Raw genomic sequence first — 143,288 nt, 5'->3', positions numbered from 1 at the left:
CGGATTAGATCGGAGGATGATCGGCCATGAGGTTAGTGCACATAACTGAATTAACTCCAATTAGCGTCATTTACATTACATTACATTAGGGACTTCTATTCCGCCTATACCTTGCAGTTCAAGGCGGATTACAAAAGAGCTAACTGGACATATCCAGTGAAGTTACAACAGTTTTGGGTTTTTTTTTTGTTTGTTTTTTTTGGTTACAAGGGAGGAGAGGTACCTGGATTAATTCTGGAAGAACTTGCAAATTGGATATTAAATTGACTATACGTTACTGTGTGATATAACAAATAGATTACGGTTAGAGTACAAATAAGATTACGTTACATTTCAGGGATCTGAATACTTGGTTGGTGTTTTGGGGAGGAAGAGATTATTTAAGTGGAGGTTTTGGGGGAGAATTTATCTAGGAGGAGGGGGAAGGGTTAAGATATCTGGATAAATTTTTTGAAAAGTAGGGTTTTGATTTCTTTTCGAAAAGTTTTGAAGTCGCCTATTGCCATCAACAGGTTGGAGATGGAGTGGTTAAGTTTTGCTGCTTGCGTCGCCAGAAGGTTATCAAACATCTTTTTGCGCTGATTGCCCTTGAGTGGAGGAAAGGCAAAAGGGTTCGGAGTTCTTCTTTGTCTTGAGGTGAAGATCTGGTTTAGGCGGTTGTTTAGATGGGGGGGGAGGGGCGGAGCCGTTTAATGCTTTGAATAATAGTAGAATTTGAATTGAATTCGTGCTTGCATAGGTAGCCAGTGAGAGTCTAGGAAGGCAGTTTTAATATGATCATATTTTCTTAGGGAGTAGATCAGTCTGAGGGCAGTGTTTTGTATAGTCTGAAGTTGTTTTATCATGTTGGCAGGACAAGGTAGATAGAGGGAGTTGCAATAGTCCAGTAGACCTAAGACTAGGGATTGGACAATTAGCCTGAATTGTGCTGGGTTGAAGAATTTTCTTATTTTACGTAGATTTCTCATAATTAAAAAAGCTTTCTGGGATGTTTTATTGATTTGGGACTGCATTGTACAGCATCTGTTTATCGTTACTCCTAGGAGTTTGAGTTCGGGCTGTATTGGGTATTTGATGTTTTTAATTTTCAGTTCTGTAATGGTGGGAGTTTTGGCCTTTTCGAGCAGAAGTAATTTTGTTTTATCTGAGTTTAGTTTCAGTTTGTGGTCTACCATCCATTTTTCCACTGCATCTAGGGTTATTTCCAGTTTTGCTGTAGTGGTGGGCTCTGAAGGGTCGAAGGGGAGGAGTATGGTGATGTCGTCTGCGTAGCTGAGGGATGTAACATTTAAGTATCTAAAGTGGCTCCAAGGGAGGAAATAAAGAGGTTGAAGAGCATAGGTGATAGAGGTGATCCTTGTGGAACTCCGCATGGGTTGGACCATGGTTCTGATTTGATACTATTGGACTTTACCCTGTAGGTTCTTGATTTGAGGAATCCTTGGAACCAATTGTAGACCTTGTCTGAGATCCCAATGGCGTCAAGTATCTGTAGCAGTATGGAGTGGTCGACCAGGTCAAATGCTGCGGAGAGGTCAAGTTGGATTAGCATCATCTTTTTGCCTTTGCTAATTTGCTGTCGAGCTGTGTCTAGTAGTGTTACAAGTAGTGTTTCTGTGCTGTGGTTGGTTCGAAATCCTGATTGTGAGAGGTGAAGTAGATTATGGTCTTCCAGGTAGTTGGTGAGGTATTGTGCAACTAGACCTTCTATTATTATTTTTTTTTTTAGTTCAAAGAGTTTTATTGATTTTATATATGAGAAGAAATACAAAGCCAACAATATGGGTGTTCTAACAAGGAACACAGAATAACAATAGCGTTAACAAATGTGAAGTGCATCCACAGTGAAAGAGTAATCACAAATGAATAATATTTTAACGTATATTGGTATTGAAGCCATTGGTCTGTAGTTGGAGGGGTTATCTATTGGGCCTTTGTGGTCTTTCATGATTGGGGTGATTATGATCTCTCCAAGGTCTTGAGGGAATTGACCTTCTGTTAATGTGGTTTGAATCCATAGCATGAGGTTGGCTCTGAATGTGGTGGAGGAGTTTAATAACAGGTAGGTGGGGCAGTTATTTAGGTCACAAGAAGCTTGGCTGTATTTTTTGTAGAGTCGATTCATATCCGACCAATGTAATACGGGGAAGACTGTCCAGCTTCTGTCTGCGGCGATGGCTTCTCCGGTTGAAGGGTTTGTTGTTATCTTGTCGAGGTGGGTGTGAGTATTGTTGAATGCGGTTCTGATCTTGGTGATCTTATTTTTGAAATGATCATTTAATGGCTAATCTGTTTGTTAAGCATTCTAAACCTGCCTGCACAATTTTGCACGGTAAGCCTAAAATTGGATGTGTAAGATTACAGAATGGGGTGGGGGGGGGAATGTATGAAGGGCTAGATTCACTAAGCAAACCGATCGTGTACCGGTCAATTTTGCGACCCCTATGCGACCCGATTTCCCTCCAACCCGATTCACTAACCTCTGTCCTGATCATCCTCCGATCCGCGCATGCAAATGAGGGGGAACGGCATTGAAATGTAGGGAGGCAGAAAAACCCTGCAACACCGACTGGCCTGGCTGATCAGAAACAAGCGACTGCTGGGGACCAGTCATTCACTGCTTTCCGATTGCCATCTCTTGCTCTCTGCCTGCTGTCTACCCTGACTATCCAGCTCTCTGCCCCCGACTCTCCTGCTCTCTGCTGCAATTTTCTCCTGCTGACCTGCTCTGCCCCGAATCTCCTCTCCTGCTCCCTGCCCCCACTCTCTGTCAATTTGCTCCTGCCGGCCTGCTCTGCCCCCGACTCTCCTGCTCTCTGCCCCAAGCGCTGCCCTGGCCTTCCCCCGCAATGCTAGCCCGTGGTTTTAACCCATGGGTTTAAAGCGGGTTAAAACCATGGGCTTGCTGGGCTAGGTAAAAGTTTTTTTTAAAAAGTCGCTGCTCTTCGCAGCCTATGTAATAATAATTTTATTGTTTATATACCGCCAAAGCCAAAGTAGTTCGAGGCGGTTTACAATAAAGAAAAGCTGGACATACAGATAGTCTGCGCATGCGTTGGGATCGCTACAGAGCAATCCAGGAGCTCGGTTGGGGGGGCGTGATTCCAATCGCCCCCATTTGCTTGAGGGCGATTTGTGAATCAGCCCCCCGGCCACGGATCAGATCTGATCCCTCATGGATCGGATCTGATCTGTGCCCTTAGTGAATCTAGCCCTAAGTTAGTCCAGTGAAAAGATATCACCTTTCTTTTCTTTTTTTTGTTGTTTTATTTTAAGGCTGTACTGAATATTCGTATTCAGTTCCATTTGGCCCCAAATGCATTATTCAAATTCATCTGAATAGTGATTTAAAACCAAATATTAATAAGCTGAGACTATAGTGTGCTCCATCCTACTGAAATCAACAGTTGATCTTTGATTGCCCGTTGCTTCTTTCATTATTTGTTATGTTAAAGCTCAATGCCCATCAGTGGCATAATAAGCAAAAAAATGTGGGATAAACATAAAGGATCTTTAATTAGAAAACGAAGGATGTAAATTAAGGAACTAGGGCTGGTATTGGACAGACTTGCGCAGTCTTGTGTCCAATGTGTGTTGATTTGGTGTGGGATGGGCTGGGGAGGGCATCAAAGGGAACTCCACTAACTTGGAACAGGGGGATGTCGCCGGCCTGTCTTGTGGAAAATATCCTGCGGGTGGGATGGTTGGATAGGCTGGAGAGAGCTTGGCCGGCAACTTCAGCATTTGGAGGCTAAGACAATGCCAGGTGGACTTTGCAGTCTGTTTTCCAGGCGTATCAAAGAAGAGACAAGTTTATGTTTATACAGCCAAAAAGAATCTAAGCGGTTTACAATATAACTCAATCAAAATTATGAAAATATCTCCATTTAAATAGAAAAGAAAAGGAAAAGAAGAAAAAGAATAATATTTCCAATACATAATATCCTAAAACATCCAAATTAATAAATAAAATAAAAATTTAATTTTTTAATTTTATTTATACTTTTTCAAATTATATATCAAGCATCCACTTGTAAAAAAATAATTACTTAATAAATTAATACAAATTAAAAAAATATATAAATGCAGACTGTAGTCCCGAATTGATCTCATCAATTTAAAAAGGCCAGTTGAAAAAAAAAATATGCCTTTAAATGTCTTTTGAAATTTTGAAAAGATTCTTCCTTTCTCAATTCTGCAGGCAACCTGTTCCATAATACTGGGACTCAATTTTTAAAAATGCACAATTTCTAGTTGAGGCAAGATGAGCCTTTGAAATATGAGGAACAACTACTCTGTTATTGTTCAAAGATCTTCATAAACGCTGAGGCGAATAGAATAACACCAAGTTAGAAAGATATAAGAACATAAGAAGTTGCCTCCACTGGGTCAGACCAGAGGTCCATTGCGCCTAGCGGTCCGCTCCCGCGGCGGCCCATCAGGTCCATGACCTGTGAAGTGGTTCCTGACCATTTCTATAACCTACCTCTATTTCTGTCTGTACCCCTCAATATAAGATAACATAAAACTCACTTGTATACTCAAACAATGCTCAAAATCTTAAATTTGATCCTAAATTCCATTGGTAACCAGTGGAATTTGAAATACAAAGGAGTCACATGATCACGAATATGTGCATGGCCTAACAACCGAATTGCAGCATTTTGTACTGTTTGTAAGCGCTTTAATTGCCTGCTGTTATTCCTGCATATACTAAATTGCCATAATCCAACTTCAATAGTACAAAAGCATGGATTAATGTATGTAACGATTTCTCATCCAGAAAATCTTGAGTAGCTCTAAGTTGTCTTAATGAATTTTTGACGGGTATGACTGGTGGGCAGACTGGATGGACCATTCAGGTCTTTATCTGCCGTCATATACTATGTTTTATGCTTACCTGAAACATCTTTCTGTGGGCATCCTGGTGCCTGGTTCCTGGCTGAACACTGTTCCTGTAATGACTGGAGCAATGGAGGAGTACAATCGAAAGCTTCCTGTAGCACTAGATCAAAATAAAAAGTCTATCCTACAGTCTAGTTCTTTGTGACAATGTGAGTCACTGTAGAAAAGTCAGGCTGATTTGTTTTTCCCCCTTTAAACATCAAAAGAAGCCGAGCTGCAATGTGCAACGCAGACAATTTTCCAGAACAGATTGATGTATGAGAGTGCTGAAGGATCTGTTAGAAAGGCCATTTTTATTACCAACTCATCTGAAAAGTGCTCTAATTTGTTTACTACAGAAGGCTGTGTAGCTGGAAAAAAAATACTGAATGGTAGTTCATAGGCAGTTTTCTTGAAATTGGCAGCCATTTTGGATTTCCAGGCCAAAAGAGAAGTGCCTATACATCTCCCCTTCCTCAGTGCTAGATTGTTGCTTTTTTAACTCCTTTCTTCAGGAGGAGGAGTACACAAAGGTACTGCTAGCAGTGATGATGTGTGGTATGGGAGGATGGGATTAGGAATATGGAGACATTGTAATACAAAGCTTTTGGCCTGAGTTTACTTTATGAGCATTGTACTGAAAAATTGGTGCTAAGTGACTAACTTTTTTCATTTCCTGCCCTAAATCTGCCTTTGTTACCATCCACTTTTTGTGTTCCCAAATTTAGAGTTGTGTCTTCATAACATAACATTATTTATTTATATATTTAGATTTATATCCCGTCCTCCCCAGTTGCAGAGGGACAGTAAAGTGTTGGCCTCCCTAAGACAGCCGTGGACCCAGCACCAGACAAGACAGCTGGCATTTAGGAGTTAGTTAGATCCAGCTCATTAAGGATATCAAAGGTGAACCTAACTCCCTACAGCACCCACCATTTGCACTGAATTTTTATGAATGAGTAATCTTTTAGTGGTTGCAGCATGAGGGAAGCGGTGTGGTGGGCCCATTAAAAAGGAAAGAAAAGAACCCTAAATACTTTGCCTTGTGAGTCAAAATGACCTGGTTAATTAACGTACTGTTTTAATGTTCATGAAAAGTTATGGCTGTGTGATGTAACATACCCTGGTCACAGTTTCATTGGTTTTTGACTTTCCTTGGGGAGAAAGGAGGGAAATATTGCCATAGTAACATAGTAAATGACGGCAGATAAAGACCAGAACGGTCCATCCAGTCTGCCCATAAGTTATACCCATTAAAAAATGCATGATTAGATGAACTTGTCTCTTTTTTGATATTTCTGGGCCGTAGACTGTAAAGTCTGACATTGTCCTAGGTTCCAAATGCTGAAGTTGCCGTCCAAGCTCACTCCAGCCTATCCAACCATCCCATTGTTTGCAGGACATCTACCGTAAAGTCTGGCCAGTAACATCCTCCTGTTCCATATTAGTGGAGTTCTCATTGATGCCCTCCCCAGCCCATCCCACACCGAATCACCATATATGGAACACAGACCGTGCAGGTCTGTCCAATACCGGCCTTAGTTCTTTACTTTATATTCTTCATTTTCTAATTGGAGATCCTGTATTTCTATCCCTCGCTTTTTTGAATTCCATCACCGTTTTCCTCTCCACCCCTTCCCACGGGAGGGCATCTTTTCTAAGGTTGAGGCACCAATCCCCTCTTTTACAAAGGTGCGCTAAGCATTTTTAGCTTGCGCTAAATCTACGCATGCGCTAAACGCAAACACGTCCATAGACTAACATGCACACGTTAGCATTTAGCGTGTGGTTAGCGCGTGCGTAGATTTAGCGCAAGCTAAAAATGCTTAGCGCACCTTTGTAAATGGAGCCCCAAGTGTCAAGGAACAACAAACGCTGTCTTCAAAGGGTAGGATTACCGTATGACTCCAGAAAAAAAGAGGACAGATTGAGGTATCCAGGTACAGTGGTGTAGTAAGACGGGGGGGAGGTCCACCCTGGACGTTGTCTTGGTGGGGGCGCTAGCATCTGTCCTCCTCTCGCCCCCCCCCCCACTACCGCGCACTCTTTCCCTTCTCCGTACCTCTTTAATGTTCCCAGTGCGAGCAGCGACCCCCAGCCTGCTGCTCGCGCCAGCGTCGGCTTTTTCTCTGCCGCCACTTCCTGGACCTGTGCCTAGGAAATGACATCAGAGGAAAAGCCGACGCTGGCGCGAGCAGCAAGTTGGGGTTGCTGCTCATGCCAGGGACGTCAAGGAGGCGCTAGGGCAGGAAGGGGCGCGTGCACGTGGCAGGAGAGGGCGGGGGAGGAGAAGAGGGTGGGGGAGGGGTGCCTCTCACCCTCGCTACACCACTGTCTCAATCCATCCTCCTTTTTTTCTGGAGCCATAAGGTATCCCTTAAGGTATCTAAAAAGTTTCCTTTTTAAAGATGCTTTTAATCCTTAATCTACATCCGGTTCTTATACAAAATTCCTTTTTCTAATTGTACTTTTTTTTCTCTCCGCTCTATTTTCTTTCCATCTATATCTCTCCTCTAAACTTTAAATTACTAAACTGTCGTTCTATCCTCGCTTCCCTTTTGTATTAGTCGGTCTGTATGTCTAATAGTCTAATTTTAAACTGTAGAAATAAATGTTTATATTTATTAATTTATGATTTTTGTATCTCGCTTAGTAAAACTAAATAAGCTAAAAAAAAGAAAGCTAAAAAACTAAAACTTACTGTCTCTTTTACAAAGCCACGCTAGTGGCTACCGCACGGCAATGGCCCCGAAGCCCTTTAAATCTCTATGGGCTTCGGGCCATTAACACGGCAGACCGAGTCATCAACCAAGAGGAGCTCGACTCGGTTAACAATAATGTAATACATAATACATAAACTTGACAAGGAAAACTAGACTGAAATAACAAGCGATTCATCAAAGTCTAATAAAAACTTGAAACTTGATCCCTGTCAAAGGGGCTTCATCCAGACTGGTCTCAGACTCGGGAATGCCTCTCAGAAGGTATTTCGGTACGACGATGTCAAGGGAATTGTACGCAGTGGAATTGTGATTCAGCCATTACAGAGTCTTTCTAAGTGGTGGGCTTCTGAGAGCTTCTTGAGCGAAATGTAGTTGGTCAGTAGCAGGAGGGAGGTAAGATTAACTCAGTGTACTGATTACACTGTGTGAGGAACAGTGTAGTTACTTACCTGTAATGTAGGTTCTCCGTGGACAGCAGGATAGTCAGCCACATAAGGGTGTTGTCCCAACACCTCCCAATTTGCGGATAAGCTCTCCAATAGCTCAGAGAGATTTTTTTTTTTTTTTCTCTGAGCACGTGCAGTGCCCGGGCCCCACTGGGCATGCCCGAGCCCTACCCATTTCCCCCTGCTTCCCCCTGATCCCCAGGATGTTCCTAGCTGTGGCCGGGTCGGCCGTATGGGGAGGCGGGTGGGTTGTGTGGCTGACTATCCTGCTGTCCACGGAGAACCTACGCTACAGGTAAGTAACTACACTTTCTCCTAGGACAAGCAGGATGAGTCAGCCACATATGGGTGACTCCCTAGCTGAGGGATGTACTGACTGGACCTGCGCCTTAGCGCTTTGTGCATCCCTCGCCTGGCTGTGGAGGCCGAGCAGGGCAGGGTAATCAGGCAAAGCAGGTAAAGTTGTGGAAACAAGGTTTTAGATAAAGTGCTGTGTTAACTGAGCAATAATACTCACAGAACAATGAACTGGTCAATGACAATCAATGAACAGTGAGAAACCAACTGGTCAACAGTGACCATTCGTACTTGCATGTGAGAATTCATACTTGCCTATTCCACATTCAGTCTAGACAGGAGTGCTGGAAGACCTACTTAACTCACAGAACAGCGAAAACTGGTCAATGACAATCAATGAACAGTGAGAAAACCAACTGGTCAACGGTGACAATTCATAACTGGTCAATAGTGACAATTCGTACTTGCATATGAGAATTCATACTTGCCTATTCCACATTCAGACTAGACAGGATTGCTGGAAGACCTACTTAACTCACAGAACAGTGAAATTGGTCAATGACAATCAATGAACAGTGAGAAACCAACTGGTCAACAGTGACAAATCGTACTTGCATGTGAGAATTCATACTTGCCTATTCCACATTCAGTCTAGGAAGGAGTGCTGGAAGACCTACTTAATCAATATCTATAACACCCTACTTGAACAGTGTTTGTCGATATATATAACCCCCTACTTGATCAGTGTTTGTCAAGGCTGTGCTAGTGGTTGCTGTCCCTCCTGGGAGGGAAGAGCCACTTCCAAGACTGCTCAGCCGAATGCATTTGGAGCGTGGAATGCTATGTCGAGGCAGTAGTGCTTGGTGAAGGTGTGCATGGAGGACCAAGTGGCTGCATCGCGGATGTCCCCTATTGGTGTGTGGTGCAGAAGTGCCGTTGTGTTGGCTATGGTTCTGCGCTGGTGGGCGTTGGCTCCCACCTGCGGTTGATGCTGCGCTTTTCTATAGGTGAAGGGGATGCACTCTTATATCCAGCGCGAGCGCCTGCGTTTGGTGGCCGGAAGTCCTGGTCTGTTTTGGTCGTAGGAGACGAACAATTGAGGCTTGTCTAATCTGCTGCATAGTCAGGGCCCGCACACAGTCCAGGAGGTGTTGCTGAGGTGGCAGTGTGCCTCCCTGTGGGGAGATGTAGAGTGCCGGGAGGCACGCTGAAGCCACCTTCGGCAAGAATCGGGGGTGGGTTCTGGGTACCACCCTGTTCTCATGAGGGAGGTAAATCAGATTAGGCAAACTACAGATGAGTACAGAGCACTGTCAACTGGCATGGTTTAAGGAAAAACTCAGACTGATCATCAAAAGAGGGGGGTTGCTCTCTCTTAAAGGCATAGTGTGTTTTCGAAGTACACCTGATGGATATAATCTCGGTCAAGAAACAGAAGTTTGACTGGGAGGTTCAGTAGGTGTTTATTGTGGAGGCCAGTTGCATTTTTTAAAAATTCGGCCAAATTTTGTTCACATTCAAGGAGATTCGCTTGTAGATCGATAGCACCTCTTTGTGGCCATCAGAGAAAGTGCAGCAGCATGAGGTGGGGTGGTTTTTTTTTTTGTTCCTTAAGAATATCCTGTCTTGTATAACCCAGCATCTGGTTTTTAATGGCCATTCTTAAAAAAAAAAAAAAAAAAACCACCCCCAAAAAACAGCCAGGGTTCAAATTCCACTCATGCATCTTGCAGCCTTGGGTCAAATCCTGTAACCCTTCATCACTTCAAGATTGACTCATTTCTGTTAAAACAGTAACATGGGCTAATTTACATTTACGCCTCATTCTAAATGTGGCACTCAAAATCGCACAAGGAAATGTGAGCGCATGCCCAATTTGCATGTGCAATGTGATTGGATAACAAGCCAATTAGGGCTGATAGTTGGGTGCAAAGAATCAGTTATTGCTGCTAACTGGGATTGGCAATAGAGCACAATTTTAGGTACTGGAGTCTGTGTGTAAATTTTAAATGTGAATCTGAAAAGGGGACGTGCCTTGGGAGGGACATTGGTGATGGATCACAAATTTCCTATAATTTACACACAGTTTTATAGAATGTGGGATCTGTTAGGAAAAGGAGGAGATAGTGGATGCTGCGGAAGGGCAGACAGGATGGGCCATTTGGCCTTTATCTGCCGTCATGTTTCTATGCTTCTGTAACCATAAAGCTCTATGACCTCTCAATGCAAGTGCTAAGAGCCTTAGCCTATCACAATAATACTCTATGACCTCACAATGCAGGTATAAAGAGCCTTATCCAATAGGGAGAGGAGGAGGTAGTGGATGCTGCGGATGGGCCATTTGGCCTTTATCTGCCATCATGTTTCTATAACCATAAAACTCTATGACATCATAATGCAAGAGTTAAGAGCCTTAGCTTATAACAATAATGCTCTATGGCCTCACAATGCAGGTGTAAAGAGCCTTAGCCAATAGGGAAAGGAGGAGATAGTGGATGTGCAGATGGGCAGACAGGATGGGCCATTTGGCCTTTATCTGCCATCATGTTTCTATGCTTCTGTAACCATCAAGCTCTATGGCCTCTCAATGCAAGTGTTAAGAGCCTTAGCCTATAGGAAAAGGAGATGCAAATGTTAAGAGGCTTAGCCAATAGGGAGAGGAGGAGATAGTGGATGCTACAGATGGGCAGACTCGATGGGCCATTTGGCCTTTATCTGCCATCTTGTTTCTATAACCATAAAGCTCTATGACCTTACAATGCAAGTGTTAAGAGCCTTAGCCTATAGGAAAAGGAGATGCAAATGTTGAGAGGCTTAGCCAATAGGGAGAGGAGGAGATAGTGGATGCTGCTGATGGGCAGACTCGATGGGCCATTTGACCTTTATCTGCCATCTTGTTTCAATGTTTCTGTGAATAAGGGAGATCCGCCCCTAATATAGGGAAGAGAATTTGTACCAGATTTTACTTGTTATAAATCCTCTTGCCTAAACTTGAGCATAGATCCTGGCATCCAATGGTATTCTATAAATGGCACCCAACTTTTGTACACTATTTAAAGAAAAGCTTTTAGGGCCAGAATCTGCAAATGGTGCCTACATTGGGCTGGTGGCTACAAAAACGGTGTCATCTGCGTGGTGGCATAGAAAAAGGGGGGAGGGGTGGGGGAAGACTGCCCCGGACACTGTCTTGGTAGGGGTACTGACACCTCTCCACGCCCTTCCTTCCCCACCCCCGTAGCTCTTTAACATCTTGCCAGCGCAAGCAACTGCTCTGGCCTGCTATTCGCGCCATCCTAGCTTCCTCTGAAATCACTTTCAGGTCGTGGGGCCAGGATATGGCATCAGAGGGAAAGCCAGTGCCAGTGCAGGCTGGAGTTGTGCTGACGAAGATTTAAAGAAGTACAGGGGTGGGAAGGGAGGGAGCGCGTGTGGCGAGGGGACGATCAAGGAGTGGGGGAGGGTCATGCAGAAGGAGGGGGCGGCGAAGAGTGCGCCTCCTACCCTCGTTATGCCCCTGCGTCTGCATGTCGTTTTGCAAAGGCGCCATTAACAGAATCGCGGCCACAGAGAAATATAGGGCAGATTTTTAAAGGCCCACATTGCCGGCGCCTATATTTGATGGAGAATCGGGGCTAATGGCGCCTAAGGGGAAAGGGGACAAATCCTTCTTCAGGTACATTAGCGACAGAAAAAAGAACACAAACGGGATAACACGCCTTAGAACGCCAGACGGGGATTATGTGGAAACAGACTCCGATAAAGCCAAACTACTGAATGATTACTTCTGTTCAGTCTTTACCTGTGAGGCACCAGGGCACGGGCCACGGCTGGAAACAAAGCAAAGCATGGAAGACCCATTTCAGGATTTTGAGTTCAATGTTTACAGAGAACTGTCAAGACTCAAGGTGAACAAAGCCATGGGACCGGACAATTTGCACCCAAGAGTGCTCAGAGAGCTATGCGATGTTCTGGCAAAACCGTTTGCCATGCTCTTCAATCTCTCCCTAAGTACGGGGAGAGTCCCCCTGGACTGGAAAACAGCTAACGTCGTTCCTCTGCACAAAAAGGGTTGCAGAGCAGAGCCTGCGAATTACAGACCGGTGAGTCTCACATCAATAGTGTGTAAACTCATGGAAACTCTACTTAAAGGTAAATTAGACACGATATTGGATGAGGGGAATCTGAGGGATCCCTGCCAACATGGATTCACTAGGGGCAGGTCATGCCAATCCAATCTTATCAGCTTCTTTGATTGGGTGACAGGAAAGCTAGACTCGGGAGAGTCTCTGGACATAGTGTACTTGGATTTCAGTAAAGCTTTTGACAGTGTCCCACACCGTAGACTATTAAACAAGATGAAATCAATGGGGTTAGGTGAGAAACTAACTGCATGGGTCAATGATTGGCTGAGTGGAAGACTTCAGAGGGTGATGGTCAACGGCACCCTCTCTGAGACTTCGGAGGTGACCAGCGGAGTGCCGCAGGGCTCAGTCCTGGGACCATCCCTTTTCAACATATTCATAAGGGACTTGACCCGAGGGCTTCAGGGAAAAGTAGCACTGTTTGCCGACGATGCCAAACTGTGTAATACAGTAAGCGAAAGCAATCTCAAGGATAGCATGATGCATGATCTGATCACATTGGAAAACTGGTCCGCGATATGGCAGCTGGGCTTCAATGCTAAGAAGTGTAAGGTCATGCATCTCGGCAGCAGAAATCCATGCAGAACATACACCTTGAATGGAGAAACACTAGCTAGGACTTCAGAAGAACGGGACTTGGGAGTAATCATCAGTGCAGACATGAAGGCTGCCAAACAAGTAGAGAAGGCCTCATCCAAGGCAAGGCAAATGATGGGATGTATCAATAGAAGCTTCATTAGCCGCAAACCTGAAGTCATTATGCCACTTTACAGAACCATGGTGAGACCTCATCTGGAATACTGTGTGCAATTCTGGAGGCCACATTACCGTAAAGATGTGCTTCGAGCTGAGTCAGTCCAGCGGATGGCCACTAGGATGGTCTCCGGACTCAAGGGTCTCTCATACGAAGAAAGACTGGGCAAATTGCAGCTCTATACTCTAGAAGAGCGCAGGGAAAGGGGTGACATGATAGAGACATTTAAGTACGTCACAGGTCGTGTCGAGGTGGAAAATGACATATTCTTTCCCAAGGGACCCTCGGTCACAAGGGGACACCCGCTCAAACTTAGAGGAGGGAAATTCAGTGGTGACACCAGGAAGTATTTCTTCACAGAAAGGGTGGTGGATCAGTGGAACAAACTTCCGGAGCAGGTGATCAGAGCCACCAGCGTGCTCGACTTTAAGAATAAATGGGACGTCCACGTGGGATCCCTGCGAGGGTTAAGTTAAGGAGCTGGGTCATTAGCACTCGGGCTTAAATGGGGTGGGTCAGTAGAGTGGGCAGACTTGGTGGGCTGTAGCCCTTTTCTGCCGTCATCTTTCTATGTTTCTATGTTTCTATGTTTCTAAGGTCATCTCTGCTACTAACCATGTCTACTTTGACCTTAGGCCCCATTAGGCACCGTGGCATAGACGCGATTCCAGTGCGACCCACCCTCGGACCTTACCTGGTGGTCTCCACCTCCAATCGCCTCCTTCCGTGCGTGTTGCGTGTTTGCAGGGGCCAGTGCGGGCGCTTCGACCTTCTCGTTCCCCGCTTCGGTGTTGGGCTGGGCAGAGCGAAGATCATTCCTCCCTGGGTTGGGTAGCCTGCGCCGGCCTTACCTGGTGGTCTAGCGGGCTTTCGGAGCAGGAGCAATCTTCCTACGCTCCTGCCCCGTGCAGATCACCAATAGGAAATTGCTGCCATGATCTCCCTTAGTCTCTCGAGACTACGATGGGAGCTCATGGCAGCCATTTTCTATTGGCGATCTGCACTAGGCAGAAGCGTAGGAAGATCACTCCTGCCCTGAAAACCCGCTAGACCACCAAGTAAGGCTGAGATACTGGGGGGAAGGCAGGAGGGAGGCGGGAAAGGTCCGAAATGAAGCTTTCCCCCCCCCCTTAAAAATCGTGAATAACCGAATCTGCGGATTTGGAGGGGGAAGTGTAGTGGCTTTTTGAGTTTTAAGACCACAGTGCGTTGTTGAGCCTTAGGAAGAGGTTTAAAATTATGCTATTGTAAAGGAGTAAAAAGTGAAATCTCTTTTTTTGAGAACACTAAGAGTAATTAAGTTTTTCAGATTAAGGGAGTTGCCCAGGGAAGTTAGGCTGCAATAGAGCACCTACGCTGACTAACTTATGGTGCCATTTCTAGAGTCTGGGCCTTAATGTGAAATTTTGTCGGTGCTGGTTTTTGTGTGTGCCCTATTTAGATTTTGGCCTTAATGGCGTGGAGATAGGTGACAACTAGAGATGTTTTTCAATTGGATCAACACCAGGGACTCAAATCTCAAATTCAAGATCTCACGTCATGCAGGTCAAACTAATTTATTATTTTTTTTTTTTAGATCTTATCACAATAAAGACACGTTTACCGCTTGATCACTACAATATATTGAAAACCCACTGACAAAAATGTCTTTTTACACTATACAAGCCTCCATAACGTATAATTAAAAAGTAACCTACCCTATAGCCAATTTCTAAGACTAAAAAGAATTTGTTCAGATCTGTCGGATTTTTATTATCATGCCTTTGAGATGTTGCAGTGTTTTTCCCTTAGGAGTTATCTTCATAAGAACATAAGCAATGCCTCTGCCGGGTCAGACCCGAGGTCCATCGCGCCCAGCAGTCCGCTCACGCGGCGGCCCAACAGGTCCAGGACCTGTGCAGTAATCCTCTATCTATACCCCTCTATCCCCTTTTCCAACAGGAAATTGTCCAATCCTTTCTTAAACCCCAGTACCGTACTCTGCCCTATTACGTCCTCTGGAAGCGCATTCCAGGTATCCACCACCCGCTGAGTAAAGAAAAACTTCCTAGCATTTGTTTTGAATCTATCCCCTTCCAATTTTTCCGAAAGGGGATAGATTCAAAACAAATGGACCAGTGGTCCATCGTGCCCAGCTGTCCGCTCACGCAGCGACCCTTAGGTCAAAGACCAGTGCCCTGAGTCTAGCTTTACCTGTGTACGTTCTGGTTCAGCAGGAACTGTTATAGGGGAAAACACCCTCCGCGGTTTTGTAAAAGGGGGGAGGAGGGTTAGTATATTTTTATTTTTTTTATGCAAATCATATTTATTAAATTTCAAATACAAACAAAATAGTAAAAAAATCATTTCAAATACAAGAAGAAAACCAAAATTTACAAAGTTAATATATAGGGCTCCTTTTATCAAGCCACGCTAGGGGTTTAACGTGCGTAATAGCATGCGTTAAATCGCTAGCCGCTAATGCCTGCCTTGAGCAGGTGGTAGTTTTTTGGCCAGCGCGAGGGTTAGCGCGTGATTAAAAGTCGCACGTGCTAACTCCGCTAGTGCGGCTTGATAAAAGGAGCCCATAATAAACATTATCACTAAAAGCAAATACAGTATACCCAATTCCCTCCCCTTTTAGTATATTTTAATTTTAATTTAATTTATTCTTATATACTGCCAAATCCATGATAGTTCGAGGCGGTTTACAACAAGAAGTGCTGGACAATCAGGGAAGAAAACACAATATAAAATCATCAGTACGTACATACAATGTGAAAGTAAAAACAGTAAAACCTTAACTTACAAATCGATTAAATAATTTTGTTTTTAGTAATTTTCTAAAACTGAAGTAGGATGAGGAATGCATAATGATATTACCCAACCATTAATTTAATTTACCTGCCTGGAAAGCAAGAGTTCTATCCAAGAATCTTTTATAGCGACAGGCCTTTATTGTAGGATGAGTGAACGAGTAGGCCTGTTAGAACAGTTCAGTTTAAAATGAGAGACCAAATACGTAGGGGCCAACTGAAATATTGATTTAAACTAAAGACAAGAGAATTTGAACAGAACTCTTGCTTCCAGGGGACTTATATGTTCCTATTTTTTTCAAACCAAAGATCAATCTAACAGCCGAGTTTTGAATAACTCGAAGTCGTTGAAGGGTTTTCTTAAAAGTTCCCAAGTAAATGATATTACAGTAGTCAAGCATACTTAGAATGGTCCTTAGACTGTTAATCCTCTGGAGCAGGGGTAGGGAACTCCGGTCCTCGAGAGCCGTATTCCAGTCAGCTGACTATCCTGCTGTCCACGGAGAACCTACGTTACAGGTAAGTAACTACACTCTCTTGAGGACCGGAGTTCCCTACCCCTGCTCTGGAGTTAGGGAAATGTCTACTGTACCTAAATGGAACTCAAGCTACCAAAGAAAGGTTTGAGTTAAATCCAAATAAATCATTGACTGAGAGTTTTCATTAAATTCTGAGGGGCAGGAAGAGGTAGAGAAGGTTGACAATGTCTAACACTTAAAAAACACAGATCATTATCTAGTCCAGTGGTTCCCAATCCTGTCCTGGAGGACTACCAGGCCAGTAGGGTTTTCAGGATAGCCCTAATGAATATGCATGGAGTGGATTTGCATGCCTGGCACCTCCATTATATGCAGATCTCTCTTATGCATATTCATTAGGGCTATCCTGAAAACCCGACTGGCCTGGTGGTCCTCCAGGACAGGGTTGGGAACTACTGATCTAGTCGATATTCAAGATGAATTAAGCAGCCAGGACTGTCTGCTAATTTTCAATAGCACTTAACTGATTATCATCCCCCTTTTCACAAAACCACAAAAACGGTTTTTAGGAACTCTATGAATGTTGGGAACAGCACAGAGCATTCAGCGTGCCGGCCTGTACTAAAAACCGCTATCACAGTTTTGTAAAAAGGGGAAGGGGGTAATCAGTGTTAAAAATTAGTGGCTAGTGTCTAAATGAAAACCAGCTATTTGGGGAGCATTCTACTACTACTGTCTTTTCTATAGCGCTGAAAGTCTTACGCAGCGCTGTACATTCATATGCAATAGAGCAGGGGTAGGGAACTCCGGTCCTCGAGAGCCGTATTCCAGTCGGGTTTTCAGGATTTCCCCAATGATTATGCATGAGATCTATTTGCAGGCACTGCTTTCAATGCACATTCATTGGGGAAATCCTGAAAACCCAACTGGAATACGGCTCTCGAGGACCGGAGTTCCCTACCCCTGCAATAGATGATCCCTGCTCAGAAGAGCTTACAATCTAATATGGACAGACAGACAGGACACATAGGGGTTGTATAGTCACATCTCTCTCCATCTCCATAATTTGCCAGACTGTGTCGCTGCCCATCCATCTGAAACATATAATTTAACCAGAGATGCTTAAACATTTGCACATAATTGTATTTGGTATCGGTTTGGGGTCTGAGTCAAATGTTTAGGATATTGAGCTAGTTGGGTCACAAAACAATAACTATTTTCCTCCCCCCTCCCCCCCTTTTACAAAACCGTAGTGCAGTTTTTAGTGCTGTCCACGACGGTAACAGCTCCAACGCTCATAGGAATTGCATCAGAGCTGTTAACGCCCTGGCCAGCACTACGGTTTTGTAAAAGGGGGGGTGGGGTGATAAGGTGGATCTATCTTTATGCAGTGCCTGATGGGTTCTGAATATCGACTTAACTGGCTCTATGTTAGTCAGCGTTGCATAAACTGGATATTCAATATTGAAACCCAGACATGGCCTGGCATTCAATATATGGGAATAATGCCAGTGGCCAGTCAGGAAAACACTCATCACCAGCTGAATGTTTACCCCTTGTGCCATTAAGCTTGTTCATTTCCAATTCCTCTCCATGCGCCATACGCTGGCTGCTTGTGATGTCATTGTTCAGATTCATTAGTCAAGTTCTCATCTCTGTGATATAACAAAAGGGAAAAATTTCCTTACTTTTTTTACATACCAATTAAACAGTGGCTATAAACACTTGACTCTCCTCCACCCATCCCACAATATCTGGTACCAAAAATTGTGGAATTCTATAGGATTAATCCTCTCTTCCACTGTTATGGTCTTACTGCTGAATAAAATGTATTTAATTACCTTGCTGCTTGGTATATTGGTAGATGAAAGGGCCCCCCCTTGAATATCCTCATTGGAGATAGGGTGGGCAGCAGAAGATCTGCTAGTATCCCTTGGTTGTTTGACTTCTTTCTTAACTTTGCATCACTGTAAATAAGATCCTCTTATTGACTGTAGATTTGATTTTTCTCTTTCTTGTTGACTTGACTATAGAATTGATTCTCTTGGCTTAACTGTAGATGAATCTCATGTAGACTTGATTGTGGACTTGATTCTTTTCTTGACTCTCTTGTTGACTTGACTTTCTTGCTGACTTCATCGCACACATCTCTTTTGTTGACTTGACTATGGACTTGGTTCTTTTCTTGATTCTCATGTTGATTTGATTGTAGATAATTCTGTTGATTTGACTATGGAAATGATTCCTTTCTTGACTCTCTTGTTGACTTGATTTGACTTGACTCTTGTAGACTTGATTCTCCTGTTGACTTGACTTTCTTGCTGATTTCATCGTAAACATCTCTTTTGTTGACTTGACTATGGACTTGGTTCTTTTCTTGACTCTTATGTTGATTTGATTGTAGATAATTCTGTTGTTGATTTGACTATGAAAATGATTATTTTCTTGACTCTCTTGTTGACATGATTATAGAATTGATTCTCTTGCCTGAAGATGATTCTCTTGAATTGACTGTAGACTTTACTATAGACTGCTGTCTCTGGAAACCTGAATCCTCACATGTTGGTGGTGGAATGGACTCCTTTGGTATCACCTGCTCTTGCCATCGGCACCACACAGTTCCTAGCCTGTGCTGCAATGGGCATGGGATGGACAAAATGGCAGCGAAAGACTTCTCTGTAAGCTTTGCGGAAATTTTCCGACAGAAAGGCGTAGATGATGGGGTTGACGCAAGAATTGCCATAAGCGAGGCAGTGTGAGGTGATACGGAATGCAAAAGAGGCTTCTGTCAGCGGGAAGGTGCCGAAGTCAGCCCAGAGTGTGATGATATGGTGGGGAAGCCAGGAGAGTGAGAAGGCAGCCACCACTGCCAGCACTGTCTGTGTTGTCTAGGGTAGAAAAGCATTAGTCATTGCAGAATGGCACTGAAAGAGTATGTTCTAATATTGCTACATAGGGGCACTCAACTCACACCTGCTATTTCACTGGTTATATGGTGCTAATTATTGGATACTGCAAAGGGGCAATGAGTGTCCAACCTGCGGATCATTGAAGTATTTTTTCGGCCCTGGTCAAGGGCGATGCAGTGTTTTACTCTGCTGCCCCTGGGTGTTTACCGTCTTGCCGGCTCCCTCATGTGTCTTGCTGCAGTGTTTGCGCGCTTGTGCAGCCCCAGAAACATTTTTTTTCAGCCAATGCGGCCCAGGGAAGCCAAAAGGTTGGACACCCCTGAATTACACAGTGCAGGTTGTTCTGTTATGGTATTGATGTCATCATTAACAACCTAGTAATAAATTACAAAAATAAGCAATGTCGGGTGGTAACCAACCAAGTTGAATATCTATCAAATAGACCTCAAAATCCAAAGGCGGCCAAAGATTCCATAAGGGAGTTACACAGAACTATCACTGATCCACTCCGGAAAACAGGTGCCAGGTGTTTCTTTAAATTTCCAAGCATTTATTCTGAGCCCGGTTTATGAGCCAGAGATCTTTTCTCCCCGTTAGGGAGAGTTTTTTTTCTCTCTGGCTTTGTTTTCCGGAGCGGACCAATGATAGTTCTGTGTAACTCCCTTATGGATTCTTTGGACTCCGGGAGTTTTATCCTTTGGATTTCGAGGTCTGTTTGATAGATATTCAACTTAGTTGGTTACCACCCGCCATTGAAGTAAAACATCTTATTGTAGGGTTGTCTTTGCTCAAGTGTTTTGTTGATATCATTAACAACCTATCCGTATGACAGAATACCTCTTTTCCTATTGTCTATTGCCAGTCAGTGTAAAATACAGCCTGACTAATCCATTCTATTTTCCCCTTTCAAGAACAAGATATGTGAAGAAAACAAAACGAGGCAAGGCCTTTTAGAGAATCACAGAGGTCGGGGGCCAATGCAGATGAGAAAACCCAGAGTTCTTAATGCATAATGGAAAATAATAGACATACAGAAATAACGGAGGCAGATGCATGCAAATTTGTTTATAGTTCTGGAAAAATCCAGTAGTAGAATTCATTTTGTGTTAAGAGTTTGTTGACTTGACTGAAGAATTGATTCACATGATGCACTGGGGAGAGGCCTAAGGCCCAGTGTCGTCGTCGAGGGAGGAGGAGCAGGAGGTGTTTTCAGTACATCCTGCTGCCAACTTTTAAGGTACGGGGCAGGGGCGCCTGGAGGAGGAGTGGACGCCTTCATGGCAGGAGGGAGTGGGCATCCCTCCTGCCTTTTTTTCGGTCGGGGGGTAGGGCGCGCCTTCGTGGCAGGAGGGAGTGGACATCCCTCCTGCCATTTGTTTTAGGTTTGGGGGGGGGGGTCACCGCGATTGTCAGGGGTCATTGGGGAGGGCCTGCGGCATCGGTGGGGTATTTTTTTTCCATTTATTTGTTAATGGGAGAGACATTTTGCATGTGTAATACACGCAAAATATATGTGCCATTTGAAAGATAAATGAAAAAAAAACAACCAGGCAGACCAGTTGGTAACAGTTACCGACAGGTCTAGAAGGTTTTATGATTGGTAAAACCCGAAGTTAAATAGCCAAGTGATATTTGTGCATCAGTTGCTTGGCTATTTTACATGGGGTTTTACTAATTTGTATGGGTCGGATTGGATCGTTAAATGGTTTTGTGCATTGGAGAATCCAATCGATCACTAAACTGGTCAAGCCGGTTTAGCGACCATCGGGATGCGATCGGTAAGTTTTGTGCATCCCCCAGTTAGTCAGAACCCATGATAAGGTTCCTCAGCTGGGCTAATAGGTGTTCCTCCTCCGGACTGATATTTGGGAAACCTAAGGCACACGACAAAGCTAAGATTTAGGGCCCTTCCCCGTTTTGGGTGAACTATACGGTCTGTGCTCCTCTTACCTTCCTCTTTGAGCGCTCTGATTTCTTTGAGATAACACGGATTTTGTTGTGAAGGTGGCAGAGGACCTAACAGGAAAGAGAGGGAGAGAATAAGAGAAGAGCAGAAAGTGAAGGATGGGTGGTACCAGTGAGTGCCTGATGGAGCAATGAGCTCAGCATCCCCCACCCCAATTTTACAGGGAATGATATTTGCTCAAATACCTGCTCATATTTACCAGTAATGTTGGCAGAATCACATGACTGGACACATCTCACACAGAGCAGATGTACACTACTCAGGAACCAGTCCCTCAACCTGGTCAACTCTGAGCAGTGCCGAAGGAGGGCATATGGAACCTCTTCACATGGATTCCAGAGCTAAAAATAACCTGCTCGAGAGCAGGGCGGCTAATGGAAGCAATCATTCTTCAGCCCAGTGAGAAAGACAAGAAAGAAAGCAGCCCATCTTGCGTATGAGAGGCTCCAGGGACATGGAATCTGAGTTTCAGCTCAGATTTGCTCCTAGCTCTCTCACTCACCATCATCATGTTCTTCCTTTTCCCACAGAGAAATGTGAACTGCTCAAATCTCCCTTTTTTATTTTCTGTCATTTGGTAACTGCAGAGTGGCAATAGAAAGGAAAGTACAGGGTGTGTTCTGGACACACATCACCCACAATTCCCTTTATCAATTTGCCCATAAAGAGAAAAGTATGAGCAATTAAGAAGCCCAGCGCCCTCATCCTACCACAGCACAATGGGGCATGGAGGGGGCCCTAACCTGTTGTCCATGGAGAAAGGACCTCCGGGACAGCAGCATCAGTCAGCCACACTATCCCGCCCTCCTCCTCATGTGGATGACGCTGCTATACACCAGAGACAACTGAAGCCACATGGCTACAGCAGGGGTATATAAAGGGGGGCTAGCACATGCTCGGAGGGGGCTACCAACAGCTCTGGGAGAGCAAATCCGCTTTTAGGGCCGCCGGATGATGTCACCCACGGGTGGCTGACTGATCCTGCTGTCCCGGAGAACCTACGTTACAGGTAAGTAACTTCACTTTCTCCCAGAACGCACATCACCCACAATTCCCTTTATCCCCCCCCCAACATACACATTATCCACAATCTCTTGCAACAATCTCCCAATTATCCTGCTCGCCGATTTAGTGCATGCTAACGCGTCCAAAGAATATAATGGACACATGCGCTAAATTGGCAAGCGCGCCTTAGTAAAAGGACCCCGTAATGCCTTTCACACTGCCAAGACCCTACCTACAAACATTTTCGCCACACAGCCACACCCTAGTAGTGCATTAGCCATCACTGAACCCCATTCTCAACCTTCTTCCTTACCTTCATATAGCAGCAGGTAATGAGCACCAAAGGTAAAAGATAACCCACGACCAAGATGGCCACAGTGTATGTTTGCTTGGACGTCTCATCTTCCCAGATCTCCCAGCAGAAGGTGCTATTGGGTGCTTCGTAGTAACCGGTCACATAGGTCTGGTGTTGGGCCACTGGAATTGCAATGCCGAGTGATAGAGCCCAGGCCACGCACATCCCCAGAAAGGCGTTCCTTTGGCTGCGCAGGCAGGGAGAGTGCCGTAAGTGGACCACGGTGATGTAGCGGTCGATGGACAAAGCCACCAGAGTGAAGATGCTCACTAGCATGGTGACGGTGAAGAAATAGTGAACAAATTTGCAGAGCAGAGCCCCGAAGATCCACTCAGGGAGGGAGTAGATGGTAGCCTGGAAAGGCACACAGAAGAGGAGGAAGGCTAGGTCTGCCATGCTAAGGTTGAGTATCAAGGTATTGGTGACACTGGATTTCACCTTCTTGTTCCTGGCCAAGACGGTGATGACCAAAGAGTTGCCGATGATCCCAGTGAAGAAGACCAGGCTGAAGACGATGGGGACCACCACCGCTTCGATCCTGGGAGCCACCGCCCCGTCCACTTCCTCAGCATCCACCCTATCGCTGCTGTGATTCTTCTGGTAACTCCTGTTGAAGGCAACGTACAGCGGAGAGCGAGCCGCGACTTCCCCTTCTGGATCGCGGAGCGCCATCCTGCTGTCAGGTGTAAGGTGGGCCGGTGACGGAGAGCTACACATCCTGGAGATTCAAACGAAGGCTGGGAGGGCTCGAGAGGTAGGCAGCTCCATTTGCAGGCTCTTCGCAGTGCAGAAAGTTTGATTTTGGGTCCTATGGCTTCAGAGGTTCATGCTAGGAATGGAGCCGAGCCGTTGGAGGCATCTGCTTTATTGTTTTTCCAACTGTGCTCCCTCCCACTGTCCCCTTCTCAGCTTCTCTCCTCTGCTGCTGCTCTTTTCACAGAACCTCGCCCGCTCTTTTTCTCCTTCCCTTCCATGTCTCTCCTCCTTTTACTACATTTCTGTCTCTATATTTTCCTCTCTCTTCTTTCTCTTCCGTTTCTTCCCCTCACTCGTTCTCCCTCTCTGTTCCTGGTTTTCTCAGTTTCTCACTGTTTTAATCCCTACTCAACTACTAGACTAAATAAATACGTTAGAATAAAATGATTTTTTTAAATGCCCAGTTCTATAATAGATTCTTTCCTTTCAATCAAAGTTAACTCTTTCAGAGAGAGCCAAGAGCATAGTCTAGCGAATGAGGATGTTACCTATTCCTCTACCGATCTTTGTCTGTATCCCATAACTCTGCCAATGCTTCTCATTCCTGATGTTTATGTTCGTTTACAATGTTATTATGGGTGGACATTGTAACCTGCCTAGTTAATAGGCAAGCTATAAATGGACTATAAATAAATACCAGTACTGAGACTCTCCCTCAGTACCCCATTCCTCCCCTGCAGCAACTTCTGCTTTATCAGAACCGAGACTCGATCCTCAGCACACATACACACAGAGCTCTGCCAATGCACTTTATTCCTGCCCTTCCGTAGTCTCTGCTTTTCCAGTATCGAGCTCTTCCCTCCGGACACAAACACGGCTCTGCCAGTGCATCTCATTCCTGCCCTGCAGCACCGCCTGCTATTCCAGTCCAGAGACCCTTCATGGGGTGGGAGTTCTAGGATAGCAGATTGGCTGGACCTAGCTTACACTCAGTAAGGGTGAGCGGCGCCGGTAGCACCCCTCCCCTGCCCTCTTCCCCCTGCCGCACACTTGCCCAATTCCCTTTCCCTGTGCCTTTTTTACTTCTCCAGCGCAGGCAGCATGTCCTCGTCGCTGTCCGCTCACCCTTTGACATCACTTCCTAGGTGCGGGTCCCGGAAGTGACATCAGAGAGAGCGCCGATGCGGGCAGCAACCTCATGCCGGGGGAGTATAAAAGGCATGGGGAAGACAAGGGGCGTGCATGCATAGCAAGGAGAAGAGCAGGGGGGGGGAGAAGGAGGATACCGTGCTCTTAGGAAGTCTGCACCCAGAGTGGACCGCCCCTCAATGCATCCCCATAGCTACACCACTGTTTACAATGTATGCAGCCTACTGGAGAAAGGATGCCTGGGAGAGTGATGTCAGGGGAGAGAAGACCAGGGCTGAGAGAGGTGCCACATCTACCAGGAGTACTGTCCTGCTCTAATATCCTCTCCCTCCCCCCACCTAGTCCATTGGAGCGGATACCATAGATAGTTTGGACAAGTTCCTGGAAGAAAAGTCCATAGTCTGTTATTGAGAAAGGCATGGATCAGTGGCATGGACTATTGCTACTCTTTGGGGTTCCAGAATCTTGCTTACTCTGAGATAATGGAATGTTGCTACTCCTTGGGTTTTGGCCAGGTACTAGGGACCTGGATTGGCCACCGTGAGAACAGGCTACTGGGCTTGATGGGCCATTCATTGATCTGACCCAGTAAGGCTATTCTTATTGTCTTATGTTCTACTCTCTGTCTGTAGGTCTCTCTGTTAATTAACCTGTTCTCCTTCGTCCTGCCTCTTCTAAGGGACAGCATGGGAGACAGAGAGATACAGTGACAGACAAAAAGAAGGGACAGAGACCAATAGAGACAAATGAAGAGAGAAAAAAATACAAAGAGAAAGACCAGTATAAATAGACTGAGAGGAGAGAGATCATGAGAGAGAAAATAGAAGGGAACAAAAGAAAGAGATTAATAGAAAAAAAGATGAAGAGGAGAGAAAACAACAGAGAGATGAAGAGGAAAAAAAGGAGAGACTGAAAGAGAATAAGACATAGATGAAGAGAGCAACCGACGGAGAGGGAGACAAGGGAAGGAGGCCAGAAGTGGCACGATGATCAGAGAAGCCCTCTGTATCCTCTTTTGGGGTGAGAGTGGCTGGCTCCAGAAACCTCTCTCATCCTGGACACAGTGGACACCCCTCACCCTCCACCTAGAGTTACCAGATGGCTCCAGAAGAAGGGGGACGGATTGAGATATCCGGCTTTTAATATAACATAGTAATAATAGCTTTATTTTTATATACCGCAATACCACAAACAGTTCAGAGCGGTTTACAATAAAAAGAAACTGCACACAGACAGCAATATTGCAAAAGCAATTCAGAGATACATCAGTAAGGATATGAAAATCAGACAAATTGATCCTAAAGAGAAGTTTTTAACTGTTTTTCCAAAGGTTTGGTAAGAAAATGCATTTAAGATCAACTCACTTAGGCATTTATTCTGTTTGCCAGCTCGAGATGATAATGTCCTATCTAGGAACCTCTTGTAAATACAACCCTTCGATGGACGTGAAACCCAAACGTCTCCATCGGTCCTCTTTGGTCTGGAGCCATCTGCTAACCCTACGCCCCCCAGCCCAGCCTCTCCAAAGTGGTCACGTATTGATTTAAACTTAACCTACTGAGCGAAAAGACTTCAATGAGAAAATCAATGAGTGTGAAAATAACATCAATTAATGCAAGATCGATTATTGCGCTGCAAAGAATGGGCTTTTTTTCCACTGTCATGAGCTTTTCCTCTGCCTGGCTTAAAATGTTTGAAGTAGCTGCATGTAAACCACTTTGAGTGCGGCTGTAGAACTACAAAAAGGCAGTATACAAGCCCGATCCTTTTCCCTTTTCTATGACCAGTGGCGTAGTGAGGGGGGAGGGATTGGCACCCATCCTCCTTTCTGCCCCGCCTCATCCCATTCCCCCCCCCCGACACATGCGCGTCCCCTTCTCTTTCCCCGAACCTCACCGCCATGAGCAACAACTTTAACACGCTCATCGCGGACCGCATCGTCTCCCCCCGCTGACGTCGCTTCCGGGTGCCGCACGTAGGAAGTGATGTCAGCGGGAGAGACGACGGGGTCGCGAGGAGCGTGTTGACGTTCTCGTCGCTTGCGGCGGTGAACTAGAGGTATGGGGGAAGGGAAGGAGGGGCGTGCGTGTGGCAGGGGGGATCGGGGAAGGAGTGGAGGGGGCAGAGACGAGAGCGGGGCGCCTCTCACCCTCGCTACGCCACTGTCTATGACCTCCCTTTCACCTGCACAAAAATACAGATTGTAAAGTACACTTCTTCCTCCGTATTCGCTGTGATAGGGGATTAACAGACCCGCGAATACAGAAAAACCGCGAATAACTCCTCCCTTATGTCCATTATAAACCGACTCCTCCATAATCCCTCCTAGAGGGTCATTGACAGAGTCTGGGATTAGAACTGAGGCACAGGGTGACTCTTCTATGGTCACTTACAGAGAGTGGCAGAGGCAGGGATTAGAACGGAGGATAAAGTGTAGTTACTTACCTGTAACGTAGGTTCTCCGTGGACAGCAGGATAGTCAGCCACATATGGGTGTTATCCCAACAGCTCCCAATTTGCGGATAAGCTCTGCAATAGCTCAGAGAGATTTTTTTTTTTTCTGAGCATGAGCAGTACCTGGGCCCCACTGGGCATGCCCGAGCCCTACCCATTTCCCCCTGCTTCCTCCTAATCCCCAGGATGTTCCTAGCTGTGGCCTGCGCCTTAGCGCTCTGTGCATCCCTCGCCTGGCTGTGGAGGCCGAGCCAGGCAGGATAATCAGGCGAAGCAGGTGAAGTTGTGGAAACAAGGTTTTTGATAAAGCGCTGTGTTAACTGAGCAATAATACTCACAGAACAGTGAAACTGGTCAATAACAATCAATGAACAGTGAGAAACCAACTGGTTATTTAGGGTATTGGGGGGAGTGTTGCCTGCTGAGAGAGGAGTTGGGCCAGCAGGAGGATTAACTGTTGCTGCTGGCCCCACCCCTGGTGGTTTGCAGGTTCATGTGCTGCTCCCCTTGACTGGTTGGGTGGCTCCATGTACTCCGCCAACCTTCTCTGTCCTTTTTGAGAGGGGGGGAGAGCCTGCAGAGAGGAGGCAGGATGCACCCCTTCATCTGTGCCAGTGCTCCTGGCTGCGTTTCCCACTGTGCCTGGAGGCAGAGAAAGAGGAGTGATGACGCCTCCTGTGTGGGCTTCTCCTGCTGTACTGCCTATTGTATATTAAACTGTACAGTGCTGCATATGCCTTTCAGTGCTATAGAAATCATAAATAGTAGCAGAGTCCCTCCTGCTGGCTGTGAGCTGTGGAAAAGTGCAGTGAACAGCTCTTTAGGCTGAGGAGTTTCAAACCCCCACCTTTGTGAGGCGTGGTCTGACATGCCGCATCACTTATGACATCAGCACCATTCCTTGTGAAGAGTTCCCCGGGACTGCCCCTGTTGCCAGGGAGGAAGGAAAAACCTGTGTTGCAATTGGTTGCCAGCGGTTTCCATCATGGCTGGTTGCTGAGACCCTGCCCAGTCTGAGCTCAAGGCTAATGTGAAAGGCAGACTCCTCGTTCCCGACATGAGGGGGGAGAAGGGGGGAGAGGTCTGAACTGCAGACTCTGCAGGACCCCAAGAGGGAAAGAAGCATTGAGTTTATTTATTTATTTATTTATTTTCAGAATGTGGGGAGATTGCAGGGAGGAAGGACACCCACTCCCTGTACAAGACATGGGGCAGCATGTCTCCTGCCGGTGAGAGAGGTCTGCAGGTCCCCCCGAGGGAATGGGAGTTTCTTTCGCCTTAAGTTCAGATTGGGAGGAGGGTGGGGCAGAGCCCTCAGGGCTGCAAAAGATTATCAGAGGTTTTCCCAAAACAAGCAGATAGGACTTACCTTTGGGGCTGGAGGGGGAACGCAGATTGGCTGTCTGCAGAGGCTGTCTGTACGCAGCAGCATGCAGGGACTCCGGGGGAGATCTCTCAATCTGGAGGGCGAAAACCCCGATCTGCTGTCTGCAGAGGATGGCTTTACGCAGCAGCATGCAGGGACTCCGGGTGAGATCTCTTGGTCTGGTGAGACCCCTATCGGCTGCCCTGCAGGGGCTGGCTGTATGCGGCAGCATGCAGGGACTCCGGGAGAGATTTCTCTGCCGGGCCGAGTGCAAGCGGGGGGATTAGCTGAGCCAGGGCATCCAGGAGGCTCCTTGCCGCTGTAGCTTGTGGATCCCCCGCTGCTGCATTCCGATGAGGATGGCTGTTGGAGGAAGATTCTCGGGCCTCACTTCTCTTCATGAAGTCTCTCAGTGCCCTCTTCCTTAGCTTGCGTGCACGTGGAGCCATGTGCGCACAATGCAAGCAACACGGAAACCTCGAGTTCCGGATCCAATCAGTGGGCGCACAATTCATGAGGATCCAGTGCATTTATCCTTCTCCTGCATCCCAGTCATTTCTTTAGATGATTCAGGCATCTTCAAGGTGATGAGTAGAAAAGTTGTAATGGAGAGCTGTAGAAAATCTGACCGATGGGAACGGGCGGAAACTAAAGACTGGGGATTAGGGGAAAGCAGGGGGAAATGGGTAGGGCTTGGGCATGCCCAGTGGGGCCCGGGCACTGCACGTGCTGAGAAAAAAAATATATATATATATATCTCTGAGCTATTGGAGAGCTTATCCGCAAATTGGGAGCTGTTGGGACAACACCCATATGTGGCTGCTCATCCTGCTTGTCCTAGGAGAAACTGTGTATGTTGAGCTGGAATCTGCCTAGAAATGTTTTGATAGAGTGGAATATAAATAAAATGAGCAAATAAATAAATAGTCAAGGACATACAAATCATTCAGCGAAGAACATACGACGTCTCCAGCCAAAACCGAGATCTACCCCATTCAGTCCACCACTCCACGAATGCACTTCATTCCTGCCCTGCAGCACGCCCTGGTTTTCCAAAACCGAGACCCACCCCATTCACTACACCGCTCTGCTAAAGTACCTCACTCCTGCCCTGCAGCCCACTTGGCCATTCCAAAACTGAGACTCCCTTCATACACTGCTATCTGAATGTACCTCACTCCTACCACACAGAACCCTTTTTATAGGACACAGCTAGAGTATATAAACAGCAATTCTGGAAAACATTTTGTGATTTACTGGACTCATGGTTGAGCAAGATGTAAAAGGAAAGATGAAAAGCATATCTAGGACAGTGAGTCAGTGACTGCAGTCTGTGTTGTTCAATTTAATCCTAATTGTGTACAAAGTTCCTCTGGCATGACAGCAGCCTTTGGGCTCCGTGTCACCTAGCTGTGTTTACGCTCTAGTGCCCAGGCATAAAAGGGAAGGTACAAATCGTGAGACTCTTCTGGTTCACCTGGGTATCGCAGAGCGGGCTGCACACACTTCACCTTCCTGATGCTGGAGGTGTGATGAGGATCCACAGGGTGGGGAGCAGACAGAGCTTTGCTCTGAGCTGACGGGGTGGCTCAGCAAGAGCCGGGAGAGTGATGCTCTAATGAGTGATTAGCTTAAGTTAATTGCTGAATGTGAGATTTTGAGAGAAAATGAGGAGGTGAAAAACATGACTTAATTAGTGTTGCAGACTCAGACAGTCCTCAGTCCCACACTGTCTGTCTGCCTGCCTGGCTCAGGGATATTGTTTAGGACTGGAGGGATCAGGGGATGGACACAGAGATATTTAACCGGTTGGTGGATGAACATGGAGATACAGAGCCTGTCACCTCTAGGACTGGGGGGCTCAGGGGATGGACACAGGGATACAAAGTCCCTAACCTCTAGGACTGGGGGGCTCAGGGGATGGACACAGGGATACAAAGTCCCTAACCTCTAGGACTGGAGGGATCAGGGGATGGACACAGAGATATTTAACCGGTTGGTGGATGAACATGGGGATACAGAGCCTGTCACCTCTAAGACTGGAGGGTTCAGGAGATGGACACAGGGATATAGAGCCTGTCATTGGAGGGATCAGGGATTGACAGAGCCTATCATTTTAGGTCTGGAAGACTGAGGAGATGGACACAAAGATATTTACCTCTAGGACTGGAGGGTTCAAGGTATGGACACAGGGATACAAAGTCCCTCACCTCTAGGACTGGAGGGCTCAGGGGATGGACAGGGGGATACAAAGTCCCTCACCTCTAGAACTGGAGGGCTCAGGGGATGGACAGAGGGTTAAAAGTTTAAAAGTTACCTGAGTGAGAAAAACAGGGTTTAAAGAAATTTTGGGGAGGTAAATAGTATAGGGAATATCAATTATCTGTTTTTTTTTCTTAGCTAAGGAAGTATTTAGGTATCTTTGTGGTTTCTAGACTTAGGATAGGTTTTTCTTATTGATTTGATTTTAGTCAGTGTAGTAGGCGGGTTCCAGAGAGCGAGGATCTATTAGCAACAGCATGTTAACATGGTACCCCCCTACACAGAAATGACAGAAAGCTTCAAATACACTAACCCGAGGAAGAAGGAGAAGGCTGAGAAGCTGGAGGCTGTAAGATAATTTATTTAAAGAAAGTTCTTAGACCCTTCAGTTAGTCATTTCTGTTGGTGAAACCCTAAAAAGAACAATAGAGTTTCAACAGAAATGACTAACTGAAGGTTCTAAGAACTTTCTTTAAATAATTTAGGTGAAGGAGGGGCCAGTCCTTTGCCTAAAAGCATGATTCTCTATCTGGCGTCTGTCATAAACAACACCGGTTAGAAAATCGTGGAACCGTCCCGTCCCCCGTCCCCCCTCGCAGTGATCACGGCAGGAGAGGTGCCCAATCTCTCCTGCCAGAACCCCCCAAACCGGCGTGCTCTTCACTGGTAGGAGGGATGCCCAGTCCCTTCTCCCGGACTCCCCCGAAGTGCTCTTCATCGGCAGGAGGGATGCCCAGTCCCTCCTGCCGGACAACCCCTACCCCCCTGCTGGACTGCCCAGCTCACTCCCCAGACCTCCCTCCACCCCCCCCAGGACCCCTCTAACTCCACCTGGGGTTGCACCGGGGAGGGGCCTAGGGCCTGATTGACTCAGATGACAAAGGTCCCTCCCATAGGAGAGGCCTTAGGTACCTGGGCCAACCTGGGAAGTACTAGGAGTGGCCTAAGACTCTATTTGGCCAGATACCTAAATCCTCTCCCAGGTTCAGGAACAGAAAGAAGTCGCATAGGATCAAATCTGGATAGTATGGTGGATGAGGAATTAATTCAAACTACAATTCATGCAATTTCATCATTGTGATTGTTGATGTGTGAGCTGGTGCATTCTCCTGGTAGAAGAGAACTATCTTCTTGGCCAAATGAGGATGTTTTGTGTAAGCAAGCATAGAATTTGCCATTAATGTTTTTTTTTTTCCTTTTAGAGATAGCCAATAAAATTATCCTGTGGAAATCCCAAAATACGGTCACCATCACCTTCCCAGCTGACGGAGCCATTTTTGCTTTCTTTGGAGTCAGTTTATCTCTTGTTTTTTCTCAGGAATATAGTGATGAACCCAAGTCTCATCCATAGACACAAAACATCGCAAAAAGTCATACTCATGGCACTTAAAATGCTTAAAACACGTTTTTGAAATATCCAAACTAATTTTTGGTCAATGGTTAGGAAACGTGGCACCCTTCACGCACTCAACTTCCTCATGCCTAAATATTTGTGTAGGATGGGGTGTACATGTTCTGATGAAATGCCAGCAGCCTCTGCTATCTCATAAAGGGTCAATCAACGATCTTCCATCACGATTTGGTGAACTTCATCAACCATTTCGTTGGATAGTGCTGATTTTGGACGTCTGGCACATTCTTCAACAATGCTTGTCTAGCCACATTTAAATTCAGCAGCTCACACTTTCACCATTGAAAATGACAGAGATGAATTACCATACACTGTGTCTAACTCAGATTTAATTTTTGTAGGCGATTTTCCCTTCAAATGAAGGAATTTTATTTTATGGTGTCATTTTATGGTGTTATTTTATGGTGTTTTGGCCATTTTCTATAAAATGGCTCAGTTGTTCACTTCAAAAGGCTGACAAGACAAAACTAGAGGTCAGACTTACTTGAAAGTCTAACCATAGACGTTTGTCAATGCCATCCGCTGGACAAGCTATAGAATTGTCGAGCTAATTTTGCTCTTTCGTGGTCAAGTTGGAAAGTTTTCAATTGACCTTGTTCGTACAGCAAGAATAAGCCAATATACTCAACTAACGATACACTGTTGGAGTAGATTCAAGAAAGTGGACCAAAAATCAGGAGCAACATATTTGGATGCTAAGCATTATATTTTGGCAAACTGGCATCTGCTGATGTTGGGTTTGTTCTCGTTCAATAAAATTTTATGTGTCCCAATGGTGTTTTATCATCGACATTCTTCTGTTGACATTCTTCTGAGTATTGTATTGCTACTTCATGTTATGCAATGTTTTAGGTGATAATTAGGGGCATTTTCAAAACACTAAGGGCTCCTTTTATCAAGCCACGCTAGCCGCTACCACCTTCCTCTTGAGCAGACAGTAGTTTTTGGCCAGCGCAGGGGTTAGCGTGTGATGAAACGTCACGCACGTTAACCCCGCTAGTGCGGCTTGATAAAAGGAGCCCTAAGATGTCCCAAAAATGACGTAAATCAACACTTGGGACGTTTTTCTCACAAAGCCGACTTTCTGGATGTCTTGCTAGGCTTCATTGCTGCTGTGCATCCAAAGTTTGAGGGGGGGTGTTAGAGGCATGTTGTAGGTGGGCTTTGGACGTATGTAGTATTTGGGGCGTCTTGCGGCAATAATCAAACCTTTCCCAAGATGTCCTGTACGGAACTTTGATGTGTTGAGCTAGATCTGTTTTAAAAGAGTCTAAGTGCTAAAAAGGTACCCACTGACCAGATGAGCACTGGCGTGATTACGCAATGAACCTAGGGTTACCAGACGTACGGATTTCACCAAACATGTCTTCCAGCAATAAACATTTCATATTTCCCTTTCCATATCTATTTATCTTAAACCCAGCAAGGTAGCCAAATGATTTATCTTAAACAGCTTTGGATCTATGCATCTGTTTAAGATAAGTCATTTAGCTATCTCGCTCGGTTTAAGTTTTCAAGTTTTATTAAAATTTTGATTCAATCGCAATATCAGAGTTTCAAAGCGATTTACAAATAAAAGCAGGGGACAAAGACATAACAAACTTGCACATAAGGGATTTGGGAAGAACGACAATAAGTATCAGAAAGAGAACAAAAAAGGTCAAAAACATGGGGAGGGTAAGAGTTTGTTAAAAAGATGCATAAAGAGATCTCGTCTAGGTCTGACCAATAGGAGAATAAAAGAGTCATTGTTTTCTTTAAAAAGAGAAGCAGCATGGAATCATCATGTGTAAAAGCATCCTTATATAACAAGCATTTTAACATTCCTTTAAATTTATTGAGTGATTTTTCTTCTTTAATATAAGCTGGTAACGCATTGCATATTCTAGGACAGGGATGTCAAAGTCCCACCTCGAGGGTCGTAATTTAGTCAGGTTTTCAGGATTTCCCCAATGAATGTGCATGAGATCTATTAGCATACAATGAAAGCAGTGCATGCAAATAGATCTCAAGCATATTCATTGGGGAAATCTTGAAACCCCGACTGGATTGCGGCCCTCGAGGAGGGACTTTGACACCCCTGTTCTAGGAGCTGTAACTGAAAAGATAGTTTCTTATCTTGTATTTATAATTCTTAAGTTCCCTCCTTGAGGCTTTTTCCAATGGTTACAGCTTCATGATGGAACATGGGAGGAACCTGATTTGCTAGTCCTGTGTCATAAATTTGCTTACCATAAGAAGGAGGCCTCCAACTCTGCAGGAACTCAGAACACAAAGCTCAACTGCTGTGATAGAAACATAGAAACAGATGGCAGATAAGGGCCATGGCCTATCTAGTCTGCCCACCCCAATAACCCTCCCCTACCTTTCTCTGTGAAGAGATCCCATGAGGATCTGGAGATGGTCTTAGATAATGTTTCTTGGAAAAATATGTGGTCCTTGACATATAAAATCAGAAGTTCTACTGCCCTGTACCAGTCCATCTACTTTCTATTACATCGGGCATATTGGACACCTCTTAAAATATCCAAAATACAGAAAGATCATACGGATGAACTTTGATAGTCTTGTAAATTATCAAAAGGTACATTAAAACATATGAGATTTGAGTGCCCCTTGTTGAAGGGCTATTGGAATCCGATTTGGGATCACATTTTATCTATGTTGGATATTTCAATGCCACTGTCTTATCCATTACTCATTGCCAGTTTGACTATAACACAAACGTGCTCACTGCAGGAGAGCTTACAGTTAGTACAATTGCTCACGCTAATAGCAATGGGCATAATCTTTGCAAACTGGAAAGATTTCTCCAATGTCTCTTACACTGAATGGTGGAATACAATTGGTTTATAGGCACGATATGAAAGAGTTGCAGCCGAACGCAAGGGGTCACTTAAAAAGATTTGGACGAATGTGGGCTCCATTGTTCCTTAACACAAGCTTGACATGTTCAACCGCAGTTCCCAGTGAACTAGACTGAAATCTTACATTGCATCACTTTGTGTATTAATAATGTCTCACAGTCTTGAGCTCTGTCACCTATATATTATATTGATAAAATGTGAGTACTTTTGGTTTAAGACGACCTGTGACTTGTGATGCTACTTTATTCTTTTATACACGTCTGACAAGTCAGTTTGATTGGTTGTAGGATATTTCCTACTTTTGTTATTTCATGTTGGCAGTTATTGACCATATACAATAGTGTTATATGTCATGTATCTGATTATACATTTGGTCAACGACTCATTGTATGTAATAAAAGAAAAATGTTAATAAAGGTGATTGAACTATAATTCTTAGTGACGGGACCACGTGCAGACTTTTATCCTCTGATCTTAAGCTTCTAGTTGGGATGTATGGGATAAGGTACCTTTCCAAGAATGTTGGGGCTTTAACTGTTAATATTTTGAAAGTTAATAAAGCTATTTTATAGGAAATTCTATGGGCTATAGGTAGCCAGTGAGTTCTTTTAAGGAGAGGGATTACGTGATCATTTTGATAGCGGTATTCTGCATTATTTGTAATCGTCGGAGTTCTTTCCAAAGTGATTTCTTTGTACAATGAATTGCAATAATCCAGTTTTGATATGACTAATGAACGTATGAGGACATTCAGGGATGTTGAATCCAGAATTGAAGCTAATGATCTGATCATTCATAATCTCTGGAAACAGCTTCTAGCTACGGAACTGATTTGGTCATGATAGATATGGAAAGTGAAATACGAAATGTTTATCGGTGGAAGAATTTTAGAGTAAAAGAAAAATAAAGAATTTCTAACACAGCAAAGGGAGTTTTAGAATAAGGAGGAGGAGGTTTAGAGGGTCGATGATTATATTATGGAACCTGTAAGTCTTGGTTAAAGGTTACATTTACCTATTTCCAAGCTGGTGTCTGAGATCCTCAACCACTTTGTACTCCCATTCTATGCTGTATATTGTGGGATTTCACACCCTATTGGGTTATTTCCTTTTGATCCCATATACCATCTTTCCTTTAAACCAGTGGACAATGGTTTAATCCATGGGTTAGTTGTCTATTTACGCAAAAAGCTACTGAACTCTGTTGAAAACTTTTGTAAGAAATCTTGTCTGGAAAAGTCTGAAAAACCCTCCCCCCCAAGATAACATTTTTGCACTTGTAAATAATGAATTGGTTTGTGTATAGAAGATTACATGCACAACTGTTCTACTATTTTTGTTTCACAGAATGGGTATTTCCACAAAACTATGTAAAACTCAGTTTGGTATATTGAGCAACATGAGTCAGAATGGAGAGAGGGGGTAATTTGGAAATTCTGCATGTAATTATAAATATCGAACAAATGAACTGCATGAATTAGAAATGTTCAAAGCCATGAGGACATTCCTGAAAATGGTGAATTTAATAGGTATTCTTGTATATACTGCATCTACTCTAGGAGTAACAGAAAGGGATGAAAACCTCAGCTGAAATGTACCAGGACCTGATGGATTCCTTCGAAGCAGTCTTTGTTTCTTTTAAATGCAGAAGGTGAAGCTGTCAATTTGTGTATAGAGGACTCATTTATCCAACTTTTCTCTGTACTCTTTGGAATGTGTCTTCCCAGCCTTAGGGAGTAGTTCTTTCCATTCTTTATCTCTTTTGTTGGACCAGGATATGAAATGTCCAGAGATGAATGTTGGAGAGCACACTAGACACTTTTTTTTTCATATGTCTTGCCCAGTGCTCTGGTGTTGAGAAGATTCAGATTGAGAATGGGAAGGATATGGGCCACTAATCCATGGGTGATGCATAAGGGGGATGCCCATCATCTGTTGGGTTGGTTGAGACTGTTCTGCTCTCCGTCTTAACCTCAATCTTCTCAAGCTCCGTCGAGTCTATCCTGCTGCGCTGGCGAAGCATCTGGGATGCCTTGCGGACACTAGAGACCTCAGAAGCTGTGCCCTCAAAGACTTTGGCCATGAATCCAAGCCCAGCAGAACGGATGAAACCGCTACCGGCAAAAGCGTAGAGGACAGGGTTGACGCTGCTGCTGAAGAAAGCCAGCGCTGTGACATTAGGTCTACCCCTGGTTGCTGCTTTGCACAATGCACCAGCTTTAGAGCCAGAGGCCAAATTCCCTGCAACCTGGATGAGATTGATTATGTGGTAAGGAATCCAGAAGACAGCAAAGACCACCACAATGGCAACGATGAGCCGTCCTGTCTTCTGCTTCCGCTGAAATTTGGCACTGCGCAAGCGGCAGCCAATATAGGCATAACTGGTGACAAGAACAGTGAAAGGAATGAAAAAGCCAAAGATGGACTCAAAGAGGTACTGGAAGACAATGTGCTTGGGGCCAGAGTGAAAGGGCAAACAAATGTAGACTGATGTATGAATAACTCTGCGGTAGAATGGCATGGGGATGGCCAATAAGGCGGCAAAGATCCAGATAGCCACCACTATGCCCAAGACTACAACCTTGGTTCTCAGCTTCTGAGAAAGAAAGGGTTTAGCGACAGCCAGGAAGCGGTCCAGACTCATAAAAGTGATGAGGAAGATGCTGGCATACATGCTGAGACAGCTGACATAGTGGCAGATTTTGCAGATCCCTTCACCGAAGACCCAGTTACTTGTAGCCAGGAAGTGAAGGAAGAGTGGTGCCGTTAGGAGCACGGCCATATCAGCCACAGCCAGGTGTAGGATGAGAACACAGGTCACCGTGCGCTTCTTCATGCCCAGCAGGATGGTCAAGATAACGAATGCATTGCCTGGGAAGCCAATAAGGAAGGCCAAAGATAGGATGGCGATGCCTAATGAGGCAGAGGAGGCGGAGCCAGAGACCACGAGTTGCATGGGTGGAGTTGAATTCATGGAGGAGGAGACATTCCAGGAAGTGGTCATAGAGGAATCCATCCCTGTGTGGAGACAGCAGAAGGAAAATGAGATGTTATGAATGTCCATGATAATAAAAATATCCTGGAATCTGAATTTGACTTCTATTATTAAACTTTTGCAAGCTTGGAGTGGGGGGGTGGGAGTTATCAAGCTGTATTAGGGCTTTAATTGGCTTTTCTTGTTTAGTCATGGTGATATTTAAGTTGCTACGGGTTACTTAGTAATAAAATACAAAACATGTCAATGCATATACCCTCTGCTTTACAAAACCATGCTAGCGTTTTTAGCCACGGCTGCGGCGGTAACAGCTCCAACACTCATAGAATTCCTATGAGCGTCTGAGCTGTTACCGCCACTGCCAGCGCTAAAAACACTAGCGAGGCTTTGTAAAGGAGAGGAATAAAGCAGCTCATTACGATGTAAATATCTGAACATGACTTGGGGTGAACTGGTATTGTGACATCATAATGCCTCATTCTACCAATAAGAGCCAACCTCATCAGTGATGTCACAATAGCTTCATTGTCCTAGACTTGGCTCACTTTTACTACTACGAGAGGCTAGAGAAACTGGGCCTCTTCTCCCTTGAAAAGAGAAGACTGAGAGGGGACATGATCAAAACATTCAAGATATTGAAGGGAATTGACTTAGTAGAGAAAGAGAGACTGTTCACCCTCTCCAAGGTGAAGAGAACGAGAGGGCACTCGCTAAAGTTAGAAGGGAAAAGATTCCATACAAACGTAAGGAAGTTCTTCTTCACCCAGAGAGTGGTAGAAATCTGGAACGCTCTTCCGGAGGCTGTTATAGGGGAAAACACCCTCCAGAGATTCAAGCCAAGGTTGGATAAGTTCCTACTGATCTCTGGTTGGTTAACCATGAACATAAGACCATAAGAATAGCCTTACTGGGTCAGACCAATGGTCCATCAAGCCCAGTAGCCTGTTCTCCCTGTGGCCAATCCAGGTCACTAGGACCTGGCCAAAACCCAAGGAGTAGCAATGTTCCATGATCCAGGGCAAGCAGTGGCTTCCCCCATGTCTTTCTCAATAACAGACTATGGACTTTTCCTCCAGGAACTTGTCCAAACCTTTCTTAAAACCAGCTACGCTATCCACTCTTACTACATCCTCTGGCAACCTGTTCCAGAGTGTAACTACTCCCTGAGACATGAAGCAAAGGCGCCACTTACTGGCCCTTCTATGTACTGCAGTGAGGTCAGCATAACATCTTATCAGTTGGAGGGGGGACAACCGAATAAATATCCTGCCCTGCCCCCAGGCTCTCTAGTTGCTGACGCTGTTGGGTACAATAATTGAGGGGCTATGACCTAAGGGCCCCACCCCCATTCCACAGGCTATGTACATCAGCTTCCATATTTTCTACAGATTACTTGTAGCCTTCTGGAAATCTCTGTTTTCAGAGAAGTTATAATCTGATCCTCTGATTTCTGTCATCCTTCTCTCTCTCTAGTTTTAACGGTTTATGGGCTCGAGCCGTTATGCCATATCCTCTGCGAAGTAGAGGCAACTCTCTGTTGCAAGATTAATTCAGGAAATTGCACAGAGGTGACACAGCAGATTTGCAGATAAAGAAGCACATCTTCAAGCACAAACATGCGCACACAAGAGAGAAACGGGGGCACAGACATGTTCAATTTAACATAATGGAATCAGCTGGGTTCAGGCCAAGCCCTACTATCTCATGACATGGCAGGATGTGTTCCAGGAGCATACGAACATAAGAATTGCCGCTGCTGGGTCAGAGCAGTGGCCCATCGTGCCCATCAGTCCGCTCACGCGGTGGCGGCCCTCTGGTCAAACACCAGCGTCCTGAGACTAGCCCTACCTGCGTTCATTCCGGCTCAGCAGGAACTTGTCTAACTTTGTCTTGAATCCCTGGAGGGTGTTTTCCCCTATAACAAACTCCGGAAGAGCGTTCCACTTTTCTATCACTCTCTGGGTGAAGAAGAACTTCCTTACGTTCGTACAGAATCTATCCCCTTTCAATTTTAGAGAGTGCCCTCTCGTTCTCCCTACCTTGGAGAGGGTGAACAACCTGTCCTTTTCCACCAAGTCTAGTCTCTTCAGTACCCTCTTCAAAGTCTGAACTGTCACATGACAGAATATTTACAGGAACACTCAGTCCTTCTGGAATTCCCTGCTGTCTCACAGTGGAATGTGTTGCAGGAACACTTAGTCCTTCTGGGTAGTCTCACCTGCTCATGCAGAAATTCATTCCTTTGCACAGTCCCTGCTGTCTCTCAACAGGATGAGCATGCTACAGGAGCACTCAATCCTTCTGCACAGTCCCTGCTTTTCACACATGCATTCAGTCCTTTTGCACAGTCCCTGCTGTTGCCCAGTGGATTGTGCTGCAGCGGTCTCAAACTCATGGCCCACGGGCCGCATGCAGCCCGCCAAGTACTATTTTGCGGCCCGCGGTCTGGACGCGATGATCAAGTGTTTAGTTTTTGGCCAGCTCCCTTGCTGCAGTCATTTTTCCATTCAAAGCTGTGGGGGTGGCGGCGGCAGCTCCTCGCACAATCTGCGCCTGCGTCGGAAGCCTCTCTGAAGTCACGACATCAGAGAGAAGGCTTCCGATGCAGGCATGGATCACGCAAGGAGCCGCCACCCGCGGCTTTGAATGGAAAAATGACTTCAGCCAAGGGAGCCAGCCAGAAACTAAACACTCGCCGGAGGGAGGCAAAGAAGAGAGAGACACCTACAACTCGCTGCTCTTGCTTGCTTGCTTCAGGCCTTTCTCGGCGGACACAGAAAGTAGGTGGGACCTGGCAACGAGGAAGGCCCGAAGCAAGCAAGAGGAGCTAGTTGTGAATTCTGTGCTGCTGATGGGTGTGTGAGACAGGGAAGGGGGGTAGGAAAGGGGAAATAGAAATGCTGCTGCTGCTGTTGCACCCAATTGGGGAGAGAGAGGGAAGGAGGGAAAAGGAAGACAAGTGAGAGGAGAGGAACAAGAGATGCCAAGTCCATGGGAGGGAGGGAAAGGAGATACCAGACCATAGAGGGGGAGGGAGAGATGCCAGGGCATGGGGGAAGGGAAGGAGACAGAAGCCAGACCAGGGGAAAGGAAGGAAGGAGGGAGGAAGAGAAAGGAAGGAGAGAGATGTCAGACCATGGAAATAGGGAGGAAAGGAGAGACATGGAAAAGTAGATTTTGAGAAGAAAGCAGAAAAATGCAAAAATTGAATGTTAAGTTAATTCCAAAAATGGATGCAAGGCAGAAAGTGAAGATGGAGAGAAAAACAGTCAATGGACAAGAAGGCCCTGGAAACATAGTTAAAAGCACAGAAAAATAAAGTCACCAGACAACAAAGGTAGGGAAAATGATTTTATTTTCAATGTAATGATTGACATGTGTCAGTTTTGAGAAAGGAAAGATGTTAAACTTTAACTGTGAGGGCCACAGAAAAAAATAGGGTACTTGGAGGGCTGCAGAAAAAATAGTTAATGTCCTATTAAAGAAATGACAATTTTGCATGAGGTAAAACTCTGTCCTTCTGCACAGTCCTTGCTGTTACACAGCAGCTAACTTATGTTAGAATAAATAAAAAGAGACACACAAACTCACAAAATAAAGAAACCACAGAAAGGGAAAGAATCAGAGGACAGGATACAAAATGGAGAAGGAGGGAGAGAAAGAAATAAAGGCACCCAGGAGAAGGAAAAAAATGAAATTACTTTTTACTATACTGTTTTCTTAAGGGAGCTCATAATGGTTTACATAAATTTATGCAGGTACTCAAGCATTTTTTCTTGTCTGTCTTGCTGGGCTCACAATCTACCTAACGTACCTGGGGCAATGGGGGGATTAAGTGACTTGCCCAGGGTCACAAGCAGCAGTGGGGGTTTGAACCCACAACCGCAGGGTGCTGAGGCTGTAGCTTTAACCACTGCACCACTCTAGAAATCAAAATGTAGTAAAAGTGAGCCAAGTCTAGGATGATCAAGCCATTGTGTTATCACTGATGAGGTTGGCTCTGATTGGCGGAATGAGGCATTATAATGTCACGATACCAGCTCTAGTTATCAGAGGCTGAAACTTTCACACTATTTATTCTATACCATTTTCCCCAGAGGAGCTTGGAAAGATTTACATGAATTTATTTAGGAGCTCAAGCCTAATTCCTTGTCTGTCCTGGTGGGCTCACAATCTATCTAATGTACTCGGGGCAATTGGGGGATTAAGTGACTTGCCCAGGGTCACAAGGAACAGCAGAGGTTTGAACCCACAACCTCAGGATGTTGAGGCTGTAGCTTTGACCACTGTGCCACACTTTCCATATATGGGTGGGTGGGGAGAGAAGCACAAGGAATGATGAAGTCGGAACATTACCAACACAGAGAGAAGTGAAAGCATTCACTCACCGTGCTGTCAAATTAACGAGGAGTGTTTCCGTTTCTTCAGGGTGCTCCAGGGTGTAAGAGGTGCTTCAATGTCCCCGAGAAACTCTCTTACCCTCTTTGCTGCTCTGAGGAAGTAACAGGAAGTCATCAGAAGAGGGAGGTTCAGGGCAATAGCTCAGTGATGATATGGGGAATGAGAAGGAGCTCTGGCCACTGACCTGTGGAAAGGTGTGAGGTATCCCGGGGATGAGCTTTCTAGTGGCTCTGGCAATTCAGTGCCAGGTGTTCTCTCTTCTGTAGCAGGGAGCAGAAAATAGGGTTCACTCCTTCCTCATCAGGTTCCTTTGCAACAGTTGCAGAAGAATTGAACAATGATGGCGTTGGGGTTTCGCAATGGTTATGAGGTTTCCTGCCTGTCTTCTGTCTTCCACTTTATCTTTGGCTGAAGGGCTGCAGGCGTTCTGCTCCTGTAGAGAACCTTTGCAAGGATGTCATCATACCTCTCTGCCCCCAGGATTCATCCACTCCTCCAGCGCTAGCCCCCAGGACCGCCAAGCATGCCCAGATCTTGTATTAGGACATCAGGTACAGAGTGCCTAAAAATTTAGAAAAGTGTCTCCCTTCCTCTACCGTGGAGAACCCCCTGGAAACAGGCATCAATGGACAAGCCCTGAAGGCATTCCTGGCAAGGATCTAATAAGGGGACTGGAGATAACAAAATGTTGTGACTCAGAAGAACTGGTGCTGTGTCATCCGTATCTTTCACACACATCTGGAGGGAGGCGCCTGGTCCAGAGAGGTCTCAACTTGCTTATCTCCTCTAGGCCAACATTTCAACAGAGAGAGAGAGAGAGAGAGAGAGAGAGAAAGAGAGGCACATGTATGCTTGTAGAGTTACCAGGTAACTCCATGTCTTCTTAGGGCAGACCAAAGCAGGTATCTGTGGGATTTGTAACATAGTAACATAGTCCACCTAGTCTGCCCAACCATATATGCTCTATAAATAAGGTAACCATACGTCCCGTTTTCAACGGGACCATCCTGTTATTGGACTGGCCGTCCTGTTGTCCCGACCCACTGCTTCGGGATGCCGAAATGTCCTGTTTTCAGGGACAGCGTCCCGAAGCTGTGTGCAGGGACAACGGGACAGGCGATCGCATCACCTCCCTCCTTACCTCCCTCCAGCGCCAATTCAAACCCCCATCTGCCTGCCGCCGCTGCACCTTCTTCTTGCCGCCCAGAAGCCTTCTTCCCGACATCAATTCTGACGTCGGAGAGGAAATTCCGGGCCAGCCAGGCAGCAATTTGCTGGCCCGGAACTTCCTTTCTGACGTCAGAATTGACGTCAGAAAGAAGGCTTCTGGGCATCAAGAAGAAGGTGCAGCGGCGGCGGGCAAATGGGGGGGGAGGGTGTTTGAACCGGCACTTAAGGGAGGGAAGGAGGGAGGCTGGCAGGCAGTGGCGGCAGTCGGGAGGGGGTTGAATCGGGCACTGGAGGGAGGCAGGCATGGCAAGCAGTCTTTGGTGCGGCAGGCAGGCTTCGAGGGAGGGGTGGGATAAAGGCAGGAAGAAAGTGAGGGGGACATTGGAAGGAGGAACTGAGGACACTAAGGATATAGGAAGGAGGCACTGGAGGCACTAAAAACATGGGAAGGGGCACTAATGACACAGGAAGAGGAGGCACTGGGGGCACTAAGGACATAGGAAGGAAGGAGGGAGGGAATAGAAAGGGACAATTGTTGGGCCTGAGTGCAGAAAGAAAGAAATGAAAGAAAAGATACACAGTCAAAAGGAAACGCAACCAGAGACTCATGAAATCACCAGACAGCAAAGGTAAGAAAAATGATTTCATTTTCAATTTAGTGATCAAAATGTGCCAGTTTTGAGAATTTATATCTGCTGTCTATATTTTGCACTGTATTTGTCTATTTTTCTAGTTACTGAGGTGACATTGCATATTTTAAAGTCATCTGCTTGACATCTTTGAAAACCCCCCAAATATAAATGATAATTAACATTTTCTCTGCGTATAGTGTGCTTTGTGGTTTTTTTTTAATTTTATGGTTACCATTATGAATTAATAAGATATTATATGTACATGAAAAACGAATGGAAGAAATTGGGGGTGGGATTGGGGGCGGGGCTAGGGCAGGATTAGGGGCGGGACTGACAATTAATAGATGTCCCGTTTTGATGAAAAAAATAAATGGTCACGTTACTCATACCGGCTTTTGGGGTGGAGCTTTAGGCTGGGGCAGCCCTACCGTTCTCTTTCTACTCTTTTTTGGTGCTAGTGATTATGATCCTGGTTAATTGATGGTTAAGCTCATTTCCCGGAATATTAATGGAGTCACCTCTCCAGTCAAATGGCAAAAACTTTTACAGAGTTTGAATCGTCACAAGGCTGAGATTGTTTTTTGCCAGGAGACGCACCTGACTTTTGTTGAGCATCAGAAATTTCAGCGCTGGTGGGTGGGTAAGACATTAGGTGGCACAGGAAGGCGGGTGTCTTGATCTTGTTCAGGAAGACTTTGGATGTGACGGTGGATCGAGTATGGCCAGACCCTCAGGGCAGATATATCCTGGTTCAGGTTACTTTAAATAGAAAGTAACAGGTCCTGCTTTGCAACGTGTATGCTCCCAATACTTACGACAAATTGTTCTTTGCTGGTCTATTTTGTGCTTTGCAACACTCCTCGGGATTACCAATGTTGCTGGGTGGGGATTTTAATTTGGTCCATGAGTTTAGTTTGGATAAATTCCATTCCCGCCTACAAGATCGTATGGATAGGACTAGAGGGATTCTGCTCCTTTGTTCTTCTTTTGATCTTATTGATATCTGGCATCCTGAAGAGAGAGACTATACTTACCTGTCAAGGGCCATGGAACTCAATCCCGCATTATTGGTTGCTTTCTAAGACTTTCTTTCCGGGCACGAGACAGGCGGGTATTGGACCTTATTGTATTTCTGACCATGCCCTTATTTGGTGTGAGGTGGAGATTGTTAGTGGCGACAGGCTTGTGTTTCGTTGGAGATTTCCTCCGGAGTTGTATAGGGATCCGGCATTTTTTTATTTTCTCCTTGATAAGTGGAAGGACTTTCAATTTCATAATGCAGAGCATTTAAAGGACCTGCTATTGTACTGGGAATCTGCAAAGGCGGTTTTACGAGGACATATTATCTCTTATACCAGCTTCAAGAGAAGGGCTAGGGATCGTGAGATTCTACGTTTGGAAAAGCAGGTTCGTGCAGATCGCATGTGGTTGGCATGTCATCCCACCCCTGCTTGACAGGCAGCTTTGCTTGCCACACAGGCGGCCCTAATAAGGCTATCCATGCCCGCACCATGAAATCCATGCCTTATTTTAAGCATAAATTTTATTATCATGGTAATAAGAGTGGCAAAATGTTGGCTAATTTGGTGCGTGTTTCTCAGGGCTCAATGCGGATAGTGCAGGTTGAGGATGAGCGCGGATTTAGGATGTGAAAGGATAAAGATATTGCTGAGGTGTTCAGGGCCTACAACCAACAGTTATATGATACTTCTGAGTCCATGGAGGCCCAGAGCAAGGTTTATCTCGACAATGTTAGGGTCCCGTCCTTATTCCATTTTCAGGATCAATTGCTAAACATGCCTATATTGGAGGAGGAGGTTCTGCTCGCCATTCAGTCTAGTAAGTTGTGGAAGGCAACCGGCCCTGATGGTGGGCTGTGAGTTTTATAAACTGATGCAGGTGGAGCTCATGCCTTTATTGGCCTCTACCTTTAATATGTGTCTTCAACAGGGATCCTTGCCATGATCATTGCTGGAGGCACACATTATTGTATTGTTGAAGGCCGGGCAGGGATCTGAACCTCCCTGGATCGTATAGGCCCATTTCTCTTTTAAACACGGAGGCAAAATTGTTTGCCAAAATATTAGCTAATAGATTGGCCCGGGTGTTACCCGATTTAATTGCGGACCCTCAGGTGGGATTTGTTCGTGTACAGACGGTTGCTCGTAATCTCTGGCGTATACCTACCTCTCTTGAACAGGTGGAGCATCTCCATATGCCCTCTGTACTTGTTAGCTTTGACGCCGAAAAAGCTTTTTGCGTCTCATGGAGTTTTATGTTTGCTACCTTGTGACATTATGGGTTTTGGGGTTTCTTCTTGGATGCAGTTAATGCACTGTATGCCACCCCATTGGCGTCTGACTGGGTGAACGACTTGCTGTTTGATTCTTTTGAGATTCGTAAGGGTACTAGACAGGGGTGTCCTCTTTTGCCTCTTTTATTTATACTTATCTTGGATCCCTTGATCCGGGATATTCTGCAGACATTGGATATTTCCGGCATCTCTGTGGGCTGGTTGGAATTTAAGAGTTCCGCTTTTGCGGATGATCTTTTGGTGCATCTTGTCTTCCTGCGTTATTAGCTACCATGACTGAATATGGGGATTTCTCGGGTTTCCGTTTGAATTTGGACAAATCTATAGCACTTGCTATGGATGGGGTGGGGCGGACTGGTTGGAGGGGACAGTTTCCTTTGAAATGGGCAGACACCTCCTTTCGATATTTAGGGGTGCAATTGACTGCCACTACTTACCAACTCAAGAGCCTTAATTTGACTCTACTGATGGATTTTACTCGTCACCGTTTAACTTCTTGGAAATTGTTTCCTATTTCGCTTTATGGGAGATTCCAATTCTTTCATATTCCCCAAGTAAAATCTAGCAACTACTCTGACTGTATCTCTTGGTACTTGAGGATCTTCTTTCTTTTCCTGCAGCTTATAGAGTTATCGCTAAGGGCAAACACTTTGCTGATTAATGCCCATCTGGAGTTTTTCTCTTTCACCACTGTGTCCAGTTTCTTTGCATCCAGCTTTTTACTGGTCAGAATGGGGATGACCCAGGTGATCATAACCTCTTCATTCTCGAGAATTCTCTTAGGGTTGTGAGCCCCCCAGTGCTTTTCCAGTCCAATGATGCTAAAGTGTTTACAAAGTTCCCAGCGGATGTGAGATGTTATTTCATTGTATCTTACTACCCTCAGCACCTTGCAGCCGTCTATGAATAGGGTAACTGTTCCTAGCAGTTACATTTCTAGCTTTCCATTTTCCACTCCTGTATTTGCTGCGATCCGTATCTCCTGTTAAGCACTGGCCTGGGTTGCAACTTTGCAATTTCTTATCCTTTGGTTTCAGTTCCCCTTTCCTTAAATGTGTCCAGTTTTGATTGATTTACATTTCCCATTCTGTTTCCACATTAACCACCTGTTTTATTCCATGCTGGTAGGAGTGATGTTGAAACCCTACTCAGGTAGATGAAAAATGGTTCAGCCTTTATACTAGACATTTGCCACAGGAGGGCAGCACTGAGCATCTCTGCAGTACTGATTCACAAAGCAATGGCGCCCAACAGGACCAGTGACTGGAATAGCGTCTGCAAACTACCAGTAGAGCCAAATGATAGATTTTGAACAGAAGTGAATGAATGAATCCCTTTTAAATTGTTCTCCATCGGTTAGTTATTGAGATAAAGTGCTTTGCGTTCCATAGTTGGGGATGAGAACGTTCTCGAAATATAATGTGATAGAGTATGAACCTAATCCATCTCTTGAGCCATTTTCAAATGCTGACTCCCTGGTAGCATGAAGATATCACTTTGTTTTGGTTTTGGTTTTTTAATTGTGTAATGAAGCAGATATATAGACACCAGGACCACACTGTGTTATTGTGAAAAGGTCCAACTCGTCTGCCACAGTGTACTCTGCTGATCAATGCTTTTTTCTTGCTTCCTTAGATTTTGTGCTTGATCCACAAATTCTTGAATTATGTCACTGCTATCTGCTCCAGAAGTCCATCTTAGTGAATGTCTGAGATGGTCTTCTAGAGCAGATGCTACCAGAAACTACCTTAAGAGACTTGGAATCCAAATGGCAGATGAAGTTTAATGTGAGCTTGTGCAAAGTGATGCATGTGGAAAAGAGGAACCTGAACTATAGCTAAGCAACACTGGGTTCTGTGTTAGGAGTCACTGCCCAGGAAAAGGACCTAGGTGTTATGGTTGAGGATACGTTGAAACCCTCAGCTCAATGTGCGATGGCTGCTAAGAAAGCAAATAGAATGTTAGGAAATATCAGGAAAGGAATGGAAAACAAAGATGAAAATTTTATAACTCCCTTGTATCGCTCTATGGTGTGTGTGCACTTCTGGTCACTAAATCTCAAAAAAAGATACGGAGGTGTAACTTTTGGAACTTTGTAAGTCTTAAGTAGTTTGAAAGTGAGCCCCAAAGTGGAATTAGAAAAAGTACAGAGAAGGTTGATGAAAATGATAAAAGGGATGGGTTGACTTCCCTATGAGGAGAGGCTACAGCAGCTAGGGCTCTTTAGTTTGGAGAAGACACAGCTCAGGGGTGATATGATAGAGGTCTATAAAATACTGAGTGGAGTGGAAAGGGTAGATGTGAATCGCTTGTTGACTCTTTCCAAAAATACTAGGACTTGGGAGCATGCGTTGAAGCTACTAAGTAGTAGATTTAAAATAATCCAGAGAAAATATTTCTTCACACAATGTGTAATTAAACTCTGAAATTTATTGCTGGCCATACCTCTCCCTATGCAACCTAGCATCTTTTTAGCTTTCGCCGTCACCTTTTCAACCTGTTTGGCTATCTTAACATTATCACATACAATCACACCCAAGTCGTGGACATAAGTTCTTCACCCCCTAAACTGTACCGTTGCCTCTGGTTTTTGCAAGCGAAATGCATGACCTTGCATTTCTTAGCATTAAATTTTATCTGTCAAATTTCAGACCATTTGTCAAGCTTCGCCAGATCTTTTTTCATGTTATTCACACCATCCGGAGTGTCTACTCTATTGCAGATTTCGGTATCATCCGCAAAGAGGCAAATCTTCAGCAATTTCATTTATAAAAATGTTATAAAGAACAGGCCCAAGGTGTACCTTGAGGCACACCACTGGTAACATCCCATTCCTCAGAGCGATCTCCATTGATCATTACCCTCTGTCGCCTTCCACTCAACCAGCTCCTGACCCAGCCCATCACTTTGGGACTCATCCCAAGGACACTCAGTTTATTTATTAGACGTCTGTGTGGAACACTGTCAAAGGCTTTGCTAAAATTTAGATTTATTCTAGAATTGGAGAAAGATGGGCTTGGAGAGACCTCTGGGATTCACCTACTGCACTCCCTTGCCTCCATTCAGGATACCTATATGTAAATCTCCCAGATAGATGCTTCTCTAAGCTGCTCTTTTAAAAAAAACATAACAACCTTCCATCATAGGAGTTGGTGGTTGCGTATCGCTGAACTGGGCTTCCTCTCCTTGATTTCTGTATTTCTTGTCTTGGCACTGCATATGCCGGTTAACTCTTTAAAAATGATCAAACTTCAGAAAAGCAGTAAACGCTTTTATTTTCACATGAACTGGACTGCAATTATAGACTCTGACTTCTAAATTGTTACCTGAATGCGTCTAAAATATTGTTACCAGGAAAATTAACATCATTCTTTGTAAGAGTATCTGTCTGTGCTATGCAGTTATTTAATTACTAGTCTTATAGCCCGTTACATTAACGGGTGCTAGAATATATGTGTGTGTGTCTCTCTTTATTTCTTTCTCTCTCTCTCTCTCTCCTTAGCTGCTTTCTTTCTTTCTGTCTTTCTTTTTCCTTGGCTGTCCATCAACACCCCTTGCCTGCTCCCCCTGACCATTCTCCCTTCCTTTTACCTCCCCTGTGTCCACCACCACCCTTCACAGCTCTCCTTATGCAGCAGCAGCCCTTCTCCCTTTGTTTTACCTCCCCCCTGTCCAGCAGCACCTTCCTTCTCCCCCTGTCCAACATTAGGCCTCCATTCCTTTTTCTTCACCCCCCTGTCCATCAGCACCTCTTTCCTTCTCCTCCTGTCCAGTAGTAGGCGTCCCTTCCTTTTTATACCCCCTCCTCCTTCTTATCTCTATGATACACTTACCTTGCTCTGCCCCTGATCAGAGGCTCCCGACAGCTGCCCAGTTGCACCCATTGGAAAAGTTCCCTCTGCGGCATTCCGCACCCCTCCTGACGCGACTCCCGCTGTCTTTCTTTCTGTCTGTCTCTGTCCCTGGCCCCCTTTGTCTGTTTGTCTTTCTGTATATCTCCCTGCCCCTGTGTCTTTCTTCTTTTCTTTCTGTCTCCCTTCCTCCCTCTGTCTGTCTGTCCGAAGCAGCATTCCCTCCCCCTCCATTTCCCTCCCCCCACACCAGTTCCCTGTGCACCTGCCCCTGTGTCTTTCTTCTTGTCTTTCTGTCTCCCTTCCTCCCTCTGTCTGTCTGTGCAAAGCAGCATTCCCTCCCCCTTCCATTTCCCTCCCCCCACACCAGTTCCCTGTGCAGCAGGATTAGCGTTTCCTCTACCCCCTTTCCCTTCCCACAGTCACGACTACAAACGCGGGCCCGAGTCCTTTGCCGCCCCCCCCCTTCCTGCAGGCCCGACTACACATGGCAATTCAAGCAGCGTGTGCAGCAGTCTTCACACGCTGCTTCGGGTCCTTCTACTGCCCTGATTTACTCTGGCACGTCCGGAGCAAATCAGGGCAGTAGAAGGGCCCGAAGCAGCGTGTGAAGACTGTTGCACACGCTGCTTAAATCGCCAGTCAGGCCCGCGGTAAGGGAAGAGGGGGGGGGCAGCAAATGACTCGTGTCCTGGGCAGCGGAAAGTTGCTGGGCTCCTCGGTGGGGGCGCTGAGTGGCCACGATCCCTCTCCTCCCAGACACCCCCCCCCCCCGGAGGAACGGAGATCGGTGGCTATTGGCGCTGGCTTCGGCGTCTTCTATCCACTGCGGCCAGCCCTAGAGGAAACAGGAAGTAGTCAGAGAGGGCGGGCCGCAGTGGACAGAAGACGGCAAAGCCAGCGTTAGCGCAGTGCAGTGCTTTTCTCTTCATTTAAAAGCGGGTGAGCCGGCGAGAAGGAGGAGGTGGTGGTTTTGGCAGTGAGTGAGGGCGGGAGGGGGCAGTGAGTGAGGGCGGGAGCGGGGGAGTCGCCGGCTGTGCTGTGCTTTCCCGATCTGTCCACCGCATACGCACTCTGGCCATGGACCTACGGATCACAGATCAGGGATTACAGATCACGCAGGTCTGAGTGCGCATGCGCGGCTAGCGTTTTATTATATAGGATACTATGTATGCTGATCTGTAACCCATTCTGGGCTCTTTTAGGAGGATGGGCTAAGCAACCAAATAAATATATAAATAAAAACAAAGATGCATATAAAGAAATTTTGTGCTGAATTTCAAATCTTAGATTTATAGGTGCTATTCTGAATAGCGCTACACGAGGGCGCCAATTATCTTAGAAAGAACTACATTTAATAGCTCAGTGCTGTCCTCCTGTGGTCATTCCTCAGAATACAGGTATAATCGCTTAATCATTGGTATAAATTTACAGCAACATTTTACTGCACCCTACCTTCTCTGTCCCTCCTCAGACTGGCCGGCTAGTTGGAGGTCTTCTACCTTAAACATTCTGGAATTTATTTTTACCTCTCACTTATCTATTAAAACATACAAATGGCAGTAGAAGAATGACAACTATTCAGTATATTAACTCCTTGCTTCTAAGATCTTAGAGACGTGCATTTTGGAGGCAATGTGCCAAATTGCCCAGATCCAGAAGGGAGATCATAGGTCAGTTCTGGGTTTCTGACAGCCTTATCCTTGATGCCTTTGATTTTCAGCACAAAGTTCAGTGGGTAAAACCAGGGACTACGAATCCCATAGTGCTTTAGGATAGAAGTTCAAAACCAGGACTGGCCAAAAAGGCTCCAGCATGGAACTAGGAAACTTGGTAGCCATGGGTTCGCTTACCAGCCTTTAGGGAAGACTCCACAGCTTCTGCACAACACAGGCTGTTTCAGTAGCCATCCTGTGGGCTGGTCTAGTGAGTCTCAAATGACTGTGGATTTGCTACTCCATCCCAGGTCGACCAAACTGATTCAGTCCTGAATTTTATCCCACTGCATGCAGAGACTTGTTCTAATTGTCCACTGCTTTTTCTTGAGACAATCAGCCTGGCATTCAGTGGGGATAAAAGTTGGACTGGATTCATTCGGTAACTAATCCAGAGAGGGATGAAGACTTTGAATATTCCTGTGTTTCCACCGCTTTTGAACTGGGTCATACAGGACATCACTGTCTCTTAGCTAATGAGGCTAAAAGCTTCCCTGGGCTAGACAGAAGTGGCACTAGGTCTTCAGGGCGGTGGACACCTAAGCAGAAGGAATGGAATGTGAACCGACACTCCTGGAGTTTGGAGAAGAGTACAGTTCCTCTGAAGAACATCTTTAAATGGATTTCAAAAATAAAAGATGAATTTTCATGGCCATACAGCAAGGACGCTACAGGAATTTTATGGATGTTTGGGAGTCATTGGCTAAATTTTGTAAGGAATGATAACTGATTTTATTTTATAGACCTGTAAACATACACATCTAGGGTGGGTGGGGGGAGGGGGAAGGGAGTTGCACTGGAATTTGATTCAGGGAATTTATAGATAGTTTCTTGAAGGTTTTTATTTTATTTTAATATTAGGTGGGAGGATGGGGAAAATATAATTATACATTAATGTCTGAAAGTTTATTGTGCTTTTCTTGCAATAATATATATTTATGAATTACTTTTTGCACAATTGTAGTTTGAAAATTCAATAAAGATATACAAAATAAATAAAAGATGAATCGATATTGGGAACTCTGATTATTGGGCCAAGCCTGTCCCGTTGAGGTGTTTGCTGTGTATTTCCACTACACCTGACCCGTTTCTGTTCGCAATGCTAATCTTATCCAGGCACAGGACCTTGGACTGGTGCCTCCTGAGAAGAAGTACGTCACAGAATATTTGAGGTGGAAAAGGGGAGTATAAGTGCATCATCTCCTATCCACCACCCTTCCCAAGATGAACGAACTGGTGTAATAATAATAATAATATCAAACCCATTAAACCAAGATGTATTTCATTGATGCTTGACATAACATGTCCAGAATCACAAAATTCTGAGGGCTATGGTTCCAGGATAATTAACATAGAAACATGATGGCAAATAAAGGCCAATGGCCCATCTAGTCTGCCCATCCACAGTAAGCATTATCTCTTTCTCTCTCTGAGAGATCCCACGTGCCTATCCCATGGGACATGATCGAAACATTCAAAATACTGAATAGTAGATAAAGATAAGACTTAGTAGATAAAGATAGATTCTTCATCCTCTCCAAGGTAGGGAGAACGAGAAGGCACTCTCTAAAGTTGAAAGGGGATAGATTCCATGCAAACGTAAGGAAGTTCTTCTTCACCCAGAGAGTGGTAGAAAACTGGAACGCTCTTCCGGAGTCTGTTATAGGGGAAAACATCCAGGGATTCAAGACAAAGTTGGACAAGTTCCTGCTAAACTGGAACGTAAGCAGGTGAGGCTGGACTCATTTAGAACACTGGTCTGTGACGGGCCACCGCGTGAGCGGACTGCTGGGCATGATGGACCACTGGTCTGACCCAGCAGCGGCAATTCTTATGTTCTTATGAGAGTATGGTTTCATAGCTACATCTTTAAATGATGAAGCCTTTACCAACATCCTGTACTTTAAGAGTTTGAGCCATCCCTCTCGTACTTCTATGCCAACATTAGACTCTATTCTGATGACATTTTGTGCCAACTACTAGGGTTTGAGCTCAGAAATGGATAAATATAAGTTCAGAAATGGATAAATATAAGTTCCGAAAAGCTTTTAATGTGAAAGCCTGGCTGGTTTAAGGGTTGTGTGCTAGGTTAATAACAGGAGGCTGAGGGTTCAAGCCTCAGCTAAGGAGTATGAGTTGATGTTTCTCTAAGAGAAGAGGTGGTTTTATTCAAATTTAGTCCATTTTTATAGTAAAAAGTAGCACAGTCCCCAGCTGCTATGAACACAGGTCTATCTACCTACCTTTTCTCCTGGTTTCTCTAACCCACCCAGTCTCTCTAATCCCCCTGCTTACCTGCTCTGGCCCCACCTAGCTTCAGGCCAAAGCTAGATTTGAACCTGTGATCTTCTATAGTTGAATCAACCCCTTTAGGGCACTGATCCACCAGTCAGTCCGAACCTATGTGTTTTCGGTTTCTTCCCTTTATACCTTTCATGCTTTGATTTGGATTTAAAATTCAAACATCCAGTCAGGGGAGTTGAACCCAGGACTCATTGGTGCAAGGTTACAAACCTTTCCTCCAGTCCATCACTGGACTGATATATGTCCATTCACTTTTTCTCCCCATTATACTTCTCCTTCCTTGATTTGGCTTTAACCCCATGACTGGCAGATATACAACCAATAGGCCACAGGATGCTTCATATAACGCTATTCATTTTTCTACCTCTCATTCCGTGATTTAGATTTAAAAATTCAAACATCCAGACAGAGGAGTTGAACCCAGCACTGCTTCATGAAAGGTAACAAACCTATCCTCTAGTCCACCACTAGACTGACAAAAGCGGGTCTACTTTTTCTCCACCTTATACTTCTCCTTCCTTGGAAGTTCTGTTCAAATCAATCCCTTATATCAATAGGGCTTCACCAATCTGTCCTCGTTACTCCACAGTGGGCCAGCTTGTGTGGGGTAACTAGGACAATTTTGGGAAGCTCTGTCTTATAGCTAGGGTTGCCTGATTTCCTCTTTGAAAAAAGAAGAAGCCCTGCCCCGCCCGTCCCACCCCCCAGTCCTGCCCTGTTCCGCCTCTGGCTCCACTCCATTCCTCCTCAGCCCCACCCCTACACGAACCTCCCCGAGCTCAAAGGCCACATTTGGAAGCCTTTGCAAATGCATGGACGTCAATGCGATGACATCACATGCATGCGCATGTGCATATGACATCATCACAGTGACAGCCGCACACGCGCAAAGGCTTCCAGACGCAGCCACTGAGCTCAGGACTTCCAAAACCCGGCAAAACTGCTGGGTTTTGAAAATCCCTCTAGGTGCCCGGACAGTCCTCTTAAAAGAGGACATGTCCCAGTTTTCCCGGACATCTGATGACTCTATCATAGCTCTAAAGTAGGTAACACTCTTAAAAAAGAGTTCCCCCACAAATATGAAGGACTTTTATTTTTCATATCTTCCAAAGGATGTACATAAAGATATGAACATGACAAGGATCAGTCACAATGGTAGATTTTCCTGTAGGCCTCAGATGCTTCATTGCCTGGGAAATACAGCTAACCTTGTATAGTGTATCATCACATCTTTAAAATGTCCTGAGAGCAAAATAAACATGCCCAACTCCCAACAGAGTTTAAAATATATTCCATTGTAATCTATTTCAACAAATGCTGAATTTGGTTGCAGACTTGGTAAGGCTAAGTTCTGCTTAGAGAGAGTGACTGAGCAGTCCTGAGACGCACAGAGATGCCAAGTTACCGAGTTTCAGTCCGGAGACGTTGTGGCCAGTCTTGGCCTAGGAGGAGGAAGAGCGGGAGCGGGCGGGCCAGGAAACTACAGGTCAAAAATGTCAGCCGTAGGGTTAAAACCAAGGAAGAAGTATCAGAGGTATTGAATTGTCTGGGTTAAATTGGAAGGAAGGAGAACAATGGAGAGCTCAAGCCACCCTAAATGAACTGTAGTGTTGAACATACAGGTATGTGATGGCCTAGGATGAATGGAGATTAGTTTGGAGTCTTTCAATCACATGGGAGCATGAACATCCCTTAAAGGTAGAAATACATTTCTTCTGCATAACTCCTTATAGAACTTGTCTGCCCCAGTATATTGGCTATTTCCATAAACTGGATGGGCTCCTCTGAGACTAGGTAGGACTATGATATTTCATGCTTTATGCAGTTTCCAGGTCCTGAAGAATGGGTGGGAGCTGAATATTGAAGTTCTTCTTTACCTCGCTATTCTGCTGGAACTCCAAAGACTCTATTCTGCTCCCTCGGTTGACCTGATCCCTCGTCAGCTCCCTCTTGAACCTCACTTTGCGACTTGCATCCCAAGCAGAAGTTCCTTCCAACAGCTTGGCAATGAAGTCCCTCCCAAATGCCTTCAGGAGGTCCCCTGCAGCAAAGGCATAGAGTAGGGGGTTGACACTGAAGCTAAAGAAGGTCAGGGCTGTGGCACCTGCACGGCTGACCTTCCAGGCATGCTCTAATCTCAATGCCCAGCTGCCTGAGGCCAAGTTGGAGGCAACCTGGATGAGGTTAACCATGTGGTAGGGCAGCCAGAGCACCGCAAAGGATAGGATGATGGCCAAGATCAGCTTCTCTGTTCGTGCCCGTTGTTGAAACCTGGCAACCCTCAGCTTGGCCAGTGTGAGAGCATAGCTGACCACGATGACGGAGAAGGGGACTACAAAGGCCACTGTTGTCTCAAAGGAGTAGTGGAAAATGGCTCCCCACTTTGTGCCGTGGCAAGGCACACAGATTTGCCGCTTGCCGCTTGCCTGTTCCACCACCTCCCGATAGGAGAAGGCTGGGATGGCCAAGAGAAAGGCTGTAACCCAGATAGCCAACATCATTTTTAGGACCACCTTCTTCTTGCGAATTGTCTGGGCCAGGTAGGGCCTGGTGACGGCCAGGCAGCGGTCAAGGCTCATAAGTGTGATGATGAAGATACTGGCAAACATGTTGAGGCAACAGATGTAGTAGACCGTCTTGCAGATGACCCGGCCAAAAACCCAGGTGCTCATGGTGAGGAAGGAGATAAAAAAGGGTGTGAGAAGCAGCACAGTTCCGTCTGCCAGCGCCAAGTTCAGGATCAGTATGCAGGTCACTGACTTTTCCTTTGTCCTTAGTTTCCAGAGAATACTCCAAATGATGAAGGCGTTCCCCGGGAGGCCGAGGACAACAGACAGCAGTAGGAAGATAGCGCCACTGATGCGGGAGACCGAGGAGGTCAGGAGGGTCTCATTCTCATATGTCTTCATACAGGGGTCCATGCTCCTGGGACAATGGGGTCTTTTCTCTACAGGAGAAAGAAGAAGAGATAAGAGGCAGTTAGGGAGAGGTGGAACACGTGGAACCTTCAGGAAAAAGAGGAGAGACAGACATTACTACTAGTGACTTCTGTAGAACTACTAGAGGTATGAATAACGTGACCATTTATTTTTTTCTTCAAAACAGGACAGGATCCTCACCCCCCCCAGACACGCCCCCCCCAGTACGTTTTTTAATCCCGGCAGCTGCCTCCTGTCCTGATGTCTTCCGGCAGTGGCAGAGTGGCGCACAAGGCAGTTACAAGATGGCAGAACTGATGGCAGCCATTCAGTGAGCTGTCGCTGCCGGAGCTTCCTTTCAAATTAGACGTGACTCATTCACTTTACACCACATAGATATTTAAACATCTCTATCATATCTCCCCTCTCTTGCCTTTCCTCTAAAGTATACATATTGAGATCTTTAAATCTGTCCCCATACATCTTATGATAAAGACCACCGACAGTTTAAGTAGCCTTCCTCTGGACCGACTCCATCCTTTTTCTATTATTTTAAAGGTGCGTTTTTCCAGAATTGTACACAATATTCTAAATGAGGTCTCACCATAGTCTTATACAGGGGCATCAATATCTTCTTTTTCCTACTGACCATATCTAGATCAACCTGTTTGGCCACCTTAAAATCATCGCATACAATCACACCCAAGTCCTGCTCTTCTGTCGTGCACTTAGGTTCTTCACCCCTTAAACTGTACCGCTCCCTCAGGATTTTGCAGCCCAAATGCATGACCTTGCATTTCTTAGCATTAAATTTTAGCTGCCAAATTTCAGACCCTATCCTAGCCAAGGTAAAGGGCAGGTCTTCTTCCACAGCATGGCCTGTAGGATATACATTTATTAGTCTCATCCCAGGCTGTGCTTTCAGGGTTTAGAATATGCACAGCTCTGTTTGCTGGAGACCTGGGAGGGAGGATGGAGTCACCATACTTAGAAGCCAGGAGCTGAGGTTCTCCTAGGACAAGCAGGATGAGTCAGCCACAAACAGGTGATATCCCCGACAGTTCCAATTGCCCGGACACTATAGACAGAGTCTCCATACTTAGAAGCAAGGAGCTGAGGATGGAGGTTCGGAGGGAGGCTTCCTGCAGTCTCCACAGACTATCTGAACCATGAGCAAAGCAGCCCAGGCCATTCTCTTTTACCTGAAAGCAGTGCAGCCTATATCTACTCTTCTATAATCTGTGTGTCTGCGAATATTTAACTCCTCAGTCTCCAGCATTAGGATAGAGAAGGTACTATGGAGAATTCTTACCTTGCTTTATAAATCTCAAGAGGTGAAATCCATCTCTTTCTGTTCCAAAACACAGATGATATGAGGGCTTTTCTCCTGGCTCTTTGGTCTCTGGTAGAGTATTCCAGTTCCCAGTGAGGTCTCTGGCCTCCAGTAGGGTGTCTATCTCTTGGTTCTTGGGTGCTTCTTGGGTTTTGACTCTTTTCTTGTTCTCCAGTCTCCTGTGGGTTGTGTCTCCCAGGTCTCCAGTCCACAGCAACGGGCTTTTCCTCCCACTCTCGTCTCCAGCGGTGCAGCAGCCAGAGGCCAGTGAAGGTAGCAGGGCTGAGAGCTGGGAGGGGACCCTGCACTGCTTCCTGACTCACTACTGACAGGTTATCGAGAATTCTGCCTCCAAGTCCTAACATGCCGAGGGGAGCGGCTCAGGCAGATCAGAAAGGAAGGAATTCTTCCCTTCCTCTCCATGTTCAGCTGTCCCTCCATCTCTCATTTCTTGCTTGCTTTCTCTCCCCATCATTTTTCTGGAAGGCCAACCACCCCATTAATGAAAGGGCAGGTCTCCTTTAGCACTACACACACGGATTCCAGCCTGAGGAGAGGGCAGGTCTCCTTTAGCATGGCTCGCAATTTTTTTTTAGGGCTGCATTTTGATTAAAATTTTTAACAATGATTAAAGGTATGTTATTTTTGCCCCACTGCAGCTCCTTGTGACTGAGCAAGTCACGTAGCTCCCTTTCACAAAACCAAAGCGTGATTTTTAGCGCCGGCCAAGCTGCAATCCTCATAGAATTCTTAGAGAAGAACAACATCTAGATAAATTCAAGATCAATTTGAAGACATTTCTATTTCAAGATGCATTTTCCTTTTCTTAGTTTTATTTATTTATTTATTTTTTTTTTCTTTCTCTTCCCTCTTCTCCTCATTTACTTTATTCATAAACTCTTCCGATTCCAATTCATGCATCCAACCGCTTTAAAAAAGCGATCCTACCCAATATGTTTTTTCCCATCCCTACTTCTCCCTTTCTTCTCTAAAATATGTAACTTTCCCCCTCCCTTTCCCTCCTATCCACACGTTCATGTTAGTCAAATTATGTTTTAATGTTCACTCACTACATTTTATATTTAAAATTTTTATAAATCTTATTGTAAACCGGCCAGATACTATGTGATGGTCGGTATATTAAAAAGTCAATAAACTTGAAACTTGAAACTTGGAGCTGCTACCGGCACGGCTGGTGCTAAAAAACGCATTACGGTTTTGTAAAAGGGGGTTAACCCTCTATTGTTCAGTCACAAGTATGAGGGGCCGCGGAAAAGTTCTCAGCCCAACCAAGTAGAGAAGGATGTGGAGCTGTGAAACTTACAAGTTATTCTTGACACTTTTCGTTTCAATGATAGGAAATGAAATGAAACGGAGCAGGAAAAGTGTGGAATAACTTGTAAGTTTCACGGCTCCACATCATTCACGGCCCCCCTTGTATTGTGATGTCATAATGCCTCATTCCACCAATGCTTAAGAGCCAGCCTCATCGGTGATGTCACAATGGCCTGGTTTCCCTACCCTTGTGCCCATTTACTTGATGCATTTGCCTCACTGAAACGAAAAGGGTCAAGAAAAGTGTGGAATAACTTCCACGTTTCATGGCTCCACATCATTCTCTTCTTGGTTGGGCTGAGAATTATTCAGCAGCTCCTTGTAACTATAATAACATTAACCTCCCTCTTCCCTTTTTTACAAAACCTTGGAAGCGGTTTTTAGGACAGGCTGGCACGCTAAATGCTCTGCGCTGAATTCTATGAGCGTTGGAAGCAGCCCAGCGCATTCAGCGTGCCAGCCAGTGCTTAAAAAACCACTTTCGCAGTTTTGTTAAAAAAAAAGAGGGGCGGGGTTGGGTTAATTCCCCTAAAAGCATTTTGTCAATGAAATTTTTGTTAAAAAGAAAGTAAAATATAGACGATATATCTTGAATACCTGAATGAAATCATTAGATCAAAATTTAAAAATCGGGTGGGTAATTTTCAATAAAGAACTTCCTATCATTTCAATTCATGTGTTTTAATCATACTTTATTACAGTATAAGTTATACAAAAGATGTATAATCAGAGCACTTAGGTGGTCAAACAACTTGTTCCGCTATATTCGATGTTTGATAATTAATTTATTACAGACAGTCAAATAAACAAACAACATCCCATGGCTTATAACGATTGCAGCTTGATGGCAGGAACAACTTTTAATATTATATAAGAACATAAGAATTTGCCGCTGCTGGTTCAGACCAGCGGTCCATCGTGCCCAGCAGTCCGCTCTTGCGGTGGCCCCCCCAGGTCAAAGACCAGTGCCCTGAGACCAGCCCTATGTGCATACGCTCCAGTTCAACAGGAACTTGTCTAACTTTGTCTTAAATCCCTGGAGGGTGTATACAAGAAGGCAGGTCTTTAAAACTTCGCACACTGATCCTAGCCTGAGGAGAGGGCAGGGCTTCTTTAACGTGGCAACCACTGATCCCAGCTTGATTAAGAACAAACTTCAAAATTCTCCTCTCAGGAAAAGTTCTTAGAGTTTGCAGCTGAGGTTTCCTTTGGAAAACCCCCAGGAGTGAATTAGTTTGGCAACTTTCTTTGCTGCTGCTGTTTTCCTCTCCTCTGTGGCTTTAACAAATGCTGAGAACTCATTAAAAAGTTAGAGGTTAGATAATGAATCCTCTGGGGGGCAAGCAGACTCTTTACTAAGGCTGAAGTTATTTTTGAGTTCCAGTTGGATGGAAAGATGCTCTTTGTCCTGACTGGTTGCCAATTCCTGTTGTGAAGTCACTATAAGGACCATCGCCACTGGTTGGAATCCTCACAGGGCTCCCTGAACTTCCCTATAGCAAAGCCACTGTGCCCCAACCTATCCTCAGTGGAACAAGTGGTTCAAGCCTAGTTGTGCCCCATTGCGTTCAGGGTGTTGCAACTCTCATTTCATGTAGGAGAAACCAAGGAAAAATCAAAATGATACATCAATGTAAACAGTGGGAGCAAAACAAGCTTGTTTGGTTGACCTGGAGTGAACCATCTCCCATTTTCAGGGCTGTATAACTATGGACTGTTGGTGAAGGGATGTCACTCTGTCAGAGCCATTCATGTCACAAAATAAAAAGTGTCTCATGTTGAGTTTTCTAAATGCTAAACTGAAAGTAGCCGAAAAGTATTTTCCAACCACGAACCGCCGACACGCAGCTCCTGATTGGTAAGGCCCGACTTAGTGCAGGAAGAGGCGGTCGGAGCATAGAGTGAGTGATTTCCTTCACTCGCCGGCGCTCCGGCTGCTCTCTCCTGCCTCTCCCGCTGCCCTCTCCATTCTCCCCCACAAAAACACGTATTCGCAGTTTTTCAAGATTCGCGAGGGTTCCTGGGACGGAACCCCCGCGAATATCGGGGGAGTACTGTATATCTAATAGGATAGTTTGAAAAGTTTGGTACGAAAGCAAGTTGAACAAAGTAGTCTCCATCGAGGGCTATACGGTCCCCCCTTTTACAAAACTGTAGTGCAGTTTTTAGCGCCAGCTGTGGCGGTAACAACTCCGACGCTCATAGGATTTCTATGAGCGTCGGAGCTGTTACTGCCATGGCCAACGTTAAAAACCGTGCTATGGTTTTATAAAAGAGGGGGTTTGTCCAGCGAATTTCCAGTTTTTTCGTACGATATTTTTCCTATGATACTAAGAAATGGAAACTCGTTGGATGAACCCCCTCTTTTACTAAGGTTCGCTAACCAATTAGCGCCCGCTAATCGGTTAGCGAACCTTAGTAAAAGAGGGGGTTCATCCAACGAGTTTCCATTTCTTAGTATCATAGGAAAAATAGCGTACGAAAAAACTGGAAACTTGTTGGACGAACCCCCTCTTTTATAAAACCATAGCACGGTTTTTAACGTTGGCCATGGCAGTAACAGCTCCGACGCTCATAGAAATCCTATGAGCGTCGGAGTTGTTACCGCCACAGCTGGCGCTAAAAACTGCACTACAGTTTTGTAAAAGGGGGGACCGTATAGCCCTCGACGGAGACCACTTTGTTCAACTTGCATTTTTTATAACAAACTTTTCAAACCACCCTCGCATATCTGTCTGTTGCACCTTTTCTTCAGGCTATGAATTTGATACAAATATTAAACTGCTTTTTCCCCCCCCCCCCCCTCTGTTTCTACTTTTTGGTAATGAGAAGACAAAGTTGTTTTTTTGTAGAAAACTTCCAGCCCTTGAGTCTTAATCTAACAAAGCTCCCCAGTGAAGGCACAGGCAAAGGAAGCCAAGTGAATTTTCTGAACAGTCTTGGGATTTGCAACTTTCTGATCCATGTGAGACACTGTCCTCATGGGTGACAGGTACCCTCTGTCCTCCTTCCTCTCTTAATTTGCTCCCACTTGGAAGTGGGAGGGGTAGAAAGCCACTTTCTTATGCTCTCTGCCTCTCAGTCACAGCCTAACTATTCCCTGCTGGACAGGGATGGTACAGAATCAGACAGATAGAGCTGCTGGAAGTGACCTGAAGTGACCATCTAGAATTACAGAAAGACAGGACGGAAAGAGATCACAAGGAGCTATCATTGGAATATCAGGCCGGGAGGGGACCTCAGGAGGTCATCTAGAAATCATAGAAAGATTGGACTGGGAGGAGACCTTAGATGGTCATCTAGAAATCATGTAAACACAGGAGTGGGAGAGGACCTCAAGAGGTTAACTGGAATTATGGAAAGACTGAACTAGGAAGTAATCTAATCCATTGCTTGACTCCAGGCAAAATCCCCTGAACCTAAACATTCCCCTAAACTCCTCAGTTCCACATCTTTTCAAACCTACTCAAGTGAGGTGGAATATCTGGGTGAGCGAAGGTCAGAGCATTAAGAAGAGATATTTAGACCATGGGTTTGCACGCTACTGAGTGTGTAAGAGCTGAGGGGAGATCTGAGGAAGAGAGGAGAGCGTAGGGAGAAGAGGCGGAGGAAAGAGGAAAACGAGACACGCTGAACATCACTGGAATCCTTGGGTTGACTTTTCCATCCTCTCTTCAACCAATACACAAAATACCAGTCCAAGAAGTTCTTCTGGATTCTCAAAGAGGTGAGTGTCATTCCCAGACCATTAGAGCTGTCTGTCTCTCCTAGTGCTTGCTGTTCCTCTCCTCTAGAATTGTTCATCCATCTCTTCCATTGCTTTCTGTCTGTCTCTCATTCATTCAATTTTCTATACTGTTCTCCCAAGGGAATTTAGAATGGTTTTACATGAGTTTATTCAGGTGTTTCAAGCATTTTGGGCTCACAATCTATCTGATCTAACAGGGGTGATGAGATTTGGTGACTTGCCCAGGGTCACAAAGAGCAGTGTGAGTTTGAACCCACAACCTCAGGGTGCTGAGGCTGTGGCTTTGGCCTTGGCCACGGTGCCACACTCCCCGCTCTCTGTCTACTTCCCTAGTCTCTGTCCTCCTGCTCTTCATCCCTGCACAGTCTATAATGCATCTCTTTGTCTTTCCCTCTGCTGTCTCTCCTTTCCTGTGTTCTCTGTCTCTCCAAGTGTGCTCTGTCAGTCCCTCTTTCCTGTGCTCTCTCTGTTTTTCTCCCAGAAGGGTCTGTCATTCTTTCCCTCTGACTCTCACAGAAGTGTTGCTTTCTTTTGCTCTAATCACTTTCTTTTTTCTTTTTCTCTGTGTTTGTCTTGTGTGCTCTTTATTTAATACTCTGGCTCTCTCCTTGTCTATTTCTAGATTACCGTCTGTCTCTCTTTTCCAATGCTGGCTGGCTGGCTCTCTTAAGCGGAGCTCCCTAGCTCATTCATTTAATGCTGTTTCCTCCCTCCAGTGCTGTCTGTATGCCCTTCAAAGTGCTATTTGTCTCTTTTTCACAGAGCTGTCCATCTGTTTTCCCTCCGAGTATAGCTGACAGATCTTAGGCATTCTTTTTTAGAGGTAAGAACATAAGAAGTTGCCTCTGCTGGGTCAGACCAGAAGTCCATCGCGCCCAGAAGTCCGCACCCGCGGCGGCCCATCAGGCCCATGACCTGTACGGTGATCTTTGTCTGAACCCTTAAATCCCCCTTGGTCTCTATCTATACTCTCTCTATATCCCATCTCTACCTCTATCTGTATCCCTCAATCCCCCTATCTTTCAGGAACATACAAGGGGCCAGCTAAAAAGTTCTCAGCCCAACCAACAAAGCTGGGGCAGTCTCCATCCAGGACTATACACTTAAGCCCAGCGATTTTCCATTTTTTTTTTTTTTGTTCTGCATTTTTCTAACAGAACAAATTGAAAATCACTGGACTTAAGTGTATAGTCCTGGATGGAGACTGCCCCAAATGTGTTGGTTGGACTGAGAACTTTTCAGTGGCCCCTGGTAGCAGGACTAATTGTGTTTTTAACTTAAAATATCCAGAAGCTGAGCAAAGTCTCAATGACGGCTCAGTCTTGCAAAGAGTCATTTTAAAAGTGGCACCAGTTGACAAAAGGTATCTTGGCAGCCCCCAGCCCCTATATATAACAATCATGAAGGGGACTTTGTGCAGAAAAGAGCAGATGAAGTGTCATTTCCAGACAGAGTTTGTACCAGTGGAGCAGAGGCTGAAATCACATGTAAGGAAAGTAAAAAAACAGACACATACAAAAACAAAACAAAAAACAATCCAAATAATTCATTTTTTAAAAAACATTTATGCACTATTCACAGATCAAAGGGAGGAAGACTTAGGAGCAATGTTAGGAAATTCTTCTTCACGGAGAGGGTGGTAGATGCCTGGAATGGCCTCCCGAGGGAAGGGGTGGAGAGGAAAACAGTGATGGAATTCAAAAAAGCATGGGATAAAAATAGAGGATCTCTAATTAGAAAACGAAGGATGTAAATTAAAGAACTAAGGCCGGTATTGGACAGACCTGCACGGTCTGTGTTCCATATATGGGGATTCGGTGTGGGATGGGCTGGGGAGGGCATCAATGAGAACTCCACTAATATGGAACAGGAGGATGTTACTGGCCAGACTTTACGGTAGATGTCCTGCAAACAATGGGATGGATGGATAGGCTGGAGTGAGCTTGGATGGCAACTTCAGCATTTGGAACCTAGGACAATGCCAGACTTTACAGTCTAGGGCCCAGAAACAAGTTCATCTAATCCTGTATTTTTTAATGGGTATAACTTATGGGCAGACTGGATGGATCGTTCAGGTCTTTATCTGCCGTCATTTACTATGTTACAATAATGTTAACCCACACTTATTGTTGCAGAGAAATCATCATATGGACAAACAATTCAACATCTATCTAAAACGTTAAAAAAAAATGTACAGCCGCCCCAGAATGAAGCTTACAGTCCGATTTAAGGATCTGTAAGAAATCTGGGGATGGGTAAAGTGCGAGCCCCTGCCAGTCACTACTTTCTCATATAATTTTGAATTGGTCTGTCTGTCCGTCCTGTATCATCTAACATTCTGTCTTCCAAATTAAGAAAAAGCCCCACCAGCTGCAGTCTGCAGAAAGTTTTTAAAAATGTTCCCTGAGAAAGGATCTTCTCCCTTCTTAAAATGAGGGGAAACGAAATTCATGAGAAGAAAGTGCACTTTTCAGGTCAGGGAAACTGGTGACACCACAAAGCAAAATTTCAGAACTTACAAAGGAAGCACGGTTCAAGGTTAAGATGAGTACTAATAGTAGATTAGAGACACTGAGACAGTACTCAGCACACCCTGGCCAAGGAGTGAGGTTCATGAGTAAATTGAACCCATTTGGAGATGTTACCCTGAAAGAAACTCAGCTAGGATAATTCAGGTGCTGCTGTTCTGATCATCATCAGTGCTGGGGAGACCCAGAAAAATTTGGACCTGTATTTTGTCTGTGGATACTGTATGTGGGTAAATTTGCAACTAATACACTGTCATGTAGAGAAGGACTCTGGTTAAGAAGTAAGAATAGCTTACTGGGTCAGACCAATGGTCCAACTAGTCTGGTATCCTGTCTTCACTGTGGCCAATCCAGATCACTAGTACCTGGCAAAAACCCAAATAGTTGCAGCATTTCATGCTACCAATCCAGGGCAAGCAGTGGTTTCCCCCTTGTCTGTCTCAATAGCAGACTATGGACTTTTCCTCCAGGAACTTGTCCAAACCTTTTGTAAAACCCTTCTTACCACATTCTTTGGCAATGCGTTCCAGAGCTTAACTATTCTCTGAGCGAAAAAAATGTTTCCTCCTATTGGTTTTAAAAGTATTTCCCTGTAACTTCATCGAATAATTATGGGGCAAAGACCTAGAACAATTGCTTTCGCCCACTACCTACAAGAAATTCAGGAAGCGCCTAAAAACATACCTATTCCTGAAATATCTAGACAACTGACCCGTACATCTCTCCTCAATAACGGTTTTCTTGACCTATTACTCACTCTCTTTCACCTCTCTTAAATTCAATCATTTTGTACCTTCTTTTAATCTTTTGTAAACCGCATAGAACTTCACGGTATTGCGGTATATAAACTGTTATTCTTATTATTATTATCCCCTAGTCTTTGTCATTTTTGACGGAGTAAAAAGTCTCGGGGGAAGGTCACAGCAAATCTTTCTTCATCATGTTACATTCCTGGAAGTGGGATTGTGTCTTTTCTAGTATCACCGGGGTTTTCAAAAATGAGGGTTGAGAATCTTTTGAACCTAGGGCGCCCTGCTGAGCGCGTGTGAATTTAGTTCTACGCATGTCCCCCTGAGCGGGCGAAAATTTTGCCAAGTCTAGCACATGAATTTCGCAACAGGGACAACTTTGCGTTTGGGGGAGGTGGTAAGGAACCTGCTGTGGGTTTCACTTCTTGGCCGAAGCTGGTGGAGGCTGTCTTACCCATGGTTTCCAGAAGTAGCTAAATTCAGCAAATGTGACGTATTGGTAAAGCCGGTGGTATCTATGTCCCCGTTAGTACTGAAAGCCAAGCTTTCTGCAGACAAACCCAACAATGCACTTTCCAGCGAGATCCTGAAAGAAGGCTTTCCAGCACCTGCAGAGAGGAGGGAGATGGGGAAGGAAACCCACACAGTTTCTATCACAATTGACTCACAGGGACAAACTTCTCCTGGAAACCAGGAATTCACTTTTAAAGCCACCGGACTTACTCATAAAATTTCTGTAAATACCAGTAGATCATTTTGTAATATTAACAGTTCTTGTTTTTTTTAAGTCTTGTCCTTTAATGATCTTTCTTATATATATATATATATATATATATATATATATATAATTGAATTATTAAAGGGAGGCACTTTTAATAAGTCTGCATGCCTTAATTAGAAATAATGCATTAATGCTTTACATGGGTTTCTGATAAAGATCCGCTCTTCACTTGTCTGTGCTGTATTCATGCTTTACCTGAGCATTCCGTTTAAATGTGCCTGTATCGTTTTTAAAATCTTGCATGGTATCTTTGATTCGTTGGTCCCTCCAGCTTTAAATTCTTCGAGATCTTCAAGCTGCAGAACTATCCATGTATTTAAACTTTCTTTCCCCACTGTAAAAGGTGCCAGATCTATCAGTAAAATTGTTCAATCCTTCCCCTATTTATTAACAGCAATTTGGAACGACCTACCTTCTCAGAAAAGATCCTATTTATCCCTTTAAGCTTTTTGAAAAATTCTGAAAACTATTCTGTTTCAGAACATACTAATTATTTGGGGATCCTTTTACAAAGGCGTGCTAAATCAATTAGTGCACGCTAAATCAGTTAGCGTGCCTTAGTATAAGGACCCCTAGGTTCGAAAATGTTTCTACATACTGTAGAAGTTGCATCAAGTTCCAATTTTTCCAAGTTTTATTTATAATTTGATAAAATGCTTATAAAGAATTTCTAAGCTATTTACATTAAAAAAGAAAGTTAGGGCAAAAACATATAAATAGACTGAGACGAAACGATCACTTTGGGCCCTTTTACAAAGGTGCGCTAAGCGTTTTAGTGCATGTTAGTCTATGGATGCGTTAGCGGTTAGCACGCGCGTATATTTAGAAATAAACAGTTTGTTTTCCCAATCCACCTTTTTAAAACCCTGCTAAGCTAACTACTTTTACCACATTCTTTGGCAATGAATTTTAGAGTTTAATTAAATGTTTGCTTTAAATTTACTAATAGCTTCATTGCATGCTTCCCCCCTCCCCCCAGTTCTAGTAGATATGGAAAGAGTAAACAAATGGTTCACATTTACCCATTCCTGTGTAAAAATTTGTAGAAGTTTTAAAACCTGGAAATGAGTTTGATTTTCTGGAAGGGTTTAAAAAAATCTTAGCTAGAAATATGCAGCTTTGCATTTGTACATTTATATAAAATGTTTAAAAAATTCAGATTTTCTTCTTAGAATGGGGTCATTTATAGAACTGTCTATCACGTTGTTGGCAGTTCACCAGAGTCTTTAATTTGACTCCTGTTTTCCAGCGAGTACTATTTCATGAAAACAATATGTGAACAATTGAAAATGAAATATATGTATAGTATTTCCCTTGCTGATATCAATATACTGGTGGGAAAACCTACGAGGGGCCACTGAAAAGTTTTCAGACCACTGTAAATCACTTTGAAAACAGCTTAGCGGCTACATTAATTCTGCTCTCTTTGATTCAAAACATTTTCATTATTTGAAGAAAAAAAAAAAAAACCTTTTAGAAATCTGCACTCTTTCTAAAAATATTTTAATAATTTCTACTCTCATCTAATCTAATCTTCCATTTGTGAGTCCCACATACCTATACAGGCTCAAGGCGACAGATCAAAGAGGAATGGAAGAGAAGTAGGGGAAGGGGGCATGGAGAAACAAGAGAGGGGACTAGAAGAAGGGGGTGCTATACAGAAATTGAGACAGCTAGTTGTCAAAAAGGTGAGTCTTCAGGTTTTTTCTGAATGCAGTGTAGTTTGTCTCTTTCCTGATAACTTCTGGTAGGTCATTCCAGGTTTTTACACCCAGATAAGTTAGCATAGAGTGGAAAATTCGCTTGTAGTGGAGGTATTTTATAGATGAAAACAAAAAACTGTGGATACAGATGTTCTGGAGATAATTTATTATACACAGACATATAAAAACACTGTATTTTTTTATCATTGAATTTTCATATGTTTATATGTTAGTGTATAATAAATTATCTCCAGAACATCTGTAGCCACAGTTTTTTGTTTTTGTTTTCATCGGTGGATTGTTCTCACTGTGGATCATTGGGTCTCCCCTTTTTCCTTTGGTATTTTATAGATGGTAGGTTTAGTTGAATTCTGTTAAGGATTCTTTTTGATGTTGACCAAACATTAGAGAATAATTGGATGAGGGGGGCTGCTGAGCTTCCATATAGAATCTGGTGTAGGATACATGCCGATTTGAAAATTATTCGGGATGATATTGGGAGTCAGTGAAGTTGCCTGATGAAGGTTGTGATTGAGTCAAATTTCTTTAAATTGTAGATTAGTCTAATGGCTGTGTTATGGATGAGTTGGAGTTTGTGGATCAGAGTGGTGTTGATGCCAAGGTAGGCGGAGTTGCAATAGTCCAGTTGAGGTAGGACCATCACCTGAACGATCAGAGCAAAGTGGTGTGGGTGGAAGTATGGTCTAGTGAGTCACAGTTGACGCATAGTGTAGATGGCTTTTTTCCGAAGGTTAGAGATTTGTGGTTCCATTGTGAGTGTCGTCTAAGATGCAGCCTAATACCTTGGTGGATCTTTCCATTATGAGAGTGATGCCTGATGAAAGAATGAGGTTAGATATGGCATTCTGTTGTGCAGTACGGAAACCAATGGCTTTGGTCTTTGCAGGGTTCAGTTTCAACTTGTTCTTTGCCCAGGTTTGAATTTTATCTATATTGTTTGAGATTTTTTCTGCAATATTAGGATGGTTATTGGTTATGGGGATGCGGAGTAGGATGTCGTCGGCATACACTAGTACAGTTTCATCTTCCATTTTGATATGTCCCAGAGAGCTCATGAATACATTGAATAGGATTGGGGATAATGGGGAGCCTTGTGGGACCCCACAGAATGCCTTCCAAGGGTTGGAGTATGATTCTTGCCTTATGACCATGTATTCACGGTTTTGTAGGAAGTCAGCGAATCATTTCAGTACAGTTCCTGTTATTTCATTTTCCGAGAGTTTGGTTAGGAGTAATTGGTGGCTCACTGAGTCAAAGGCTGTGGAGATATCAAATTGAAGTAACATGGCCTGATGACCCGAGCTAAGCAACTGTTTGATTTTAGTGATTAGAGTGATGACGAGGAGCTGTTTTCAGAAGCCATATTGGGATGTATGAAGGCAGGAGTGTTGCTCTATGTATGAGGCTAGCTGCTTGCTGACATGGGACTCGAGGATTTTAGTGAGGATCGGAATGCCAGCAATTGGTCTGTAGTTGGGTGCTATGGAGAGGTCTGCATGGGCTATTTCCCCCTTTTACAAAACCGCGAAAGCGGTTTTTAGTGCAGGCCGGCGTGCTGAATGCTCTGCGCTGCTCCTAACACTCATAGAGTTCCTATGAACATCGGGAGCAGCGCAGAGCATTCATCGCATCAGCCTGCGCTAAAAATCACTATTGCGGTTTTGTAAAAGGGGGAGGAGGTATTTATTTAACTTAATTTCTGATATCTGATAATGTCTTGGACAGTATTTTGACTCCTCCCAATTATCAAAGTATTTCTTGGGATGGGCAGACTGAATGGGCCATTTGGCCTTTTTCTGCCATCATGCTTCCTGTTTCTGGGTTACCATGGGTGGAATGGTAGGGCCATCTAGTGACTAATTTGGAAAATGCACTGTTGGAAAAATATGGAGCGAAAAAAAGTGGAAAATTGCTGGACTAAGTGTATAGCCCTCAATGGAGACTGCCCCAACTGTGTTGGTTGGACTGAGAACTTTTCAGCACCCACTTGTATGTAATAAAAGTGAGCCCAGTATAGGACAATGAAGCCATTGTGACATCACTGATGAGGTTGGCTCTTATTGGTGGAATGAGGCATTATGACATCACAATCTCAGCTCTGGTTAACAGCTGTCACTGTGGGCTACAGGTAAGACATGTTATTTGCAATCAGACCCAGGTTAAGCTCATCCTAATGGCAGCCCGTACTGACAACTTCTCCCTAAATATGCACATATTTTTTATGCCATAGCCAGCATTTAAAACATAAGAATCCCACTAGCTTTGAATGTTAGCCCTGACAGTGTTATATGCACAGAAATATCCTTTCATAAAATTTATCTGAGTGTTTGCACCTCAAATTATGTGCACAAGTCTATATGAGCTGAGTGGAGACATTTCAAGGGATTGTGTTGGAGTGGGATTTATTTATTTACCCCCCTGCCTTTTACAAAACCATAACGCGGTTTTTAGCGCCAGCTACGCCAGTAACAGATGTGATGCTTCTATGAGTGTCAGAGCTGTTACCACTGTGGCCAGCACTAAAAACTGTGCTACGGCTTTGTTGGGGGGGGTTAGTGAAAAGATTTATTTATCACAAATCAATATTTTCTAAGTGGCATATTTGGATGAGCGCTTTATATCTTGGAAGAAGGAATCATATCAGTTTGTATTTAATGCTGAGCTGCAAACTTTACTGTCCTGACCTCTGTGAGTTTTTCCTCTCCCGTATTTCAGCAAATAAATCTAGAAAATAAAACCGCCTATCATGGAGAAGACGAACAGGACCGCGGTGACTGAGTTCATCCTACTGGGATTCCCTATGGCCCGAGGGCTACAGCATCTCCTTTTTATGGCTCTTCTTCTGGTCTATATAGTCACCTTGCTGGGCAACCTGGCCATCATTGGGGTCACATGGACCAATGTAAGCCTGCACACCCCCATGTACTTCTTCCTGCGTAATCTGGCCTTCCTGGACATCTGGTTCACATCTGCCATCATGCCCAAGATCCTCATTAACATGATGATGGAAGCCAAGACCATCTCCTTTGGCGGTTGCATGCTCCAGTCCTACATCTATTTCGTCCTGGGTACCACTGAGTTCATCCTGCTGGCTGTGATGTCCTTTGATCGCTATGTAGCCATTTGCCACCCACTGCGTTACTCCGCCATCATGAGTCAGAAGCTCTGCATGCATCTAGTCTTGGGTTCCTGGTTGGGTGGCTTCTTGGACACCATTGTCCAGTCCGCGATGACCTGGCAGCTACCCTTCTGTGGCCCCAATATTATCAACCACTACTTCTGCGATGTGGAGCCGCTGCTGAAACTGGCCTGCGCAGACACGAGCCTCATTGGGAAACTGGACTTTGCCTTTGCCTCCACTGTGGTGCTGGGCTCTCTCATCTGGTCCCTCATCTCCTACACTTGTATTGGGATTGCTATCGCCCGAATCCCATCGGCGGAAGGGCGACGGAAGGCCTTCAACACTTGTGCCTCCCATGTCACCGTAGTGGCTCTGGTCTATGGCAGCTGCATCTTCATGTGTGCCCGACCTCCGGAGGACACTGCCCTGGACTCCAACAAGATTGTGGCACTCATGAACAGCATTCTAACCCCCCTGCTGAATCCCTTTATCTACAGCCTGCGGAACAAGAGTGTCAAGGATGCCTTGAAGCAGGCCTTGTCTAAGATCAGCTTGTTCTCCAAGACTGAGAAACAATGAGGCCAGATGTGTATGTCATGTCCCTTACATTGGTGGTTCTTAAACCTGTCCTGGGGGACTACCAGCCAGTCAGGTTTTCAGGATAATTTTAATGAGTATGCATGAGGCAGATTTGCATATAATGGAGGTGACAGGCATGCAAATCTGTCTCATGCATTTTCATTAGGGATATCCTGAAAGCCCGAATGGGTCTTGAGAACCACTGTCTTACATTATAAAGGTCAGGCATAGGCAGCGGAACACTTTTTAGTTTTGGGGGGGGGGGGTGCCCAAAAGCTCCGCCCTAGCCCGTGCAGGATATCTGACTCCTGACTCCCCCATCTACCTTTCCCGGTTGCTGGGCATGATGGACCACTGGTCTGACTCAGCAGCGGCAATTCTTATGTTCTTATGATGTCACGCGCATGAGTGATATTATCATGTCAATGCCCGTGCATGCACAGAGGCCCTCTGGGAGGAGAGGGGTGGAGAGGAGAGATGCCTGTGCTGGCTGACTGCCTACAGGACGCACCTCTCGCCGCGAGAAGCGCATCCTGTAGGTAGTCAGCCAGCGCCAACACCTCTCCTCATTGCTGGTATCTCACGGCACACCCTGAATCTCGCCACGGCACACAGTTTGTGATACACTGGTCTAAAGACATAAGTGTCAACTCTGTGGGTGGTTTTTCACCCCCAGTATTGAGCAAGGAGTCATTTGGGTTGAGTTTAGCATCTTTAATCATGTTCAAAAGTTGTCCCTTATTTGTGGAGAGACTGGAGCTGCACCAGCTATGACAGGCTGGCATCGTTTATCACCATTAGACATGCAAAATCTCCATCCACTTGACACAAAATTTTCCCCGCTCTCCACAGTGGTGTAACACTCCCCACCCTCATTCCTCCTCTTCTTCCCACTCAAAATATTTTGTTTGCTTGATTGTAGACTGCCTTATGCCAGGTAACAGAATACAGAATTCCCTATTAAATTAAATTGCTCTTTATCATGGAAGAGAGGCTCTTTGATCTGGGAGTTATGAATAACTATTCACCATGTACTCCCAACGTTTGCTGATAATTAAAATAATAGTATTCAGAGAGGATGTCACTGAGGCGGGCCATTCTGGAAACCATGATCCTTGCTGAGCATTTAAATGTCTGGCTGATGCCCTTTATGGCCATCCAGTCCAATGATGAGATTATGTAGATTGCGAATCCATCTGCTTTCCAGATGTGAAGTTGCCTAGCTTTGTAGGACTATTTGCTCCGTTTCTCCCTTCAAAACTGGTTTCACAGGATGCTGGAGTTCTCAGCTAATACGAATCTACCTAAAGAGGCTGATCCAGGACTTGTTTTATTGCATCCCACTCGATCATGGATGAAGAGCGCTTGCTTCCCTATATATCTTATCGGGGGGAAGGACAAGGAGGTAAAACCGAGCTGAATTCCTGTAGCCTTTCTGGGTTGACATAGGGCAGTGAACCATCCTATACATGGATGAAAAAGTGGTGTTTCTGAACTCCCCTTGATAAATGAATCCCTCTGAGACTTTTCTCCATGAAATAAACAATTTTATTGCTTCATCAATCACATTTCATGGTTTATAATGAAGACACCTATAAACTTTGTGTGTGAGCAAGAGAGAGTGACACACACATACCCACACACTCTCCCATACATAAAATAACAGATATCTTCTGCATGATGGCAGCAGCTTACAAAGCTTAGGATGTGTTCTTTCTGAAGCTGGTGTCCATAGCTGGTCAAAGGAGGCAGCGGAGTTACTTTCATGACATAGTCATCCTGATTCCTGATCTCTGCACTGATGCAGCAACTAATTGGCTGAGATCAACATATATTCCTTTTCCATTATCACTCTAACAAAAAAACACATGATCCTGTAAAACAGAACCAGACTCCTCAAAAGAGAGACATACCTAGGCATCATGGGTACCTTCCTCACCAGAATAAGCCCCTACTACACCAACATAGAACACATCCTGTGCTTACTCTTCCATTTTTGCTCAGCAGTACCCAAGTGAAACATGCACCATGGAACCGATAAAACTGAACAGCTCTGAGCGGGTACGTCACAGAGCCCAGAGGCGCATGGAAGCACCTTACAGCAGCAAACGCATTAAAATTGAAGGCATGTTTGTAGACGCTACAGTTCGGGAGGTCGAATAAAATATTCTAGATAGGGGCGGATCGAGTTGAGGTCAGAGTGGACACAGTGAGGGCTGTGTAGGCTATCTCCCCATCCTGTCATAGGAAAGAGAAAGAAATACCATATATATGAAATATGAACACAGAGAGACAAACAAAACAGTTGCACATCTGCAAGCACATTTCTGTGTATCATTTCTGAGAATTTCCAGATGTTACTATGCAGCAGTCCAAGCTTCGGGGTCTTTTCTTCAATGCCACTCACTTGTGAGCATAAAAGCCAACATTTCAAAATGAGTGGGAGTGCCAAACTCAACACAAATGGGATACCCATGTGGAATCCCTACGAGGGTCAAGATAAGGAAATTGGGTCATTAGGGCATAGACAGGGGGTGGGTAAGCAGAGTGGGCAGACTTGATGGGCTGTAGCCCTTTTCTGCCCTCATCTTCTATGTTTCTATGTTTCTATGTAAATGACCCTTTTCCGGCCAGAAATGGAGTTTGCTCAATAATGGGGGGACCTCAGTACCCACTGGCACCCCCAGAGCTGAACATATAAACCACAAAAAGGTGGCTGTAGCTAATGGAGTGAGTCCAGCGTGTTTTTTTTAGGAGAGGTTCTTGAAAAAATGGGATTTGGCTGAAACTATGCGTCAAATATGTTCCAGATTCCAGAAAAATCAATTAAGGTATTTAAGGTAAGGTTAAAACCTAATATGTTTAGATTAGTGTCTGGATTGTAGCCTGGGACCCTGGGAATACCCTTCAGCTCCCTGCAGAGAATTTTGAGTTCTTTTCCTAATAATTTTTTTTGTAAACTATCTGGGTTTATTAAATTGTAATTTTCCACCATCATGACAGGATGAAAAATCAAAGGTTTAGGTAAAAACAAGTACGTGTACAGGCTCATGAGCTTGACTGACGTGGCTTTGTCTTATAGTTTCAGTGGCAATAAAGGAAAGCTACTGGAATTTCCAGAAATACCTAAAATAATTAAAACAATCCGCAACACTTTCATTAGCTCTGTAACCTGTTGTGCATGTTTAAAAGTGAGAATAGTCAAAACTGCGGGTGAGAACTGAGGAAGGTTCCAGCATTTTCATCTTGGAGAGAGTGGCACGGGGCCAAATTTTTCCCCCCATCCCCACGGGAACTCATTTTCCTGTCCCTGCCCCTGCCCCATTCCTGCCAACTCCGTCCTCATCTGCACAAGCCTCAAAAACTTTAAAATCATAAGTATTCGAGGCTTGTGTGGTTTAGGCAGAGCTTACAGGAATGGGGCAGGGACAGAGACAGTGACAAAACTCGCAGGGACGGGACAGGGAAATTGAGTTCCTGCGGGGGACAGGGACAAATTTGTCCCCGTGTCATTCTCTAAGCTGTATCCCTTAAAGGTTTCTTGAAAACGTATATGGATTTGGTTTTCCTGTTGTCTGTGACACATATCAGGAGAGATTTCAGATCATTTATTGGGTTTCATTTTTACCACACCCACATTTTAGTATCCTTTTGTTGCAGCTCTTGCCTTAAACCCAAAACAAGCCTGGAAAAGTGTTTCAAGAATCTGATACAAAATATAAGAGTTCAGAAGGTACTTTAAGACAGTGGTTCCCAACCCTGTCCTGGAGGAACACCAGGCCAATCGGGTTTTCAGGCTAGCCCTAATGAATATGCATGAAAGAGATTTGCATAGGATGGAAGTGATAGGCATGCAAATTTGCTTCATGCATATTCATTAGGGCTAGCCTGAAAACCCAATTGGCCTGGTGTTCCTCCAGGACAGGGTTGGGAACCACTGCTTTAAGAGACCTTCCTCTCAGTGACCCCTGTGCAGGAGTTCCCAACCCAATCCCTGAGACATTCACAACCAGTCATGTTTTCAGGAGACCCACAAGGAATATACATGAGATAGATTTGCATACAATGAAGGCAGGGCATGCAAATTTATCTGGTGCATATTCATTGATCAATCAATTGAAATTGAATCGACAGAGTTTAACCTAAGTTACAGCAGTTCACTAACTGCACTTTGGAAGCTGATTTATTTGCATCTGCAATTGTGTTATTTGGGACTTTTGCCTCTTGCGGTAGCATTTGGTTCCTGGAGAGGACAGAAGGGCTTGGTTTAGCGGAAATAGGTGAACTGCAATGCAGTACATTTGTATATTGTGGATGGGCTGAAAGATAGGCCAGACCACAGTACAGGGGTTCAAGGAAGGTTTGGATAGGTTCCTAAAGGATAAAGGGATTGAGGGGTACAGATAGAAGCAGAGGTAGGATATAAAAATGGTCAAATCACTTCACAGGTCAAAGGACCTGGTGAGCCACCGCGGGAGCAGACCGCTGGGCGGGATGGACCTCTGGTCTGACCCAGTGGAGGCAACTTCTTATGTTCTTCTTATTTTAGAACTTTAGCCTAATTGGTTCAAGAAAAGAGGGTGAAGAATTTTTGAATGCTTGCAATTTTTCTATTTTTTACAAGATGGATTCATGATGTAATATTATTTAAGAAAATTCAATAAAGAGCCCTATTGGAAGATTATATTATTGAGGTTATTTTTCAGTACATAGATGCAGTAGTAATACATGAAAAAGATTGCACTAGTTAGAGAATATTCATTCAATGTTGTCAGCATTAAGCTTGTGGTACATATTCATTGAGGATATCTTGGAAACCAGACTGGCTTGTTGTGTTTCAGGACTGCATTGAGAATTCCTGCCCTAATATAAGGGCCACTCATACTTCATAAGAGTTGCCATATTGGAAGAGACCAAAGATCCATCAAACCCAGTATCCTGTATCCAACAGTGGCCAACCCAGGTCCCAAGTACTTGGCAAAACCCCACAAAGAGTAGCAACATTCCAGAGCTGAGATTGTGATGTCATAACGCCTCATTCCACCAATGCCTAAGAGCCACTTTTTGAAGCAGGATTCTGGGCTAGATGAACCATCGGTCTTATGTTCTAATGCAGGTATCCACAAGGAATATTCATGAAAGAAATTTGCATGCACCTCTTCCACTGTATGCAGATCTCTCTCATGAATATTCCTTGTGGATATCCTGAAATCCTGACAGACTGGGGGTTACCTCAGGGCAGCTTTGGGAACCATTGGCATAGGCACACCCTGAACTGGGGCTAAGGAGGAATTCATCAAGCAGCATTAGGACATTCGCACGGGCATCAGGGCCTTAATACACACTACATGCTAAGAAGCCAATTTTATGCCTGTGGGCTTCTTAGCATTTAGTGCTTGCTAATTCACTTAACACACGTTAAGACCCTAATGCCTGCGCAAAGGCCCTAATGCTACTTGATGGATTTCCCCCTAAATATGGCCCATCATGGCACCCAGTCATGGAGCCAAGTTATAGAATATCTCGCTGTGGCTTTCTCAGAAAATCCAATACGATTCTCAGCTTTCTTCATCCTTCTCTCTGCAGCCATAAGCATGGTAAACTCTCAGGGGTAGGGACTCTGGAACCCTGAAGCAAAGGGCTGATTATTTGAATAATAAGCCTCATTCCGACATCCATTTGTGATATCCCTGAGGTGCCCAGAAGTTGTCCTTTACCTCATTTAAGGGTGAGGAGGGCTTCTCAGTCTTTGAACCTGGGATGGAGAAGAGGAGAAAAAGGGATTAAAATAAGCGGATATTTGATGACATAATTTCTCCTACCCTGAATGTTACAGAAGTGTCAAAAATACAGGAAATCCTGATTAAAATGGGAATCTAGGGCATGTCTTACAAATAGCAGCCTCCTGCTTTTCATGTCTTGATCTCAAGAAAGATATAGGGGATGGAACTCCTCTCGTATGAAGAAAGACTAAAATGGTTAAGGCTCTTCAGCAGGAAAATTCCTATTTGTTTTCACCTGAATTAAGAAAGAGGGAACAACGTGCAGGTGGAACTAGTAGTGTAGGGAATAGTGTACCTAGGGGAAATGTTTACAAAGCAACTCACAACATTCATGGGAGACCCAGTTCATGGCAACACCAAGAACCTTCCCTTTAGCCAGAAACAAGCAACACCTGCAGCTCATTATCCTGAGGCTTATAAAGGCCAGCAGCAGTACTCAGAAGGAAGGCAGCCGCTAAACCAACTCAAGCTGGAGAAGAAGCAGGGTATTGAAGGAAGACCAGTTCCTAGGACCCAAAGCAGCATACCTCAACAGAATACACAGATCAGATCTAATCTTATTGATTTTTAAATGTTGGAAGAGTTTAGGAGTGAACTTCTGAGAATGAAGAGTATTTAGACCCTGAAGAAATCATGGACTTTAGTGTGGGAAATACTGAAACTGACCTATGTGACAGAGAAACTGATTGTGTTTGAACTGAGGTTATGCTGGGATTTTGCCAAATAGCAAACTTAGAAGTTGAAACGGTTTGCTAGTTTGCTAAAGAAGTAAAGGGGGCTGGCTGCCCCAGTAAACTCAAGTTTGGGAAGTTTACTCTAGAACAGTGGTTCCCAACCATGTCCTGGAGGACCACCAGGCCAGTCGGGTTTTCAGGCTAGCCCTAGTGAATATGCATGAGAGAGATTTGCATATAATGGAAGTGACAGGCATGCAAATCTGCTCCATGCATATTCATTAGGGCTATCCTGAAAACCTGATTGGCCTGGTGGTCTTCCAGGACAGGGTTGGGAACCACTGCTCTAGAACCTTAATGCCATATGAAGGTTTTTGCAAGTTCCTTTTAAAAACCTGAGTTTTTCTAGGCTGTGGCAGTTTGGAGAGGGACCACAACCAACGGTCGCCGTGGAAGACGGTCTCTTCTGCCCTGAGCTCTGCTGTCAGAAGAGCTCAGAGGCTAGATCCAGTCTGACACTGCCAGTAATAATTTTGACTAGAAACTGTGTGAAAGCATATTTGAATCAGCTGAATACAGTGCTGGGGTTGAAGCATCCCCTGATGTAAGAAGTTTGAGTGGACCAGAAGGGACACAGGCCCTAGGGAGGCCATTTTGGAATATATTTTTGAAAGCCATGTTTCCCTTTTGAATCATGTATGTTATTATGGGGGTTTTCTGAAAATTGGAGTTCCTGAGGGAATAAAATACTTTTAAGTTTGAATCAATCCAGGTATTTTCATTACTTGATCTACCACTCCAGTGGGAACTGACTAGCCACTCGGTCAGCGCCGTGTGTTCTGGGCTCTCTCAGCCATACCTGCTTGGGCAAGGCCCGGTCTGGTGACAAATGGTGACAGCATGCAAGCAAGGCCTTCATTATAGGTGTCCTTCGCCCCCATCAACTTTTTTTTTTAAAACGTGCATCCTGATTGGTCTATTAGTTGATGGTAGGATGCCTACCACTGCCTACAATTGGATGCCATTTTTAGAATCAGGCCCGTAGTACCTAACTTTGATTGACATGTGGTAGGTTCTGTTTTGCTATGCACCTACCAAGTAAGTAGCTGCTTATAGAATCCAGCCCTTAGTTACATTTAAGATCCTTGATGCAAAATGCCCACAGTTAGACCCCATGTCCAAATATAATCAGAGCCTGATTCCCCCAGGCCTTAGAAAATGGTTCTGCCCATTCTCAGCACCCAGCAGAAACTAGTGGCACCTCTCAGTCCGTACCTTTCCTGGCACACAGCATCTGGCAGAGAATTATAACCAGGAAGACAGTAAGGATCAAACCCAGGCTGGCTGCAAGCCCAATAAGCATTAGCCAGAGGAGCTTCCGAGCTGCAAGAAAAATATGGTACCTGTTGGTGAGAGCTTACAACCACCATAAAGAACATGTCCCTCTGTACTTCTCTATATAAGTGTCTGGCATTGTGGGGGCATCATAGTGTGTTGGCCAATCCTACTCTCCCCCTTTTCCTCTAAACAACTGTGTAGATAGAGGGGGATTGAATTAAGTTTATAAATCAATAATAGCAATAACACACACACATGGATGTATTTATTATCATTTATAAAACAAACATTATTATTATTATTGTTAAAAGTGTAGAGTATAGTTCAAGCAGTAGATTAAGCATTGTTACTGCTGAAAGCAGGAAAAGTTAGGGGTGTGGCCTAAAGGTGCCTCATAAAAGTGGGTGGAGTTACAGCTATGAGCATAAAATTGTACAGCCATAAAAGTGGGTGGAGTTAGAGGAATGGCCTAAAGTCAGTCATACAAGTAAAACTAGGTAGGGTTACATTAGTGGTCTCAAACTCAAACCCTTTGCAGGGCCACATTTTGGATTTGTAGCTATTTGGAAGGCCTCAGAAAAAAATAGTTAATGTCTTGTTAAAGAAATGACAATTTTGCATGAGGTAAAACTCTTTATAGTTTATAAAACTTTCCTTTTGGCCAAGTTTTAGTAATAATGCAATTTATAGCTAAAAAGACATATGATCAAGAAACTGTTTAATTTTACTTTTATGATTATGATAAACATATCGAGGGCCTCAAAATAGTACCTGGTGGGTTGCATGTGGCCTCTGGGCCGTGGGTTTGAGACCATTGGATTACAGGTATCTAAACCTGACAGCCATTTTAATAGGTGAGATTAGAGATAAACTCTCTCTGGACTCATTGTCCACACCTTAAGTATCTGAATGTAACACAAGCTGGCTGTGTGATCACGCTACATTTCTATGTACTCTGCTCCGTATTTGCTGAGATAGGATATTAACAGACCCGCGAATACAGAAAAGCCGCAAATAACTTTTTCATATGTTATTCACTGTTTTCTATTAAAAACCATTGTGAATATGGTGAAACCGCGAATAACATGGTGGAAGACCTGGCCTGTTCCTGAAGGAGAGGCAAAACACGGTGAAGAAAGTGCTGGGAATCAGCGATTTCTCTATGCAAGCTGAGGTAATTTTGGGGAAGAGCCAGCAAGCTAAAAACCATGAATAATCAAAACCATGATTCCTGAAACCGCAAATACGGAGGGAGAAGTGATACTCTTGGTATGACTACTGAAACATTATTTATTTATTTAAAACATTTATAATCTGCCTAAAATCTAGGCAGCTTACAAAATTCAGACACCATCAGTTACTTCAATAAAGTTAACAGAGCATCCTTAAGATTGGTCTAATACACAAGTCTTCCTAGTGGTGGCATAGTAAGGGTGAGCAGTGCTCCCCCACCGTGCATGTGCCCCCTCCCCTTTTCCTGTAACTTTTTCAGTTCTCCAGCATAAGCAGCATGCCCATGTCGGTATAGGCTCGCCCTATGACATCAATTCCTAGATATGGGTCCCGGAAGTGACATCAGAGAAAGCACTGATGCTGACGTGGGCAGCAACCTCAAGCCAGGGAAGTAAAAAAGGTATAGGGAAGGCAAGGGGCACGCGGCTCTAGGGGTCTGGATTTTCCGATTGCAAAATCTGGCAATCCTACTAAAGGGTCCAATTCTCTTCTGCGGACAGCACTGAAGAGCAGAGGAATCACAGATGATGAGTGGCATCTGCCTATTGTTTTCTTAGGAGTAATTGCTGCTTATCAATCATTTTATGATATGCCTTTCTATTTGATTATTTTATTATCACGAATTAAGCGATATATCAAATTTTTAATAAATGTTAAACGATAGATGACCCTGATGCTTCTTCCTCAATAATATTACCAAAATCCGACCCTTCCTCTCTGAGCACGCTACCAAAACCCTTATCCATGCCCTTATCACCTTGACTACTGCAACTCATGCCTTCCGCTAGTCATTTCGCTCCCCTCCAATCCATCCTGAATTCAGCTGCATGATTCATATTGCATGAGAACTGCTATACTCATGTTGTCCCTCTCTTAAAGTCACTTCATTGGCTTCCCATCCATTTCCGAATACAATTCAGACTCCTCTTACTGACCTACAAATGCATTCACTCGGCTGCCCCTCACTATCTCTCTTCACTTATCTCCCCCTATGTTCCTCCCCTGCTCAGCTGGTATGTCCCTCCTATCTGTGCCCTTCTCTTCTGCCAATTCCAGACACCATCCCTTCTACCCTGCTGTGCCATATGCTTGGAACAAGCTGCCTGAATCCCTACGGTGGGCTCCGTTTATGGCAGTGTTCAAGGCCCAGTTAGAAGCCCACCTCTTTGAGACTTGTTTTCAACTCCTAACTCCTTTCACCTTGGGTCCTGCATCCACCAACACTATATGTTATGTCTGCCTGTCTAAGTTAGATTGTAAGCTCTTCTGAGCAGGGACCGTCTATCAAATGTTAAAATATACAGTGCTGCGTATGCCTTTCAGCTCTATATAAGTGATAAATAGTAGCAGTAGTAGTAATTTCTAGATTTAACATCTGAGTCTATTTAGCAATAATTAGCAATTATTAATTTAGTCAAATTAATAATTTAGTCATAATTAGCAAAGGAATGAGTGTAAGTTCTATCACATTAGTGGTTTCACCTTTGGAGGGGTACCATTTGTTTCCTTTCCCCTTCCCAGAGTGTGTTAAGCAGTAGATGGTAGTAGAAGCTCCCTTCCTCCTCCCAATATCCCCACTTACCTTCCACAGTAACTTGCTGGGAGTTACTTTGAGGGGAGGTTAGCATTCTACCATGGATGTCTGCTATGTAATAGCAGGAGTAGTTTCCCTCGTGAGAAGCATTTCCTTTCGAGACCCGGAAAGAAAACCTAACATTGCTTTCTGTCCTATTCAGTGACTGATCGTGACGGATGACTTCACCATTCCTGGTGAAGAGCATGATGATTTTTTTAAAGTTTGGTAGAATTGAGCAGGTGAGGATCAGGTTGTCACCATCTTCAATGCGCCCATTAGATGGGGTCAGGAAAAACACTGGTGGATGCAGAGGTTCTAGAGTAAAGGAGTTTAAAATCAGAAACACACATTTCAGTGCTTGGAGTGTGATGTCTTTGGAATAACACTGTTGATAGCCACAAAAGGAACTCTATCATTCATCCCAGGTTTGGTATCCCACCCCTGACACCATGACTGAAACTTCCACACAGCTCATTCTCTGTGTGCTGAAATAATTTAAGTTTGTCTGTTCCTTTGCTCCTAATCATTTTTCCTTCTAATTTCTACTCTCTAGTTCAAGAGGAATAAAAGTTAAGTGAAAGTATTTAATTTCATATCCATTATGTCTAACTGTGGATTTACAACCTGAAATTGCTAAACACTTTATTCACACAAGTATACACAGAGAGAGGGAGCGGTATGGAGGCAAAGAAGAGATAGATAAAGACAGAAACAAACAGTACATTTCAAATATACCTATGACAACAACTGTCACTAGAGTGCTTGGCAGTGCAGGAACATCCCGCCCTCTCTCAGATATCCAGTAAATGCAGCTATATGTTCCTGCAGTCGAACTGGTGACCCCAGAGATGAAATAGTTCCTCTGAGAGAAGCTTGACCTCTCTGTTACTTCTCTCCCATCCTTATAAAACCTGTACCCAGTGACTGTGGCAAGACCAGGTGATGCACAGCTCAAAGTCACAGGCTCCTCTGTAATGTAGACAGGATACTCTGGGTGAAGAGCGATGGAAGGGGCTGGTGGCTGAGCTGTAACACAGGGCGACAAAAATGGAATCCAGATTGATTCTCAGCTACTTTTGGGTTGGCTTATTTTTGTTTTTTTAAACTTTGTGACTCAGAATTATGATCAAACTGAGAGTGATATGTTTAGGGTTACCATATGGCTCCAGAAAAAGGAGGACTGATTGAGACATCTGAGTTTTACTTCCATTGTTTTCAATGGAAGTAAAACCCGGATATCTTAATCCGTCCTCTTTTTTTCTGGAGCCATATGGTAACCCTATAATATGTTAGACTAAGTTCTCTCTGTGTGACACTAGAACTCTAGAGGGATCTGGCTTCTTGAAAGTGACTTTAGGCCTGGTTCCTTGATAAATGTTTTATGCCTGGTTCCAGGACAAGATGTTTTAGGCCTGGTTCCAGGAGAAAAGATTTAGGCCTCGTTCTTGGAAAAAGGCTTTAGGCCCATTTCTTCAAGAAAGGCTTTAGGCCTTTTATTTATTGCATCTCTCTATCACCTAACTCATGGCCCCGGAATATACACAGTTATACATTTCCAGGTCTGAATCTTAAAAGTTCTGCTTGGCAAACACTTGATGGCTATGGGTAGAGAGAAGTTATATGGAAAACTATGCAACAAGAACAGTGGTTCTTAAACCTGTCCTGGGGGACCCCCAGCTAGTCAAGTTTTCAAGATATCTCTAATGAATATGCTTGAGACAGATTTTCATGACTGTCACCTCCGCTTGCATATTCATTAGGGATATCTTGAAAACCCGACTGGCTGGGGGTCCCTCAGGAGAGGTTCAGGAACCACTGGTATACATGATAGTCAGTCTTAGGCTATTATCTTGCACGAATGTTTATTGTAACTCACTCTGACTCAATGGTGTCTGGACGAGTCATAAATTTGCTAACAAAAATAATATCAGTATAATCTAGGGTTACCAGGTGTCCAGATATAGCTGGACATGTCCTCTTTTTAGAGGACTGTCCAGGTTTCTGAATGGCTTTTCAAAACCCGGCACTTTGTTCAGCTTTTGAAAAGCGTTGAGATCGGGGCCTTGTTTGGAGGGCATCTGCGCATGCATGGAAGCGACATGGTGATGTCATATGCATGTACGTGATGTCATCGTGTCACATCCACACTTGTGCAAATGTCCTGTAGATGCGGCTCCAAAGAGATGAGGTTTGTGAGAGGCCAGGATTGAGGGATGGAACGAGGCAGATCTGTGGGTGGAATGGGGAAGGGTCACATGTCCTCTTTTTTTTTTTTTTTAGAGTAAAACTCTGGTAGCCCTAGCACAGTGGTCTCAAACTCAAACCCTTTGCAGGGCCACATGTTGGATCTGTAGGTACTTGGAGGGCCTCAGAAAAAAATAGTTAATGCCTTATTAAAGAAATGACAATTTTGCATGAGGTAAAGCTCTATATAGTTTATAAATCTTTCCTTTTGGCTAAGTCTTAATCATAATATTGTCATTTATAGCTAAAGAAACATATGATCAAGAAACTGCGTTACCTGTGACTGAGAAGAATTGCCGGGGGCTTTCCATGGATCTTATTGCCCGTCCCCGTGTCTCGCTCCTGTAAAGGCAAGAATACCATCCTTCCATTGAGCCTGTGGCTTTTCTGATCCTGTATGTGGAGTCAGAGGGGCTCCTCCCTTCCCTCAGTGCATCTGCCCCGTCCTTGAAGAAGTGGTATTCAGTGATACTGTCCACTTTAGCGTGCACACAGCGCAGGGTGACAGGCTCCCCAGAGATATAGATGGAGCTGGGTGGCTCAAGGGAAAGAACAGGAGTAGGGAGGTGGTCTGGGAAAAGGGGGTGGACAAAGATGGATGATGAGAGACAGAGAAAGAGTTAACAAGATAAAAAAAAATAACTTACAAGTATTACACAATAAGATATTAAGCTTTGGGCAGGATTCACTAAAGTCCCGAAATCTATCTGAACATAAGAACATAAGAATTGCCATCTCCAGATCAGACCCTGGGTCCATCAAGTCCGGTGATCCGCACACGCGGAGGGCCCCGCCAGGTGTACCCTGGCATAGTTTTAGTCCCCATATCACCGTATGCTTCTCAAGGGAGATGTGCATCTAATTTACCCTTACCCGTATCACTCTATGCCACTCTTAAGGAGATGTGCATCTAGTTTACCCTTAAATCCTAGGACTGTGGATTCTGAAATTACTTCCTCTGGGAGAGCATTCCAGGTGTCCACCACTCGCTGCGTGAAACAGAACTTCCTGATATTCGTCCTGGACCTGTCCCCCCTCAGCTTCAGTCTATGTCCTCTTGTCTGCTTCGTGTCCTATCCGTTTCCGAGTCATTGTAGGCGATCGATTCAGTAAAGCTTGTCCATGCAAATGATCCAATCGTAAACACGCCGCTATTAGCGTTGAAACACCGATCGACGCACGTGCGCACTGCATCCTTGTTGGTTTTGAAGCTCATAACGCATGCGCTAGCTCTTTAGGACTTCACTGCGTAGAAATGAGGTGTGGTTTAATCGCGGACGTCATTAGCGGGCTCCGAATGCGCCTACCGCAAAGCATTGTTGTCGTAAAAAAGGCAATATAAAGAAGTCTTCTTACCAAACGTTATTTTTCTGAAGTACTATTGCAAGCTGTACAAGCTGTGACCTTAGCTTTTTGAAAATTTTGACAATCCAGCTGGAAGGAAGGGGGAAGGGGTAGCTGGCCCAATTAAATTTTATTTGATTTGGGATTATTTTGTTATTTGGCATTGATATTTGAAATGTACAATGCGCAAGGAGAGCATGGGGTTAATCCGTGATTTTCTCGCCATGCGCATTACAAATTCAAGATTCACTCCCGCGCTCGCTATGCGCATTCCAAAAAAATAAAAAAATTATTTCTAACACTTATGTACATGAAAGTTTAGATATATTTTGGATTTTTGGAGGGGTAGATATATATTTTTTATGGGGTTCTTAACATGCACGCGTCAGTTGCTAGGCAGACATAGTCAGCGAGGATGTAAACGACTGGTCCTCAGCAGTCGTAACCTTTTTGGACAGGAAAGGCCAGTCGGTTTGGACGAAATGGTTTCATGAATCGACGCGTTAAGAAATTTACATGCCTTTTTACTCATTTGCATGCGCAGATTGGATCGGGTGCGGACGAGGTCTGGAGGAAGGTTAGTGAATCGAGCCAGAGTGGGAAAGGGATTGTAATCTCTGTAAAAGATAGCACCTCAAGTGTAAAATGCTTTATAATGTGCTAATAAGCCCTTCTGTATCTTATGGTATAAGCCACATCTTCTTATCTTAGATAGATTACACAGGTAATGTAATGTAATGTAATTTATTTCTTATATACCGCTACATCCGTTAGGTTCTAAGCGGTTTACAGAAAATATACATTAAGATTAGAAATAAGAAAGGTACTTGAAAAATTCCCTTACTGTCCCGAAGGCTCACAATCTAACTAAAGTACCTGGAGGGTAATAGAGAAGTGAAAAGTAGAGTTAGAGGAAAAATAAAAATAAAATAAACATTTTAACAAGACAGCATTGATCTAAATACTTTGGGAGGTAGAAGAGAGGAGAGAAAGGAATAGAAGCAGAAGGGGGAGCCGTTGAACAGTAGAATTCTGGAGAAATTTAAATGATAGAAATAGAACAAAACAAAGACAAAAGGCAAAACAATAGATAAGATTAAAGATAAATCATAAGCTGGAAAGAAAAATAAAATAAAACTGGTGGGTCGACAACAACAAAAAAAATTATTGGTGCCTTCGGTTTTTGACCTGTTCCTGGGCTTATTTGGGGCATTGATTCAGAAAATTGGATTGGATAGACCGCATCAGCTCTAGTTTCTTAGATTGGTATCCTTGCTTTTTATGCCTTTGGGATAGTAGAGCCAAACATGAGCACTGGGCAAAAAAAGATTGGCCTCCGAGGGAATATATAGTGGTTGGAGGACAAAATGTAATCAATGAACCTTTGGTAGCACGGGATAGAATCATACTGCCACCATTACATATAAAGCTTGGCCTGATAAAACAATTTGTAAAGACTTTGAATAAAGACGGTCCGTGCATTGAATACATAGCGACCAACCACAGTTTATAATGCTTCACTGGAAGGATCTTTATATGATTTATCTTTTCCATTATGTTTTGCACTGCTTTAAATCTCCCGGTTTTGTGCCATCTATTGTGTGATGTCTCCGCTTCCGGCCCTTTAAGAATCTCGTTTTGGTGTCGGTTTCGCGGGGCGTCTTTTTCACACTTTTCAAGACCAGAACGTCAAAGAGAGAGAGGTATCATTCAAAGGGTCATTTTAAGAATAATAATTTACAAAGCATCTAAAAGCATTATAAACTGTGGTTGGTTCACTTTTTTTTCACTTTTGCATTTCACAGGTTACTGTGAACATTCAAAATTCCATGCTTTGCTTGGCTTCCTAAAGTAGCTATATTTTGAAACACGACTCGTGTTGAGGCCGGGGTTTCTTAGCTCCAGGATGAGTGTTAAACTTCTCTTCTTTAAAATTATAGTGAAGCCTTGTGCTGTGATTAAAATATTGGTTGCACCACTGGTAAAGGACGTCTTACCGCATGATTGGCCTGTGATTGAAAGTTTTATGAGCACATGAGAATTAACACAGTTTACAGAAAATACTTATTTAGTATGTAATGTATAATTCATGCATATCCTGTGGGGGTTCCTTGTATGAATGATGTTTCTGTGGCAGAATGGTGAATTCTGGGCCTCGAGGGCCACAAACATGTCGGGTTTCCAGCATAGGCAAATTATGTAAGTTAACCTGAGTGTTGAACGTTCGTAAAAAGAGTCCTGAAAAGCAGATTTATGTTCAGTCTTTCGTAGTCTTTATATTAGGTACTGCAGAAGAACTGTTTATGCTATCAGAGGCATCACCATGGGCTGTTTGGGCCAGAGCTTGTTCTTACCTATCACATAGAGAACAATGGCTTGACTTTCCCTGGAAAGGACAGTCTCCCCTGCATCCAATGTCCAGTATGTGCAGGAGTAAGACCCTGCTGTTCCCTTATTAACGCTGGTGATGGAGTAGATGCCCTGAGAAGGGGTGAGATGTCCTTCAGTGACCTTTCCCCCATCTTTGTGGAATTGGTAACCCAGCACTGTCTGGGTCCTGGAAACACTGCAGCGCAGCGTGGCTGGCTCCCCTGTCATGTACACGACGTAGCCAGCGGTGAAGGAGAGGGACGGAGCAGCTGGGAGATCTAAAGGGATTAGGCAGGAAGGAAGAACAACAATGTTTATTAGAAACAGGGAGTAGGGGTGGAAGTGGGGTGAAGGGGGTTGTGGAAAGAGGTGATATATCCAAACAAGAGCATAGAGGGGTGTAACCTGCTTGGAGTGGCATGTACAACTCTATTCACCTTACTGGGCAGACTAGATGGACCATACTGTTTTTTATCAGCTGCTCTGTATTAATCACTTATAAATCACATTTACAGCTACCAAATTAGACCTGCCCAAAGTGGTGAACATCATTAAAAACAATAAACAATATATAAAAATGCCAAATAGAGCAAACATATAAAACTTTAAAAAGTACTTCATAAGCTTATCTTCTTACTCTCAGATCTACTCTCTATCCCATTAATAGAGAGTGACTAAAAGTTGGGTCACCAACTGGTCCCAGTCAGCCCTAGATTTATCCCTGTTTCATTTATAGGACCTGTTTATCTAAGTATCAATGGAACTACAAGTCCCTGCATGCATTGGGAGAGAAGCAATATTAGGGCAACTCTTGACCTGTCCCTGATGACCCAGTGTTAATGATTCTCTATTTTTGTTTAAAAGTCTTGCCTTGTTTTCATGTGCAGGCGTAATATTTTGGGGGAAATCTGGGTCTTTTGAAAGGTGGTTTGTGGCAGCAAACATGGCTGTCTCCAAAGTAGTTCAAGAGCATCAAATCTGATTGGCTGACAGCCTTCTCACTGATTCATGAGATCACAAGTGCTGTGCCCAATAGAGGGAATGGTTAAAAATGGATCACCCTTCCCACCTCAAGTTCTAAAGACTGACCTTTCACTGCAAGAGCAAGACACCCATTCAAGGACACTGCAAGAAAGGAAGAAAGGTCAACTTTTAAGGACAAAATGCACAGCTAAAGCAACCTGTGTTTATAAGATTTGGCGCCCGAGTGGGGAGTTGGACTGGATGCTGAAATACTGGACAGAAAGTATTGAAATAAACATGTCTCGGTTGGATTTTTAGAGCTAAATTCAGTAAATGGTGTCCAAATTTGGACATGAAAAACATGAGCACTAAGGCCCAGATTCTCTAAATGGCCTGTTAATTGGCGGCTGCCGATTGCATGTTTAGAGAACTGCGCTTCCGGTAAAGGTAGGCACTGGATATGTAGACCAGGGTTTTCAAGGCCTAGGCAGCGTTAGCCACCGGTTAGGTACTGGTAGGCACTTCCAGAGGCGCAGTTCTGGCACAGTGTTTTTAGGCGCTTTGAAATTTCTTTTAAGTATCACTTTAAACCGTGTTTTAGACTTAACTTAGGGGTGGTAGGGCGCCTAAGTTAAGACACCGTTTAGATAATAGGGGCTGAAGTGCTTAACTAGGTTTACCAGACATCCGGATTTCCCAGGACATGTCTTCCTTTTGAGAACATGTCTGGGGGTCCGGACGGCTTTTCAAATACGGCATTTTGAAAAGCCTCCAGGATCTGCACCCGCTGGTGTTGCGAGGGTGGGCGGTGCCTGGGGCAGTGGCACCCCTCCCCTGCTCTCTTTGCCGCCCCTGCCGCTCTTGCGTGCCCCTTCCCCATCCTTTTTTAACTTCGGCACGAGCAGCCACCAACTTGCTGCCCGCATCGGCTTCGGCGCTTTCTCTGACATCACTTCCTAGGCCTGGGTCCTGGAAGTGACGGCAGAAAGAGCGTCAAAGCTGACGCAGGCAGCAAGTTGGTGGCTGCTCACGCCGAAGTTAAAAAGGTACGGGAGGAGGGAAGGGGCGTGCACGCAGCAGGGAGAGGAGTGGGAAAGGGAGGGGGCAGAGAGGAGCGGTGCCGCCACCCCGAGCAAGACGGGGCCCAGGGTCTTTCCTGAATCGCGGCCAGCAGTGCATAGTGCCGCCGAAGTCTGGCACTGCCCCTAATCACGCCCACTTTCAGCCTTTGGTGGCACTAAGCGCCACTGGCCTTTCACTGTTCCTATCAGAAATCTGGGCCTACTGATGATATTAAAGGGCCACGGCCGTGTGTGTGTGTGGTATTTTTTCAAAGCATTTTGGATGCACATTTTCATGAAATGAACCGAAATTTCAGGGAGGAGGTGGAAAGCTGAGTAGAAGTGGCTAATTTATTTATTTTATTTTTAATGAGGGTTTAGTTGGATTTTAATCGTGTCTAGTCTAACACAATGCAGCTGATGCACCAAGATGATAGTGGCGGTTATATGGCTGTTGCAGAGGTCATCGGATCCAAATGACATGCCTGCATTTTAGCATTGCATTGACTCTGATCTAAATGACTAGCCTGTATTTTGGCACTCATTACTACTTCCTGGGAAACCTCATGGCTGAAATATTGTGTGTTGGCTTGGCTGCATACGTCAGGGCTCAAGGAGCATACCAGCTTTCGCTCCTTGGCATATCGTCTTTATGAACTTCTAACACCAGATCTTATTGTCATTTATTTTATTTTTATTTATTGTTTTCTCAGGTACTTTAGCTAGATTGTGAGCCTTCGGGACAGCTAGGGAAATCCAAAGTACCTTTTTTATTTATTTTATTTTAATGTATCTTTAATCTATCTTCATTGTAAACTGCTTTGAACCTCACGGTATAGCGGTATATAAGAAATAAAATCAAAATCAAATAAAAGGGAATGAGCACCAATTGGTCCCCTTCGTTGTTGTTTCCTGCTCTTCACTTGTGTGGAGGCGGTTTCTCCTGTTTGTTTTCCAAGCTTCCATTGCGTTTTGTAAGCCACATTGATTTGTTGTAAGTTGTGGGATGCCAATTTGAATAAACATGAACATATATCAAATCCTTTAAATAGATCAGTCAATCAATGACTAAAATGCCACCCTGTCACTTTCTTACAAAAGTGGTTTTCTATTGTGAGGCCACAACTTTGACCCCTCCCATTTGTACAGTCATTGAACACTAGGTCCGTCCCCCCTTATCCCACCTCCATCAGTAATTGTCTGTCTTGAAGTCACACCTCTAACCCTGCCTACACGTAAAGTCTGATAGGCGCCAAAATTTCTAAAAGATTTGGGGTGCCAAAGATAATACAAATTACCCTTCCTTGCACACGATGAAGGACTTCTTCAATATTAGGGGTGCTCGGCACCCCCTGGCATCCCACGAACAGAGCTGGCTCCTATGTTTGTCCAACAGGGGATCTATCTGTGGAAGTGTCTGGCACTGTATAAGCCGAATAGATCATTAAGGTCTGAAAAAATTTGGTTTTGGATACATGTAAAAGGGAAGAGGTGAGATACGCGAAGACGATGGAATCTTGTTTTTGCATTGTGGACCCTGATTTATGGAACACATTGTCAGGTTCAATCTCCACTATTTAATATATCTTTTGTGTTTGTTTCTGATACATACTTGTTTCTTTTTTTTTTTGGGCGAACATTACGAGGAGTTGAGCAAGTTGTTCCACATATTGTTGAATTCAACAGTTCAGAAAACTACTGAAAACTCATTTCTTTGCACAAGCTTTTCTAAAGTATTATTTTGTGAAATATACCTCCTTCTTTTATTTAAGGTTTTTGACCATTTCTGTGATTCATATCATTATGGATAACTTATGTCCTTTATATTATGCTCGTATGTTCGTTGTGAGCCGCTTTGGAACCAAGCGAATGATAAATATTTTAAATAAATAAATACATTTTCATCTATCATTTACAATTTTGAATTGCATTATTAACAAATGTTATCCATTGTACAACAGTTAACAAGACAAGTAATTTACATATAAAACAGTTGAAAATTGAGCTTGCGACTTTGTTACAAGTGTTGACATCAAACCAACACGCCAGCTCGTGAATTTTGTGTAAACTTGTGACAGAGTTGACCTTCTGTTGGGCTTTTCAAAGGCTCAAAGTCTGAGTCGGCTACATGTTCATTTTGTGCAAGGGGAAAAAAAATTTCATAGCAATAAAACTCACCTAAGACCAGGGTGGATATTGAAGGCAGCATCACGAGAAAAAGCCTGTTCCAGAGAGAAGAAATCTTAAATTGTCGAGCAGTGGAAGCAATGTTTCACAAGCCATATCTTATAACTAGTAAACCACTGCTTCTATATAAAAAAAAAACAAAAAACTACTAAAGTCTATATTTGGTTAATAAAAAAAAGAAGAAGATGCCTCTTAAGAGGAGATTCATGGCTACTTTGAAGTGTGAAATTTCAGGGAGGAGGTAGCCCAGGACACACAGACACACAAAGATATAGACACACAGACAGACAGACAGAGACACAGACAGACACACACAGACACACATAGACACAGACACAGAAAGACAGACACAGATACACACACACAGACACACACAGACAGACAGACAGACACACACACAGACACAGACACACATAGACACAGACACAGAAAGACAGACACAGATACATACACACAGACAGACACACACACACAGACAGACAGACAGACAGACACAGACAGACACACACACAGACACAGACACACAGACATACAAAGACAGACGGACACACAGACAGACAGAGACAGACAGAGACACAGATACACACACACAGACACACACAGACACAGACACACACAGACACACACAAGACACACAGACACACTTCTATAAAGATAGAACTAACATTTCAAACTGATTCACATGCTGGCAAGATAAATTCTGTGGATCCTATTCATTCTTTCTGCATTGTAAAGCAAGAACTCAACAATGAGCAGCATCAAGACATAAGAACTCGAGGACAAAGTAATGAAAAAGGCACAAGAAGAGAGGATGGATGTAAAAGCACATCAACAGCCTTGAATCACCCTCAGAACAGGGTCAGGATGATTATCAAAAAGTGGAGAGGTGTAAAGCACGGCTCAGACTAGGTCAACCTGCCGCTGCAAACTTGTGCGCACAGAGCACAAGGGAGATGGGTGCACATATTTCATTCCCCATCCTGCTGTGGCACAGTGGTCTGGGTGGGGCGCTAGAGGCTGTGGTCCACAGGGAATAATTCTGGTTCGGGACCCTCCTGGATGCCAGAGCAAGGAGACTAATCAGGAGGGCAGCCAAAGGCAAAGTGAAAAAGCTCCATGCTTCCGTTGTCAAAGTGTCACGTGGCAACAATGTTGCAAGCAGTCCACAAATCTGGCCTCTGTGGTGGGGAGGCAGGAAGGAAGCCATTACTCAAGTCTGAGTACATTATTCCACTTTGTTGGGCAACTAGGTGCATTGTGAAGGGTTTTTAAAAAAAAATAAAAATCATTTACTATGTTAAGAAAGCCCAGCTTGAATCCTGTTTGAAACGTGCAATGAAATACTTGGGAGATTTTGCAGCCAGGTGGCAAAACATTTTGTGGTCTGATGAAACTAAAACAGAACATCCTGTCCTGAATGCAAAATACGATGATTACATACAAATGCAGCCCAGCCCAGAGCCCAACATCCCTGCTGTGAAGTATGGTGGTGCCAACATCATGTTCCGGGCATGCTTCTCATTGACAGGGACTGCGATACTTGGGACAATGAAGGTTGGGGTGAAAAAGCATTCAACCCAGAAGCATCCTTGAGGAGGGACAGAATTTCGCCTCTCAGCAAGACAGTGATGCAAAGCTCCCAGCCAAAGCTACAGTGGCATGGCTAAGCAACAAAGAGGTAGGGGCCAGATTCTATAAAGGGTGCTGAAAATTCAGTACTGGGAAAAAATAATTGCCAAGTACAAATTTATAAATTGCATGCACTCTTTTACAGAACTGGACTTAGTGTGCCAAGTTTCATGCCTAACTCTGGGCACAAGACTTACGCTTGCTGAAACCTGGTGTGCATCCTGGCTAAGGATACCAGATGTCCGGATTTGACCAGACATGTCCTCTTTTGGGAGGAGTATTCAGGCAGACTCAGCCCAAAGAGACGGGGTTTGCATGGGGCTGGGGTTGGGAGGCGGAATGGGATGGACCTAGGGGCGGAATGGGGAGGGGCCACGTGTTCACCTTTACCAGATGCAAAATCTGGTAACCCTAATCCTGGCTCCTTTGTTGGGCGTGCTGACCCATTATTCTATAACACTGCATGCAAATATTCGGAATGCCCTTCTCATGGCCACACCCCTTGTGGATTGCACGCTATGGAATTTACGCATGCAGTGATTTTTAAAAAAGGTTCCAGGGGAGATCCAGGAAATTACAGACCGGTAAGCCTCACTTCAGTGACAGGCAAAGTAGTGAAAACAATTATAAAAAATAAAATTGTGGAACACGTAGACAGACATGATTTAATGGGACAGAGTCAGCATGGGTTCAGCTGAGTGAGGTCTTGCCTCACCAATCTGCTGGACTTCTTTGAAGGTGTGAATAAACATGTGGATAAAGATGAGCCAGTTGATCTAGGTTTTCAGAAAGCATTTGACGAAGTTCCTCATGAGAAGCTCCTGAGAATGAAAGAGTCATGGGATGGGTGGCAAAGTTCAGTTGTGGATTAGGAATTGGTTATCGGATAGAAAACAGAGGATAGAGTTAAATGGTCATTTTTATCAATGGAGGAGAGTAAACAGTGGAGTGCCACGGGGATCTGTACTGGGACCGGTGCTATTTAACTTATTTATAAACGATCTGGAAATGGGAACGACGAGTGAGGTGATTAAATTTGCAGATGTCACTAAACTGTTCGAAGTTGTTCAAAATTGTGAAAAATTGCAGACAGACCTTAGGAAATTGGAAGACTGGGCATCGAAATGGCAGATGAAATTTAATGTGAACAAATGCAAAGTGATGCACATTAGGAAGAATAACCCAAATCATAGCTGCCAGATGCTAGGACCCATAAGAACATAATATTTACCGCTGCTAGGTCAGACCAGTAGTCCATCGTGCCCAGCAGTCCGCTCGCGCGGCGGCCCTTAGGTCAAAGACCAGTGACCTATTTGAGTCTAGCCTTACTTGCGTATGGGGGCCAGCATCCCAAAAAAAATCTGGGTGTCATTGTAGACAATACACTGAAACAATATGTGACGGCGGCAAAAAAAAGCAAATAAGATGCAAGGAATTATTAAAAAAGTGATGGTTAACAGGACTAAGAATGTTATAATGCCTCTGTATCGCACTATGGTGTGACCTCACCTTGAGTATTGCATTCAATTCTGGTTGCCTTATCTCAAAAAAGATATAGCAGAACTAGAAAAAGTTTAAAGAAGAGCAACCAAGATGATAATGGGTATGGAACTCCTCTAGAATGAGGAAAGACTAAAGAGGTTAAGGCTCTTCAGCTTGGAAAAGAGATGGTTGAGGAGAGAGATGATTGAAGTCTATAAAATCCTGAATGGAGTAGAACGGGTACAAGTAGATCAATTTTTTTACTCCATCAAAAATTACAAAGACTAGGGGACCCTCAATGAGGTTATGGGAAATACTTTTAAACCCAATAGGAGGATTTATTTTTTCACTCAGAGAATAGTTAAGCTCTGGAACGCGTTGCCAGAGGATGTGGTAAGAGTGGATAGCGTGGCTGGTTTTAAGAAAGGTTTGGATAAGTTCCTGGAGGAAAAGTCCATAGCCTGTTATTGAGAAAGTTTCAAGTTTATTTAAAATTTCTTATACCGCCCAATCAAGCTTTCTAGGCGGTGTAGAAAAACGCCAAAACAATGCACCAATTAAAATACAATTTAAACAAAGACAAACCAGGGGAAATGACATTTTTTTTAAAGACATTGACGAACAGGAACAAAAGGGAAGAAGGGTTAGAACTACAATTGATAGGAAAAAAGAAAACACTCAAGGGAAAGAATAACAAAGGGAGGGGGAACTAAAGGTAGAAACCTTTCTTGAAAGACATGGGAGAAGCCACTCCTTACCCTGGATCGGTGGCATGGAATTCTGCTACTATTTGGGGTTTTGCCAGGTAGCAGTGACCTGGATTGGCCACCGAGAAGTGCACGCATCTCAGGAGGGCACCCAAATCTGGGCATTGTATACAGAATCTGGTGGTAGATGTCCTTAGGTGGTTCTGCCACAATCCCTTTGAAAATCTTTGGCAAGATTCAAAGGCCCTGTCCACCATGACTTCCTGAGGGATCTGACAGAGCTTAACCGGGTCTTGGGTTAACATCCCCTGGTGTGCAAAGTCGATGGAGACTCAAAGCTGTTAATAGCTGCCAGATGTGCTTTCACCATGTATGGTCTTGGGAGAGGGAATCACATATCCAGCTGTTGATTTCTTTGTTCCCATAGCAAAACATTTCCCACCTGAAAGGTGTGCAGTGTGGTGTGTTAACATAAGAATAGCCTTACCGGGTCAGACCAATGGTCCATCAAGCCCAATAGCTCGTTCTCACAATGGCCAATCCAGGTCAGTAGTACCTGGCAAAAAACCCAAGGAGTAGCAATATTCCATGCTACTGATACAGGGCAAACAGTGGCTTCCCCCGTGTCTTTCTCAATAACAGATCATGGACTTTTCCTCCAGGAACTTGTCCAAACCTTTTTTAAAACCAGCTACAGTACCGTTCATACCACATTCTCTGGCAACGCGTTCCAGAGCTTAACTATTCTCCGAGTGAAATTGATGAATTAGGAAAAACTTATTTCAATGCATGTGTTATTCATCCGAGGGGAGTATACTTTCTGAAGCGGCCATATTCAGAGGATGTTGTGCTTTGGTCACACTACACAGAGGACAGAACAAACCTTAGTCCCTGTTTATATTTCTGGTCTTTGAAGGCCTCTCTGCAGCTTCCTCTTGTTTTGCAGAGATACAAAGGCCGACTGCTCCTTCTCGTCTCCAGGGATTCCTAAGTATGGCCAGATTTTTCTCGTCACGTAAGGCATGACTTCTGGCTGGCAGCCTGGGGAGGAGGGCTCGTGCCGGATTCCAGCATCAGCACTGGAGCTGAGGCTGTGAGGTAGGGTGGGGATTAGGGCTCATGCTGTGCAGAGACATTGTTTCATTCCTCCCCACCTCTCAGTTCCTGCCACCCCCTCCTCAGCTTTAAGTCAAAACAGGAAAGGACACAACAGAGAGCAAAGTGGAGGAAAGCCAAGATGAAAGTTTGTCGAAATGCGACCAGCTCAGGAAAAAGAGCAGGAACAAAATGTAACTAGGCAAGAGGCCTGTCCGGAACATAGGCTGGTAGAATTCTCTGAGCAGCCCGGGCTTGTTGGGCAGGTATCCTTAACGGGGCAGGCTAAGGCCCACTAGTTTTTCCAGTGGAGAAAAAGAGTGATGGCTGAGACCCAGGGAAGCAGGGCTTCAAATATTGTCTGTGACACCATGACCCATCAAATGCACGCAGGACAAACGCACGCTGACAATTGCGCCCTGCCATTTGCGTGCATAACAAATGCGCACACAGAGGTCTTCCCCGACAGGATACTTTTTTGAAGGGGGGTGGGAGGACGCCCCCCACTACACTTAAAAGATTCCCTTCCTATCTAGTGTTAGGCTAAGGTATATAAGGAGGGCCCTGATTTGCCGAGACTCCTCAGGTCCCGTCCCTTGGGAGGGGCTTGAGGTGCCTAAAGCCCCTCCCAAGGGACGGGGCCTGAGGGCCTTCCAGATATCCTTGATGGGCCACAATTGTCCTGCGCGCACTTGTCTGTGCATGCATTTGTCGGAGCGCTATTGTCGTTTGCGGATTTGTCAGTGTACCCTGTGATACAAGAATGTCTTATGACCTTGGACAAGTCACGGAGTGGCATGTACAACTCCACCGAACAATTATTTATAACAGTTATTTATAAGCCTTACAGTTCTAAGCGGTTGACAAGGAGATAGCAAATAAAATTTGTAATATAGGGAATAAAAGAATTGAAGGATTTTTAGTAACAAGGAGAGTTATTTTAAATTAGGATTGTTATTTTGAGAAAAGAGATGCTTTTAAGGCTTTTTCTAAAATGCATATATGAGGTTGAAGAGCGAACTTAATGGCTGCAGTCTGGGTCTCTCGAAGCAGCTTGATGGCCTGTGCAGGTCTTTATCTGCAATCAGGTTTCTCTGTTTCTATAACCATAAAGCTCTCTGACCTCACAATGCAGATGTAAAGAGCCTTAGCCTATAGGGAGAGGAGGAGATAGTGAATGCTACGGATGGGCAAACTGGATGGGCCATTTGGCCTTTATCTACTGTCACGTTTCTATGTTTCAATAACCATAGAGCTCTATGACCTCACAATGCAGGTGAATAGAGCTTTAGCCTATAGGAAGAGGAAGAGAGAGTAGAAGCTGCGGATGGGCAGACTGGATGGGCTATTTGGCCTTTAACTGCTGCTATGTTTCTATGTCTCTATAACCATAAAGCTCTATGACCTCACAATGCAGGTGAAAGAACCATCATATTTCTATGTTTCTATGTAACAATGAGTATTTATCACCTCTGTACAGTCCAATAGTGTTATAAAGAATAACTATTATTATACCAAAGAGAACTCCTTGGAGGTGAGTACTTTGCTGGAACAAACTGCCTGACTCAGTATGTCAAGATTTGTCTCTGGTAGTATTCAAATCAAGCCTCAAAGCCCACTTCTTTCAATTCCTAACCCCAACCCACCTGCTAAGCACCCCTAATTGGCTTAGCATGTATGTAAAAAATTTTGTACATTGCTAAGTGGTAGGCGGTTTATAAATGTAAGTAAATTAATTCACTCTGTAATCCCCCCCCAAGCACTGTGTCCAGTTTGTCTGTCATAATTAGACTGTAAGCTCTTTTGAGTAGGGACTGTCTCTTCCATGTTTTGGTGTACGAGGGGCCGCTGAAAAGTTCTCAGCCCAACCAAGAAGAGAATGATGTGGAGCATTTTGGTAACTACCGCCTGGGATACTGCAGGGAGAAACTGGACTTCAAAGTGCAGGATGTGTTTTTGTCTATAAAGCATATTCCTCAAGGAATTATACCTGGTATGATGTCACAGCTGCCTGGGTGCCCTCCTCAGCTCCTGAAAGAAATACCTCGAGCTTCAGTTTAGCTGTCTAATATTAGGTTGAAGGGCATCAGTGTCAGGCTGAATCAGAGTTATCCCCAAACCCACCCAAACAGGACCAGAAGTCTCAAAATGCAATGGAGGATAGAGGGAGTTTAAAACCAGGATTTATTCTAATGAGCAAGGGTTGCCAGATACTGGAGAAACCCTTTGAAATTTCTCTACTTCTCCCAGCTCCAGAGACTTTTCTAATTACTCTGAATAACTTAATATAGAAAAGAATTTGCTAATGGCGTGAAAGGAAAGTACCGGTGTCTTACCTCTGGTGGCAGGTCTCCTGGTAATTGTAAGAACATGTCTCCTCTGAGGTGTCGAGTGGTCTGGATAGACTGAGATGGTCGCCTTTGCTCTTCTGCTAAGGGAGGGAATAGGAAGGGAGGGGCTCTACAGAGAGGCAAAGGGACTGGCCGGCAGGGGCAAGGACAAACCTAAGACCTTCACTATAACACACCCAAAATTATGGAATTCTCCGCCCAGGATTAAGACTGTATTGGTTCAGAAAAATAACCCAGGCGTGGATCTTTAATAAGGCTTCTGAGATCAAATTATTTTGTTCTACTTTTTCTGCTGGTTTTATGTTAATCCTTTTAGTCTAACTTTACATGTTTTTAATTCTTGTACATTGCTCTAATGCTTATCATTTGTAGCTTCATCCATTTTCTTTACCTCTGGATTTATATTATTGCTTTATAATACACTGATTTATTTGTTTGTATGTTTGCTATTATGATATAGCATTAATTTTTTTTCTATCCAACTTGGAGCAGTCATATTGAGGAATAGCTCATGCTATTGAGAAACAGGCTGAAATGTTGATCACATTAGCTCCAAAATGAAAAGAATAAAATAAAAGTTCCATACATGACACATGAAGCGAAACAACATAAAAATTGTTGGTTCTCACACTTCTAGCAGACAGTGAATTGGACCCAAAACTAGAGCGATATTGACAGTTGGTTTATCAGATCCAGAGATGTGGCATGAGGGAGATTGCAGTGGCCCAAAAAACAGACAGGAAACCATCACCCAGCCTGAACTGAGCAGTTTCCTGTCGGACTGGGATCTCCTGTCCCTCTGACAGCTTCCTGGGAAGAGCCAGAGCAGAAACTGATTGGTTCATGTTCTCAAGTTTCAAGTTTTCATTACAATTTAATACAGTCGCTTATCAAGTTTCTAAGCGAATTAACAATTTAAAATGTAGGGGTTCATAAGAAAATAAAAAAAAATCACCAATAACAATACAAATATTGTAAAAAAAAAGAAAATAAATTAAATGGCGTACTTAATATTATACAGACTAGACTAGACTTACATGAAACGAAAGGTGAAAAGGGAGGAAATACAATTGTAAAAAAGGAAAGAAGAACATCACAACCAGTATTCCAGGAGTCGTCACCTGCCATGTGCGGAGCAGGAGCTGATTGGTTCATGTTCTCTGTGTACTTATGATCTCATTTGTGACATCACAACCAGTATTCCATGAAGGTGAGAGATAACTACAGCTGTCCCCGGGGATTTTTCAAGGGACTTACAGGGAGTGGCTTGAAAGTAGAACTTATTAGGAATACAGCCAAACCTTGGTTTGCGAGCATATTTTGTATATCAAAGCGAATTTCCCCATAAGAAATAATTGAAACTCAGATGATTCGTTCCACAATCCAAAAACTTTAATAGAAAATACTGTATTGTAGTACATTTTAAAACACTACACTACACTACAGAGAGAAGAACCATCGGCTCAGTTGTGCCGTGCATATACGGTGCATACTTGAATTGCAAGACCTCGCAGCGTCTTCAGTTCAGTTGTGATGATGTGCCGCACATATACGCGCTCCAATTGCAAGGCATTGCTTGTTTATCGAATTAAAATTTAATAAAACTTTTTGCTTGTCTTGCAAAACACTCACACAATAAGTTACTCGTAATCCAAGGTTTTACCGTAATTGTTTTTGACCCAGAAGTTTTCTCCTGCTTCAGTGTTGGATTTAGGAATCTAGAAAATATAAACTTGCCTAGGATGCCATATTCTAAAAACACTCAAAGCCTAAGGACTCCTCCAGTCTCTGAGTGAACCTCTCCTCGCGTTAGCCTTCTGCTGGGAGTCAGAGCCATGATCCTGTGTTACAGCAATGATTGTCTGATTTTTATGTATATAATGCTGGAATCTGACATTTCTGAAGAAAATGGAACAAGATAAAAGAAAGAGACAGGCGAGAGTCCTCTGGGAGTCCGGAAACCAGGATATTGTTGCACCACCCCCGATGGTAGGAATGTAGGTGATGGACTCCCACACCCCTCAGAGGGAATGTTGAACACGGAGGCAAATTGGTTCCTTTCAGCTTCATGCACTCCCTTTATTTCATGTGAGGTTATGTCAATAGTGGCCCAAGAAGGAATGCCACCCTGCAGCTAGCAGAAATGCCAGGAGGCAGAGAAGCAGGAGGAAATATAATCCCAAAACATTATGGAAGCATTGAGACCTAAAAGCACCTGCCAAACCTTTTAAAAGTTTCATTTGGAAGCTCCATAATTTTCCCTTCCTACTCCGATCATCACCGCAAAATCTTCTTGCAATTCCCTCTGTTCGCCAGTTAGTCTATGATACAACTCAAACAGTCTTCTCGGTCGTAGCTCCCACACTGAGGAACTCCCTCCCATCGAATGTGAGACAAGAAACTAATCCTGCCAAATTCTAAGCAAGCCTTAAAAGCTTTCTTTTTAAGGACGATTTTGGGGAATCGACCTGGATCCTAATTCCGGTTTAACCACGTTCCCTTTTGTTTATCCCTCCCCTTCACTTTTTCATGCTGTCTTCCTTTTGTATCCAATGCAGTCTCCTTCATTTGTATCAAAAACAGTCGCCTATATTATTTTAATTGTTTATGTCAAGCCTCTCTGTTTTAAATTACTGTGAGTTATGCTTTATGTAAACTGCTTAGGATGTATTTTAAGCGGTATATCAAACCGAAACTTGAAACTCTCCATTCCCAAAAGTCTGTTATTTATTTAAAATATTTATAATCCACTTAATGCCTAAGCAGCTCACAATAAACTTACCCCGCCTCCCCCTTTTACAAAGCCGCGATATTGGTTTATAGCGCAGGCTGGAACGCTGAATGCTCTGCACTACTCCTGATTGGTATAGCCCGACTTTACTACAGGAAGAGGCAGTTGAAGCAGACTGCGAGTGATTTTCTTCACCCGCCGGCACTCCAGCTGCCCTCTCCTGCCTCCCCAGCATTTTGACAGTCGAAAAACCACATTTGTGGTTTTTTTCAAATTTGTGGGGCAGCAGGGAAATGTCCATTCTCGGGGGAAAAAAAACATCCAAAATGTGGTATTTTTTCGGGAATGGCCTACTTGTACGCTCAGGAGTTTAATCGGCCAGACCACCACTACGTCTACCTTTAAGCCCTATTTAAAAAATAAAAAAAAAAATTGTCCAAGTCCCAAACGCCCAAAACAAAACCTTTTAGGCATGGGAGCGACCAGTCCTTCGCTTAAAAGCACGATTCTTTAACCGTCGTCTGTTATAAACGCCGGTTAGAGAATCGTGGAACCAGCCCCTGCCCCGCAACGATTGCCCTAAGAGGGAGGACTGATGAATTCATTGTCGGAAAATGTGGAGAAATCAGTTAGCTTAGCAGAGTTTAAAAAAGGTTTGGCTAATTTCCTAAAATAGAAGTCCATAGGCCAGTGGCGTACCTAGGGGGGGGGCGGGGGGGGCGGGCCGCCCCGGGTACCAGCCCTAAGGGGGTGTTCCCGGCCTTGCCGTTCAGTCCCCCGCCACCCCCGAAGGACCGCTCGCCCCCCTGGCCTCCCCGCACCACCTATGAACAGCCGCAGCAGGATCGCGAAGTCAGCGTCAGCATCCCTGCGCTGCTTCCTACGACGCGATCCCGCCCCTCCTCTGACGTCAGAGGAGGGGCGGGACCGTGGCGCAGGAAGCAGCAGGGATCGCTGACGCTGACTTCGCGATCCTGCTGCGGCTGTTCATAGGTGGTGCGGGGAGGCCAGGGGGGCGAGCGGTCCTTCGGGGGTGGCGGGGGACTGAACGGCAAGGCCGGGAACACCCCCTTAGGGCTGGTACCCGACGCTGACTTCGCGATCCTGCTGCGGCTGTTCATAGGTGGTGCGGGGAGGCCAGGGGGGCGAGCGGTCCTTCGGGGTGGGTCGGGGCATCAGGCCTTCAGGGTGGGGCGGGCGGGCAGGCAAGCAGGCTTTCAAGGGGGAGGGGGTGACAGGCAGGCAGGCAGGCCTTCAAGGGGGGACAGGCCTTCGGGGGGGGGTGCAGACATTCAAGGGGTGCAGGCCTTCAAGGGGGGCAGGCAGGCCTTCAGGGGGGTGCAGACCTTCGGGGGGGGGGTGTAGGCCTTTGGGGGGGTGCAGACCTTCAAGGGGGGGCAGGCCTTCAAGGGGGGGAAAGGCAGGCAGGCCTTCAAGGGGGGGGACAGGCCTACAAGGGGGGGGGAACAGGCCTACAAGGGGGGGGACAGGCCTACAAGGGGGGGGACAGGCCTTCAAGGGGGGGTGCAGGCCTTCAAGGGGGGGTGCAGGCCTTCAAGGGGGGTGCAGGCCTTCAAGGGGGGGAAAGGCAGGCAGGCCTTCAAGGGGGGGACAGGCCTACAAGGGGGGGGACAGGCCTACAAGGGGGGGGACAGGCCTTCAAGGGGGGGTGCAGGCCTTCAAGGGGGGGGTGCAGGCCTTCAAGGGGGGTGCAGGCCTTCAAGGGGGAGACAGGCCTTCAAGGGGGGGAAAGGCAGGCAGGCAGGCCTTAAAGGGGGGACAGGCCTACAAGGGGGTGGGACAGGCCTTCAAGGGGGTGACAGGCCTTCGGGGGGGTGCAGACCTTCAAGGGAGTGCAGGCCTTCGGGGGGGGGGGGTGCAGTCCTTCAGGGGTGGGGTTTAGGCCTTCAGAGGGGGACAGACCTTCGGGTGGGAGGTAAAGTCCTTCGGGGGGTGCAGGTCTTCAGGGGTGGGGTGTAGCCCTTCGGAGGGGGGACAGACCTTCGGGGGAGGGGGGTCCTGGTGTAAAAGTACACAGAGGGAGAGAGGGAAGGGGGGGTTCAAAGATACATGCATATGCCAGACTTTGGGGGTTAGAAATAATGGGTCTAAAAACAGAGGAGTGGGAGAGAGATGGTGCATAATGGGATTTAGGGAGGGAAGGAACAGAAAGGGAGAGAACTTGGAAACAGGGGATGGTGTGGAGGGGGGATAGAGATACTGGATAGGAGGATAGTTGGGAACAGAAAGGGAGAGATGGTGGATCCTGGGGTGGTGGGGAGTTGAGAAAAGGTGAATCTGTGGATGGAGACAAAAAAAAGGAAAGATGCCAGATCTCCGGGAGAGGGAAGGGAAACGGAAGGGGAGAACAGAGATGGCAGACGGATGGTTAGCACGGAGAAAGGAGACCCTGGCAAGCAAGACAACAAGAGCCTGGGACCAACAAGATTTGAATATTGATCAGAGAACAAAAGGTAGAAAAAATAATTTTATTTTCTGTTTTGTGATTACAATATGTTAGATTTGAAAAGTGTACATGAGACAGCTTGAAATGGGAACTTTTCTATTTTTGTGAATGGCAAGGCTGAGTTCAGTTAAAATATATGCTTTATAAGAAAATATAATAATGTGTTTTATAAAGTTTATAAGCATTGCTGGCATACTCGGTGAGGTGTTCCTAGTGTTGGTGGTGGTGGTAGCATGTCAGTGTGTTGAGAGGAAGAGGTAGTCTGGGAAATTCTGCTGAGCAAACTCTGGGCCCATTTCCACCCCCAGTTAGTCCACTCCACTCAACTGGTTCACACACTGAGTGGGTCTTTGGGTGTTATTTCTGGGTAGTTGTTTTAGAATCTCTTCCAGTGGTTTGTCAGTATCTCCTTCTGGTCCAAGGAAGGAAACTTTGTCAACCTTAGCATTGACCTTCAGAATATGTTTGTAACAGCGCTGCTTGTGTGGCATTAGGCTATGTAGTGATCGAAAGAAAAAAACAGACCTTTGCACATTTTTGCACTATATGGTGGGTGTATGAGGAGATTCATTTCCTGCACAGTTAAGTCCATTTTTTCTACTGAATAATAGTATAGGTACAATGAAAGTAAATAGCAAAAATGTTTGAGTAGATAATTAAGGAAATCTTTTTCATATTGCTTGCTTATGGACTGGGAAAAAAGACTGTTCAAGCAAATGTCTCCAGAACTGCTTTAATGGAAAAATGTGATTTTTTTTTTTTTTAAGTACTTTGTGAAATTTATTGTTGTTGTGAAATTTATTGTTATACTTTGTTTAAACTTAAAAAGCGGTGTCATTAACAGTGAATCTAATCGAAAAATCGATTCAACAGGGTGAATCGGATCGAATGAAATATTTTTCTCTGAATCGGGCAGCACTATTGGCTACCATGAGAATGGGCTACTGGGCATGATGGACCATTGGTGTGACCCAGTTAGGCTATTCTTATGTTATGTTCTCATCTGTAGGGGCCTTTGTTTTCACTTCTTATTTTAATGTATTTTTTTCCTGGGAACTTATCAGTGTTTTTTTATAATGGGAACAAAAATGGAAGAGAATTAATGTGTGTGGAATGGGGGGGGGGTAACTAATTTCTTCAGCTAAATAATTCAATCCACTTCAAACAGACATAGGAGAACTCACGCACCATTCACACACCCTCCAACCAAAAACGTCAAAAGAAAAAAACTGTTCGACAACCTCCTAGCCATTCGAGCTGCAACACTTGACCCCAACTCTACAACCTATTGACCTCGACCACAAACTACAAAACCTTAAAAAAAGAAATAAAAACCCTTCTATTAAAAAAACACATAAAACCAAACTAACATAATCAGAACTGTCCCAAGCATCACCTGCAACTACTCCATATGTACTTCTGATGTCATGACAATTCAGACATAATTTATGTTATGTTATGTTTGGAATAATGGTTACATAAATGAGGTTCAATAAAAGAAAATTTTCTGTGGGAGCATTTGTTGGAACTTCTGTTATCCTGATTTCTTCTATCTGTGGGCTTTCTTTAGCTAACCTACTTATCTGGGGCTTTCCACTTCTGCAGCTGCCCTTTTCACGGTCCACTTTGCGCTTGCACTCTCTGGGGAGGGGGGGTTGGGTCTGGGCTTGGTGGGGTAGGTGTGTCTGGTAGTTTTGTCTGGGTGGTGGCTGGGTGTTTCTTGGGTGCTTGTTGTGCGGATTGGTGTGTCTGGTGAGCGGTCTGGGTGTTGTTGCTTGTGGGGGTTTTTTTTCATTATAAAATATGGCTGAGGGTCTAGTCCGGCTTATTATTCTTGTGGGTTCTGGGGTGGGATTTGTTTGCTTGCCCCAAGTTTTGGCCTTTTGTTGTGTATTGCTATGCCTCTCATTGGCAATTTTCTCTTGGGAGAGGCTTGTTCATGCTTGTTGTTGCTGTTACTCTCATTCTGTGTTCTTTTTGATAATGTATAAGTTTCTGTACAGACCATGGTTGCTTGTCTGGACCTTTTGCCATTCTCAATAAAAATACTTTGGAAAAAAAAAAAAAAAAAAAAAGAAAATTTTCACTGCCTGTTTCTATTCTGACCATTTATTCCATTTCATGGTTATTGCAAAAAAAAAAAAAAAAAAAAAATTTTACATGAGGGGGGGGGGGGGTGTCAAAAAATGATGGGCCCCGGGTGCCACATACCCTAGGTACGCCACTGCCATAGGCTATTATTGAGATGGCTTGGGGAAATCCACTGCTTATTCCTAGGATAAGCAGCATAAAATCTGTTCTAATATTTGGGATATTTCTAGGTACTTAAGACTTGGGTTGGCCACTGTTGAAAACAGGATACTAGGCTTGATGGACCTTCGGTCTGTCCCAGTATGGCAGCTCTTATATTCTTATGTGAGCCAAGTAAAGGATAATCAAACCCATGTGACATCCCTGCTGAAGTTGGCTCTTTGCCATTGGTGGAATGAGGCTTTATGATATCGCAACCTCAGCTCTGTAATGTTGCTACTCTGGGTTTCTGCCAGGTATTTGAGACCTGTTGGCCGCTATTGGAAACAGGAAACTGGGCTTGATGGATCCCAGTATGGCAATTCTTATGTTCTTAAGAACACCCCAGCACCGGGTTATATTCTTAGGAGCACTTTTCGGCCAGAAAAAGTGAAGGCCGATAAGAATTCGCAAATTGTCTTCATTTGCCCTCACCAACAATGGCCAAAACAGAAAGCAGAAGATAGAAGGTGGGTCACCAGAGACACAGCCTGCTTTCTTACCCCCTGTGGATGAACCAGGAAAAAGCATGCCATCCTAGATAGTTTGGGCTATAAAATCTAGATGTACACCTGCTTTGTATTTTCAGAATGTGACTGAGCTGTTAATCCATCACCTAGAAAGTTTTACTTTTCACAGCAAACATCTGGAGAACCAGACCAACGTCATAAAGCAAAGGGGTAGGCGGTTAGCTTCTGGGCAATGAGAAACAGTTCTCCAGGGAGAGGGTCTAGACTGGGTGAAGGTAAATTCAGGAAAGTGGAAACTCTGATTAGTCAAAACTGTAGGAAATGCCTTGTCCAGCCTGTGGGGGTATACAGAGAGAGGAGTGTGAGAAAAGAGAGTAGGGGTGAGATAGGCAGTGGAAAAAAACAGGGTAATGACCAGACGCAGGAACTGCTGAAGGAAGTGAATGAGAACCAGGGGCAAAAACCAGTTATCAGAGATACACAAACTGCTGAGGGAGGAGAAAGAAAGGGGGGAAGTTGGAGCAATAAACAGATCCCTTAGAAGCCCCAGAGGTGAAGCCAGAGGGTATAATAAGGAGACAATTAACAAAGAGCGAGAGACTGGGAGCAGCTTCTAAAGCGGATTCATTTTTTCCCCTTTTAGCAGATTGCAAAATAGCAGCAAAACTAGTCATTGCATCACAGAAAAAAGGAAGTTTTGGCTAACTGTTTTAACCCTTTGAGTAACCACTGGCAGTTAAATCAAGGCAAATTAGCAGGAGACTCAGAGAAAAGCTGGCAGGAGGTGGGCAGGCATCCCGGCCTCTGTGAAAGCAATTGGAAGAGAAACTACAGGTCAAATCTTCTTTTCTTTTTTTCTTCTTAATATTCAAAATAAACCATTGAGGGTTCGCTGTTGCCTTGGGCTTTTCATTTTAAGCAGATAGATTTTATACTGCGCTTTGAAAGCCAAACATATTGCAATTCTTGCTGTTGAGACCCCAGGTATTAAAACTGGGTGCTACCTGTGTATTAAGATTGCCATGTAAATGTTTGGTTAATTTCAAAAGAGCTAGATATATTTTCTTTGATTCTACACAATTATTGAGATATATTTTAGAAAAAGAGGTGAGGACTGTAAGTTAGTAGATCGGGTCCACTTCAGGTTATCTGTCTGTTTTCTTTAAAAATCATGGAGTAAATTCGTCTTCGATTTTGTTGAAACTTCTCCTTCAATGATTGTGGACTGACTAACAGTTGAAAGAATGTTCAGTTTTCTTTGTTATATTATTTATTTATATAATTTGTTTTACAGTGGATACTGTTGATTGCAATATGATTGTATTATCATAAAAAATTAAAACTCAAAACTCAATAAAGAAAATAAAAAAAAAAAAAAGAAAGAAAGCCAAATGTGACTTTGAATGTGACTTTGCATCGGAGAATCATCAGGAAAGAAAGACAATTTTAGTAAACCTGTTGTCCTGGTATCTTGGGTTGTTGTTTTTTTATGACACAGCTGGGGTTTGGCACCCTACGCTGCTCTTTTGGGATCAGTCTGACTTTTGTGTTGTCATTATCTCTTTCGTTTCATTGCTAAGAAAACTCCATTGGCTTCCGGTCCATCATAGGATCCAGTTCAAGTGTGCATGTGCTGTTTTCAAACTCCTTTATGGAATATTTGACTCTTTGATTCCCCTTAGTGTGAATTCCTTTAGATCCTGCTATTCAAGAATTACAACAATTTACAAATTAGCATTTCCTTCTCTGAAAAGTATTAAATGCACTGGGAAGCTTAGTAAATCTTTTACTTTTAAATTGGTGAGAATTTGGAATGGACTTCCAGATTCTCTAAGACTGGTAGATCGATTATTTCAATTTCGAAAAAGGTTAAAAACCTGGTTGTTTTCACAATAGTTAATTTGATTTTAGCTGTCGTATAGTAATTTTAAGCAGTTCAACATATTTTTTTCATCCATCTAATCTAACCAATTTCTGTTTTTATCCCACAGTTTTTACTTGTTATGTTTCATTTTTTAACGAACTGTAAACCAAGTCGAGCTCCTTAGAGAGTACGGTAGATTCGGTATATAAGATTAGATTCGATTCATTTTGAACTGGCTTCAGACAATGGTAAAACCCAGAAGAATATCCATCCACTTTGGGGGAGTAGCACTGCAAGCCTTTCTAACTAGTGGGCTGTCACTCTCCTGTATCATGGGATCAGCCATAAGGATATTGCAAGGCGGAGGGGAGTGGTTCAGGGTTACAGCTGCTATTTCAGCATCCTGAGGTTGTGAGTTTGATCCCAGCCTGCTCCCTGCAACTCTGGGCAAGTCATTTAACACTCCATTGCCTGCCAGGACATATAAGAAAAATATTTAAGAGTACCTGAATACTATTCAACATATAGTGTAGTTACTTACCTGTAACGAAGGTTCTCCGTGGACAGCAGGATAGTCAGCCACATATGGGTGTTGTCCCAACACCTCCCAATTTGCGGATAAGCTCTCCAATAGCTCAGAGAGATATATTTTTTTTTTTCTCTGAGCATGTGCAGTGCCTGGGCCCCACTGGGCATGCCCGAGCCCTACCCATTTCCCCCTAATCCCCAGGATGTTTCTAGCTGTGGCCGGGTCGGCCGTATGGGGAGGCGGGTGGGTTGAGAGGCTGACTATCCTGCTGTCCACGGAGAACCTACGTTACAGGTAAGTAACTACACTTTCTCCTAGGACAAGCAGGATGAGTCAGCCACATATGGGTGACTCCCTAGCCGAGGGATGTACTGACTGGACCTGCGCCTTAGCGCTTTGTGCATCCCTCGCCTGGCTGTGGAGGCCGAGCCGGGCAAGGTAATCAGGCAAAGCAGGTAAAGTTGTGGAAACAAGGTTTTAGATAAAGTGCTGTGTTAACTGAGCAATAATACTCACAGAACAGTGAACTGGTCAATGACAATCAATAAACAGTGAGAAACCAACAGGTCCAAAGTGACAATTCGTACTTGCATGTGAGAATTCATACTTGCCTATTCCACATTCAGTCTAGACAGGAGTGCTGGAAGACCTACTTAACTCACAGAACAGCGAAACTGGTCAATGACAATCAATGAACAGTGAGAAAACCAACTGGTCAACAGTGACAATTCTTAACTGGTCAACAGTGACAAATCGTACTTGCATGTGAGAATTCATACTTGCCTATTCCACATTCAGTCTAGGAAGGAGTGCTGGAAGACCTACTTAATCAATATCTATAACACCCTACTTGATCAGTGTTTGTCGATATTTATAACACCCTACTTGATCAGTGTTTGTCAAGGCTGTGCTAGTGGTTGCTGTCCCTCCCAGGAGGGAAGAGCCATTTCCAAGACTGCTCGGCCGAATGCATTTGGAGCGTGGAATGCTATGTCGAGGCAGTAGTGCTTGGTGAAGGTGTGCATGGAGGACCAAGTGGCTGCATCGCAGATGTCCCCTATTGGTGTGTGGTGCAGATGAGCCGTTGTGTTGGCTATGGTTCTGCGCTGGTGGGCGTTGGCTCCCACCTGCGGTTGATGCTGCGCTTTTCTATAGGTGAAGGGGATGCACTCTTATATCCAGCGCGAGCACCTGCGTTTGGTGGCCGGAAGTCCTGGTCTGTATTGGTCATAGGAGACGAACAATTGAGGCTTGTCTAATCTGCTTCATAGTCAGGTCCCGCACACAGTCCAAGAGGTGTTGCTGAGGTGGCAGTGTGCCTCCCTGTGGGGAGATGTAGAGTGCTGGGAGGCATGCTGAAGCCGCCTTCGGCAAGAATCGGGGGTGGGTTCTGGGTACCACCCTGTTCTAATGAGGGAGTGTGTCTGTAGACACGATGGTCAGGGTTTTCCCAGCCAGGAATATGGGATCTGCCTCCCCCAAAGGTTTGAAGGGGTCGAGGTGAGATGATGCGGCACCAAGTTGAGGTCCCATCCGGGCGGTGGTGGTCTGAACGGTGGGTGCAGATTGGACAATCCCTTCATGAAATTTTGTGATTACTGGATGCCTCGACACTGGTTTGCTATCTAGGCCAGCGTGGTATGCCGTGATTGCACTTAGGTGGACCTTGATGGAAGTGGGTTTTAGGTCCCCCTGAGATAAGCTCAGTATGTACTGCAGGATGTCCGGTATGGGGCAGTTGTAGGGGTCTCGCTGCGTGTCTGTGCACTGGTAGCGGAACCTTCTCCCTTTCAACCCATAGCGTTTTCTGGTTGAAGGTCTTCTGGCTGCCATAAGAGTGTGCTCCACGTCTTGTGGTAGGTTCATCCTCTCATCATCCATGCGGTCAGGGCTAAGGAACGCAGGTCGTGGTGGAGGGTAAGGTTCCCGCGTTGTGTAATGAGAACTGCACTGATCGGGAGCGGGGAGAGGTGGGTGAACCGCTATCCCTTGCCGGAATGGGAACCATGGTTGCAGGAGCCCGAAAGAGAGAAGGTTCCGCTACCAGTGCACAGACACGCAGCGAGACCCCTACAACTGCCCCATACCGGACATCCTGCAGTACATACTGAGCTTATCTCAGGGGGACCTAAAACCCACTTCCATCAAGGTCCACCTAAGTGCAATCACGGCATACCACGCTGGCCTAGACAGCAAACCAGTGTCGAGGCATCCAGTAATCACAAAATTTCATGAAGGGATTGTCCAATCTGCACCCACCGTTCAGACCACCACCGCCCGGATGGGACCTCAACTTGGTGCCGCATCATCTCACCTCAACCCCTTCAAACCTTTGGGGGAGGCAGATCCCGTATTCCTGGCTGGGAAAACCCTGACCATCGTGTCTACCGACACACTCCCTCATGAGAACAGGGTGGTACCCAGAACCCACCCCCGATTCTTGCCGAAGGCGGCTTCAGCGTGCCTCCCGGCACTCTACATCTCCCCACAGGGTGGCACACTGCCACCTCAGCAACACCTCCTGGACTGTGTGCGGGCCCTGACTATGCAGCAGATTAGACAAGCCTCAATTGTTCGTCTCCTACGACCAAAACAGACAAGGACTTCCGGCCACCAAACGCAGGCGCGCGCGCTGGATATAAGAGTACATCCACTTCACCTATAGAAAAGCGCAGCATCAACCACAGGTGGGAGCCAACGCCCACCAGCGCAGAACCATAGCCAACACAACGGCACATCTGCACCACACACCAATAGGGGACATCTGCGATGCAGCCACTTGGTCCTCCATGCACACCTTCACCAAGCACAGGTTTCCTCCCGGGAGGGACAGCAACCACTAGCACAGCCTTGACAAACACTGATCAAGTAGGGTGTTATAAATATAGACAAACACTGTTCAAGTAGGGTGTTATAGATATTGATTAAGTAGGTCTTCCAGCACTCCTTCTAGACTGAATGTGGAATAGGCAAGTATGAATTCTCACATGCAAGTACGATTTGTCACTGTTGACCAGTTGGTTTCTCACTGTTCATTGATTGTCATTGACCAATTTCACTGTTCTGTGAGTTAAGTAGGTCTTCCAGCAATCCTGTCTAGTCTGAATGTGGAATAGGCAAGTATGAATTCTCATATGCAAGTACGAATTGTCACTATTGACCAGTTATGAATTGTCACCGTTGACCAGTTGGTTTTCTCACTGTTCATTGATTGTCATTGACCAGTTTTCGCCGTTCTGTGAGTTAAGTAGGTCTTCCAGCACTCCTGTCTAGACTGAATGTGGAATAGGCAAGTATGAATTCTCATATGCAAGTACGAATTGTCACTGTTGACCAGTTGGTTTTCTCACTGTTCATTGATTGTCATTGACCAGTTTCGCTGTTCTGTGAGTTAAGTAGGTCTTCCAGCACTCCTGTCTAGACTGAATGTGGAATAGGCAAGTATGAATTCTCACATGCAAGTACGAATGGTCACTGTTGACCAGTTGGTTTCTCACTGTTCATTGATTGTCATTGACCAGTTCATTGTTCTGTGAGTATTATTGCTCAGTTAACACAGCACTTTATCTAAAACCTTGTTTCCACAACTTTACCTGCTTTGCCTGATTACCCTGCCCGGCTCGGCCTCCACAGCCAGGCGAGGGATGCACAAAGCGCTAAGGCGCAGGTCCAGTCGGTACATCCCTCGGCTAGGGAGTCACCCATATGTGGCTGACTCATCCTGCTTGTCCTAGGAGAAAGTGTAGTTACTTACCTGTAACATAGGTTCTCAGTGGACAGCAGCATAGTCAGCCACACAACCCACCTGCCTCCCCATACGGCCGACCCGGCCACAGCTAGGAACATCCTGGGGATTAGGGGGAAGCAGGGGGAAATGGGTAGGGCTCGGGCATGCCCAGTGGGGCCCGGGCACTGCACGTACTCAGAGAAAAAAAAAAAAATCTCTCTGAGCTATTGGAGAGCTTATCCGCAAATTGGGAGATGTTGGGACAACACCCATATGTGGCTGACTATCCTGCTGTCCACGGAGAACCTACGTTACAGGTAAGTAACTACACTTTTTTTACTAAGGTGCGCTATGCTTTTTAGCGCACGGTAAATATTAGCATGCGCTAAACGCTAACGCATGCATGCTATCCTATGGATGCGTTAGCGGTTAGTGCACAAGTTGATTTAGCGCGCGCTAAACCCTTAGCACACCTTTGTAAAAGAGGGCCTATATAACTATACGAGGGGCCGCTGGAAAGTTCCCAGCCCGACCAACAAAGTCGGGGCAGTCTCTATCGAGGGCTGGGAAGGAGTGAGGTCCATTGGCGGATCTATGGGGAGTTTTGGGAGGGGTAGTTCCAGTGGCGTAGCGAGGGTGACTGTCACTCAGGGTGGTAGCACTCCTCCCTGCCCTCTTCTCCACCCCCACGCTCCTTTCCAACCCCCCTGCCGCACGCATGCCCCCTTCCCCTGTAGCTCTTTAATTTTCCACGGCACGAGCGGCATCACAAACTTGTTGCCCGCGTCATGTCACTTCCTAGGCGCGGGACCCGGAAGTGATGTCGGAGAGAGCGCCAACGCTGACACGAGCAGCAAGTTCGTGATACTGCTCGTGCCAGGAAAATTAAAGAGCTATGGGGGAAGGGAAGGGATGCATGTGTGGCGGAGGGGGGTCAGGAAGGAGTGCTGGGGCGGAGAGGAGGCACCCAAGATGGCACCCAGAGCAGACCGCCACCCCCTCTCCTCCTTACTACGCCACTGGGTGGTTCAGTATTAGCAAAGTGTCCTGCCATGAAGCACTGTGGTGCCTAACTTATAGTTGGTCCTTTCTCTGCAGGAGACTTTTCACCATGATGCGCATGATTGTGACAGTGCTGGGTGAGTACCTCGAGTTTTTTTTTGTACCCTGGTCTCATGTTTCATGCTGAGATTAGAGCCACATAGGGCTAGATTCACTAAGGCCATGGATCGGATCAGATCCGTGGCTGGATGGCTGATTCACGAAGCGCCTTCATGCAAATGAGGGTGATCGGAATCACCCCCCAACCGACCGCATGGATCGCTCTCCAGCGATCCTGACACATGTGCAAACCATCTGTAGATGGTTTGTGCATGCCCTGGCCCTCCGTGGCAGGCAGAGCTGCAAAGAAATTTTTTAAAATTGTCTTTTACTTTTTCACGAGCCCGTGGTTTTAACCCACTTTAAATCCACGGGTTAAAACCACGGGCTCACGCTGCAGGGGAAGGCAAGGAGAGTCGGGCAGAGAGCAGTAGACTCAGGGCAGAAGTAGGGCAGCGATCGGGATAGAGAGCAGGAGAGCAGGAGATTCAATTGGAAAGCATGTGTGCAATTGGTCCCCAGCAGTCTCTTCTTTTGTTGATCAGTTGGTGTTGCAGATTTCTTTATTGAATCACTGCCTGCCTACATTTGCATGCCGTTCCCCCTCATTTGCATGCGCGAATCGGAAATTGCTCGGCACCATGGTTAGTGAATCGGGACAGGGAGCAATTGTGTCGCAAAGTGGTTGGGACACGATTGTGTCCTTTGTGAATTTAGCAAAAAACAAAAGGAATTGACCCCAAAATATCCTCAAAGAAGAAAATCCAGAGAAAACAAAAAAAACCTCTGTGGAGTTATGATGTTCCTAAATGGACTTTATTTGAAAGTGTCAAAGTTCCAAAGGTACACTGAAATCATCCACATAAAATAATTCCATCCACATAAAAATAAATCATCCACATAAGAGCCTTAAAGGACCTAGTCCACTAGGGATACAGGACCCAACACGGTCCGTGTTTCGACAAAAAGTCTTCTTCAGGGGTCCCTGGGGGTCCTATAAAGGTGAGTACGTGGGAAACAATTGTGTGGTGAGCCGGAAGTGAGACACAATTGTTTCCCCACGTACTCACCTTTATAGGACCCCCAGGGACCCCTGAAGAAGACTTTTTGTCGAAACGCAGACCGTGTTGGGTCCTGCATCCCTAGCGGACTAGGTCCTTTAAGGCTCTTATGTGGATGATTTATTTTTATGTGGATGGAATTATTTTATGTGGATGATTTCAGTGCACCTTTGGAACTTTGACACTTTCAAATAAAGTCCATTTAGGAACATCGTCACTCCACAGAGTTTTTTGGGGTTGTTTTTTTTAAAAAAAATTTTCTTTGTGAATCTAGCTCATAGTATATTAGGCTGAAAGAACAGAGATCCATCAAGCTTCACCTTTTCTTATCTCCAGAGTGAGAAGTTAAAAGGTGATAGAACCTAGGTGTTGGAATGGGGGAGGCCACAGGGGTCTTGGCCTCCCCCAAAATTGGCGGTTGCTGGTTGGTGCCCGCCCTCCCACCTGTTTATCAATGATATACTTTAAATCTTCGGGGCAGCCGCGAAGAGATAGAGGGTGGAGTCAGGAGCTGGTGATGGGCTGTGCCGCAGGATTCCGCTGGGGCTAGGGCGGAGCTCCTGGGTCCCCCCAAACCAAACAGCATTCCATTGCCTATGGGCTCAGGAGTAATCCTTTTTTTTACAGAAGGAGTGGTAAATGCGTGGAATAATCTCCTGGTAGAGGTGGTGGAGACAAAGACTGTCTGAATTCAAGAAAGCGTGAGACAGGCACGTGGGATCTCTTATAGAGAGAAGATAGTGGATACTGTGGATGAGCAGACTAGATGGGCCATTTGGCCTTTATCTGCCATCATGTTTTTATCTTTCTGTTAAAAAATATTCCCCCCCCCCCTGTATTTATAACCAGTTCTGTGGAATAGCAGTGCATCAACAATTATCCCTAGACAGATTTATTTTTCTCCAAAGTACTTGTCTTCTTGAAATGCTATTTAGTGTTTAATATCAGTATTGCAAAAGTGATCCACTACTTCCCCAAGCCTTCAATAAACAATTCTTTCCCCTGAAAGCTGTGGAATTCAGTTTCCCCCCCCAATCTGGTGTTTAGGACTTCTTTTCATCCCCTGAATGATCTTTAGGTATGTTGACCTGCAACCTTTCTGTGACAGTCAGGTTTCCATCATCGGCTTTGCTCAGTAACTGTTTTGAGCTTAAAATTCTGCTTTCTTTATCATGTCCTACTCTGTCGTCTTTTTTTTTCCTTAGTCTGTATCAGTGCGAGTTGCCTGCTGACAGTGGAAGCAGTGGGGATCAGTCCATCAGGTAAGGGAATACATCTGACAAACTGTCGGATCTCTTGTGACTTCTGATTGTACTAACATACATGGACCCGGCATCTCCTGCTGGCCGCCTGTGGTATAAAGTCCCATGAGGCACTGCTGCAGGCCTGGTCTGATTCCCAGCTTGGGAAGGAGCCAAGCCAATAGGCCGCAGTATAGGTACTAAGATTTCAAAATGATTATGCCAAACACAGTAGAAATTACCAGTCCCTGGAAACAATGATATAACCTGTCATTATTAGTGTTGTTCCTTCATTGCTATGACATACAATACTAACAGTAACCATCTCATATCACCTCAGGAATCTACTTTCTTTCATACCCACATTCACGAGCAATTTGGATTTGGTGGGATATAAATGATTTGTTTAAAGAGTAAATAAAAATAAACACAGTTTTCACTGGCATAATGTGCCAAACTATATGAGGGGCTGCTGAAAATTTATCAGCTCAACCAACACAGTTGGGGCAGTCTCCATCGAGGGCTATACATGTAGTCCAGCGATTTTCCACTTTTTTCGTTCCGTCAGAGAACTACAGAACCAAACAAGTGGAAAATCGCTGGACTAAATGTATAGCCCCCGATGGAGACTGCCCCAACTGTATTGGTTGAGCTGAGAACCTTTCAGCGGCCCCTCGTACGCTGTTGGATTGGTTCTTTCCATTCCAATTTTAATTGGCGTTCCTTTCTTTAATTGATTTGCTTTGTTTTATTGTAAGCTGCTTAGACCGTTTCGAATTTCTGGCACATCAAATATTTTAATAAACGTGAACATGGAGGCTTGGATTCTCATACCGGCGTCGATATCAGAGGCCGCCTTAAAAGGGGCCGCTGATCGCATGCCATAAGAGTCTAAGAATAGCCTTACTGGGTAAGATCAATGCTTTATCTAGCATACAATAAGGGAGCGTGCGCAGTACTTGGTCCTTCTTAGCAGCCCCTGGCTCCTAAGGGTTGCTGAGTCATTTCCCACATCTGACTCAGCAGGCCTGCAGCTGTTTCATGAAGCCTCCCACAAGGCAGTCTTTATCCCTCATCCTTAAATATGGGGCCAAGATGCAGAGCACACAGACTACAAGGGATTGCGTAACAGCAATGGTTATTCCATCTCAATCCCGTTTGGTAGCTGCCACGCAAGTCGGTCATTAAACAAACATTCCATCCCAGAGGTGGTTGCAAGTCTGTTTGAACTGTAAAGTGTTTTAGAGTGGATTCAAGACACTGCAAGAATTTGCTTTAGCACTGCCAGTAGTATGAAGTCCTTAATATATTATAAAATATTGATTCTTCTCTATCTCCCCCCCTCAATCACCTACCCTGAAGCCCCAACCCTTATCTTTGAGCAAGAGCAGACAGTGTATATCATCGGCACAGATTATGTAACCCTGCGATGTGTGGCTCCAAGTCCGTCCAATGTGGAGAAATATGTGTTCTACCAAGATAGAGTACCGAGGAAAGATTCTTCAGAGAATGTATACAACATTGAGCCTGTTACGAAGGACAAAAGGGGATCTTACTTCTGTGTGTATTATACACTGGACGGGAACATCTCCCAGGAAAGTGCAATCAGGACACTCAGGGTTATAGGTAAGAGCTTCATCTGCATCCCATTATATGGGAATGCAGCCTTGCATATATGTGCTGTTTTTCAGTTTATGTGTCTCTGTGGGCGTTTGTTTAACTTAGATTTGCTATCTCAGATTCCCTCACTAATTCTGAGCAGGTCCGGCTCAACTATGGACCACGTGAGGCACTGGCCCAGGCTGCCAGTGATAAAGAGCACCAAAATCTCTGACCAGTCACCTTCAAACTTCTAGAGGGATAGATGCAGGACTGGGATTTTGCTGCCCTTTATCATCAGTACCTTGAGTGGGTGCCTCATCTGATCCAGCGGGAGAGAGTGAGAGTGAGAGAAAGATATCAGATCACAGATGGTGTGTGTGTTTGGGGGGGGGGGGGCTGAGATGCCAGATTGGGAATGCTAATGCAAAAGTTGGCTCTGGACACCACAGTTCCTTGAGCCAGCCTTTATCCAATGGTACATCAGATGGATGGAAGTCTGATCCCTGTTGAGAGAAGGGCCAGTAATGGTACACCGACAAATACGCATAGGACAATTGTGTCATATCAATTGTGCCCCAACAAATGCGTACATTCAGGACAATGGCGCACCGTCAATCGCACTAGTGTTAGGGTATGGTTTAGATGAGGATTATGGGTTCCCATAATCCTCATCTAAACCTTACCCTAACACTAGATAGCAAGTGAATATTTTAAGTGTAAGGGGGGGCCCCTCCTCAAAAAAGAGGGTTACTATGTAACCCTCAAAAAGAAAAAATAGAATCCACTGTATGGAGCATGATTGATGGCACGCACTTGTCAGTGCACGCATTTGACGGGGCATGATTGACGGGGTGCAATTGGCCTGCGCAGGTTTGAAGGTGACAGAATTTTCCTATTGTCGATACCATAAAAATTCTGGGAGTGACACTGGACCGCTATCTCACTCTAGATATGCGCTCAGAGCTACTAATCAGAAAAGGCTTCTCGACACTATGGAAACTAAGAACCATCAGAAAGTACTTCGACACAACATCATTCCGCTTACTGGTGCAATCCTCCATCTTAAACCTACTCGACTATTGCAATATTATTTATCTGGGGTCTCTCAAGAAAACCATTCAAAGACTCCGAATCATACAAAAAACTCAGCCGTGCGACTGATTTTCGGCCTAAAGAAATGGGATCACATAACCCCCTACTACCAAAAACTCCACTGGTTGCCCCTGGAGGCAAGAGTATTGTTCAAATTCGCCTGTCTCTGTTTCAAATCCATTCTTGGTTTGGCCCCTCTGTACCTGGTCTCCCACTTTAAACTAGACTGCTCCACCAGGCCTACGCGCAGAATACGCATGTTTAGCCACCCTATAATAAAAACCTGCTGATACAAAAGATTCCTTGACAGAATCTTGCCTTCCAAGCAAGTCTACAGAACGACTGGTTAAGCAGCATCATCATGCACTCCTCATCCTACCTCAACTTCAGAAAACTTATTAAAACCAACCTGTTCAACCGATTTGTGGCCAAGAATTCCTAAAGTCTTCACTGCTTATCCCTCACTGTATGACCTATTCCTTCTTATTGTAAATTGCCTCGATCTACTTCCTATTGACCAAGAATTCCTAAAGTCTTCATTGCTTATCCCTCACTGTATGACCTATCCCTTCTTATTGTAAATTGCCTCGATCTACTTCCTATTGACCAAGAATTCCTAAAGTCTTCATTGCTTATCCCACACTGTATGACCTGCTCTTCCTATTGTAAATCGCCTCGACTTACTTTTTATTGTAAACCCGCCCCTACATGAATATTTGTACAGAGTAAGGTAACAACCTTACTCTGTACAAATATTCATGTACTCAAAGACTTCATTGTTTTTTCTGTATGTCTAGCTCTTCTTTATTGTAAATCGCCTCGAACTACTTTGGCTTTGGCGGTATATAAACAATAAATTATTATTATTATTATTATTAATAGGCTGAGTTGACTTCCTGAGATGAGATGGAAAATTTACCCTCATCCCCTTCCACTTCCCACCCCCACCCCCTTCCCAGAAGCACAGGAAGCAGATTGTAAAGAGATGGGGCAGCCTTTAGTCTCTGAGTACAACATCCATAATCCTAACAGCATCCCCAACTGTGACAGGAAGTTTCTCTAAATAAATAAATAAACAGATTATTGGCTATCAGATTGTGGACTTTGTTGTTGAGCTAGCAGCATCCACCCTCATGCACATACAACATCAACTTGTATTTTCTTGCTTTCAGAGCGTCCTCCCACTCCAGAGATTTCCTTTATGCCCCAGCAGGCTGTTTATGTGAGAGGCGAAGAATTGAGCATTGTGTGCACCAGCTCAAAAGCCATCCCGGGAGAATATTACCATTTCTACATGAATGGAAGGCGGCTCACGGAGGCTGGGGGGCAGCCTACGGACAAGCACCAAATTCCAGCCCTTCAGGAAGGGAACGCAGGAGTCTACATCTGTCAGTACGGAATTGTGGACTCTGGACGATCAATCAGCACCTTGGAGAGCGCTCCAAAAACACTTATTGTAGTAGGTGAGGGAAAGCTAACCTTCACCTTTTTTCACTCTAACACTTCCAGAAAAAGAGACCTCAGCCCAATATCTCTTCTCCATATGCCCCACCTCATGCTCTTCTCCTTCCCCTGACTAATCCTATTAAATTTTAACCTCAAGAATCATTTAACATCTCCCACTGATCCAGTTTAACCATTATTATACAGAAAATTCTAATCTGAGAAATCTTGTCCTGACTTTCACACCACCTCCAATCCATACAGTTTGGATAAACTCTGCAGTAATTCCGGTAGAATGTATCTTGGAAATATCACCAGGGGTTTTCAGATTTCATCGGCAAGTTTGTCTTTGCTTTCCTTTTGGAATGGTCCTTGCCTTAAATCCATTTTCCTCCTTATTGATTTGGTTTTTTTCAGACCCTCTGCCAGCCCCTCGTCCCTCCATTCGCCCTAGCCCTGCTGTTGTTGGACAGCAGGCCTTTGTGCAGTGTGAAGCTCCCGGTGCCTCCACAGTGAACGGATACCGGTTTTACAAAGATGGGAGAGAAATCACGGAGCCACAGGGCTCCACCCAGGACACATACGTCCTGAATAGATTCAGCGCTGCAGACCAGGGATCTTACTTCTGCCTATACTGGAGAAACCTATCTGGGAGGGAGATCCGATCCCCTGAGAGCTTCAGGGTACTGCTGGAGTCAGACGGAAACAGTGAGTTTAGGGGTTTAAATCCCCTTCCTGTATCTCAGTCTTATTTACATCATTCTTAATCTTTCTTTCACAGTTAAAATATGTCAAGCTAAGAGGGAGTGGAGGGGTCCTTCCCTTTCTTAACACAATTTTAAAAACAGCAGCTCTCTTCTTATTCCCATAAGAGGCAACAGGCAGGAACCATGGCATAGCGAGGGTGATTGGAGCCCAGGGTGATGGCATTACTTCTCGCCTCCCCTCCCTGCTGCGTGCATGCCCCCCTTCCCTTCACCTCTTTAATTTTCCTGGCGCGAGCAGCATCATGAACTTGCTGCCTGCATTGCGCTGGCTCTCCCTCTGACGTGATGTCCTAGGGGTACTGTGACAACTGAGCACAGGACGAAAGTGCTCTAACAAAGGCATGCTGACAACTGCGCGCAGGAAGCATGCGTGCCACCACTCCCACTGCTTTAAAGCACTGTGAGGGGGCTCCCACTACATGTACACGTCCTCGCGCTCCTGTTGGTGGGGGGAGCTTGGGGGAAAACCCCAAGTACACTGAAAACTCCCGTTTTCCTTTCAGTTTTCGGTGGTCAGAAGTTTTTCAGTGTAAGGGGGTAACCCCCACACACCCACCCACAACGGGAGCATGAGAACTTGTACATGTAGTGGGAGGTTCCCCCTCACACACCCCTCACAGCACTAATGGTACAGCTTGAAAGCAGTGGTGCACATACGTCCTGCATGCGATTGTCAGCACGCCAAAATCTGGCATGCTTTTGATGGGTCACCCTTCATAGCCATGGGACCCGGAAGTGACATCAGAGAGAGCCGACACTGATGCGGGCAGCAAGTTCAAAATGTTGCTCACTCTGGGAAAATTAAAGAGATATGAGGCAAGGGAAGGATTGCATGGTAGAGGGGGGGGGGTCAGGAAGCAGCGGGAGGATGCGGAGAGGAGGACAGGTGCCGGCACTCCCACCAAGATGGCGCCCGGGGCGAATCACCCCCACCCTTCCCTTACATCACTGGGCAGGAACAAATGGGCAGTCCTCATATAGACAGCTCAAGTTATGTGTTTTCTCATGGAACTTTCTAGAATGTTTGCACCTTCTGTCTCTTGCTTGCAGTCTTAGATCTTCCAGTTCAGTCCAGACTTGGATTGCAGGTGGCAGAGCCCCAATCAGTGTATCTCTCAGTGACAGGAGACAGAAAGAAACACACGCGCTGATCTGTTCCTATCTGCGTCTCAGCCTTGTATCCATTTACACCTCATGCTTCCCCTACTGTAAGAACATAAGAATAGCCTTACTAGGTCAGACCAATGGTCCATCAAGTCCAGTAGTCCATTCTCACAGTGGCCAATCCAGGTCACTAGAACCTGGCCAAAACCCAAAGAGTAGCAACATTCCAGAATTCCAAAGAGTAACAAAAGATTCTAAAACCCCCAAAGAGTATGAAGATTCCATGCGGAATCTGAAAGAATAGCAAGATTCTAGAACCCCAAAGAGTATGAAGATTCCATGCGGAATCTGAAAGAATAGGAAGATTCTAGAACCACAAAGAGTATGAAGACTCCATGCGGAATCTCATAGAATAGCAAGATTCTAGAACCCCCAAAGAGTATGAAGATTCCATGAGGAATCTCATAGAATAGCAAGATTCTAGAACCCCAAAGAATATGAAGATTCCATGCGGAATCTCAAAGAATAACAAGATTCCGGAACCCCAAATAGTAGCAACATTCCACGCTACCAATCCAAGGCAAGTAGTGGGTTCCCTCATGTCTTTCTCAATAACAGACTATGGACCTTTCCTCCATGAAACTGTTCAAACTTTTCTTAAAACCAGCTGCGCCATCCGTTTGTACCACAACCTCTGGCAACACGTTCCAGAGCTTAACTATTCTCTGAGTGAAAAAAGTATTTCCCTGTAACTGTACTGTAGATCAAGGGTCTCAAACTCTGGTCCTTCAGGACTGTAAATCAGTCAGATTTTTGGGATATCCCTAATGAATATGCATGAGGGATATTTGCCTTCAATGGGTAGCGTGCATGCAGATCTGTCATATAAATTATTCATTATGGGAATCCTGAAACCTTGTTTTAAATTTGTTTCATTTCTCTTAAATCACAGCATTTATTGTCTATTATCATTACAGACCTGATGTTAATTGGGCAGACTGGATGGACCATTCGGGTCGTTATCTGCCATCATCTACTATGTTACTAATCTAAGGAAAGAAGCTTAAAATTGAGAACTCATCAAAGATGCTAGGCTTTATTCTGGACTCATATATAACATTTGAAGACCAAATTGATTCCATGGTCAGGAGGTTCTTAAGATAAAGACAATGTAGATCAATTAAGCACGTTTTAAGCCAGAATAGTTTCAGGATAGTTGCCTGAGCCATTTTACTCCTTATCTGGATTACTGCAACTCTCTATATTCTGGTATCAAAGAGAATGTGTGTGTGTACCCTGGGCAAGTCACTTAATCCCCCAGTGCCCCAGGTACATTAGATAGAGTGGGAGCTCACTGGGTCAGATAGGGGAAAACGCTTGAGTACCTGAATAATTTGTAATCTGCATAAAATTGTAGGATATGCAGAATATAAATATTTAAATAAAGTTTAAGTTCAAGTTTATTGACTTTTAATATACCGACCATCAACAAGTATCTGGCCGGTTTACAATAAAATATTTAAAATAGAGGTTAAGATAATAAATATTTAGAGAAAATAATAAAAGTGTACATTAAGGACATTAACTGGACGGACTTGAAAGTGAGGGTAAGAGGGAAGGGAGGGGAAAGTTACATAATTAGAAGAAAAAAGGAAAAAATGGGGAGAGAAAAAAATAAAAAAAGGGGGGTTGGAGATAGTGAGGGGGATAGGATAAAACATGTAGGGTGGGGTCGCTTCATAGAAGCGGTTGGTTGAGTAAGAAAGAGAAGCTCTAAGGGCAGGTGAAAGCATCACGAAATAAAAAAGTCTTCAGGCTTATCTTGAATTTATTACAACTGCTCTAGAGCACAAAGCAAGTAGACAAATCCTTCAAGTAAACTAATTTGAGAAGGCTGGTCCGCAATTGAGAGAGCTACACTGGTTGCCAGTGAATAAAAAGAACCCTCTTTAAAACTGCTCGTATGATCTATAAGGGCTGTTATATGGGGGAAATCTCTCAGAGCCCAGTATCTGATATCAAGGTTACATGCGCCTTCAACTATTCTGGCCTTTCTGCCTCCCTTATAAATTCGCCAAAAGATTCTCGATTCCACCCAGTGGCGTGGTAAGCGGGAGGGGCAGTCCGCCCTGGGCACGGTCTTACTAAGGGCATGACTTCCCCCTTCCTCTCCTTGCCCCTTGCCTTCCTCCGTAGCTTTTAAACTTCCCCGGCGGGAGGTTTGCTGCCCGCATCGGCGCTCTCTCCGACTTCCGGGACCCGCACCTAGGAAGCGACATCAAAGGGTTAAAAAGGGAAGGGGGCAAGGAAGAGGGCAGGGAGGAGCACCATCGCCCTGTGTGCCACTCAGCCTTACTATGCCACTGATTCCATCTTTAAATTTCAAGGTCCCAAGGTTTGCCAGTATGCCTGTGTCAGGTCCCCTCACACACTCGTTCAGGAAAACGCTGAAAACATGTCTCTTCTCTCTGTAACACCCCAAACTGTCCCTTAACTTACAACAAATACCTAACTATAACTGTAAAGTTCTGATATCTACACTTGCAAATGTAACCTCTGATATCTTATTGTAAACTACTTGAAATTTTGTGGGGTATGGTATGCTATGATAACAGAATTATTTTATTTTATTTTTAAAACATTTCTATAGCGTTGTTTGGACTGGCTCCAGGTTATTTATCCTCTCGACTACTTTTGCATAAATCCAATAGGAACACTCAAAATATTCACATGTTTACGTATCTGACCTGTCGATTTAAGAGATTTTTGGAGAAAACTTTTTCTTTTCCAGCTTATTATTCTTTTAGGAAGTTGTTAAAAACCTACTTATTTGATAAATGGATAAAATTAGATTGGATGTATCCACTTTTGAAATGTTGGTGTATGTTTCACTGAATGTACAGTTTTTTTTGGATGTAAATCACTTAGAATTAATGGTAGGGCGGTATATAAGAATAAAAGTTATTATTATTATTAGTTTTACATACATAATTCTATAAAACAAATAAAGAAAAAATAATCCTCAGAAGATCAGCAATGAAGAAAGGAGAGCCAAAAAAGGCTTTTACAGAGAATCATGCAAACGTATTCCAAAAATCAGCATGCATGGAGAATCAATATCTAGAAAAAGTAATTTCCTGAAATTGTGTTTTGACAGTTTTGAATAGTACCTTAACCACCAAGGAAGAGCCTCTGCAGTATCCTTCAGTTATCAAAGGTATGTATGTTTTTATTGCAAAGGATTCTCGATACCTTGCGCTGTATTTCTCTTCTTTAAAAAGGCAAAGGAGAAAGCCAGTACTGAGAACCCACATCTGTGAATCCAGAAGTCCTTGGGGTGAGATGTTCGAAGCATTTGTTCCCCCATAAAGAGGATATGGGGAAAACTTTTTAAAAAATAAAAAATCTGCCCCTGAGCTAGAGAATGACAAGGTGACAAAATTCATCACCGTTCCCGTCCCCGTGGATAACCGCGGGAAACCATCTCGATGTCATTATTCAAGGAGAGAGGGAAGAATCAAAAGTATGAATGGGCTCAACCACAGACCCTTAAGCCTTGCATTGAAGAATGTTGGTGTAGAAGGACTGAGGTTGAGATAGACACGTAAGAATGACACAGGATTGTTTCCCGAGGTTATCCGCGGGGACGGGGACGGTGATGAATTATGTCACCGTGTCATTCTCTACTTGAGATCTGATAGCTGCCACTCACTCCTGGTGAGATCCAGAACCCAGTTGGGAAACTGAGACAAGTCACTTAATCCTCCCTGTAAGCTATACTGTATGTGGCGGAGACCTTATAGCTTAATTTTCAAAGGTTTTCAAAGGTGATAAGAGCTCATTTTCGATTTCAAATATATTTATTGAATTTTTTAAAAAACCAGAACAGAAATACAAAAAGGAAACAGAAAGGTATAATGAACAAATGAGCAATGAGGTTCAACAGAACCAACCAGATAATAGAAGAATGCATAATACAGAATACATATGATATGATGTTAATACTTTTCAATGCAAGAGAGAAAAAACCCAAGAAAACCTGGAGGCTCAAAAGAACCCACTGAAGAACCTGGAGAGGAGAAAGAGAGAAAGGAGGAGGAGAAATAGAAAAAGAGGAGATAGAAGTAGATCAGGTAGAATATGGAAAGAGGAAAAGATGGACCATAATGAAGTAGGAATGAGTGAAGAATATTAAGTAAAGAGCAGGGGAGATGGATGAGAGATACGGGGTGGACATCCCATGTCAGCCTACAATAATAGTTAGAGAAGAGAGGGAAAGAAAAAAGTGGACTGAACAAGATCAAAAGAAAGTAGAGGAAAGACAACGGTTAAGGAGAGTAGTGTCGGATAGGATCCCAGATCTTGGAAACACGTTGTAATCGATTTGTAAATTCAGCAGCTTTTAGTTCATATGAATGAATCATGAGGACTGTATTCCACCAGAAAACAAAGAGCTCATTTTCAAAGCACTTAGACACACATAGTTCTATAGGTTTCTGTGGTACTTTGCATGTCTAAGTCAGTGTGTCACAAATTTTGTAAGCTGCTGGCACACTAATCTCCGGGCTGCGACTGGAGGGCGCCCAGAAATGCGTAGACATTGATGCGATGACATCATCACATCAATTCCACGCATGTGCGGATGTCCTCCAGCCGTGGCCCTGAGCCTCCTATTACTGCCGGAGGAGAGGTAAGGAGAAGGAACAGAGGCGCCGGTGAGGAGAAGAGGCGCAGGCGACAGCTGACTGACTACAGGACGTGCCTCTCGCTGGGAGAGGCACATCCTTTAAGCAGTCAGCCGGCTCCTCTCCTCCTCGCCAGCATCTTGAGACACTACTGCTACTTAGCATTTCTATAGCGCTGCTAGAAGTATGCAACGCTGTACATTTAAACATTCAAGAGACAGTCCCTGCTCAATAGAGCTTATAATCTAATCAAACAGACAAACAGCACATGGGTGCTTCACAAGTAAATGGGGGTTAGCTTGCATTTACCTACCTTTTGTTCATTCCTTGTTTGCTTTCCTATTTTCCATTGTATTTCCGCCCCAGCTACCTATTGTCTTTTGTAAGTCTTTTATAGTCCGTATTCATATAAGTACGCCATTGAGTTAAGTTGGGTTTTCTCCTGTTTTGTAATACTTGTATTGTTTTGACGTTTTTTTTTATTTTCCACCCCTTACATTTTTTGGCAAACTCTCTTCGAAATATGATAAGCGACAGAATCAAATTTTAATAAAAACTTGAAACTTGAGTTAAGAGCAACCTCGAGAAAGTGGGCTTTTAGCCTGGATTTGAAGGATGGAGCTTTACGTACTGACTCAGGCAATCTGTTCTAAACTAAACTAAACCTTAAGTTTATATACCACATCATCTCCACGGATGTGGAGCTCGGCACGGTTTACAAGAACTTAAAATATAGGAAGAGAAGGAAAAAAAAAGGTTTACATGAACTTATATATAGAAGAGAAGAGTAAGGGGGGATAGAATTACATTTTAGTGAAAAGCCAGGTTTTCAGTTGCTTGCGGAATAATTGGAGGGAGCCCAGGTTCCGCAGCAGGGTAGTAAGATCATTCCAAAGACCTGTGATTCTGAAGAGAAGGGATTTTCCCAGTTTGCCTGCATAGCGAATACCGTGTAGAGAGGGGAAGGATAGTTTATACCTTTGGGCGGGTCTGGTAGAGTCAGAACTCGAGGAGTTATAAGATAGTGGGATTAAGGGAGGAAGAATGCTGTGAATGATCTTAAAAGCCAGGCAGGAGCATTTGAAATGAATTCTGGAAATCACTGGGAGCCAGTGAAGTTTGGCTAGGAGTGGGGAGACATGGTCAGACTTGCGTTTTGCAAAGATCAACTATGAGTGTGGTGCAGCAAGAGAGAAGGAAAGTAGTCTGGAGTTGGCAGTAGAGGAGACGGGTACAAATATGAGAGACTTGCCTGATGGAGGATTATATAGGGAGAGATAAGAGAGGAGAGATTTTCAGGGGCTGCAGAGTGAATGTGATGGTGATAATTGCATTGCATTGTAGTTCATTAGGAGGAGTTTGAACTGTATGTGGAAATGGAAATGGATGGGGAGCCAATGAAGTGACCTGAGGAGAGGAGTGATGTGGGCAAAGCGACTGTGACGGAATATAAGTCGAGCGACAGAATTTTGAACGGATTGAAGTGGGGAGAGATGGTTACGTGGAAGACCTATGAGAAGCTAGTTGCAGTAGTCTAGGCGAGAGGTGATAAAGGTGTGGTCAGAGAGGAAGGGTCGGATTTTGGAGAAATTAGAGAGAAAGAAAAGGCAGGTTTTGGTGGTCTGTTGGATTTTTACAGAGTGAGATGTTTGATAACTGATTGTTAATCAGGTTGCACACATACCTCAGAATCACATCTAAAATTGGGCATGGATATTTGGGTGTCTGTTAAAGAAACTGGGGGAGCATGTCTAAAGTGAGGCCATGCCCTTAACCCCTCCCATTTTATGGTCACACACTTCCTCATTCCTTAGGGAACGTATTGGTCACTATACCCCTTCTTCCGTAACTTGGCACATATGTAAATGTATAGGGTAAGTCTAGTTGAGTGCTATGTGTTTGTGATTATGTTTATTAAAATTTGATATACCGCTACGGCTTACAACAGTTCAAAGCACTGTACAAGCATAAAAGCAGTTAAAAAGAAAAGAAATGGTTGGTGATCTTCGTCATAAGGCATAAGGGGATAGACTTAAAGATATGATAGAAACATTTAAATACCTAGGTGGCATAAATACGCATGAGGCGAGTCTCTTTCATTTGAAAGGAAGCTCTGGAATGAGAGGGCATAGGATGAAGTTAAAAGGTGATAGGCTCAGGAGTAATCTAAGGAACTACTTTTTGACAGAAAGGGTGGTAGATGCGTGGAACAGTTTCCCAGAAGAGGTGGTGGAGACAGAGACTGTGTCTGGATTCAAGAAAGCATGGGACAGGCAAATGGAATCTCTTAGGGAAAGGATGCTGTGGATGGACAGATTGGATGGGCCATTTGGCCTTTATTTGCCATCGTGTTTCTATGTTTCTATAACTATAACACTCTATGACCTCACAATGCAGGTGTAAAGAGCCTTAGCCTATAGGGATAGGAGGAGATAGTGGATGCTGCGGATGGGCAGATTGGATGGGTCATTTGGCCTTTATCTGCCATCATGGTTTCTATGCTAACTCCACAAAAGTAAAGGACATACCTGGCAACATGCTTGTGAAAACATTCAAAAAGATTGCATACTCATTGTGTCTCGAGGGCTACAGTATTCTCTCTTGTCAAGAAGTGCTTTTTTAGCCTTCGAATGCTGAGGAAGGTTAGAGCTCTTTTTTTCAACAACAACACTTTTCTGTTCTGGTCCAATCTATCATATTATCCTGTTTAGATTACTGTAATGCTATTTATCTTGGCATAACAAAGACCTGCCTTCAAAGAGTCCAACTGATACAAAATACGGCTGCAAAATTAATCTTTGGAAAAAGGAAATATGACCATGTGTGTCCTTTGCTTCTAAATCTTCACTGGCTTCTGGTAAACACTTCGGAAATCAGCCACATTAATATTTTCTGACTGTTATTTTTTTTTAGTTTCTGTTAACCAAGTCAAGCTCCATATTGGTTGAAGACCCGGTATACAAAGCTAAGCTTTAGTTTAGTTTAGTTTTAGAACTTGCTTAGCCCTCAAATGAAGGGGATGTTTACAGGGAAGGGACATGAGTGCATAAATTATAGAACACTGATTGTTATGCGCTAAAATACCGCAGTGGGCACACGGACATGTAGGCATGTTGATGTCAACTTATGCTAGTATTCAATAATAGAGTTTTGACAGCCAGATGCTGAATGGAATTAGTGCTCCCTGTGTGGCACTGAGAAATCTAATTTGTGGTGTCCAATTATAGTCTGTATCATCAGGCTTCTCTTGAGGAGAAGTGAAAAAAAATATACAATAAGTTCAGTGGGTTCTTTGATTGTTCCAGGTTTAATGGGGTGTTTTTTGTTTTGAGAGAAAATTAGGAAAGATTGATTTGAATTTATTGTAGTATTTTAAGTTGTCTTGTTTGAATTTTATAATTTGTGTAAGTATGATTGTACATCGCTTAGACTTAAGCGGTCTATAAGTTTTAAAAATAAATAATATCGATAAATAATAGTACCAGTGAAGCGATGGTGCCACTGTGTGGCCAGAAACATGCACTGCAGCCTTATCTTCCATTGGTTGGAACTCTCATTTAAAGGGACAGGACATCTTGAGGAAGGAGTGGCCTAGTGGTTAGAGCTACAGCCTCAGCACCCTGAAGTTGTGGGTTCAAATCCCACACTGTACCTTGTGACCCTGGGCAAGTCACAGGTACATTAGATAGCTTGTGAGTCCATCAGAAAAGAAAGGGAAAAATGCTTGAGTACCTGAATAAATTCATGTAAACTGTTCCGAGCTCCCTGTATTGTGACATCATAATGCCTAAGAGTCAACCTCTTCAGTGATGTCACAATGGCTTCATTGATCTACACTTGACTCACTTTTACTATATTCTGATTTCTAGAGTGGTGCAGTAATTAAAGCTACAGCGTCAACATCCTGAGGTTGTGGGTTCAAGCCTACTCCGCTCCTTGTGACCCTGGGCAAGTCACTTAATCCCCCTATTGCCTCAGTTATATTAGACAGATTGTGAGCCCACTGGGACAGATAGAGAAAAATGCTTGAGTACCTGATTGTAAACCACTTAGATCAGTGGGTCCCAACCCTGTCCTGGAGGACCACCAGTCAGTTGGATTTTTGGGATAGCCCTAATAAATTACATTACATTACATTAAGGATTTCTATTCCGCCATTACCTTGCAGTTCAAGGCGGCTTACAAAATATTTATAAACGGGGTAACAATGGAGGAACCGATGATAAATTAGAGTGGTAGATAGGTAATTTCGGGGCAAGGATAAATACAGTTTACAGGAATTGTGTAAATGGAGGTAACATTAGAAGCATAGTTGTTATTTTGGCATTGTTAATAGTAGGTGATGTTAGGGCTGATTTAGGAATTTCTTTAAAAGTATTGTTTTTATTTCTTTTCTGATGTGGTCATCAGCAGGTTGGAGATCCGGGTATCCAGTTTTGCGGCTTGAGTGGCTAGGAGGCCGTCATGAAGCTTTGATCTTTTTACTTCATTGATCGGAGGAGGTATGAATGGGGAGTGCGCTTTTCTGTGTCTGAGTGTGGATGCTTGGTTGAGGCGGTTATTCAGGTAAGAAGGACTGTCTCCATTTAGGGATTTAAATAGCATGCAGTAGAATTTGAATTGTATTCTTTCTTGGATTGGTAGCCAATGTGAGTTGATGTAAGCTTCTGTGATGTGGTTATATTTTCTCAATGAGAAGATGAGTCTCAACTCTCAAGGCTGTATTTTGGATTGTTTGAAGTTGCTTGATCATAGTAGCAGGGCAGGGAGGAAAAGGATGTTGCAGTAGTCTAGCAGTCCTAGGATTAGGGATTGTACTATAAGCTGGAATTGATATCTTTCAAAGAATTTCTGGACTTGTCTCAGATTTCTCATAATTGTGAAGGATTTCTGGATTGTTTTGTTTATTTGCGGTTGCATGGTACAGCATCTGTCTATGGTCATTCCTAGTAGTTTTATGGTGGTTTGGATGGGATAGTTGATTGAGTTGAGTTCTAAATTGGTTGAGGTTTGGATTTTGTCATTTTCGAAGAGGATGAATTTAGTTTTGTCTGGGTTGAGTTTAAGTTTGTGATCTTTCATCCAGATCATAACTGTATTCAGTGTTCGGTGTAGGATGTTTGGCGTGGTGGGTTTAGGCTGATCATAAGGTATGAGGATGGTAATGTCGTCCGCGTAGCTATAGGTGGTTATACCTAGATTGTTCAGATGCATGAGAGAGATTTGCATATAATGGAGGTGACAAGCATGTAAATCTGCCCCATACATATTCATTAAGGCTGAAAACCGGACTGGCTGGTGGTCCTCCAGGACAGGGTTGGGAACCACTGACTTAGATAACCTTGATAGGCAATCTGTTCCATTTTTGAGGAAGAGAGAAATTCTGGCCTGCCTTGGTTCTGAAATGTGAAACAATGACATGAAAGGTTCTGAAATGTGAAGCCATTGGCATGAAAGATGTAAGCCCTTCTGGTTTGTTTTTTTACAGTGTATCTAATTTTTTTTGGAGGAAAACTGCTTGTATTGCTCATAGCGTTACTTGCCTTTGGCTCCTGCGTAATTCATCAGAATAGAAAGTAGGTAACATGTTCTTTGTCTTTCTCTTGTCTAGAATAACAGCATGAAAAACATTATAACAGTACAGAATAAAATATAAGAACTATAACACTATTACTTAGTTTCCGACATGTTATCATTGTTTTTCCCTATCACAGGATAAAGGCAGAGAAGGAAGTTCAATGAGCTGCCGTGACCCACCACCCTTTAAACAAATGAACAATGATCATCTTGATCTCCCAGGTCTTTAATGAGGAAAAAAACCCAAAACCCTCTGAGATGGTTGGCACAATGGTACCATCTTGTGACGAGAGACCAGACTACAACTTTTTATTCCCTGCAGTTGGGAGAGGACTCACCTGTCTATTTCCTTTTAAAGAGACGGAAAACATAAAAACATGATAGTGGATAAAGGCCAAATGGACCGTCCAGTCAGCCCATCCAGTTTTTCCTCTTCCAAGTTACCTTTTAGATCATTTTGAACTAATAGAAAACAGAAATTCTTCACGAAACACAACCTTATTCTCCCCCCCCCCTCAATAAAAGGTTGTGTATACAAAAGATTTCATAATAGAACCCTATCCTTTCAGGCAGGACTTTGGAACAAACGTTTTAGTGGTTTGATCTGAAATTCTTCTTTTTACCAGGCCTTTAGAATATCATTAAAAACCTGTTTGATAAATATGTATAACCTAGTGTACTGTGCTTTGTGGTACATATTCGCTGTGTTTTGACAGTTTTTACCTCTTATTGTAAATCGCACTGAACCGTGAGGTATTGCGGTATATAAATACATATATTATTATTAATACTATACTTAGTGCTTTTATTTATTTGTTTGATCCCAAAAAAGCTTTTGTTCAGAATAGATTACACATAAACAATTTGCCAGTGTTTTATGCTTAAATGAAGGCTAAATATTAATAAACTAGTCTTTAAGCCCATTACATTAACGGGGTGCTGTCTTTCTTTCTTTCTTTCTGTCTGTCTGTCTCTCTCTCCTTGGCCCCCTTTCTCTGTCTGTCTTTCTGTCCCTCTCCCTGCCCCTGTGTCTTTCTTCCTTTCTGTCTGTCTGTCTCCCTCCCTCCTGCTGTCTGTCTGTCATTTTTCCCTCCATTTCCCTGTGCAGCAGCATTTCCACCCCACTTCCCTGTGGAACAGCAACAGCAATTCTCTCCCTCCCCACTTCCCTGTGCAGCAGTAGCAACATTTCCCCCACCCCACGGTCTTGTCTGCTCAAATTTTTTTTTTTTTTTAAAGTTTAAAGGTGCCGCAGCAGTTCGCGGCTGGAGTCCTCTTCTTTATCGGCACCTCCCCCTTCCCTTACCGCATTTAAAAGGTTTTTTTTTAAAAGTTTACAGGTACCACAGCGGCTCCTCTCACGATCTCCGCCAGCATGGAACCCTTCTCCGACGCTGGTGCGGCTCGTGAGAGGAGGCGACGCCGCGGCTTTTAAACCCCGCAATTGGCACAGCACAGGTGCAGAAGACAGTCCTGGAGACTCACGTATGCACACTCTGCCGACCACAGACCTACAGATCAGGGAACACGCTGGTAAGAGTGCGCATGCGCGCTTAGCATTTTATTATGATAGATGAAATGAAAATTAAACATAACAGTGACGAGGCTGCGAAAGAAACACTAAGGACCAAACTCTGTATATGGTGTTTAAAGTTGTACGCCTACATTGATACATGTAGTCGATGCATGCGAACCACTTCATTGATTAATAGGCCTAATCAGTGCTGATAATTGGCAGTCAATGCTTCATAACTGACGTTAGCTAGAGTTAATTGAAACTTAAGTGCACAACTTCAAAGTAAACTGAACATTTTCTCCATTGACTTTGATTTGATTTACACATACCTCGCCTTACTGCTTGGCCGAGGTTTGGATGACCCGGTCAGGGCTCAGGTATAATCCGGTCCAGGCCTTACCCGGTCACAATGGATATGTGCACACATGCACATTTCAGCGTTCTGTATATTTATGCACACAGGCCCGGATTTTATAAACGGTGCTTCTTGGCATGGCTGACAGTCAACCACCAGGTGTTTATGTATCTTTTTATAGGTGTTGTTTACAGAAAAAAAAAGCTTAGTGGCGCCTAAGCGGACTTCGGCATTGCTAGGCATCCTATACATAGGTGCCGCTCTGTTAGTCTGGCTTTTCACTCGCCTAATTTCTCTGCCCCGAAACATGTCTGCCTTTTGAGAAAGGCATTCTTAGGCATCAGTAGTTGTGGGAGGTTGCCTTCATTTAGGTGTCGCTAGGCATCCTAAGAGTTCAACGCTGAACTTTTAAATTTTTTAATTCATTAATTTTTTATTTTTTTTTTGTGGGGGGGAGTTGATTGGCTGAAAATTGACTTGGTCAATTACCATGCTGGTTAAGCCAATAAAAAAAATAAAAGTTAGGCGCAGATCCCAAACTTAGACATCACTAGGCAGCCGCAATTAGGGTGCCTAGCAGAGCCTAATGTAGGTGCCATTTTAAAAATATGACCCACAATGAATATGTAAATATAAGCACCCCATTATAGAACTGCCTCGTGCATGCACAGTCTCCCTAATTCTATATAGTGCCCCACCTTAGGTACCAGTTAGGCGCCCGAATGGGGGTAAACAACACTTAGGTGCTACTCTGTAAGTTAGTGCCTAACTACAAAATGGCAAGTCACACGCTTAGCTGCAAAACTTATAGAATCTCAATATATATAAAGTCCCACAATCATAGAATCCAAAATGAAAGTTACATAAACGTTCAGATTCAAGGAGGAAATGATTTCAGTGGGTACCCACACAGGTTATCTATGTAACTCTCTGTCGGAATTTTAGCACCCCATCACCAATCAGAAAAAGCTCCTCAAAAATGTCCATTGACTTATTTGCTATTTATTTTTTCATATATATTCGTAATCTTCTTTCATAATCCATTAGAGCAAAAATTCATAGAAACTTATCTTCAATTTCAGCAGATAACAACGCTCAACGGAGCATCCGTTTCACAACTGCTTCATCAATAGCTACTTACTGCCCAAATGCGTTCCACTTGTGCTTCACTACTGAAATCTTTCCCTCCTTGAATTTAATGTTCAAATTAACTTTCATTTTGGATTGGATTGTTTTGGGACTTTACATATATTGAATTGAAACCTTTTAGAATGCCATAAGTTGCATGCCTAGGTTCTAACATTTTACCTGCCTTGTACATGACACCAAATGTCAACTTAGGCTCTCTTCTATAACAGAATCTGGGTGCCAGATGCCATTAAAGAATATTATCTTAGTACATGGGGTTTGGGTGCTGAACGTTTAGCATCCTTTATAGAATTTGCCCTGGCATGTTTAGGGTTAAGGATTCATATGTGCTTTGAAGGTAGAGAATTGAAGGTTAAGGAGCATGGAGTGAACTGGGAAGCAGTGGCGTAATAAGGAGGATGGGAGGGGGGTGCAGTCCGCTCCAGGTGCCATTTAGGTGGCAGCGCCAGCCACCTACCTCTTCTCTGCCCCTTCTCCTTCCCAACTCCCCCTGTCGCGAGCATGCGCCCCCTTCCCTTGTACCTCTTTAATTTTCCTGGCACGAGTAGCAACACGAACTTGCTGCCCGCATCGGTGTCGGCTCTCTCTGACATCACTTCCGGGTCCTGTGCAACAAGTTTGTGATGCTGCTCACACCTGGAAAATTAAAAAGGTACAGGGAAGGGAAGGGGGCATGTGCGTGGCAAGGGGGGTCAGGAAGGAGAGGGGTGCCACTCCTTCACTATGCCACTGCTGGGAAGAGCGTGCAGAATCTAGGGAGTGCTACTGTACGTATTTGACATTTGACACCTGATTCTCTGCCAGATGCTCTTGCAAGAAACCATGTAGAATATGGGGACCAGAAGGACACTCAGGCTGCTTACTGCCAGTGTTACCTGTCCAGGCAAGAACAGGGTCTTCTCCACTGAGCAGGTGTCTCCCCCCAGCAGGACCACAATACACCGATAGGACCAGATGATGTGGATTGGGCCAAAGAGTGCTACAAAACCTGTCACAACGAAGGCTATGAGGGTGGTGATTCTGTCACGCTCCATAGCTTGGACTGAGGGAGAGTCCCTGAGGGTTCGCTGGATAAGGCTATATGTGGTCCCCATGATGAGACATGGCAAGAAGTAGAAAAGAATAGAGGCCACCAGGCGAAATGTGGCATAGTCATGTGGTATGGGGTAAGTTTCAAAGCAGGAACTGTGATTGCTGGTGGTTTGCCCATGGCTTGGTAGCATGAAGGCTCCCATGGAACACAGAGCTAGGGCCACCAGCCAGAGGGTGGCACTGCTGAAGTAGCCACATCGGGTGCTCTGGAAGGCAGAGAAGCGCAGAGGATGTCCAACAGCTAGATACCGCATCACAGAAATCCATGTGAGGAAGAGAACACCGGCAAAGAGATGGAGAAAGAACACACTGTGGACCAATGTGCAGGCGGTGGCTCCCAAGGTCCAGTGGTAGTTCTGAAGGAAGTAGACAAAGCTAAAGGGCAAAACTATGAGCAGAAGGACGTTGGAGGCCAGCAGGTTCGTGGCATATACCGGGAGGCACTGCTCAGTCTTCAGCTGTGGTGCCATAGCCCAGAGGACCAGGCAGTTCAAGGGCAGGCCTAGAATAAAGATAATGCTTTGGAAACTGGCGATAAACACCTTGCCGGCATTTAAGTCGATGTCACATCCTGTGGTGTTCATCACAAGGCTAGGTCTATGGCATGTGTCAGGTGGGATGGAGAGTCGAGACCGATAAGGGAGGAGCAGGTTGGTTGAGTATTCTATTACTTCAGCCAAGCAACTGTGCCATCAGTTCAGTGACAGACTCTGTACTTTGGAGACAGAAAACTTTAGATTCATACCATGAGAATCCCAGGCTGAACATACAATCCACAGGCTCAGCAACACCCAAAGATAGAGGAAGACCGTTCAGTCACATAACCAACGGTGTTGAGCTCAACTCCTCTTCCTTGTCAGCAACTTCAACCAGGAGAAGGAGACCTCATAGAAACTCTGGAGTGGAAAAAGCAGAAGTTGGAGAGACAAGGCGGAAAATGGGATAGCATAACACTGCTGAGCAGCTTTCAAGCATCTGTCTCTACCTATCATCCCAAGCCTGTGGGGAGCTGGAGGGTTCAAGAGCTCCCAGGATGGCTGAATCTCTAGTCTGTACAAACACAACCACATTCCCTTTTTGACTGGTAGTGGGGGTGGATTAAAAGATGTCAAGGAAGCGGCAAGAGGTGAGGTGATAGGGGGGTTTCGGTACTTGAGGTTTGTCGCTGTCCCAGTTCTGCCTTAACCGCACAAGTCTCGAACACTTATGATTTTAAAGTGTTTGAGGCTTGTGTAGATGAGGACAGAGCTCGCAGGAATGGGGCGGGGACAGGAAAATGAGTTTCAGTGGGGATGGAGAAAAATTTGTCCCCATGTCATTCTCTAACTCCAGCCCCTCTGGCTTCTTTCTAGGTAATGTGAAATGAAGTAAACACCACAACTGGTCAAAGGTCATGCTCTAAGCCTTAGACTTTAGGGCTGGAGATGCAGCAGGAACCATGAGACTCAATAAAAGTTTAAAATCAGATACAATATGCACTATCACTTTTGGCCACACACGTGCAGTTGAAGATCCCAGGTTTGAAATTAACTTGAATCTTTCACTCGCTGAGATAGGGCATTTGAGAAGGTCCTCTTGAACTCCGTGAAGGAAGGGCATATCCACCCACCCTCACCCCCATCAATGTCCTTCCATAGATACTAACCTGTGTGTCCGCAGCTGTGGCTCTCCAGTGCCGTGTCTTTGGAATCTGCCCTGGGATCTCTCCTTCCAATGCTATTCAAATTCTGTGTTTGCTGACCTTCCCTGTACTTCCTCTTTCTCCGCACCTGAGCAAATAAACCATTATCGTCCTAAAGAATCATTACAAAAATGACCTGGGGAAAAAAAACCCCACACATGAGCAGGGTCAACGCCTGGAGATTAGAGATTCGGTACCTGCCACTGGGAGCTTAGTAATATCTGAATATTTCTGTTCACCGCGCATGGTGCTGGGGGGCACTGCAGTCATGACTAGAGAAAAAAGTCAAACTAGGTACGATAGAGAAATAAAGTGAAGGAGGTAGCTATAATTCAAGATTACTAGCAACCTAAGGGCCCCTTTTATCAAGCTGGGCTAGATGTTAGCAAATGCTCCAACGCTCATAATTACTTATGAACGTCAGAGCACTTACCTCACCAACCCACCCTAAAAAGCTCTACCACGGCTTGATAAAAGGGGGGGAGGGGTAAGTTATTTACTATGTAGAATGGCAATGGAGCTGGCAGATCAGGCTGCGTTCTGCCGCTGGCCTGATAATTGTAAGGCAAGGAGAGGGGAGCAGGGGTTCTTAGCCTAGGGTCCATGGATGGGTTTCAGGAAGTTCTTGAGGGTCAGATACAAATGAACATTTGTATTCACTATCCAGCCTGGAGCTGTTGCTTTTTCTCACAGATAACTAGAGAGTAGATCTGTTTTAATTTGCACAAGAGGATTGCATTTCATAATTATAATGAGTGTCCATTACTTTTTGCATAAAAAAGGAGTAGTTTTTTTTTTTTAATTATTTACTTTAAAGTTTACGAGACAATTAAATCTTGATAAAGTACATTATATTCATTTCATACAAAGTTGTGTTTATGTGAATATTTCTGGGGAAAGGGGGTCCATAGCTTTCATCAGATTCTTGACTCAAAAAAGGTTAAGAACTGCTGTTCTAGAGCTTATCCGTTCCAGGTTTTTCTTTTTTGTTCAAGTGCTAGAAGTCATCTCCAGCCTGAAATGTTTTATGTCTCGTTGTAGGTCTTCACAATCCTTTCGAGTCCTTACTACTCTGAATAACTTTGTATCGTCCGCATAATCACCTCGCCTGTCATACCAATTTCCAGGTCATTTATAAATATGTTGAAGAGCACAGGCCCGAGCACCGAACCCTGCGGCACTCCACTCATGACACTTTTCCAGTCCGAGTATTGTTCATGCCCTAGGGCAGGAGTAGGCAATTCTGGTCCTTGAGAGCCAAAGCCAGGTCAGGTTTTCAGGAATATCCAGAATGAATAAGCACGAGATGGATTTGCATGCACTGCCTCCTTGATATGCAAATCTGTCATGCCTATTTATTGTGGATATCCTGAAAACCTGACCTGGTTCCTGCTCTTGAGGACCAGAATTGCCTACCCCTGCCCTAGGGTAAAGCCTGCTTTCCCAGCCTCGTTACAACCTTCCCTTCATACATCTTCTGTCTGCGCATGCAATTTTTTTCTTGTTAAACCTAGGCAAGAATTACAGGAGTGAAATTGTCACTCTATGCTGGCTATTAAAATAGTTATTTTTTGTTGAACAGCACCTGGCTGTATACTGTGTTTTTCAGGAAAAATAATACCATAATATGTGCTGTTTAATGTGTTGACAGTGATGTAACATTCAACACATAGGTTAGAAGCCCCCCAGATAAGCAATGTTAACTGTTGCATGCTTCTCTTTCTATCTCCCCTCCACCCCCCCCTCCCCACCACACACACACAGGCCTCAAACCCTTTAACTCAGGGGTCTCAAAATCCCTCCTTGAGGGCCGCAATCCAGTCAGGTTTTCAGGATTTCCTCAATGAATATGCATGAGATCTATGTGCATGCACTGCTTTCAATGCATACTCATTGGGGAACTCCTGAAAACCCGACTGGATTGCGGCCCTCAAGGAGGGATTTTGAGACCCCCGAGTTAAAGGGTTTGAGGCCTGGGTATGGTGAGGTTGGAGCTCTGGCTGAAGGCCTTCCCGCATATCTGACACTTGTGGGGTTTCTTACTCAAGGAGGGACTATGAGATCCTTGCTTTAACTGTAGTGTCTGTGACAAGGGCTTCCAATGAAGGGTTGATGCACAGCGTCACCCGGAGTCTCACAGCAGCCTCAGGTGACTCAGCAGATGCCCTCTTGCAGGGAAATACTTTGCAAGAATCATCCCACAGCATCTTCTAGAAAAGACAACTCAAGTCATCCCATAGCACAATGAAGATTGAACCATTACTCGGTAGGGGGGGGGGGCATGTCATCAAGGCAGCTCTGCAGAGCCGGTAGTTGTGTAGATTGAACCATTACTCAGTAGTGGGGGGGCCGTGTCGTCAAAGCAGCTCTGCAGAGACAGTAGTTGTGTGGGGGAATATTCTGTAATGTTTCTTTCCTAATCATTTTCTTTTCTGCAGTCACACCAGACCAGTCCAGAACAAATGGGTTTTGTCCATCTACCAGCTGATGGAGACAGAAATACCAAACGTTCCAGGCTGTATGATACCCTGAAAGAGCAAACATAACATCC

At 44.4% G+C, this 143,288-nt stretch overlaps 6 protein-coding genes across 7 annotated transcripts; 2 read left to right on the top strand and 4 right to left on the bottom strand.

Moving 5' to 3' along the window:
- Nucleotides 1-17,500: 17,500 nt before the first annotated feature.
- LOC117349591 (galanin receptor type 1-like) lies at nucleotides 17,501-23,427 on the bottom strand. The gene is made up of 4 exons (XM_033923181.1): nucleotides 22,714-23,427; nucleotides 21,380-21,445; nucleotides 18,362-19,408; nucleotides 17,501-18,175 (listed from the first exon to the last, which is right to left on the bottom strand). The coding sequence occupies exons 1-3, from the start codon at nucleotides 23,425-23,427 to the stop codon at nucleotides 19,076-19,078; spliced, it is 1,113 nt and encodes a 370-aa protein (XP_033779072.1). The 3' UTR covers nucleotides 17,501-18,175; nucleotides 18,362-19,075.
- Nucleotides 23,428-36,459: 13,032 nt separating this feature from the next.
- Nucleotides 36,460-43,036, bottom strand: LOC117350778 (leukotriene B4 receptor 1-like). Of its 2 annotated transcripts, none has more exons than XM_033925372.1 (3): nucleotides 42,540-43,036; nucleotides 42,343-42,446; nucleotides 36,460-37,977 (listed from the first exon to the last, which is right to left on the bottom strand). In XM_033925372.1, the coding sequence occupies exon 3, from the start codon at nucleotides 37,973-37,975 to the stop codon at nucleotides 36,854-36,856; it is 1,122 nt and encodes a 373-aa protein (XP_033781263.1). In that variant the 5' UTR covers nucleotides 37,976-37,977; nucleotides 42,343-42,446; nucleotides 42,540-43,036; the 3' UTR covers nucleotides 36,460-36,853. The 2 variants fall into 2 exon arrangements, with proteins under 2 accessions (XP_033781263.1, XP_033781264.1); XM_033925373.1 differs by having other exon boundaries at nucleotides 42,343-42,441.
- A 12,381-nt stretch (nucleotides 43,037-55,417) lies between these two features.
- Nucleotides 55,418-58,835, bottom strand: LOC117350798 (leukotriene B4 receptor 2-like). The gene is made up of 2 exons (XM_033925420.1): nucleotides 58,572-58,835; nucleotides 55,418-57,288 (listed from the first exon to the last, which is right to left on the bottom strand). The coding sequence occupies exon 2, from the start codon at nucleotides 57,260-57,262 to the stop codon at nucleotides 56,159-56,161; it is 1,104 nt and encodes a 367-aa protein (XP_033781311.1). The 5' UTR covers nucleotides 57,263-57,288; nucleotides 58,572-58,835; the 3' UTR covers nucleotides 55,418-56,158.
- Nucleotides 58,836-72,203: 13,368 nt separating this feature from the next.
- Nucleotides 72,204-73,157, top strand: LOC117349590 (olfactory receptor 49-like). The gene has a single exon (XM_033923180.1). The coding sequence runs from the start codon at nucleotides 72,204-72,206 to the stop codon at nucleotides 73,155-73,157; it is 954 nt and encodes a 317-aa protein (XP_033779071.1).
- Nucleotides 73,158-74,688: 1,531 nt separating this feature from the next.
- LOC117350726 (Fc receptor-like protein 5) lies at nucleotides 74,689-101,262 on the bottom strand. The gene is made up of 10 exons (XM_033925258.1): nucleotides 101,180-101,262; nucleotides 93,922-93,965; nucleotides 90,809-90,844; nucleotides 89,704-89,997; nucleotides 86,283-86,576; nucleotides 84,497-84,787; nucleotides 83,768-84,076; nucleotides 80,890-80,997; nucleotides 78,875-78,912; nucleotides 74,689-75,395 (listed from the first exon to the last, which is right to left on the bottom strand). The coding sequence occupies exons 2-10, from the start codon at nucleotides 93,950-93,952 to the stop codon at nucleotides 75,327-75,329; spliced, it is 1,470 nt and encodes a 489-aa protein (XP_033781149.1). The 5' UTR covers nucleotides 93,953-93,965; nucleotides 101,180-101,262; the 3' UTR covers nucleotides 74,689-75,326.
- An 8,658-nt stretch (nucleotides 101,263-109,920) lies between these two features.
- On the top strand, nucleotides 109,921-135,739 carry A1BG (alpha-1-B glycoprotein). Its single transcript, XM_033925259.1, has 9 exons — nucleotides 109,921-109,985; nucleotides 116,370-116,410; nucleotides 118,639-118,695; nucleotides 120,037-120,300; nucleotides 122,541-122,831; nucleotides 123,229-123,519; nucleotides 127,840-127,899; nucleotides 134,856-134,943; nucleotides 135,082-135,739. The coding sequence occupies exons 2-9, from the start codon at nucleotides 116,383-116,385 to the stop codon at nucleotides 135,107-135,109; spliced, it is 1,107 nt and encodes a 368-aa protein (XP_033781150.1). The 5' UTR covers nucleotides 109,921-109,985; nucleotides 116,370-116,382; the 3' UTR covers nucleotides 135,110-135,739.
- Nucleotides 135,740-143,288: the final 7,549 nt, after the last annotated feature.

This window comes from Geotrypetes seraphini, chromosome 16, assembly GCF_902459505.1.
Source record: "Geotrypetes seraphini chromosome 16, aGeoSer1.1, whole genome shotgun sequence".
Lineage (NCBI taxonomy): Eukaryota > Metazoa > Chordata > Amphibia > Gymnophiona > Dermophiidae > Geotrypetes > Geotrypetes seraphini.
The sequence above is the reverse complement of the archived record's forward strand: the minus strand, read 5'-3'. Positions and strand labels throughout refer to the sequence as shown.

What these genes read in the sequence shown, in the direction of transcription:
- LOC117349591 (XM_033923181.1), bottom strand. Translation starts at nt 23,427, where the DNA reads ATGGCGCTCCGCGATCCAGAAGGGGAAGTCGCGGCTCGCTCTCCGCTG. An exon ending in TTACCTGCTGCTATATGAAG is followed by an intron (nt 21,446 to 22,713) that starts GTAAGGAAGAAG and finishes CTTTCCTGTTAG; the next exon opens with GTCCTCTGCCACCTTCACAA. An exon ending in CAGAGCGCTCAAAGAGGAAG is followed by an intron (nt 19,409 to 21,379) that starts GTAAGAGGAGCA and finishes TTTCTACCCTAG; the next exon opens with ACAACACAGACAGTGCTGGC.
- LOC117350778 (XM_033925372.1), bottom strand. Translation starts at nt 37,975, where the DNA reads ATGGATTCCTCTATGACCACTTCCTGGAATGTCTCCTCCTCCATGAAT.
- LOC117350798 (XM_033925420.1), bottom strand. Translation starts at nt 57,262, where the DNA reads ATGGACCCCTGTATGAAGACATATGAGAATGAGACCCTCCTGACCTCC.
- LOC117349590 (XM_033923180.1), top strand. Translation starts at nt 72,204, where the DNA reads ATGGAGAAGACGAACAGGACCGCGGTGACTGAGTTCATCCTACTGGGA.
- LOC117350726 (XM_033925258.1), bottom strand. Translation starts at nt 93,952, where the DNA reads ATGCTGCCTTCAATATCCACCCTGGTCTTAG. An exon ending in AATATCCACCCTGGTCTTAG is followed by an intron (nt 90,845 to 93,921) that starts GTGAGTTTTATT and finishes CCTTTCTTGCAG; the next exon opens with TGTCCTTGAATGGGTGTCTT. An exon ending in CCAGCAAGTTACTGTGGAAG is followed by an intron (nt 80,998 to 83,767) that starts GTAAGTGGGGAT and finishes TTTTTCTTGCAG; the next exon opens with CTCGGAAGCTCCTCTGGCTA.
- A1BG (XM_033925259.1), top strand. Translation starts at nt 116,383, where the DNA reads ATGATGCGCATGATTGTGACAGTGCTGG. An exon ending in GCTGGAGTCAGACGGAAACA is followed by an intron (nt 123,520 to 127,839) that starts GTGAGTTTAGGG and finishes GTGTTTTGACAG; the next exon opens with TTTTGAATAGTACCTTAACC. An exon ending in GTATCCTTCAGTTATCAAAG is followed by an intron (nt 127,900 to 134,855) that starts GTATGTATGTTT and finishes GTTTTTTTACAG; the next exon opens with TGTATCTAATTTTTTTTGGA.